This window comes from Aquarana catesbeiana, linkage group LG12 (assembly GCF_042186555.1).
Source record: "Aquarana catesbeiana isolate 2022-GZ linkage group LG12, ASM4218655v1, whole genome shotgun sequence".
Classification (NCBI taxonomy): Eukaryota; Metazoa; Chordata; class Amphibia; order Anura; family Ranidae; genus Aquarana; species Aquarana catesbeiana.
Window position 1 is genome coordinate 177073125 of NC_133335.1, and position 144179 is coordinate 177217303.

Genomic DNA, 144179 nt, shown 5'->3' on the forward strand with positions numbered 1-144179 from the left:
CAAGCACACCAGCTCAAGCACTGCATGGCATCTTTTGGCCTGCGTACTTGCGTAGCCCCTTGAGGACAAAGCACAGGAAGAGGCCATGGAGGAAGAAGAAGAGGAGGGGGTAGAGGAGAGAGGTGTGTCACAATCATTAGTAGTGGCATTTTGGAGGCATGGTGGCGGAACAACCTCCAACACTACTGCACCTTGTCCTGCATCCTTCCCAGCTGCCAGCAGAGTCACCCAATGCGCCGTGAAACTTAGGTAACGTCCCTGTCCATACCTGCTGGACCATGAGTCAGCGGTAATATGCACCTTACCGCTGACCGCCCTGTCCAGCGAGGCATGGACATTGCCTTCCACATGCCGGTAGAGAGCCGGAATCACCTTCTGTGAGAAAAAGTGGTGTTTGGGTACCTGCCACTGAGGAACCGCACATTCCACAAACTCACGGAAGGGGGCAGAATCTACCAACTGAAAAGGCAGCAGTTGAAGTGCTAGCAATTTTGCCAAGCTAGCATTCAACCGCTGGGCATGTGGATGGCTGGGAGCAAACTCCTTTCGGGGGTGCAGCAGCTGGGGCAGGGAAATTTGCCTGGTACAATCTAACGTCGGTGTACCGAAAGCAGATTGCCCAGAAGTACTTGGCTGTGACACACCTAATTCTACACCTTCATTCCTCTCAGTGCAGGTCTCAGAGAGGACTGAAGGTATAGTGGGGTTGGAGATCTCAGCTGATGAGGAGCAAGGAGAGGTCCTCTTTGTTCTTTGGTGTGGTTCTTTTAGATATGCTTGCCAATGAACTGCATGGCAGGTCAACATATGTCTGGTCAAGCATGTGGTACCCAAGCGGGAGATGTTTTGGCCACGCGAGATAGGCTTGAGACATATGTTGCAAATAGCAGCGGTGCGATCTGATGCACTCGTCTCAAAAAAGGCCCACACCAAAGAACTTTTTTAATAACGCGCAGAGACTGCAGCGCCCTGCACATGTGGAGCTTTGCGGTGTGATGCAGTCAGTGTGCTGCCCTTAGGCTGGCCCCTGGAGGGCATCCTGCCTCGTTGGTGATGTGCCGCCTCCTCCTCCTCCTCCTCTCTCCTATCAGGCACCCACGTTGAGTTAGTGACCTCATCATCCCCTCCCTCCTCATCACTGGAGCAAACCTGGCAGTATGCTGCAGCAGGGGGAGCATGACTACCAGATTGCTGTCCTTCTTGGGCACCCCCTCTGTCCGTGCTCACGTTACTGCCTTCATCGAGCTCAGTATCATCATCAGAGCCTTCCAAACGCTGGGCATCCTCCTGGAGCATATACCCAACACTGTGGTCAAACAGATCGAGGGACTCCTCAGGAGGACATGGTGGGGCTAGGGAAGGAGTCACTGATGACATTGAGCCGAGGGAAGAGGGCGCTGCTTTGCCAGACAAAGTACCCTGAGCATGGGTGAGAGAGGATGAGGAGGATGAGGACGGCTTGGTCATCCACTCGACCAAGTCTTCCGCATGTTGCGGCTCAACACGACCAGCTCCCGAAAAAAAGGCCAAGCATGTCCCACGGCCACGTGCTGATGAGGATGCACTGTCTCCACGACCAGCACTAGACACAGAGCCTGCTTGCCCTCTTTTATTGGCTTGTGACTGTCTGCCTCTCCTTCTTGGCCTTCCAGACATACTAATGGCCTGTAGCTGCACTAAGCTGGGATATATATATATATATATATATATATATATATATATATATATATATGTGTACATATATGTACTGATACTGCAGCTAGCAAAAACAACTGCCTGCCTGTAGTATGAGAACACCACCAACCTTCTACAGGTAGCTTTAGCTGAACACTGTGCAGAGCTTGCAAAAAAATAACTTGTAGGTTTAGCTGAACACTGTGAACAGGACGCACCATACTAACTTGTAGTTTTAGCTGAACACTGTGAGCAGGACGCATTACACTAACTTGTAGCTTTAGATGAACACTGTGCAGAGGTCTCACTACATTAACTTGTAGTTTTAGCTGAACACTGTGGGCAGTATGCACTACACTAACTTGTAGCTTTAGCTGAACACTGTGAGCAGGACGCACTACACTAACTTGTAGCTTTAGATGAACACTGTGAGCAGGACGCACTACACTAACTGTAAATAGTCTAGCTGCCTGACTGTGGTACTAATAGGATCAAAAGAACACCAGCAATTTTCTTCAGGTAGCTGTAAATACTGTAACAAGACAAGCCTTCCAGTAGGAAGATAACAGGAACGGATCTAGCTAAACTGAATACAGTGTGTGTGTATATATATATATATATATATATATATATATATACATACAGGGCTAGTCTGGGACAAAAATTTGGCCCTGGACTTCATCCAGACCGGCCCACTTTACTCCAAACACTTGGTGTTGGCGCTTAAATCTTCTCGGCACCATGGTTGATATGGTGTCAGGATGATTGAAGCACGTTATTTCTATTATTACATTGTAATATAACTTGAAATAGTTCAACTCACCATATTGCAGAATCAGTGGGAGCCCTGAGTGTCACCTGCCACGTCACTTGCCACATCGCCTGCCACCAGATGCAGTGTGTCACTTGCCACGGCACTTGTCAGCAGAGGCAGTTTGTCACTTGCCACGTCGCCTGTCACCAGATGCCGCATGTCACTTGCCACGTTACCTGCCACCAGATGCAGAACATCACTTGCCACATCACTTGTCAGCAGAGGCAGCTTGTCACTTGAAACGTCGCCTGCCACCAGATGCTGCATGTCACTTGCCACGTTGCCTGCCACCAGGTGCCGCATGTCACTTGCCACCATCACCTGCCACCAGATGCAGCGTGTCACTTGCCACGTTGCCTGCCACCAGGTGCTGCATGTCATTTGCCACGTTGCCTGCCACCAGGTGCTGCATGTCACTTGCCACCATCGCCTGCCACCAGATGCAGCGTGTCACTTGCCACGTCACCTGCCACCAGATTCCGCATGTCACTTGCCACGTTACCTGCCACCAGATGCAGAACGTCACTTGAAACGTCACTTGTCAGCAGAGGCAGCTTGTCACTTGCCACGTCGCCTGCCACCAGATGCTGCATGTCACTTGCCACGTTGCCTGCCACCAGGTGCCGCATGTCACTTGCCACCATCGTCTGCCACCAGATGCTGCATGTCACTTGCCACGATGCCTGCCACCAGGTGCCGCATGTCACTTGCCACGTTACCTGCCACCAGATGCAAAACGTCACTTGCCACGTCACTTTCAGCAGAGGCAACTTGTCACTTGCCACGTCACCTGCCACCAGATCCCGCATATCACTTGCCCTGTCGCCTGTCACCTGCCAAGTCACTTGTCACCAGATGCAATGCTACTACAGCACTTGATGGGCACCTCCAACCCAGCTCTGTACCCCCCCAACACACAACGTGACAGGAGAGGAGAGAGGGATACACAGCGCCAAATGTAGCATTAAAACAACTTGTATTCCACTTAAAGATTGTTACTGACAAAGTTAGTAGGGTGAAAGGCATTGAGACACTGTGCAAGAGTCCAGGCTTGTCATCGATCTGAATTAGGAGCCACCACCGGGAAACGATCGGGCCAGTAGATGCAGAGCATCGGTGTGTACTACTACTTCCTGGTAGCGGTGGAACGCATGATGGGGCAGACGTGAAGTCATCCGGAAATTATGCAAGATGTGGGAGGTGACGCATCCTTCAGGCCATCATTCCTCCGCCACCAGGAAGTAGTAGTACACACCGATGTGCTCTGCATCTACTGGCCTGAACGGTTCCCGGTGGTGGCTCCTAATTCAAATTGATGACAAGCCTGGACTCTTGCACAGTGTATCAATGCCTTTCACCCTACTAACTTTGTCAGTAACGTTCTTTAAGTGGAATAAAAGTTGTTCTAATGCTACATTTGGCGCTGTGTATCTTTCTCTCCTCCCCTGTCTCTGAAACTGGCCCACTTAGCCATCGGCCCACTGGGAATCTCCCGGTAGTGCCAATGGCCAGTCCATCCCTGTATATATATATGCAACACCTGGGATGCATATATATATACACAATACACTGTAAGTGCAGCTAACTCACTGATTGTCCTGCCTAATCTAGCTAACTCAAATGGAATGACACTGTCTCTCTGTCTATCTATGTATCTCAACGCCGGAACACACACTACACAGGGCCGCCGTGCAGGCAGCCTTATATAGTGTGGGGCGTGTTCTAAACCCCCTGAGCCATAATTGGCCAAAGCCACCGATCGAACAGCCGATGTGTGAGTCGAACATGGGTTCGACTCGAACGCGAAGCTCATCCCTAATCAAGAAGTGGAAAATGAGGGGTTCTGTTGTAACCAAACCACGGTCAGGTAGACTAACTAAAATTTCAGCCACAACTTCCAGGAAAATTGTTTGAGATACAAAGAAAAAACTACAAATAACTTCAGGTGAAATACAGGACTCTCTGAAAACATGTGGTGTGGCTGTTTCAAGATGCACAATAAGAAGGCACTTGAAGAAAGATGGGCTGCGTGGTCGAGTCGTCAGAAGAAAGCCATTACTACGCAAATGCCACAAGGTATCCCACTTACAATACGCCAAACAGCACAGAGACAAGCCTCAAACCTGGCACAAGGTCATTTGGAGTGACGTGACCAAAATTGAGCTTTTTGGCCACAACCATAAACACTACATTTGGAGAAGAGTCAACAAGGCCTATGATGAAAAGTACACCATTCCTACTGTAAAACATGAAGGTGGATGACTGATGTTTTGGGGATGTGTGAGCTACAAAGGCACAAGAAATTTGGTCAAAATTGATGGCAAGATGAATGCAGTATGTTATCAAAAAATACTGGAGGAACATTTGCATTCATCAGCCAGGAAGCTGCGCATGGGACGTACTTGGACATTCCAACATGACAATGATCCATTACACAAGGCCAAGTTGACCTGTCATTGGCAACAGCAGAATAAAGTGAAGGTTCTGGAGTGGACATCTTAGTCTCCTGACCTCAATATCATTGAGCCACTCTAGGGAGATCTCAAATGTGCAGTTCTTGCAAGACAGCCTAAGAATTTACAGGAACTGGAGGCTTTTTGCCAAGAGGAATGGGTAGCTTTACCATCTGAGAAGATAAGGAGCCTCATCCACAAATGCCACAAAAGACTTCAAGCTGTCATTGATGTTAAAGGGGGCAATACACGGTATTAAGAACTGGGGTATGTAAACTTTTGATCAGGGTCATTTGGGTAGTTTCTATTGTGATTATGATTTAAAAAGAGTAAACACGGTTGACTGATAATAAATGGCTTCAGCCAAACACTAACCATGAGTGAAAGAAAAGTTTTTGTGTTATCATTCATATTCTCTGAAAAATGGCCAAGAAATCATAAATTCTGCCAGGGTATGTAAACTTTTGAGCACAACTGTAGATGTCCTCAGTCTTCTGAGTTGAATGACAGCCAGCATCAATTAACTTTTCTGGTGACCTTTGTGAATTAATTTCACTCTGATTTTATCAAACGTGCTGATAAAGTAACACTGTTAAAATACCACTACATAGAGAGCAGGCTAAATAAAGCAAGTGCATCTTGGTGAATTGAGATTTAGGAGATGTGAGGTAGATAAGCTGTGGTATCATGAAAATACAACCAAAAAAGAGAAAAACAATTTTGTGAATTTAAAGGCTGAAGGTTTTTTACCTTCATGCATTCTATGCATAAGGTAAAAAACCTTCTGTGTGCGGCACCAGCACCCCCCCCCCCCAGCTCCCCCCTAATACTTACATAAGCCCCACCTTGATCCAGTGATGTGCATGAGAGCAGCGGCACTCCTGGGTCTCTCCTTCCTCACTGGCTCCAGCTGCTGTCAATCACAGTCAGTGAGGAGGGAGGGGAGGTGGGGCCAAGTCATGCTCAGTGTGTTTTATGAGCACAGACAGCTCAGGAGTGAGCATGCATGAGTTCCCCCGTAGCAAGTGGCTTGCTATGGGGCTCTCGACCAGGGGGAGAGGCCAGGAGTTCCGGCAGGGAACCCAAGAAGAGGAGGATTGGGGCTGCTCTGTGCAAAACCATTGCACAGACCAGGTAAATATAACATGTCTATAAAAAAAACGCTTTTATTGCATTTAATAATTGCATACAGTTATCAGAATATCAGTTATCTGGATCGGGTTTACATTCCTCCAACTCCACCCTGGAGCTCTGCACTGAACAATACCAGAGCTAAAACTATGATGACAAAAACAAATGAGTAACTATACATTACATTTTCTTGTAGCACTAAGATCTGTATTACGTGATCTAGGCAGGGGAATGTCTGGTATCTAGGCTCATGATTCAGCTTCCTGTCTGTGTACCTATGGCTTACCTTGTCTTGGCAAAGATTATTCTTTCACTGACTCCCTTGCCTAGATTACCAATTTACTCCCTGATTGCCACCTGCCCTGACCCTTGTTTGTGTAGCCAGGTACTTGGCTAAGAATGGGAGTGAGAGAAAGCTTGGCTGCAGCTGCTCTCTGTATGCTGCCCCCCTGTGGTGCTGAACTAGTTAACAGCTTTTTCAGCAAAAGGAGGGGCCTGCTGAGCAGGAAGAGTTCAATAGACTGAGTCAGACAGCAATGCACTGTGGGAACTGTAGGCTTGAGGAGGGACAGGTGCTTTTGAACTACATTCCCCAGAGAGAAAATTGCTGGGAGGAGGGGAAAAAGCGGGATCTGGATTGCTAAGTTTGGGGGTGCTGACAGACAGAGTCTCCTGGGTGCAAAGCAGCAGAGTAGACTAATTGCTGTATGTGACTGAATGTGAGGTGCAATATAACTGGGACTAATGAGCTGGTGCAATTGGGATTTGCTATCTGCTTCTAGAGAGACTGAGCCCTTCAGGAACTGACCATATAGCCATCTAGTCTCATCCTATTCTCATGTGCAACAACGGTACAAGTGGGCCCCAATGCTAGGTGGCTGAAAAGCTAGGACAAAAAACTGTCCCTTTACATCTGAGAAAAAAGCCCAGCTTCTGAGATGGTGGGAAATATTCTCGAAGAGTGATTTTGATGTGGGGTGTGCAAAGAGTGCCCAGAACCGAATTTGCCTTCAGTAAGACAAGCCATTCAGAGAAAAAGCCCAATGAATTCTACTGGGTGATTTGGAAGATCTCTGCGAGCAACTAGCAGAGTTGAAGAGGATGGGCATCATTCGAGAGTCACAGAGCCCTTGGCCTCCCCCATAGTGGTGGTAAGGAGGAAAAATGGTTTCCTGAGGATGTGTATTGATTACCACACACTCAACAGGAGATCCCTCCCCGACAAGTATACCACACCTCAGATAGAAGATGCCCTACAATGTCTGTCGGGGGCGAAGTGGTTCAGTGTACTCGGCCTGAAGCGTGGGTACTATCAGATCCTCATGCATCTGGAAGACAGCGAAGATGGTCTTCATCTGTCTGCCTATGTTCTTCAAATTTGACAGAATGCCTCATAGTCTGTCTGGGACTCCAGCAACCTTCCAGAGACTGATGAACAAGACAGTAGGGGACAGGAACCTGATCGAAGTGCTGGTGTACCTAGATTATATCATTGTCTTGGGCAGAACCCTTGAAGAGCATGAAGAGTGCCCGGAGAAGGTCTTGAAAAGACTTCATGACAAGGGGTTGAAGCTGTTCCCAGAAAAGTGTCAGTTCTACCAGCCTGTCACTTACATTGGACATATTGTCACAGCTGAGGGAGTGGCTACTGACCCCAATAAACTGTAATCTGTCACATCTGTCACTTCCTGGCCAAGACCAATGTGACCAAGCTCAATGAGTTGTTGAAGAATGTGGATGAGGATGATGACCGAGACTCACCAAAGCCAGTCAAACAAACTGGAGGATCCAGGAAGTTGTGGGAGTCAATCCAAGATCGGTGGACTGATCAGTGTGAGCAAGCCTTCTGTCAGCTGAAAAGGAGCACAACAAATGCTCCTATTCTGTCCTATGCTGATCCAATCAAACCTTAGAAACTACATGTCGATGCTAGTTGAGATGGGCTAGGCAGGGTGTTGTACGATAATGTTAAGAGCACGATGGACACCTGCAGCCTGTTGCCTATATGAGCAGAAGTCTTGTCCCTGCTGAATAGATCTATCCCACTGAAAGATTACTTGTATGGTTCAGACTACGTGGTCAAAACTGACAATAACCTGTCCACATATATACTTACCACAGCAAAGCTGGATGCTGCCGGGCATAGATTGTTGGTTGCCCTAACAGAGTTCTGATTTAGTCTAAGGTATCATCCAGGGATTAGGAAGAGTTGCTGATGCCCTATCAAGAAGGCCCTATGACTCAAGCACTTCATATGAAGAGTGGACTCCAGAAGCTGATACTGGAAGGGATACAATACTTGTTGCAAGTAGAGCATCAGGCCAGAGGAGGGATAGGGGTTCAAGCTGTTGGAGTCTCAATTGCAGGTGTTCCCAATTACTACTGTGACCTTTCCCAAGTAAGGGATGAAGGCTTACCCAAGCTTTCAAAAAAAGACTTAAAGCGATTGTAAACGATCACGTTGTAAAACAACCCATTCAGTTTAAAGTAGAAATGAAATGCAAAACATTTTTGTATTGATATAAAAATAATTCAAAATACCTTTAATACCTTTTTTTCCCTTTTTTATAAGTGATCATATTCCCTCTGTTCTTAGCTGCATAAGAGCTGCGGGAGAAGAAGCAGCAGGACACTGAGCTTCCCAGTAAATGGCTATGCATCAGGAGAGTGTCAGGACAAGTCTGATCATTGGAGGAGAGCTCCAGCATAGCTAGAGAATAGAGATGGTCTGAACACCCCCCTGTTCGGTTTGCAGCAGAACTGCCGAACAGGGGAAAAGTTCTGCCCCAAAGAGCAAACTCCATTAAAGTCTATGGGAGCCGAACGTGAGAAATCAAGTGTCCATTTTGAAGGCTTATATGCAAGTAATTGGCCATAAAAAGAGGTATGGGGGTCCGGGTAGGGCCCTGGGGGACATGTATCAAAGCTTTTTTTTTTTTTTTTTAAAACAAACGTTTTTATAGGAGCAGTGATGTTAATGATGCTTAAAGTGAAACAATAAAAAATTAAAAAATAATTTAAATATAGTGCCTGGCAGGTCCCCTTAGTCTGCCTGTAAAGTGGCACATCTGTAGCATGTATAGAACATGCTGCAGCAAAAATTAAATTTCTAAGGAAAAAAAACAAATCAAATCACATTTAAATTGACTCATGGTTGCAATTGTCGGCAACCGGCTACTTAAAGAAAATAAAGAAAGGAGAGGCAGGGAGTAGGGCAAGCCGCAGCTAGCTGCTTCTGTCGGCAAATGTCCCAACCCCCCACACATAGGAAAAAACACAGGGGACTATTACGGTACTGAAGATAGTTGGATATTAGTACAAGAAGAGAGGAAAAAAGTGCTAAGATAAAAAACTACATTTTAATAGAAAATCATTTTAAAAGAAGATATATATATCTATATATTACAGTAACATATACAGTTGTAATACAGGACAAGGCAATATATACAACCATATGAATTGCATCAAGTGATAACAGAAATTGCAAACATGACTTGAATTCTCGACCGGTTTCGCGGTATTCACCGCTTCCTCAGGAGAGTAAAGTCTATAATATAGCATAAAAAACATGAAATAAATATACAAACATTTGACAGATGTATGAAGGTTTTTGTAATGGTTGCAGCAGAGTCATTAAATAATACATTGGACAATTATGTACAAGTTAAATATAGAAAGGACAGGCTCACCCGTTCAGGTATTCTCTGTAGGTATGTAGAGCCCCATGCGATTCCCCCTGCGACGAACACAGGGGATAACAGAACAGCCTCTGGTAGATAAAGTATTTAAGTAATTGGTTTATGTGTGAGTCACTAAATCACAAGACCGAGCAAAAGGTAGTATAGTGTAGGGGTACCCATACGGTAGCTCGAAGATTTAGAACCCAGTGTGCAAAGAAATGGTACTAAGTTAAGTGGTTGAAAGAGGATAACAAGAAAGTGAGGGAGGGGGGGAGGGGGGGGAAAAGGGGGAAAGGGGAGGGGGGGAAGGGGAGGGGAAGGGAGGGGGGGGGAGGGGAAGGGGAAGCGGGAGGGAGAGGAAGGAGGGGGGGGGGGGGGGGAAACGAGGAAGGAGAGGGAGGGGGGGGGAAGGAAGGGGGGCAGGGAGAAGAGGGAGGGGGGCAGTGAGAATAGTGTAGTGAACAGGACCTAAAACTTACATCCAGGTGAGAGATAGGTCAACCTTAAAAGGAAAAGGAAAGAAGAAAATTGCACACAGGTATTGAGAGCCAACACTTACCCCTACAGCATTGATCGGTGAGGGGGAATAAGATGAAGTACAAGAGGAACATATAATAAAAGGGATCGTGATATACAATAATTTGAACGATCCAAGCACTCATGGGCTTCCTCCCCTTCTTTTCCTCCTTTTCCCTCCTTTCCCTCCCTCCCCCCCTTCCCTGGTTGTTTTCCCTCCCTATTTTTTACCCATGGTTTGGTACTTCTTCACCCCAGTGACCTACCTCTGTTGTTCCCCCTTATTGTGTGGGTATTTCCCCCCCCCCCTTCCCTCTTTATTACTGCGGAAGGTAAATTTATTCTACTCTATTACAGCGGCTGCGGTGACTACTCTTCCTGCATACACCAGTGGCTTCAGCCCTGGGGAGCTTTCATCATTAGCCCATGAGTGCTTGGATCGTTCAAATTATTGTATATCACGATCCCTTTTATTATATGTTCCTCTTGTACTTCATCTTATTCCCCCTCACCGATCAATGCTGTAGGGGTAAGTGTTGGCTCTCAATACCTGTGTGCAATTTTCTTCTTTCCTTTTCCTTTTAAGGTTGACCTATCTCTCACCTGGATGTAAGTTTTAGGTCCTGTTCACTACACTATTCTCACTGCCCCCCTCCCTCTTCTCCCTGCCCCCCTTCCTTCCCCCCCCCCTCCCTCTCCTTCCTCGTTCCCCCCCCCCCTCCTTCCTCTCCCTCCCGCTTCCCTCCCCTTCCCCTCCCCCCCCTCCCTTCCCCTCCCCTTCCCCCCCTCCCCTTTCCCCCTTTTTTTTCCCCCCCCTTTTTCCCCCCCTCCCCCCCTCCCTCACTTTCTTGTTATCCTCTTTCAACCACTTAACTTAGTACCATTTCTTTGCACACTGGGTTCTAAATCTTCGAGCTACCGTATGGGTACCCCTACACTATACTACCTTTTGCTCGGTCTTGTGATTTAGTGACTCACACATAAACCAATTACTTAAATACTTTATCTACCAGAGGCTGTTCTGTTATCCCCTGTGTTCGTCGCAGGGGGAATCGCATGGGGCTCTACATACCTACAGAGAATACCTGAACGGGTGAGCCTGTCCTTTCTATATTTAACTTGTACATAATTGTCCAATGTATTATTTAATGACTCTGCTGCAACCATTACAAAAACCTTCATACATCTGTCAAATGTTTGTATATTTATTTCATGTTTTTTATGCTATATTATAGACTTTACTCTCCTGAGGAAGCGGTGAATACCGCGAAACCGGTCGAGAATTCAAGTCATGTTTGCAATTTCTGTTATCACTTGATGCAATTCATATGGTTGTATATATTGCCTTGTCCTGTATTACAACTGTATATGTTACTGTAATATATAGATATATATATCTTCTTTTAAAATGATTTTCTATTAAAATGTAGTTTTTTATCTTAGCACTTTTTTCCTCTCTTCTTGTACTAATATCCAACTATCTTCAGTACCGTAATAGTCCCCTGTGTTTTTTCCTATGTGTGGGGGGTTGGGACATTTGCCGACAGAAGCAGCTAGCTGCGGCTTGCCCTACTCCCTGCCTCTCCTTGTATTAGATATTTGGGATGATGGTACTGTATATGCGGTAATTTAACTGTTTGATCGTAGGCGCTTTCTCCTGAAAATAAAGAAAGAAAAAATGGCATGGGGTACCCCTCCAAGTCCATATCAGACCGTTATCTGAGCATGCAGCCTGGCAGGTCAGGCTCGCTCACCCCCCCCCCCCCCTTTGCTTTGAGGCGGGGGAGGTAAGCAAAACTTTAGACAAAGGCAGGGCAATGAACATCGTATACTTGGATTTTGCAAAAGTGTTTGACACAGTTCCCCACACAGGGCCAATGTGTAAGATAAAGTCTACAGGCTTGGAAAAATCAGTTTGTAAATGGATAGAAAACTGGCGAAAATACCGTATTCAGAGTAGTGGTTAATGATTCTTACTCTAAATGGTCCAAGGTTATTAGTGATATACCCCAAAGTTCAGTGTTGGGACCCTTACTTTTTAATATATTTATAAATCTGTCTGGGATTAAAAGTACTATTTCAGTCTTTGCAGATGACACCAAGTTATTCAGTGGAATATTCATAATAACACAATGTCTCTAATTTACAAGTTGTTAAATGTAAAGTTATGCACTTGGGGGCTAAGACTATGCATGCATCATACATAACTGGGGGAATCAATAGTGCAGAAGGATCTGGGTGTTCTGGTAGATCATAAGCTTAAAAAAAGCATGCAATGCCAAGCTGCGGTTTCCAAAGCGAGCAAAGATCTTTCTTGTATTAAAAGAGGTATTGACTCCAGAGAGAGGGACAGATAATTTTGCTCCTGTATAAATCACTAGTAGAACCTCATCTGCAATATGCAGTTCAGTTTTGGCACCAGGATATTGGGGAACTGGAGAAAGCGCAGAGAAGGGCAACCAAACTGATAAGAGGCATGGAGGGGCTCAGCTCTAAAAGTTTAGCTGAACTGAATTTATTCTCTCTTGAGAAGAGGAGATTAAGGGGGGATATGATCAACATATATAAATACACAAGTGGTTCATACAGTGAGCTTGGTGTAGAGTTATTAATATTTTTTATATTATTATATTTATATTTTTTTTAAACCTGAAAGGCAATGTCAAAATGTGCTAGTATGTATCGCATACTAGCAGATTATGTAAAACTTACCTGAAAACAAAGCCTTCCTGTGGCGCACTGTCACTGCCGAAGGCACTCCCATCTTCAACCGGTCTTCCTTCCGGGTTCGTGGACCCCGGCTTCGTGAGTGACCGCAATGATATCAATCCCGCACATGCGTACAGGAGCCACCATTTACGGCACAGGACGGTGCATCTTCAGGAGATATTTAGAGTACCTATAGGTAAGCCTTATTATAGGCTTACTTGTAGGTAAAATTCATGCATGGGAGTTTACTCCCACTTTAAGGCTATCACAGAGGACAAGGGGGCACTCTATATGTCTGGAGGAAAAAGATTTAATCTCTAAACACGGAAAGGCTTCTTCACAGTAAGAGCTGTGAAAATGTGCAATAGACTCCCTCAAGAGCTGGTTCTTGTCAGCTCAGTCGATTGTTTTAAGAAAGAACTGGATTCTTTCCCAAATGTACATGATATAACTGGATACTAATATCTACAGGTAAAGTTGATTCAGGGAATATTCGATTGCCTGCTGAGGGATCAGGAATGCATTTTTATCGGTGAATTTTTATTTTTTTGTTGGTTGAACTGATTGTCTTTTTTCAACCAAATTAACTATGTAACTTTACCCAGCAGAGCCACCCCAAATGGCCATCTTCAAAGTCAAGGACCAATGGAATTGGTATGCATTGACTTTCTGTGTCTGCAACCTGATTCAAATGGACAGGCAAATGTCATGGTGATGACTGACCCCTTCACCTGTTATGCCCAGGCAATCCCAACTAAAGGCCAGCAAAGTATCTACTGTGGCCTTTATGGTTTGCCTCAACCTATTCACTCTGTCCAAAGGAGGGACTTTGGGAGTAAACTCTTTAAGAGACTGTTATGCCCCGTACACGGTCGGACATTGATCGGACATTCCGACAACAAAACCCATGGATTTTTTTCCGACGGATGTTGGCTCAAACTTGTCTTGCATACACACGGTCACACAAAGTTGTCGGAAAATCCAATCGTTCTGAACGCGTGACGCAAAACACGTACGTCGGACTATAAACGGGGCGGTAGCCAATAGTTTTTCGTCTCTTAATTTATTCTGAGCATGCCTGGCACTTTGTGCGTCGGATTTGTGTACACACGATCGGAATTTCCAACAACGGATTTTGTTGTGGGAAAATTTTATAGCAAGCTCTCAAACTTTGTGTGTCGGAAATTCCGATGGAAAATGTGTGATGGAGCCCACACACGGTCGGAATTTCTGACAACAAGGTCCTATCACACATTTTCCATTGGAAAATCCGACCGTGTGTACGGGGCATTAGACTTATTAGGCTTTCAGAAGTCCAGACAACTCTTTACCACCTGCAAGGAGACCCCCTGACAGAGCACTCTGACTTACCTGTTGGAAGCACTGGGCGAGGGCAAGTCATAGAATTACTGGAAGTTTATTTTCCCCCTAACAGTAAACAGAGCAGTGAAGGAGAGAAGGGAGAAGGCGAGTATGTAGCACTGCAGATGACAAAATTAAACTAAACCTGTTGCCTTGCACTGCCAGTATTATTGTCTGTGTTTTCATCAGATGGTCCAGAATATACTGTACCAGTTTCAGATGCTGCAGTGAAATCTAAGAAAAGTTTCAGATGAGCTTTAAATTCAAAATTATTAGAATTTTGAGTATCTACATAATTTTAGACAGCTTATGAGACCACAAGATATGTCAACCTTGGGCATCTGATCAACAGATCAGTAAACCACAGTACCAGGGAGAAGAGTAGCAGTATATTTGTTCACGCAAATAATCATACATCCATACAGTATCTCACAAAAGTGAGTACACCCTTCACATTTTTGTGAATATTTGATATTATTTGCTGTCCCCTCAAAATAACTCAACACACAGCCATTAATGTCTAAACCGCTGGCAAACAAAAGTAAGTACATTTCTAAGTGAAAATGTCCAAATTGGGCCCAAAGTGTCAATATTTTGTGTGGCCACCATTATTTTCCAGCACTGCCTTAACTCTCTTAGGCATGGAGTTCACCAGAGCTTCACAGGTTGCCACTGGAGTCCTTTTTCACTCCTCCATGACATCACCACGGAGCTGGTGGATGTTAGAGACGTTACGCTTCTCCATCTTCCGTTTGAGGATGCCCCACAGATGCTCAATAGGGTTTAGGTCTGGAGACATGCTTGGCCAGTCCATCACCTTAACCCTCAGCTTCTTTAGCATGGCAGTGGTCATCTTGGAATTGTGTTTGGGGTCGTCATCATGTTGGAATACTGCCCTGCGGCCCAGTCTCCGAAGTGAGGGGATCATGCTCTGCTTCATTATGTCACAGTACATGTTGGCATTCATGGTTCCCTCAATAAACTGTAGCTCCCCAGTGCCAGCAACATTCACGCAGCCCCAGACCACGACACTCCCACTACCATGCTTGACTGTAGGCAAGACACGCTTGTCTTTGTACTCCTTACCTTTTTACTCCACACCTTTGGGTGTGTAAACAAGGGAAAGCCTTTACTGGTAAATAATATGCATAAAATATGTTAAATGCGCATAAAATCTTATGGGAAGATTGTTGTTGAAATGAATGGTCTGGTGACAGGGTCACTAATAATATTATTATACAGGATTTATATAGCGCCAACAGTTTGCGCAGCGCTTTACAACATGAGGGCAGACAGTACAGTTACAATACAATTCAATACAGGAGGAATTAGAGGGCCCTTCTCGTTAATAATAGAAGTTGTAATATTCAGTTATATGTACAGCAGTTATTAGTAATGCCAGAGACAGAATATTAAGAATACTATTGACCACTATTAAATAGCAATTCCACCACTTTACTCTCATTTCAGAGAACATGTGATGAGTGATGAGATAAGGAATATACATTTTAAAAGTAGTTACAGTGGGGCAAAAAAGTATTTAGTCAGCCACCAATTGTGCAAGTTCTCCCACTTAAAAAGATGAGAGAGGCCTGTAATTGTCATCATAGGTATACCTCAACTATGAGAGACAAAATGTGGAAACAAATCCAGACAATCACATTGTCTGATTTTTGAAAGAATTTATTTGCAAATTACGGTGGAAAATAAGTATTTGGTCACCTACAAACAAGCAAGATTTCTGGCTCTCACAGACCTCTGTCCACCACTCATTACCTGTATTAATGGCACCTGTTTGAACTTGTCATCAGTATAAAAGACACCTGTCCACAACCTCAAACAGTCACACTCCAAACTCCACTATGGTGAAGACCAAAGAGCTGTCAAAGGACACCAGAAACAAAATTGTAGACCTGCACCACGCTGGGAAGACTGAATCTGCAATAGGCAATCAGCTTGGTGTGAAGAAATCAACTGTGGGAGCAATAATTCGAAAATGGAAGACATACAAGACCACTGATAACCCCCACGATCTGGGACTCCACACAAGATCTCACCTCGTGGGGTCAAAATGATCACAAGAAAGGTGAGCAAAAATCCCAGAACCACACGGGGGGACCTAGTGAATGACCTGCCGAGAGCTGGGACCAACGTAACAAAGGCTACCATCAGTAACACACTACGCCGCCAGGGACTCAGATCCTGCAGTGCCAGACGTGTCCCCCTGCTTAAGCCAGTACATGTCTGGGCCCATCTGAAGTTTGCTAGAGAGCATTTGGATGATCCAGAATAGGATTGTGAAAATGTCATATGGTCAGATGAAACCAAAGTAGAACTGTTTGGTAGAAACACAACTCATCGTGTTTGGAGGAGAGAGAATGCTGAGTTGCAACCAAAGAACACCATACCTACTGTGAAACATGGGGGTGGCAACATCATGCTTTGGGGCTGTTTCTCTGCAAAGGGAACAGGACGACTGATCCGTGTACATGAAAAAATGAATGGGGCCACGTATCGTGAGATTTTGAGTGCAAACTTCCTCCCATCAGCAAGGGCATTGAAGATGAAATGTGGCTGGGTCTTTCAGCATGACAATGATCCCAAACACACCGCCCGGGCAACAAAGGAGTGGCTTCTTAAGAAGCATTTCAAGGTCCTGGAGTGGCCTAGCCGGTCTCCAGATCTCAACCCCACAGAAAAACTTTGGAGGGAGTTGAAAGTTCGTATTGCCCAGCGACAGCCCTAAAACATCACTGCTCTAGAGGAGATCTGCATGGAGGAACGGGCCAACATACCAGTAACAGTGTGTGACAACCTTGTGAAGACTTACAGAAAATGTTTGACCTCTGTCATTGCCAACAAAGGATATATAACAAAGTATTGAGATGAACTTTTGATATTGACAAAATACTTATTTTCCACCATAATTTGCAAATAAATTCTTTCCAAATCAGACAATGTGATTGTCTGGATTTGTTTCCACATTTTGTCTCTCATAGTTGAGGTATACCTATGATGACAATTACAGGCCTCTCTCATCTTTTTAAGTGGGAGAACTTGCACAATTGGTGGCTGACTAAATACTTTTTTCCCCACTGTACATAGCCAGCAGCTGGAGTGGCAAGTCGGGGGGGTGGGGGGTAAAGATGAGAATTGCATGATGTGACTAGAAACAAAAGAGGTCAAGACGAGGAGATTCAACAAAATGAGATGTATTAAAGCCACACTGAATTCACTAAAATATACCTGTCAAGAAATAACTGTTGTAATAAATCAAATATTTATGTTTGTCTGGGGCCTACAGGTGTCGCTATGGGGGAAGACATAAGCCACTGGATTTTTGTTGCCCCCATCAAATTGATTGTTTTTATCTTTATCTTCTGTCAGTGGGAACTGTAGGGGTTAGGGAGCTTTCCCAGGCATATTGCTATTTCTTGTTCCCCCTCCAGGGCTGGGGTCCCTGGATCTTCACTATTGCCAGGTGTGAAATGACCATCCTTACTGACATCTATGGATGAAAGTGACATCATCACTTAAGGCCACTATGGCACGCAATGATAATGTCACAAGCCACTCAGCTGCAGCGTGTGATTTGAATCACTGGGGGATAACCCTTTTTGCTTCCACTGACATATGTCATACACTGGTAGCAGTGCTGGAATGGCATGTACACAAACTCCCGGCTGCTACAACAGCTGGTAATTTGTTTACATTTTCTTAGTCACTGCGGGCACTTCCACATGTGCGTTAAAATACTTGTCCCCTCCACCATGTATCCAAAGCCTAGCTGTCCTCCTGGGTGCCCATGAGGGGTGTTAGCAGGAGGGGGTGGATCTGATCCTTACTGATTTCTCCTAGCTAGAACCTGGAAACAACTAGCTGTGGTCACTTGGGTTTAGAACTGTCATTCTCCAGCCTCTATGGCCAGGGAAGAACCTAATCCAGCATGATCGTTGACGTTTCACCATACTTCAACATTTTCCTGCCAAACATCTTTATTTCATTTAAAGTTTTATTTTTATTGTCTTTACAAATATTTAGGATGTGTTACCCAAAAATAGGCCTTGTTGGCATCAAAGGTTTTAATTTATGATGCAAAGTTTTTATATGATGTGTAAAGAGTAAGGTTTAAGTACATGTATGAATGTGCCTATATATAATTTTTTTTTTTTTTAGGTTTGATTTTACATTATAATCCTAATGCATCATTTTATAATGGTTAAGATGGCATACAAGTTTTCCTTTAAAGCAAGATGGGTATTTTAGGATGCACCAAAGTACTGTGGATTTACTGCTTATAATGATGTGCATGTCAGAACCCTCCTCTTGGCACTCCTTCATCTCTACGACCTAAGCCCTGGTTGGGAGAAACGCTTCAGCAGGGGCGGTCCTAGGGCGGGGACTGTCATTGCTATGTGTATGGATAGTTCATACAATAAATGAGGATGCTTGTAATATACTCGGAGTGCAGCTGTTTTTTTCCTTGTTCTGGCTAGTGAGCATGGACAGATTAGTTTTCCTCTAGCACCCAGGGTTTGATTGGAAGTGGAAAAAAGCTGCTTGAAGCAGAAGGTCATCTTGGTTTGATGAATGAATGAATGATTTGTAAAGCGCTACAAATGCAAACTGAATCGCCTCAAGGCGCTAATGCGTTTGTGTTGTCAGCTTCATTAGAAGAGGTAAATCTTGAGTTTTTTCCTGAAGGCCAGATGGTTTTCTTCCATGCGGATGTGAGTCGGAAGAGAGTTCCATAGCCGTGGTCCCTGGACTGCGAATCTTCGTTCTCCCCTTGCTTTGTAGCAGTATTTGGGAACGAGGAGGAGGTTTAGGCTAGATGATTGCAGGTTGCGATTCGGTGTGTGTAATGTTTTATTTTCTCTCGGAGGTATTGAGGGGCGCTACCTTGTATGCATTTGTGGGTGAGGCAGAGGGTCTTGAATGTGATCCGATTCTTTACTGTTAGCCAATGTAGGCTTCTCAGGGATGGGGAGATGGACTCCCAGGGTTTTTTTCCTGTTAGCAGTCTTGCCGCCGCGTTTGGAATGGCCTGTAGGGCCATTGTTCCATTGATGATTGTTCCAACTACTGCTGCTTTGTCATCTTCTGGGATGAAGGGGATGAGTCTGCGTAACAGGCGGAGGAGATGGTGAGATCCGCTAACTACTGATCCTATTTGTGCATCCATTGTCATTTCTGAGTCAAAGATAACTCCAAGACTTTTGGCTTTGGTGCTTGGAGAGATGGTTTGTCCAAAGATGGCGGGAGGTGTCCATGAAGTCTTGGTTTTGGGATTTTGGTTAGCGTGTAGGTAGAGAAGTTCTGTTTTTGACCTGTTGAGTTTGAGGGAACTAATGGTCATCCCAATGTGGGTTGTTATAATAACGTTAATGCTTTTTAATATTTAAATATAGCCATAAAATTAGCATATTGTTCTTTAGTTAATAGTAGGAGTTAAAATTTTTGGGATTCAAAAAATTTGATTAATTCATGAAGGAAGTACTACCTTCTTGCACATGACAGTAAATAGTTTACTAATTTGCATTAGGCAACAAGAAGCATTATTAATAGTATTTAATTACAAATAGCACACTTATAAACCCTTAAGTGTTCCATGTTCTAATCAGATGCAGTCACTGTTTGGCAGTGGAGATCTGTGAGAGAAAATTGAACCGTTTATGGCTAACTTGAGTTAGCCATGTACCCACCCACAAATCCTGCAATGTTTTTTTTAACTTTAACTGGTTACTGGTAGAAAAAAGTTCAGGTTTTTAGCGCTTATTACAACCAAAGACAGTCCCAACGAATGGCATTGTGTTGAGAGCTTCTTCTGCTTTGTCAGTCTGAAAAAGAAAACATAAATAGATAAGTTATACTTTACAAAAACAAACTGATATAAAAACAATAGATTCTAAGTCTGAGGCTTTGACACTGTTATCTTTCAGTACAGGAATGGCAGGTCCTTAGTGCATTAAAGTGTGTTTTCAGACAAGGATGGTTATTGTTACAGGTTGGGTTAGTGTGATGGCAATTGTGAAAGTAGTTGTAAGGACTCCAGGTTTTTTACCTTCATGCATTCCATACATTTCATATTCCAAGGTAAAAAAACCTTCTATGTTCAGCAGCTCCCCCCAGCCCCCTAAAATGTACCAGAGTCCCAATCCAGCGATGTGCACGAGAGCCTGGGCTCTCCCAAGTCTCTTCCACCTTATTGGCTCAGACAGCAGCAGAAGCCATTGGCACCCTCTACTGGCAATCACAGCCAGTGAGCCAATGAGGAGAGAGCAGGGCAGAGCCGTACTCCTTGTGTAAATGGACACATGGAGCAGCAGCTCGGGTGAAAGCTGCTTGCTGTGCGGTCACTAGGCAGGAGGAAGGGGCCAGGAGAGCCTGCAGGGGACCTGAGAAGAGGATTAGGGCTGCTCTGAGCAAAATCATTGCACATGCAGGTAAGTATAACATGTTTGTTATTTAAAAAAAAAAAAAAAAAAAAAAAACAAGCTTTTAATATTGCTTTAAGGATAGGGTTATACAGAGGGTTAATGTGAGGGTAGGTGTTAAGAGTTGGGGATAAAAAGAGATGTGAGGCTTAGGGGTTGATGTACAAAATCTGGTGCGGCTGTGCATGGTAGTCAATCAGCTTATAACTTCAGCTTGCTTAATTAAGTTTTGCCAAAAATAAAAACTGGAAGTTGATTGGTTTCTATGCAGAGCTGCACCAGACTTTGCACACTCCAGTTTTAGCAAATCAACCTCAGAGTGTCAGGGTTGAGGTTACAGGGTGGGTTGGCGTGAAGATTAAGCTGGCCATAAGTTACCTTACAAGCTTGTGCAAGCTTGCCCTCTGGTAAGCGTGCATTCTAGGCGGTGGTGGATCATATCACAGGGTGTTATTTGTGTGATTAGGAAGTTCCTTTCACCTTCATTGATCAATCACTGAATTTATACTCACGGACTCTGTTTTATTTTGGATGATTCACTGTTTTAATTTTTATATTTTTGTTATCTTCACTGTTGCTCATGATTTTTATTCTTTGGGTCCCTCACGGATTTTTTCACTCTCTTAATTTTGGCTCAATAAGCACAGCTTTTTTTTCTGCTATTGTTACTTATTTGTGTATACCTCACATTTTTTGAGCTGCAGCTATTTATGTATTTCCTGTTCACAATTGGGGCTTATTGGGTAGCGCGGTAATTTTTTTGTTTATATTTTATATCTGCCTGGGGTTCAGCTTTAATAATTTAATAAAAAATGCAAAACACAATTGTTATGCTATGTACAAAATTCAATAATCCATGGAAAATAATCTGATTTCAATTTACTGTAGTCAGATCAGGAAAGATAAAAAAATCTCAATGGATTGCCATGAGTTTATTTAATTCAGGTTTATCAACTACACTTTGCACTGGCAAGACTACCACACATGCAGTAGGGAACATGTCCATATTTAACAGAGGGGAATGTATGATTGATTATATCATAGTTTTTTTTTTTTTTTTTTTAGCAGCAGGAAGGGAAAGGGTGGGGAGGAGTAGAGGAGGACAGAGGTGAGCTGCAGATGACAGAGACACGTAAAATGACCACGGTGTCAAGGCTCAGCAGCCATGATAAACCGTGGTCAGTTTACAGGGGGAGGGCAGAACCAGGCAGGATCCGCCAGGTATTTTATGATACATGACTACCGCAAGGTTTTTCAACATACAATCTAAAAATCATATACCTGACATTTAGCTAAAATATGCTATATGCAACAGGTGCAACTTATCTCTTGACAAAAGTACTTTAGTTATATTTATGGCAATGTCATTGCTTTTATTTATTGGAAGGCAGAATTTCTGGGCTGGTTCTAGCTTTTGTAGGCGACTACAAAACAATAAGGATGAAAACAGTTATAACTGCTGCATAAAAACGATGACCTATTAATGACTTTTGTTTTCAAAAAACATTTCAGCTGGAAGAACAATTTGCAGCCAAGTGGATGTATATAAGAATAGCTAAGCAATATTCATGTTTGCTACTCAAAAGTCAAAGACCAACTTGGATATACAACTTGAATTTACAAAGAGCTATCATTATCTGAATGTTTAAAGGAGAAATAAAAGTAACAATGTTACTGTATATACCTAACAATATTATTAACCAAAACGTTTTTATTATCTATTATTTGGTATTGGTCCAGGGGAATAATTTGATATTTACAGCTATTTACTACACTTAAGTCTATCTATGGGTATATCCACGGAAGACAAAATGGAAACACAAGTCAATAATAGCGAGAAATGCCTAATTTTTGTATAACTATTATAGGCCTGGGCGAATTAACCAAAGAACCTAATTTCAGAGACCTATAAACAGTGACTGACCTCACCTCTGTGTACATTACCTCTTCGTTGCAAACAAATTTGGTAAAAGGATGTGGGACCTATTTCTGATGATATCTAAAAAACATTTTTACATTTTGTTCAGTTGACGACAATCTCCCCTTTATATGAGCTGACTCAATATTTATTCTACATGGATTTTACTGCACTTGTGCATTTTTTCACAGAGTTGGCCATTGTAGCAATTCTTGCTGCAACAGATGCAGTCAACCACATGGCACTTTAATTCACCCCCTGTGGTGGTGTCCCAAACTCCAAAGGTATGAAAGCCTTAGTGGACGAAGGGATAAGTAAACTGAACAGATACATTGCCTTTGAGAGGAACACTTATTGTGATAGACAGTATTTGGCAAATAAAAATAGGCCAGGATGGCAGGAAAACAGTCATTTACAGATCATGTTGTATATCAAAGACAATGTTGAGGATTTCCAAAAGAAATAACTCAGTTGTCGCATACCTATATCCCCAACTAATATGCTATAGGAAATGTTTAATGAAAGGGAAATTACTGGTATGATAACAGCTGGAGTCTAGCACATGTACAGAATAAAAAAAAGTCTATTTTATTTTGATCAAATTAAAATATTCATCGCTTTGGGGTGTCTGTCTCTTCTCATCTAGGGGGGTTTTTATCTCCTTTCTTTATCTCTCTTTCATACGAGTCCATTAGTTCAGACACCTGTTCTTGATTTCTTTCTTTCTGTAATGGATTGACACTATATACAGTATATATGACAGGCTAGAGATATTTAAATCCACTAATGCTATGTTATACAATTGTACAAAGCATTTTTTGTTATTATATGTGACTTACTTTATATTTTTTCTATATATGTTATCTGTAAAATTATTCCACGACTTTGCATATGCACCCTTAAAGAAGTGGATCAACGTTAATATATGCCAAATTCTTTTAAAATACATTGTACAAAATATTTTGGTGTTAAATGTCTAGTGTTTTTATATATTTTCAGATGATACGCTCAAACTAAAATGTCAAAATTCTTTTATGTTACATGTGTGTTACATTCCAGCTGCTATATCAGTAAATCCCCTTTCAATACACTTTACATGTTTCACGTTTTAGTGCCTATTGTCTCTCATTTGGTGCTGTGTTCCTTTCACCAACTCGGCAGGAACCATAGCGTTTAACGGGAAAACTGACACACCGGGAAATGTTGGATAGCAGCGAGGCCTGGAACTCTTCAAATCTCAACACATCACCTGCGGGAAATAAGTCTAAAGCTGGATACACACTATATAAATTTTTTCTTTAGATTTACCAAAACCAGATAATATGAGGTCAAACCTTAAGAATTTCAATTTGTATGCAGTCAGGCAGGCCCTTGCACAACATGGTTTTGGAAAATCTAAAAGAAAATCAGACAACACCCACCTAAACCCTGCACCCTGAACCCACCTAAACTCTGCACCCACCTAAAATCTGCATCCACCTAAACTTTGCACCCACCAAAACTCTGCACCCTGCACCCCACGTAAACTCTGCACCCACCTGAAACCTGCACCTAGCACCCACCTAAACTCTGCACCATGCACCCACCTGAAACCTGCACCTAGCACCCACCTAAACTCTGCACCATGCACCCACCTGAAACCTGCACCTAGCACCCACCTAAACTCTGCACCCTGCACCCACCTAATCTCTTCACCTAGCACCCACCTAAACTCTGCCCCCAACTAAACTCTGCACCCTGCACCCAGTTGAACCCCGCACCTAGCACCACCTAAACTTTGCATCCACCTGAGTTCTGCACCCTGCACCCACCTAAACTCTGCACTCACCTGAAACCTGCACCTAGCACCCACCTAAACTCTGCACCTTGCACCAACCTAAACTCTGCCCCCAACTAAACTGCCTCAACTAAACCCTGCACCCACCTAAACTCTGCACCCCAAATAATCTCTGCACCCACCTAAACTCTACACTATGCACCCACTTAAACTCTGCACCCACCTAAACTCTGCATCATGCACCCACCCAAATTCTTCACCCACCTGAAACCTGCACCCTCCTAAACCCTGCACCCTGCACCCACCTAAACCCTGCACCCACCTAAACCCTGCACCCACCTGAAACCTGCACCTAGCACCCACCTAAACTCTGCACCCAACTAAACTCTGCACCCTGCACCCACCTGAACTCTGCACCCTGCAACCACCTAAACTCTGCCCCCCAACTAAACTCTGCCTCAGCTAAACCCTGCACCCACCTAAACTCTGTACCCTGCACCCACCTAAACTCTGCACCCCAAATAATCTCTGCACCCACCTAAACTCTGCACCCTGCACCCACCTAAACTCTGCACCCTGCACCCACCTAAACTCTGCCCCAACTAAATTCTGCCCCCCAAATAAACCCTACACCCACCTAAAATCTGCACCCACATAAACTCTGCACCCTGCACCCACCTAAACTATGCACCTACCTGAACTCTGCACCCTGCATCCACTTAAACTCTGCACTCAGCACCCACCTAAACTCTGCACCTAGCACCCACCTAAACTCTGCACCCAGCACCCACCTAAACTCTGCACCTAGCACCCACCTAAAATCTGCACCCACCTAAAATCTGCACCCTGCACCCACCTAAACTCTGCACTCACCTAAACTCTGTACCCACCTGAAACCTGCAGCTAGCACCCACCTAAACTCTGCACCCACCTGAAACCTGCACCTAGCACCCACCTAAACTCTGCACTTAGCACCCACCTAAACTCTGCAACTAGCACCCACCTAAACTCTGCACCCACCTAAAATCTGTACCCTGCTCCCAGCACCACCTAAACTCTGCACTCACCTGAAACCTGCACCTAGCACCCACCTAAACTCTACACTCTGCACCCACTTAAACTCTGCACCCACCTAAACTCTGCATCATGCACCCACCCAAATTCTTCACTCACCTGAAACCTGCACCATCCTAAACCCTGCACCCTGCACCCACCTAAACTCTGCACCATCCTAAACCCTGCACCCACCTAAACTCTGCACCCTGCACCCACCTAAACTATGCACTCACCTAAACTCTGCACCCACCTGAAACCTGCAGTTAGCACCCACCTAAACTCTGCACCTAGCACCCACCTAAACTCTGCACCCACCTGAAACCTGCACCTAGCACCCACCTAAACTCTGCAACTAGCACCCACCTAAACTCTGCACCCACCTAAAATCTGCACCCTGCACCCAGCACCACCTAAACTCTGCACTCACCTGAAACCTGCACCTAGCACCCACCTAAACTCTACACTCTGCACCCACCCAAATTTTTCACCCACTTGAAACCTGCACCCTCCTAAACCCTGCACCCTGCACCCACCTAAACCCTGCACCCACCTGAAACCTGCACCTAGCACCCACCTAAACTCTGCACCCAACTAAACTCTGCACCCTGCACCCACCTGAACTCTGCACCCTGCAACCACCTAAACTCTGCCCCCCAACTAAACTCTGCCTCAACTAAACCCTGCACCCACCTAAACTCTGTACCCTGCACCCACCTAAACTCTGCACCCCAAATAATCTCTGCACCCACCTAAACTCTGCACCCTGCACCCACCTAAACTCTGCACCCTGCACCCACCTAAACTCTGCCCCAACTAAATTCTGCCCCCCAAATAAACCCTACACCCACCTAAAATCTGCACCCACATAAACTCTGCACCCTGCACCCACCTAAACTATGCACCTACCTGAACTCTGCACCCTGCATCCACCTAAACTCTGCACTCAGCACCCACCTAAACTCTGCACCTAGCACCCACCTAAACTCTGCACCCAGCACCCACCTAAACTCTGCACCTAGCACCCACCTAAAATCTGCACCCACCTAAAATCTGCACCCTGCACCCACCTAAACTCTGCACTCACCTAAACTCTGTACCCACCTGAAACCTGCAGCTAGCACCCACCTAAACTCTGCACCCACCTGAAACTTGCACCTAGCACCCACCTAAACTCTGCACTTAGCACCCACCTAAACTCTGCAACTAGCACCCACCTAAACTCTGCACCCACCTAAAATCTGCACCCTGCTCCCAGCACCACCTAAACTCTGCACTCACCTGAAACCTGCACCTAGCACCCACCTAAACTCTACACTCTGCACCCACTTAAACTCTGCACCCACCTAAACTCTGCATCATGCACCCACCCAAATTCTTCACTCACCTGAAACCTGCACCATCCTAAACCCTGCACCCTGCACCCACCTAAACTCTGCACCATCCTAAACCCTGCACCCACCTAAACTCTGCACCCTGCACCCACCTAAACTATGCACTCACCTAAACTCTGCACCCACCTGAAACCTGCAGTTAGCACCCACCTAAACTCTGCACCTAGCACCCACCTAAACTCTGCACCCACCTGAAACCTGCACCTAGCACCCACCTAAACTCTGCAACTAGCACCCACCTAAACTCTGCACCCACCTAAAATCTGCACCCTGCACCCAGCACCACCTAAACTCTGCACTCACCTGAAACCTGCACCTAGCACCCACCTAAACTCTACACTCTGCACCCACCCAAATTTTTCACCCACTTGAAACCTGCACCCTCCTAAACCCTGCACCCTGCATCCACCTAAACCCTGCACCCACCTAAACTCTGTACCCTGCACCCACCTAAACTCTGCACCCCAAATAATCTCTGCACCCACCTAAACTCTGTACCCTGCACCCACCTACACTCTGTACCCTGCACCCACCTACACTCTGTACCCTGCACCCACCTACACTCTGCACCCTGCACCCACCTAAACTCTGCACCCATCTAAACTCTGCCCCCAACTAAAACCTGCACCAACCTGAACTCTGCACCCACCTGAAATCTATACCCTGCACCCGCCTAAACTCTGCACCCTGCACCCACCTAAACTCTGCACCCTGCACCCACCTAAACGCTGAACCCACCTAAACCCTGCATCCTGCACCCACCTAAACTTGGCACCCACCTAAACTCTGCACCCACCAAAAGTCTGCACCCTGCACCCACCAAAACTCGGCACCCACCTAAACTCAACACCCTGCACTCTGTATGTAGCACCGTCCTGATATTTAATGCGTCTTTAGAACCCTCCAACACCCAGTTGCTGTGGCACCCTCAACTCCCTGCCCCCCCCCCACTCCGGGGAAAGGTGTGGGGAATGGCTGAGTTCCTGCACCTATTCTCTAAGAAAAATGTCCTGGGTGACACTATCAAGTAGCACTGTGGCAGGCTGGGGGGGCACGCGAGGTACTAGCCTGCTTAGTGCCCTATTGCCTGTCCTGCTGTCACTCTACAGCAGCAGGACAGATCACCCTAGCAGGCTAGTTGGGGGTGGGGGGGGTGACACCAACCCTAGTGACGCCACTGGCCGAAAGGCCATAACTGCAGGCTTTGTGGAAGCTGCAGGTGTGTGTAGGTATCTTTAGCAGCACGTACTTTAAATCTGCAGCAGTGTTTCTTTTCTTGATGGAGTCTCTTTAACACTAAGGACCTATCCATACTCTATGTCAGGAACATCATACCAGCAATTAGTAAGGTTGTGCCAGCCATTGGGCTCATGCACAAAAACAAGCACATGGTTCCAGGCATAGTAGCCTAGCTAAACTTGCGTTAATGTACATGTAGCACCCTGTAGCTTAGGCAGGGAGCTCCTCACAAATTTACTTGCCAGGAGTAGTTATCCTGGTTGATTGATAGAGATCCAATGATTTCTCCCCAAGTTGGGCCTTGTTGCACTTTTCGCTTCTACCACTAGGTGGCTGGGTACTTGGTGGTACTAGTTATGAGGGCAACCCAAGGTCAAGTTATGGGTATATGGGGTATCCCAGCCAAAGGGCAGGGGTTTTCTTGAATCCCTTGTTCCACCTGGACGGCTGTCTGTGCGGACGTGTGTCGTAAGCCCTGGGCTGCTAGGCTGGAGATTGGGCCTATTCCGGGGGGCATCTGGCTGCCAGGCTGTGTGAGGGCCTATCCAGAAGTAAGAGGGAAATGCAGGGTTGGGACTGTGGCTTGCAGTCCAACTAGAAGTGACGGTTCTGCCGGCCAGAGAACCTGCCGTGGTCAGAGGTAGAAGGGGAGTGGTCGCCACTAAGGAACCAACGACCTTTACCAGGGGCCACAGTGAGTAACTGAAGCAAGTACCAGAGCTGTATTCTCACCGGACAAGCACTGTGGAGAATCGGGAAACTTCAGGCGGTGATCAAGTCAGGGACCCAACCAGCAGAGGTGACGCTTGCAGAGCAGCCTTATGTGTCAAGCCAGGGACTGAGCTGGTCAGCAGGGGTGAAGCTTGAGAAGTATCTGGAGTGCCAAGCTAGGGACCCAGCAGGGAAGCGTGGGTGACGCTTGAGGGGATACTACTGCAAAGATTGGAGGAGCTCAAGGGATTCAGAGTCAGTGAATCAGTGGGTCCAGTGAGAGACCGGGAGCTCAGTGTTGAAGAACTACAAGAAGCAATTGTAGTGAAGCTGAAGGACAGATACGTTTGAGTTAGGAACTATTAAAGACTGTTGCCATAGGAGACAGCATTCCTGCATGTGCAGATGTGGCGCCTTGCTGGGGCCTTTCCCTGCACGGCTGTCCTCCTATTGAAGTCTCAGAGTCTGTCAATAGAATCTACAACTACTTTAGGTTGTCCTGGCCCTAACCCTCTTTCCCAAAAAAAAGAAAGGCCAAAAAAAAAATTATAAGCACATTGGGTATGCGCACACCATGATGTACATGTGATTGGACTGGTATGTTCACCACAGGTACTGGCACCTAGTGAGCTATTGAAACTGAGCTCTGCATTGGATAATTGCTGAATGGTCTGTCAGTCTGGGTTCCTGTTTTTCCTTATCTGGAACCTTTCTGCCTTTTTGACTCTGAAGTGCTACCATGAGTCTTACTACCAGTATCTCTAGCAGTGTTCCTGAAAATTCTACTGTGACTCTGTACTATACTATTACCTCAATACAAGCGCTTAAACCTACAATTGGTCCCCGTGTAAGTGCCCCTGACATTGGGTACCCCAGCCCCTGGCCCCACCAAAATACTACTCATCTCTGTTTCTGACCAAATATTTTGCCTATCAACTATGTACTTAGCTCCCTGCACATTTTCAACCTCTGCCTGTTCCTCACCTTGGTCCTGCCTATGATTTGGTGTTTTCCTGTTAGCAAACTCAGCTTGTGACCTGACTACACTCACAACTGAACTTTGTGTATTCTGCGTTCCCTATCTGCTGTGCTTCTGCTTACTTAATACCAGCTCTCACAAGTCCCAGTTTTCAGTTCCAGCTCCCTGGCACCTGCGCCCTTTCATTACCCTTGGTGACTATATATCATCTTCCAGGGGTACGTGGACAAAAATTGTGCAAGAAGCCACCCTGGTCATCTCAAGCTCCTCATACAGGTATGCACATAACACTTTTCCTTTTTATAGACATATCCTTTTTCTTTCCTCATATTCTAGCATAGCAGATTAACTATAAAAATGTTTAATCAACATCTTTAATAGAAATCAGGTCAAATGTTTTAAAATTCTCATTCAGAATGTTTAGATTTCTGTTATTTTTTTAAGATAACAGATCACACACCTGCAAATGGTTGCTTTTTGTCGTTTTATGGGCGATAATAAACATTATTATTTTGCATGGTGTTTCGACGGAGAGTTTGTGTCATATCCACATAGGTATTGTGGTTGTTGTTTTTTTTCTCCTGTTCAATAAACAAACAAAAAAATATATTATTACATTATAAAATTGCAATATGGGAACTGATATTTTATTCTCCTAAAAATATAATTAAAAGCTAAAATGCTAATTAAAACTTTTCGGTCCGTCGGAATAGCTTAAAGATGAGCCGTTTTCCCGATAGGAACTAATTCCGTTGGAAAGATTTGAAACATTCTATTTCTAGGTCCGTCAGAATTTTAGAAAGAAAAAGTCTGATGAAGCCCACACACGATCGGAATGTCCAACGGAATGATTCCGTCTGACCTTTTCTGCTCGTGTGTACGCGGCATTAGTAGTCTGAAGGAAGGAAAGAAAAAAAAGGCTATTTAAAAAGTGGCAGAAAAGGTGTTAAAAAGCTGCAAGGAAAGAGACCCCCCCACCCCCCCACAAAACACCTAAAAATGCAAACACAGCAATCACCAGCAGTCAAAAGCAAAATTGTTTTTCACTCTCCACTCAAATTTCCCACTCTTTAGCTTCCAACCAGCAAATCTGGCAAACTCATATGTGCTCTACAGAAAGTTATATAGGACCTGTATCGCCTGTGACCAATTAACCACTCCCCTTAGTAGTCTGAAGGAAGAAAAAAAAAAAAAAAGAGGCTATTTAAAAAGTGACAGAAAAAAAAGTGTTAAAAAGCTGAAAGGGAAGACCTGCAAAAAAAAAACCTAAAAATGCAATCACCAGCAGTCAAATTTCCCTCTCTTCAGCTTCCAACCTGCAAATCTGGCAAAAAATCTGGATACGTTTAAGGGGGGTTTGATACTTTAACCTAAACATTTTTTATCTTAACGCAAGGAATGCATTAACCCCCCCTAGCGGTATTCCTGAGTCTGGCTCGGGGTGGATTTTCAATACCAAAAGCGGTATCCCCGAGCCAGACTCGGGATCGCATTGCAGGATCCTTGTAGAGGATACTTACCTTGTCCCCTGGATCCTGAAATGTCTCCCCGCTGTGATCTGCGAGCCGCCGTGTCTCGCTCGATTCACAGTGTCGAGCTCCGTTCCCTGCGAGCATTGCAACGTACGGGGACGGAGTTCGGCGCCAAATTAAAAAAGTAAAACACAGTACAGATACAGTAATCTTACAGATTACAGTACTATATCAAATAATTACACATCCCCTTTGTCCCTAGTGGTTTGTCCAATGCCCTGCATGCAGTTTTATATTATAAAAACTGTTCTTTCTGCCTGGAAACTGGAGATTGTCCATAGCAACCAAAACTGTCCCTTTAGATGAAAAGTGGTTTTAGACCAGCTAGAAAACAGCGATAATACATTAGAATCACTTGCAGAATTGAGTGATAGTGATTTGTGGGGAAATCCGTCATCAAACACTGAAAGTAATGACAGTGACAATTCTGCAACTGAGCAAATTTAAGTGTTTTTGATTTGATTACATTATTGAATCATTTTTATTATTATTATTATATTATTATTTGTTATAATTATTTATAGTTATTTATTATATTATAATTTTTGATTTCGTTTTTCAAACTTTATCATACCCGGGATGTCTACTAGACTCTTGTTTGGACAGATTTAAGTGAATTATTTCTAAGAATTACAGGCCTATAATATAAAACGCCAAATTTCTGTGCAAAATAATTGTACCGCTTTCAGCATCAAAAATCTGAAATAATCATACCGCCAGGAAGGTTAAGGTGCACTCTAAACAACCTTTCCTTTGTCTATACTAGGCAGAGAGAATTTGGCCTGCCTGCCTTATCGCTGTGGTAATAATATTGGAAATGATTTTCGGACAATTTTTTTCTGTTGTTTGGTCAGCCAGGGAGGGCGTACTATGATGTCCTCCCAGAATCGCACACCTGGGAATATCCTTGGTCCGGCGCACGGTAAATTACAGCGGCCATTTACTACATGATTGCTCCATCAAATTATGGAGTGATCACTTGTAAACAAGCCGGTACATGCCCTTAGCTCTTCCCCTCTCCATACCGAACGGTACAGTGTGAGCGGAGAGATCGGGTGCAGCAGCGCTGTGGGCTGGATCTGTAGTGCTAAAATTAGGTTCTATCTGTATTCCTGCACTTATCCATCCGCTCAGCCATCCCATCCATCCCCATCCATACTCAGCCATCCTCATTCATGTTCAGTCATCCCCATCCATACTCATTCATGCTCAGTCATCCCCATCCATACTCAGCCATACTCATTCATCCCCATCCATTCTCAGCCATACTCATTAATGCTCAGTCATCTTCATTCATGCTCTGTCATCCCCATCCATACTCAGCCATCCTCATTCATACCTCAATCATTCCCACCCATCCTCATTCATTCTCAGTCATCCCCATCCATACTCAGCCATCTCCATCCCCATTTATTCTCAGCCATCCTTATTCATGCTCAGCCATCCCCATCTATACTCATCCATACTCAGTCATACTTAGCCATCCTCAGTCATGCTCAGCCATCCCCATCCATACTCATCCATACTTAGCCATCCTCATTCATGCTCATCCATGCCCATCCACATTCATGGCTCAGCCATCCACATTCATGGCTCAGCCACCCCCGTCTACGGCTCATCCATCGCCATTCATGGCTCATTTATACCTCATTCATGCTCATCCATGCCACATCAGTTCTCATCCATGCCACATCAGTTCTCATCCATACCACATCCATGCCACTACAGTGCCCATCATTTCCACTACAGTGCCTCACAAAAGTGTAAGGGGTAGTCAAATTAGATTTGAAATGTATGCCCCTAGAATGCCTGATGGTGCTCCCTGCATGTTGGGCCTCTGTATGTGGCCAGGCTATGGAAAAGTCGCGCACATATGGTATCGCCATACTCAGGATGAGTAGGAGAATCTATTTTGGGGTGTAATTTTTGGTATGTAGATGCTATGGATTAGAAATATTGTATAAATGGACAACTCTTGTGTAAAAAAAAAAAAAAAAAGTATTTTCATTTTCTTTCCACATTTTCCAAAAACTTGTGGAAAAAATGACATGTTCAAAAGGCTCATTGTGCCTCATAGATTATATGTTGGGGTGTTTTCTTTCTAAAATGGGGTCATTTTTTTGGATGTTTCCATTGTCCTGGTGCTCCAGGGCCTTCAAAAGTGCAAGAGGTAGTCAAGAAATTATATGTGTATTTTATGTTCCTAGAACCCCTGCTGGTGCTCCCTGCATGGTGGGCCTCTGTATGTGGCCAGGCTGTGTAAAAGTTTCACACATGTGGTATCGCCATACTCAGGAGGAGTAGCAGAATGTGTTTTGGGCTGTAGTTTGGGGTATGCATATGCTGTGTGTGAGAAATAGCCTGTTACTATAACAATTTCGTGAAAAAAAAAATCTTCATTTTTCAAAGAATTGTGGGAAAAAATTACAACTTCAAAAAAACCACCATGTCTCTTACTAAATACCATGGAATGTCTACTTTCCAAAAATGGGCCATTTGGGGATATTTGTAATTTTCTGGCTTGTTAGAGTTGGTTCACACTGAGGCAGCACGACTTGCAGCGCGACTGCCTCAGGCGACCTGCACACGACTTCAGCTGCGACTTGCAAAACGACTTCTGTATAGAAGTCAATGCAAGCCGCCTGAAGTCGCCCCCAAAGTAGTACATGAACCTTTTTCTAAGTCGGAGCGACTTGTGTCGTTCCTATTAGAACGGTTCCATTGTACAGAATGGAGCGCTTCTTGTCAGGCGGCTAAGTCGCCTGACAAGTTGCCCCAGTGTGAACCGAGTCTTAGTGTCTCAAGAAATGAGATAGGCCGTCAGTACATCAGGTGTGATCGATTTTTCGTGATTAGCACCATAGCTTGTAGACTCTATAACTGCTACAAAGATCAAATAATAATATATGATTTGGGTTTTTTACCAAAGATATGTAGCAGTATACATTTTGGCCAAAATTTCTGAAGAAAAATTACAAATCTGCAAAAAATTTTAACAGCAACGAAGAAAAATTCAAATTTTCGGTCTTTTTTCATTTATAGCGCAAAATATAAAAAAAACCAGTCGAGATTAAATACCACGAAAAGAAAGCTCTATTTGTGTGAAAAAAGGACAAAAATTTCATATAGGTACAGTGTTGCATGACTAATTGTCATTCAAAATGTGAGAGCACTGCAAGCTGAAAAATTGGTCTGGTTAGGAAGGGGGTTTAATTGCCCAGTGGGTAAGTGGTTAAAATATAAAGACATTCTTCACTTACCATCTTATAGTATCTGACAAATGCAAATATTGCAAGTAGGAGGAAGAGACCAGCAGTTATACTGATGATGATGTACAATGGTACTCGGTGGTTTGGGCTGTTTAATGTTTCATTTACATTAATTTCTTCTGTTACATTTTTCTTCTTTGTGACTTCTTGTTTTCCTGTGGAACAATGACAGTATTCACAACTGATGTCACATTTTGCCCTTTAATATAAATATTCTTCTTCATAAACAATACTTTTCTCTAGAAAAGACAAATTTTATAGTTGGATTTAAAGATCTGCTTTAGGATTGCATTGCAAAAGGGAGTTTACCAAAGGATGGCATATTTGTAGGCTCTGTGAGCTGTATGGCTAGAGTAATGGCCTGTACACACGATTTGAAAAAATCGGACGAAAAATACCGCTTTCGAAGTGATCGTACGATAATTGGATTGTTAGTACAGAACTTTGGAGAGCCGATCATGTCAGTTCATCCAATATTATCAGATCGGACAAACACTAAAAATTTTCTCATATGATACAAGATCGTACGATTATCGTTTAATCAGTACAGTTGTCTCCAAAAATACAATAGAAATACACTACAACACATGAGATCACTTCCGATTTTTTTATTCTGTCGTATGTAAACAAGGCGGATTACCATTTTGTCAGTAAGGAAGGCATTGAACCTTGTTCCTGCAAAGCAGGGACACAGATCTATGCCTTCCTCTGGTCAAAGCATCTCCCCCACAGTAGTAAAACACCAGCTAGGCACACAGTTAACCCTTTGATCACCCCTGATGTTAACCTCTTCTCAGTGTCATTAGTACAGTGACAGAGTATATTTTTAGCACTGATCACTGTAATAATGTCACTGGTCCCCAAAAAGGTGTCAAAAGTGTCAGTGTCCAATTTGTCCGCCGCAATATCGCAGTCCCGCTATAAGTCGCTGATCGCCGCCATTACTAGTAGAAAAAATAAATACTGTATTTATTGGCGTATAACACTCACTTTTTCACCCTAAAAATTGGGTGCAAATAGCACGTGCGTGTTATACGCCAATACTTCAATTTTAGATGCCTCGGAGGGGACAGGGAGGGGGGCGGGATGAGCGCTGTCAAATTACATACAGTGAGATTCTCCTGTTTACTTGGTGGCCTCTGTAATAGGAAGTCCCGTCTCCTGGGCCACCATTGGACCACTGTTCTGTCTATCATAGGAGATTCTCACTGTATATAATCTTTTGGCGCTTGTCCCGCCTCCCTCCCTGTCCCCTCTAGGCTGCAAATGGGCATCGATCAGGCTGCACTGATGGCAATGCTGAGGCTGCTGCACTGATGGCAATGCTGAGGCTGCTGCATTGATGGCAATGCTGAGGCTGCTGCATTGATGGCAATGGTGAGGCTGCTGCATTGATGGCAATGGTGAGGCTGCTGCATTGATGTGGACTGATGAGGTCGCATTGATGGCACTTGTGAGACTGCAGATGGGCATTGATGGGGCTGCATTGGTGGCAATGGTGAGACTGCAGATGGGCACTGACCCTTATTTTGCTTCAAAGTTCCTTATTTAAAATTTATTTTTTTTCCCTGAAACTTCCCTCTTAAAATTAATGTGCGTGTTATACACCTGTGCGTGTTATACGCTGATAAATACGGTAAATAAAAATTCCAGAAATATATTTCATAGTTTGTAGATGCTATAACTTTTGTGCAAACCTATCAATTTATGCTTATTGGGATTTTTTTTTTTTTTACCAAAAATATGTAGCAGAATAAATGTTGGGCTAAATTGATGAAGAAATAAAATTTTTTTATTTTTTTTTATTGGAAATGTTTATAGCAGAAAGTAAAAAATATTGTTTTTTTTTTTCAAAATTGTCATTCTTTTTATGTTTATAGAGAAGAAAATGAAAACCGCAGAGGTGATTAAATACCACCAAAAGAAAGCTCTATTTGTGGGGAAAAAAAGGACATGCATATAATTTGGGTACAGCATCGCACGACCACGCAATTGTCAGTTAAATTAATGCAATGTCGTATCGCAAAAAATGGCCTTGTCAGGAAGGTGGGTAAATCTTCCGGAGCTGAAGTGGTTAAAATGCTCTTTTTCTTAAACCAGATTACATACTTGTGTCTTTTTTTCATTTTTATGAGCTACTTTTTTTTATTAGCCCTAGAAAGTTAGTAGGCATCTGAGACTTTCAGGAGTATCAGATCCCACTAACTGATGCTCCCCCACGGCTTTGTCACCACTCTATGTAAAGCCTCTTGTTGATACTGATAGTGCTGAGGTGAAGAGCAAGAACTGCTTGCACATAATTATATTGAACACTCTATTAATATGCAGACCGAGAACTACAGAGAATATATCTCCAGAGCTATCAGAGCTGCATGATAACAAAAGTTCTTTACAGCTACACTATATTACAAAAAGTATTAGGACACCTGCAATGGCGGCCCGTCCATAGGCGGCGCACGGGCGCCGCCCCCCAAAACTAGTCATAAAAAAAAATAAATGGTCCTTTAAAAAACAAAAGAACAAAAAAAAGGTCCTTTAAGTGCACTGTGTACAGGCACCAGACACATTGCACTATGAGCAGCATGACGTCTATGCAATCACGTGATTGCAGGCTTCGTGGATTGAACGCACGGCCTGAGCGGCGCTTTCTTTCATCTCTCAGCCGGATTGGTAGGTTCTGAGAGAGTGCTGGGCTGTATACCATATTTATGATGCTGGGCTGTATACCCTATCTGTAACCTATATATCCTCTCTGTGATGCTGGGCTGTATACTCCTGACACTATGGGTGGAATACAGGGAATGGGGTGGGGCTTATGAGAAGTGGGAGGGGCCAAAGAGGAAGGGCAGGGTCTGGCACTCCCATTTTAAAATTTTACCAGCCTTTACACACACATGAACTTTAATGGCATCCCAGTCTTAGTCCGTGGGGTTCAATATTGAGTTGGCCCACCCTTTGCAGCTATAACAGCTTCAACTCTTCTGGGAAGGCTGTCCACAAGGTTTAGGTGTGTGTCTTTGGGAATGTTTGACCATTCTTCCAGAGGCGCATTAGTGAGGTCAGGCACAGATGTTGGACGAGAAGGCCTGATTCGCAGTCTCCGCTCTAATTCATCCAAAAGGTGTTCTGTCGGGTTGAGGTCAGGACTGTGTGTGCAGGCCAGTCAAGTTCCTCCTCCCCAAACTCACTCATCCATGTCTTTATGGACCTTGCTTTGTGCACTGGTCTGCAGTCATGTTGGAACAGGAAAGGGCCATCCCCAAACTGTTCCCACAAAGTTGGGAGCATGAAATTGTCCAAAATGCCTTGGTATGCTGACACCTTAAGAGTTCCCTTCACTGGAGCAAAGGGGTCAAGCACAACCCCTGAAGAACTACCCCACACCATAACCCCCCCACCTCCCCCCACCAATTGACTCGGAACAGTGCACAAAAAAGGTCCATAAAGATATGCACAGAGTCCTGACCTCAACCCGATAGAACACCTTTGGGATGAACAAGAGCGGAGACTGTGAGCCAGGCCTTCTCATCCACATGAGTGCCTGACCTCACAAATGCGCTTCTAGAAGAATGGTCAAACATTCCCATAGACACATTCCTAAACCTTGTGGACAGCTTTCGTAGATGGGTTGAAGCTGTTATAGCTGCAAAGGGTGGGCCAACTCAATATTGAACCCCTATGTACTAAGACTGGGATACCATTAAATTTCATGTGTGTGTAAAGGCAGGCATTCCAATACTCTTGGTAATATAGTGTATATGAAAGTAGATCCTGCTCTCCGCCATAGCGCTATCGGCAGGTATAGTACAGTATCTGCAGAGAGCCCCAGCTACACAGGTCTGAATTAGGTTCTAATGTTGACCATATGCTAGTAGACTTTCAAACGGGCGTTTGTACAAACATTTGTGAAAAAATTCTCAACAGTACATTCAATAACACAGCAAAGGTATTTAAAAAAACAACTGCTTTTAACATTTGATTTTGTAATGAATGGACTTTCCTGAACAAAAACAATATTCCCTGTTAGAAATCTGTTTGTGAAAACATTTCCATGCTGCTACTTTAATTTTTTTTTGTCACTACAGTTAAAAGATGAACATCAATTTGACCCCACTAATGATTAGATAATTGATGGAACGTTCTTAAAATGAAAATTTTCTTCTATTGGCTCCAGCTTCCTGCAAACCCTCTGATAGTACTGAGGCTGAGCGTGGGAGCTGCTTGCACAGAGCTTTAAAGAACATCATCACTTATGTACTGTATTTTTTTTCTTGAATTAGTTTCATACCCCCCTGAGTTCTGCCAACATGATGTTATACTTACCTTTTAGCCCCAAGTTAGGAGGGCCCTGCTTGTAGGAGCTTACACACTAATGCCCCGTACACACGGTCGGACATTGATCGGACATTCCGACAACAAAATCCTAGGATTTTTTCCGACGGATGTTGGCTCAAACTTGTCTTGCATACACACGGTCACACAAAGTTGTCGGAAAATCTGATCGTTCTAAATGCAGTGACGTAAAACACGTACGTCGGGACTATAAATGGGGCAGTGGCCAATAGCTTTCATCTCTTTATTTATTCTGAGCATGCGTGGCACTTTGTGCGTCGGATTTGTGTACACACGATCGGAATTTCCGACAACGGATTTTGTTGTCGGAAAATGTTATATCCTGCTCTCAAACTTTGTGTGTCGGAAAATCCGATGGAAAATGTGTGATGGAGCCTACACACGGACGGAATTTCCGACAACAAGGTCCTATCACACATTTTCCATCGGAAAATCCGACCGTGTGTACGGGGCATAAGACTGGGTTCACATATGTGGCAATTCCCAAGACAGGCAGGTGTGACCAGCTCTCAATGGAGCCGGTTCACACAGGTTCGGGGCGTCTGCGGTCCGGATTGCAGAAGGGTCCTGTGTGTGCGAAGTCAGGCAAAAATGTGGACCTGAACCAGTGAACAGGGACGCACCGAACCCCATATGTGAACCCGGCCTAAACAGACAAACAAACGAAATTACGAACACAAATAAAAATACGAAATTACGAAAGGTCAAAGGATTGAAAATACGAAATGCAAATCATTCGTTATAGATGTCATTTTCTTTCTTATACTGTTTCGAAGTTTCGTATTTTCGTAAGTTTGTCCATTCGTAAGTTCGTATTTTCGCATGTTCGTTATTTTGCTTATTTGTGATTTCGTAATTTTCGTATTTTGGTTCTTGCAGCTATTCGAATGTTCGAATTGATCCGAAAGTACGAATACTAACAAATTTGTGCGAAAATCTATTCGTTACAAACCGAATTGCACATGTCTAGATTTCAAGGGGTATGAATACTTTTTCAAGGTACTGCAAGCAATGTTATCTTATCTTTAAGACCCCTTTCACACTGAGGTGTTTTTCAGGTGCTAAAGGGCTAAAAATAATGCCTGTAAAGTGCCTGAAAAACACCTCCCCTGCAGCCCCAGTGTGAAAGCCCGAGTGCTTTCACACTGGGGTGGTGCGATTGCAGGACGTTAGAAAAAGTCCTGCAAGCAGCATCTTTTGGGCAGTGAGGGAGCGGTGTATACAGCACTCCTCCACTGCCCCTACCATTGGAATCAATGGGCACCGCTGCCGAAGCGCCTGCAAAGTGCTTTGTGGGTGCATTTAACCCTTTATTCGGCCGCTAGCGGGGTTAAAAGCGCCCCGCTAGCAGCCGAAATGCGACACTATTACAGCGGTAAAATTAGCGGTGCTTTACCGCCAACGCCCCCCCCCCCGCCCCAGTGTGAAAGGGGTCTTAAAGTATATGTGAACCCTAAGAATAAACTTCTTTTATTTGTTCTCTCTTGATTTGATAAATATACTATCAAAAGAGTTTTGTTATATCTGTGGTTGATCCTGCTAGAAATTTAGTGAGATAATAACTTCCTGTGCACTCCGCCTCTGCTAACTGTTAAAAAATAGAATTGTTCCCTGCTATCTATGTGGACTACAGAACACCTCCGGACATGTTATCAAGATAAGGAGAATGGGGAAGGGGTGTTCTGATGTTCTAACACAGTCCATGTCCTAAGGTGACAATGTTGCTGCTCCATATTTACTGTAGCGTGAGTTAGCATTGTCACCATGAGACAGGAAATGTGTTACTGGCAAGATCACCAGGTACATACACAGGAAAAAAACTCTGATAAAAAAACCCCCAAAAAAACAATGCTGCGTCCATATCTAGCTACAATGTATTACATCTTTGTTCTTGTGTTTAGAAACACATTGCTATCATTTAGTCCTGACAACTCAATAAAGACAATGGGGAAAATTTACTAAAACTGGTGCACTTGGAATCTGGAGCAGCTGTGCATGGTAGCCAATCAGCTTTTAACTTCAAGCGGAGCTCCGCCAAAATTTTTTTGTAAAAGTCAGCAGCTACAAATACTGCAGCTGCTGACTTTTAAAACATGGACACTTACCTGTCCAGGGCGCCTGCGATGTCGGCACCCGAGGCCGAACCGTCTCTCGGTTCTCGGGTGCTGCCGCCTCCATCTTCGGTAAGGGAATCAGGAAGTGAAGGCTTGCGGCTCCACTTCCCGGTTCCCTACTGCGCATGCGCGAGTCGCGCAGCACAATACGGATGGTCCCTGCTGTCTCTGGGACCCGTGTGTTTCCCAGCAGACAGCGGGGGGGGGGAACAGGAAATGGCGTAAATAACCGCAGATTCTGCGGCTATCTATGCCGGAAGTGGGTACAAATACCTGTAATATACAGGATCTGCACCCCCCTCCCCACTGAAAGGTGCCAACTGTGACACCGGAGGGGGGGGGGGAAATCCGATGAGTGGAAGTTCCACTTTTGGGTGGAACTCCACTTTCAGTTTGGTCAATTAAGCTTTCACAATAAAACATGGAAGCTGATTGGCTTCTATGCAGAGCTGCACCAGATTTTGCATGCTCCAGTTTTAGTAAATAACCCCCAATGTGCCCTTATTGAGTTGTCAGGTAAGCATGATAATAAAACATTTTTTACAGCTCTGTGCAAACAGCACCCACTTTATAAGCAAGAGATTTTGCAAGGAGGTGTGACAAAGTGACAGGGTGACAGTGTCCATTGTATGGGAATTCAAAAATCACTTGAAGAAAGTCAAATGCAGAAATGGAGAAAGTAGAGTGAAGAATGTAGTCACCTTTTTGCCAAATCAGTTGCCAAATTGATTATTCATGCATGTCTAATTAGTAACATTTGCAACAGGCTGTAATAGGTGCAGTATTTAAATGTATTGGATGAACTTACCAACATAAATGTAGGTTCCTTCTCCAATGATGTCCACAAACTCTCCAAGGATTGCATCACAGATATAAAGGTCCGAGTCATCATGTGTCACATTCTTCAACATTAGAGTGAAATGTGGAGCCTGGCCAGAGTATGTCAGACGATTCTTATACTTCATGTGAATATATTCAGTATGGGTCGATTTCACTACTATAGTCATTAATTTTGTGAAACGTTTCCTGAAGAAAAAATTTTTAACTTTTATTGTCGCATCATTGCCACGGTCCACTGTGCAGTTAATGATTGCAGTTTCTCCAGGATTAAGTAGTAACTGTTTAGGTTCTTGTTTCACTAAAAAGCTTCCATCTAAGAGAAACAAATAATATATTATTTCACACTTGACATAACTTTAACTGATAACTAAACCTGGGAACAAAAAATGCAATAGGTGTTTAGGTTTAAACCAACCTTTCTCAACTTTTTTACCCAAAAAGAATCCTTAGAATTATTTTCATGTCTTGAGGAACCCTTGATGAGACAAATTAATTGGGTCAATGAGAAAAATGCACCTTACATTGGTGGCTAGTGGGAAGAATACAACCATTACAAACAGTTAAAAATATCAATGGTGTCATGCAGCTGGCTCTGTCAAGTGGTATTGGCCTTAGAACTATTCAAGCACCATCAAATGGGAGGTCAATTAGTCACAGTTCAAGGAGCCCCTACCAACCTCTGGAGGAAACCTTGGGTTTCATTGGACCCTGGTTGAGAATGGCTGCTTTAACTACTTTTCGCCCGTGAAATAATGAACAGACGGGAGCACTCTCATTCTGGGAGAATGTCCCTCGGACACAGCGCATCACCGATCACGGTAAAGAGCCCATGACATAGGTTCTTTACCATGTGATCAGCTGTGTCCAATCACAGTGTAAACAGGAAATGCCAGTTATCGGCATTCCTCTCCTCCTGCTGACAGAGCATGAGAAAAGGAGAGCCCATAAGCGGCATTCCTCAGCATCTGCACTGACAATCAGGGCACTGCTCATCAGTGTCCTGATGATCAGTGCAGCCCTAACAGTGCCCACCAGTGCTGCCAACTAGTGCCCATCAGTGATGCCTGTCAGTGGCCATCAGTGCCTCCTCATCAGTGCTGTCTATCAGTGTCACCTATCAGTGCCTCCTCATCAGTGCTGTCTATCAGTGTCACCTATCAGTGCCCATCAGTGCTGCATTTTACTGCCTCCTTATCAGTGCCCATTAGTGCCACTTCATTAGTGCGTCCTCATCAGTGCCCATTAGTGCCACTTCATCAGTGCGTCCTCATCAGTGCCCATCAGTGCAGCCTCATCAGTGCAGCCCATCAGCGCACATCAATAAAGGAAAAAAATTACTTGTTTACAACAGACACTAAGAAAAACATTTGTTTAGCAAAAAATAAAAACTCCAGTGGTGATTAAATACCACCAAAATAAATCTCTATCTGTCTCAAACAAAAATGATAACAATTTAGTTTAGGTACAGCATTGCATGGCTGGGTAATTGTCATTCAAAGTGCAACAGCACTGAAAGCTGAAAATTGGCCTGGACAGGAAGGGGGTGAAATGCCCTGTAGGCAAGTCGTTAAACATGTACTGGGTACAACATACATAGGTATAGCCAGTTGCTAGCATAAAGTACCCTCTTTAACCTCTTGAATACTGGGCACTTTTATCCCCTTCCTGCCCAGGCCAATTTTCAGCTTTCAGCACTGTCACATTTTGAATGACAATTGCGTGGTCATGCAACACTGTACCCATGAGAAATTTTTATAATTTTTTTTTTTTAACACAAATAAAGCTTTCTTTTGGTGGTACTTAATCACCACTGGATTTTTTTCTGTTTTGCTAAATAATCAAAAAAAGACAGAAAATGTTGAAAAAAACCCCAAACTTTTCTTTGTTTTTGCAAATAAGTAATCTTTCTTCATAAATGTAGGTCAAAATGTATTCTGTACATTTCTTTGGTGAAAATAACCCAAATCAGTGTTTCTTATTTAGTCTATAGGAAAGCTATAGAGTCCACAAACTATGGTGTGTATATATACAGTATATGAAAATTGATCCGTCCTGATGTACACCCTCATCTCTTGAGGCCCAAAAAGGCCAGAACAGTACAAATACCCTCAAATGACCTATTTTTGAAAAGTAGACAGTCAAAGGTATGGCAAGTTTTTTGAAGTTGTAATTTTTTTGTCAAAATTATTTAGAGAATGAAGAAATTTAAAAAAAAAAGTTTTTTTTTTTTTTTTTTTTTTTTTTTTTTACATACTATCACCAGTGCAGTACAGCGGTATCATATAACTGGTGTCGCGGTGATCAGGGACACTGACTGGTGACAGTATGTTAAATTAATTTTATTAACGTTTTTTCTTTTTTTTTTTAAGATTTTTTTTCTCTAACATACTGTGACTAGAATAATACAGTGTTACCATAGTAACACTGTACTACTCTGGGGAAGTGATCAGGATTTTTTTTTTCACATGGTACAGATGGGCTGTGATTGGCCCTGTCTCTACCATGTGATCATTGTGACCAATCACAGCTAGCAACACAATTGTATACAATGGTTTGCATGAAAGGAAGCCATCCATTGTTTACAATTGTCATGTGAGCTGCTGTGAATGGTCACAGCGATCACATGGCATTGGAAGCAGTCTGGTACAGTGATCAGTCATCGGCTGTGTCTGGTGGACACAGCCAGTGAGAGATTGTGCCACTGTGTGGCCCCCGAGCCTCGCAAGAGGCGTGTTCTGGGAGGACATCATATGACATCCTCCCAGAACAACGGTGTTAAAGAAAAAAAGGGAAATAAGCTCTGTAAGGTGTTTAGTGGGACAACAAGTAACAGTGTGACTTTTAACACAGTCAATATTTTGTTTCATCAGTCTATCAATTAAGGGTGTGGTTAATTGCTCCCAGGTGACTATTTAACTTGTTGTAGGACTCAGTTGAGCGTGCTCAGTTTGAAGCTGTGGAGCTTGGTGTAAGTGGAGCTTTTTTAAGTGGGAGTTATAAACAAGAGTTTAAAACAGGAGGTTATAACAGGGGTCATAGTACCTGTGTAGTGTGAGTATCTGAGTGTTGTCTGAGTAGTGTGTGTGGATCGTTAGTACTTGTGTATTGTGTACCTGTGTATTGTCTTGAGTATTAGTGCCAGGAAGCTAGTTGTTAGGTAATTTGGACAGGGTAAAATCCCCAAATCCTCACTAAATTTAATAGGTACGATGCCCGGCGGGTGTGGAGAGGCGACTCTTTGTACATCTTGCCGCATGTATGCGTTCCTTGATCATCCGATCGAGGGCGAATACTGCTGTGCAAAATGTAAGCACATTGTTTCCCTGGAAGCCCAGGTTCTGAATCTGGGGAAGCAACTGTCAGCACTGAGAAGTCCCTCCATACTAAAGGTGAGCCAGGAACGTACACGGCAGGTGCCGGCAGGGGCCAGCACAGAGGCGGGTGGAGACAAAGAGGTGCAGGCACTAGCAAAGAGTAGATGGGTGACAGTCAGGAGGGGTAGAGGGGGAAGTGCCAGGGAGGCCGATCCAGGACTGGAGCATCCCAATAAGTACGCTCCATTGAGTGACATTGGTGTAACCAGTCAGGGACCAGCACTGCTGGAGTTGAGGGACTCTCCTAGCTGCCAGGGGAAGAACTCCTCCAGTGAGAGTGGGGGGGGCAGCAAAGGGAAAGGAAAGACAGATTCTGGTGGTAGGGGACTCAATTCTTAGAAGGACAGAGAGGGCAATCTGTAACCAAGACCTGAAGCGCCGAACAGTATGTTGTCTACCGGGCGCTCGGGTTCGGCACATCACGGATCTTGTGGACGGATTACTGGCAGGGGCTGGGGAAGACCCGGCTGTCATGGTGCACGTTGGCACCAATGACAAAGTCAGAGGCAGATGGAGTGTCCTAAAGAACGATTTTAGGGACTTAGGAGCTAAATTGAGGAAAAGGACCTCCAAGGTAGTGTTCTCAGGAATACTACCGGTACATCGAGCCACACCAGAGAGGCAGAGGGAGATTAGGGAAGTAAACAAGTGGCTGAAGAGCTGGTGTAGTAAGGAGGGGTTTGGGTTCCTGGAGGACTGGGCCGACTTCTCAGTCGGTAACCGGTACTATAGAAGGGACGGACTGCACCTAAATGAGGAGGGTGCAGATCTGCTGGGAATGAAGATGGCCAAAAAGTTAGAGGGGTTTTTAAACTAGGCGATGGGGGGGAGGGTCCAGAGACAGTGATAGCCAGCGCGGAAGATATTCCAGAGGGTAGTATTGGGGGCATTAGTGGTAGGTTAACCAAAGCACAAAAACACAAGGTGAGTATAGTAGCAAGTCCAAGTTGCAATCTTGAAACACCCAATACGAGGACAATATGCGACCGGTCTAAACTATGTGGCATGTTCACCAATGCCAGGAGCCTGGCGGACAAGATGGGTGAACTAGAGATACTGTTGTACAAGGAGGATTTGGATTTTGTGGGAATTTCAGAGACCTGGTTCAACAGCTCTCATGATTGGCTGGCAAACATTCAAGGGTATACCCTATACCGCAAGGATAGAGAGGGTAAAAAAGGGGGAGGGGTATGCCTATATATCAAGAATAATGTACAAGTGAATGTGAGAGATGACATCACTGAGGGGGCTAGGGAGGAGGTGGAATCTTTATGGGTAGAGCTCCAAAGGGATGAAGCTAAGGGGAAAATAATACTGGGAGTATGCTATAGGCCCCCTAACCTGAGGGAGGAAGTGGAGACGGATCTCCTATCACAAATTGGATTAGCAGCAAGGATGGGAAGTGTTATCATAATGGGGGATTTTAATTATCCAGACATAGACTGGGCGGAGGGAACCGCGCATTCATTTAAGGCTCGCCAGTTCCTTAATGTCTTGCAGGACAATTTTATGGGTCAGATGGTAGACGCACCAACTAGAAATAAAACATTACTAGATCTACTGATTACCAACAATACAGACCTGATAACAGATGTGGAAATACGGGGCAATTTAGGTAACAGCGATCACAGGTCAATTAGTTTCAGTATAAATCACACAAATAGGAGACATGAAGGGAACACAAAGACACTGAATTTCAAAAGAGCCAACTTCCCTAAACTACAAACCTTGCTAAAAGGCATAAATTGGGATAAAATATTAGGAACAAAGAATACAGAGGAGAGATGGGTTTGCTTTAAGAGCATATTAAATAAGGGCATTAGCCAATGTATCCCATTGGGTAATAAATTTAAAAGAGCGAACAAACATCCTGGATGGCTTAACTCCAATGTAAAAATGCATATAAAAGCAAAGGAGAAGGCCTTCAAAAAATACAAGGTTGAGGGATCATCCACAGCATTCAGAATTTATAAAGAATGCAATAAGAAATGTAAGGGTGCAATTAGGATGGCTAAGATAGAACATGAAAGACACATAGCGGAGGAGAGCAAAAAAAATCCCAAGAAATTCTTTAAGTATGTAAACAGTAAAAAAGGGAGGACAGACCATATTGGCCCCATAAAGAATGAGGAAGGACATCTGGTTACAAAGGATGGGGAGATGGCAGAGGTATTGAATTTATTCTTCTCCTCAGTATTCACGAGTGAATCGGGGGGCTTCAGTAACCAAAACTGCAGTGTTTATCCTCATGACACAACACAGGAAGCACCTACATGGTTAACAGAGGATGGAATTAAAATTAGACTTGAGAAACTTAACATTAATAAATCACCGGGACCAGATGGCTTGCATCCGAGGGTACTTAGGGAACTCAGTCAGGTGATTGCCAGACCGTTGTTCCTAATTTTTACAGACAGTCTATTGACTGGAATGGTGCCAGCTGATTGGAGAAAAGCCAATGTAGCACCAATATTTAAAAAGGGCCCAAAAAACATCCCTGGGAATTACAGACCAGTTAGCCTAACATCAATAGTATGTAAACTCTTGGAGGGGATGATAAGGGACTATATACAAGATTTTAGTAATAAGAATGATATCATTAGCAGTAATCAGCATGGATTCATGAAGAATCGTTCTTGCCAAACCAATCTATTAACCTTCTATGAGGAGGTGAGTTGCCATCTAGATAAAGGAAGGCCCGTAGACGTGGTGTATCTGGATTTTGCAAAAGCATTTGACACAGTTCCCCATAAACGTTTACTGTACAAAATAAGGTGCGTTGGCATGGACCATAGGGTGAGTACATGGATTGAAAACTGGCTACAAGGGCGTGTTCAGAGGGTGGTGATAAATGGGGAGTACTCAGAATGGTCAGGGGTGGGTAGTGGGGTCCCCCAGGGTTCTGTGCTGGGACCAATCCTATTTAATTTGTTCATAAATGACCTGGAGGATGGGATAAACAGTTCCATCTCTGTATTTGCAGACGATACTAAGCTAAGCAGGGCAATAACTTCTCCGCAGGATGTGGAAATCTTGCAAAAAGACCTGAACAAATTAATGGGGTGGGCGACTACATGGCAAATGAGGTTCAATGTAGAAAAATGTAAAATAATGCATTTGGGTGTCAAAAATATGAATGCAATCTATACACTGGGGGGAGAACCTCTGGGGGAATCTAGGATGGAAAAGGACTTGGGGGTCCTAGTGGATGATAGGCTCAGCAACGGCATGCAATGCCAAGCTGCTGCTAATAAAGCAAACAGAATATTGGCATGCATTAAAAGGGGGATCAACTGCAGAGATAAAACGATAATTCTCCCGCTCTACAAGACTCTGGTCCGCCCGCACCTGGAGTATGCTGTCCAGTTCTGGGCACCAGTCCTCAGGAGGGACGTACTGGAAATGGAGCGAGTACAAAGAAGGGCAACAAAGCTAATAAAGGGTCTGGAGGATCTTAGTTATGAGGAAAGGTTGCGAGCACTGAACTTATTCTCTCTGGAGAAGAGACGCTTGAGAGGGGATATGATTTCAATTTACAAATACTGTACTGGTGACCCCACAATAGGGATAAAACTTTTTCGCAGAAGAGAGTTTAATAAGACTCGTGGCCACTCATTGCAATTAGAGGAAAAGAGGTTTAACCTTAAACTACGTAGAGGGTTCTTTACTGTAAGAGCGGCAAGGATGTGGAATTCCCTTCCACAGGCGGTGGTCTCAGCGGGGAGCATTGATAGCTTCAAGAAACTATTAGATAATCACCTGAATGACCGCAATATACAGGGATATGTAATGTAATACTGACACATAATCACACACATAGGTTGGACTTGATGGACTTGTGTCTTTTTTCAACCTCACCTACTATGTAACTATATGTAACTATGTAATATAGGCACTTCATATTGCCCCCCCCCCCTGGTTATCACTGATTAGCAAGAAGGAGACGCTGCCAAACAAAAGAGGATGGGAAATATAGTTTTGGTACATGGAATCACATGACACCACTGCGGAAAGGAAACTACGATTCCCAAAAATGTTTGCGGCTGGGAGGGAGGAGAAAAGCAATAAGGAGGAACACCTCGAGAAAGTTCTGGGTCCTAGTAGTCAGACTATAGAAGAGAAAGGATGCAGGAAACTGAGCACCGAGCCAGGTGGATTTACCTGTCCTGCAGCACAACTCATCTTCTGAGAAGTAGATGGGACTAGCAATTTCATACTCAGGCAAGATGCAGGATCTGAGTGAAGAAGCTGTCAGTCTCACCCTTGGCTACCATTCCCTCAAAGAGAAGATGGCTACCATCTTTAACAGTCAGCAATATTTCAGATAAACTGTCAGTTTCACTTCTGGCCACCATTACCTCCGAAAAATAGAACGACAGCCATCTTGAATAGTCAGCAGCAATTTCAGGGTGAGTTGTCAGCTTTACCGGTGGCTACTATTACAACGAGGTGTAGCCATTGGTAATTACTTGAAGGGAGTGAGATATTTCTGTATGCACTTTTTCAGTGATTTAAGACGAGGACTCCAGACAATTACAATGACTTCTCAGTAGGGATGAGCTTCGAGTTCGAGTCGAACTCATGTTCGACTCGAACATCGGCTGTTCGCCAGTTCGCCGAACAGTGAACAATTTGGGGTGCAAATTCGAATGCCGCGGAACACCCTTTAAAAGTCTATGGGAGAAATAAAAAGTGCTAAATTTTAAAGGCTTATATGCATGGTATTGTCCTAAAAAGTGTTTGGGGACCTGGGTCCTGCCCCAGGGGACATGGATCTATGCCAAAAGAAGTTTTAAAAACGGGAGCAGTGATTTTAATAATGCTTAAAGTGAAAAAATAGTGTAATATTAAAATAAACAAAAGTGTAATATTCCTTTAAATGTCGTACCTGGGGGGTGTCTATAGTATGCCTGTAAAGGGGCGCATGTTTCCCGTGTTTAGAACAGTCTGAGAGCAAAATGACATGTCAAAGGAAAAAAGTCATTTAAAACTACTCGCGGCTATTAATGAATTGCCGGTCCCGACAATACACATAAAAGTTCATTGATAAAAACGGCATGGGAATTCCCCACAAGGGAACCCCGAACCAAAATAAAAAAAAAATGACGTGGGAGGTCCCCCTAAATTCAATACCAGGCCCTTCAGGTCTGGTATGGATATTAAGGGGAACCCTGTGCCAAAATTTAAAAAAAGACGTAGGGGTCCCCCTCAAAATTCATATCAGACCCTTCAGGTCTTGTATGGATTTTAAGGGGAACCCCGCGCCAAAATTTAAAAAAAAATTGGCGTGGGGTCCCCCAAAAATCCATACCAGACCCTTATCCGAGCACGCAATCTGGCAGGCCACAGGAAAAGAGGGGGGGACGAGCGAGCGCCCCCACCCCTCCTGAACCGTACCAGGCCACATGCCCTCAACATTGGGAGGGTGCTTTGGGGTCCCCCCTAAAGCACCTTGTCCCCATGTTGATGAGGACAAGGGCCTCATGCCCACAACCCTGGCCGGTGGTTGTGGGGGTCTGCGGGCGGGGGGCTTATCGGAATCTGGAAGTCCCCTTTAACAAGGGGACCCCCAGATCCCGGCCCTTTCCCCTGTGTGAAATGCTAAGGGGGTACAAAAGTACCCCTACTATTTCACAAAAAAACTTCCATCCAATCGTGGATGCGTAGCGGCCCGAGAAGAAGATGAAGAAAAGAAGATGAAGACAAGGAGGTGCCGCGGAGGAAGATGCTGGACGAGAACACCAGAAGAACCATAACAACCAGAAGAACCAGAAGAGGAAGAAGATGGAGGAAGAAACCGAAGCATGAAGGAAGAAAGAAGTTAGAAGAAAGAAGATAGAAGAAATAAAGGAATTGTCAAAAACTGTCTCTTGTAATTTTTAACATTTTTGACAGTTTTTTTGTGAAATGGTAGGGGTACTTTTGTACCCCCTTACCATTTCACACAGGGGGGAGGGCCGGGATCTGGGGGTCCCCTTGTTAAAGGGGGCTTCCAGATTCCGATAAGCCCCCCGCCCGCAGACCCCCGCAACCACCGGCCAGGGTTGTGGGGATGAGGCCCTTGTCCTCATCAACATGGGGACAAGGTGCTTTAGGGGGGACCCCAAAGCACCCTCCCAATGTTGAGGGCATGTGGCCTGGTACGGTTCAGGAGGGGGGGCGCTCTCTCATCCCCCCCTCTTTTCCTGTGGCCTGCCAGGTTGCGTGCTCGGATAAGGGTCTGGTATGGATTTTTGGGGGGACCCCACGCCAATTTTTTTAAAATTTTGGCGCGGGGTTCCCCTTAAAATCCATACCAGACCTGAAGGGTCTGGTATGAATTTAGAGGGGGACCCCTACGTCATTTTAAAAAAAAAATGTTGGCAGTTTTTTGTTTTGTGACTGCATTTCATGGTAGTAAATTATTATAAGGTTGTGATTATAGTTGTAAAACCTTGTCTTTGTTGACTCACTTACCTTCAATATACTCAAAGGCAATTTAAACTGGTGTGGTTTCTTTGTGTAAAGGGTTTACCAGAGTGTAAGAAGAAGGGATTACCAAATTAGTGACATCTACCTACAAAAAAAAGTATTCATACCCCTTGAAACGTTCTACATTTTGTCATGTTACAACCAAGAACGTAAGTGTATTCTATTGGGATTTTATGTGATAGACCAACACAAAGTGGCACATAGACATGTGCGGCTCGTTTCATTCCGAAATAAAATTCAGACAAATTTTCGTTATTTGGAAATTCGGATGTATCTGAATTTCCAAATTAGAATAGTATCGAATTTAAACAAATCCAAAATAACGAAGAACAAAAATCAGACGAAATAGAATTCAAATCGTTTTCGAATCGTTTTCAAATAGTTTTCGAATTCAAATAGTTTTCCAATTTCCAAAGAGAATAAAATAGAATAGAAAATAAAGGAATAGAATAGAAAAAAAAATATTTTCTATTCTATATTATTCTTTTTGGAAATTGGAGACCTATTCGAAATTGATTCGAAAACTTTTCAAATCGATTTGAAAACGAATAAACAAAACAAATTCCGAAAATGAATGAAACAAATGAAACTAATGAAACATGTCTAGTGGCACATAGTTGTGAAATGGAAGGTAAATGATAAACGGTTTTCACTTTTTTTTTTTTACAAATAAATATCTAAAAAGTGTGGTGCACATTTGTATTCAGCCCCTGAGTCAATACTTTGTAGAACCACCTTTTGCTGTAATTACAGCTGCAAGTCCTTTTGGGTATGTCTCTACTAGCTTTACACATCTAGAGTGAAATTTTTGCCCATTGTCCTTTAAAAAATAGCTCAAGCTCTGTCAGATTGGATGGAGAGAGTCTGTGAACAGCAATTTTCAAGTCTTGCAATAGATTGACAACTGGATTTAGGTCTGGACTTTGACTGGGCCATTCTAAGACCCCATTCACACAGGGGCAACACGACTGCCCGGGCGACTTGCAAAACGACTTCTGTATAGAAGTCTATGCAAGTCGCCCCAAGTCGCCCCCGAAGTCGTACAGGAACCTTTTTCTAAGTCGGAGCGACTTGCGTCGCTCCCCTTAGAACGGTTCCATATCACAGAACGGGAGGCGACTTGTCAGGCGACTAGGTCGCCTGACAAGTCGTCCCTGTGTGAATGGGCTCTAAGGGTCCTTTCACACGGGGCGGATCCGTGATGATCCGCCCTGTGAACATCCGCTTGCTCAGCGGGGATCGCTCCGTGGATCCCCGCTGAGCAGTCAGATGACAGGTCCGTCGCTGCTCACTGTGCAGCGACGGACCTGTCAGAGCGCCGCTCTCCCCTATGGGGGATCGGATGACGACGAACCGTAGTGTCCATCGTCACCCGATCCGATCCGAAAACGGATGGAAAAGTAGGTTTTTCCTCCGTTACACTTTTTCGGATCGGAGCGGGTCGGATGTCAGCGGACATGTCACCGCTGACATCCGATGCTCCATAGAGGTCTATGGAGGGTCCGTTCAGGTCCGCCTAAAAAACTGACAGGCGGACCTCAACGGATCTTCAGTGTGAAAGAGGCCTAACTCATGAATGTGCTTTGATCTAAACCAGCCCTCAAATTTTCCACTCGCACACTCGCATTTTTCGAGTGGAAAATGGCTGTTGGTGAGCATGGGGCTGCCTCAGAGTGGGGGGACGAGCACCGCTGGTCTGTCTCCCAGCCAGGGGAAGAGAGAGGTGAGGAAGAGGCGAGCTGTCCGTATCAGCAAAGAGCGGGATTGCCCGCTGTAATAGCTTTCATTAGAATTTCCTGTGTTCCCGGGGCTCATCGTCACATAGCCCCACCTCTTGGCCCAGCGCCTTTGATAGACAGAACACCGGTCCAATGCGGGACATGTGACGTCATCAAAGGCGTCGGGCCAAGAGGCGGGGCTATGTGACGGTGAGCCCTGGGAACACGGGAAATTCAAATGAAAGCTATTACAGCGGACAATCCCACGCTCTGCTGATCTGGATGGCTCGCCTCTTCCTCTGCACAGGTGAGGCTGCATTGGGCACAGGTCACACTGCATTGGGCACAGGTGGGCACAGGTGAGGCTGCATTGGGCACAGGCCACGCTGTATTGGGCACAGGTGAGGCTGTATTGGGCACTGGACATGCTACATTGGGCACAGGCAGGCCACGCTGCATTGGAAACAGGCAGGCATTGGGCACAGGTGAGGCTGCATTGGGCACAAGTCACGCTGCATTGGGCACAGGTGGGCAGAGGTGAGGCTGCATTGGGCACAGGCCATGCTGCATTGAGCACAGGCGAGGCTGCATTGGGCACAGGTGAGGCTGCATTGGGCACAGGTGAAGCTGTATTGGGCACAGGCCACGCTGTATTGGGCACAGGCCACGCTGTATTGGGCACAGGCCACACTGTATTGGGCACAGGTGGGGCTGCACTGATAAAGTTGTTGTTAACATTTATTTTTGTAACTTAATTCTGCATTAAACATTTAAGTGTCATTTCATGAGATCATTTATGAGGGCGTGTTTAGGGGTGGGATTAAGGGCAGGGCATGGTAGGGGTTGGGTGGGGCAACTGGTGGCGAGTAACACTTAAGGCCTGGCTAGTAGCTCAGGACTTGAAATTTTGAGCCCTGATCTAAACCCTTCCATTGTAGCTCTGGCTGTATGTTTAGGGTCGTTGTCCTGCTGGAAGGTGAACCTCTGTCCCAGTCTCAAGTCTTTTGCAGAATCTAACAGGTTTTCTTCTAAGATTGCCCTGTATTTGGCTCCATTCATCTTCCAGTCAACTCTGACCAGCTTCCCTGTCCCTGCTGAAGAAAAGCATCCCCACAACATGATGCTGCCACCACCATATTTCACAGTGGGGATGGTGTGTTCAGGGTGATGTGCAGTGTTAGTTTTCCGCCACACATAGCGCTTTGCTTTTAGGCCAAAAAGTTCAATTTTTGTCTTATCTGACCAGAGCACCTTCTCACATGTTTGCTGTGTCCCCCACATGGTGTCTCGCAAACTGCAAACAGGGATTCTTATGGCTTTCTTTCAACAATGGCTTTCTTCTTCCACTCTTCCATAAAGGCCAGATTTGTGGAGTGAACGAGTAATAGTTGTCCTGTGGACAGATTCTCCATTCTTAGCTGTGGATCTCTCCAGCTCCTCCAGAGTTACCATGGGCCTCTTGGCTGCTTCTCTGATTAATGCTCTCCTTGCCTGGCCTGTCAGTTTAGGTGGACAGCCATGTCTTGTTAGGTTTGCAGTTGTGCCATATTCTCTCCATTTTCAGATGATGGATTGAACAGTGCTTCGTGAGATGTTCAAAGCTTGGGATATTGGTTTATAACCTAACCCTGCTTTAAGATTCTCCACAACTTTATCCCTGACCTGTCTGGTGTGTTCCTTGGCCTTCATGATGCTGTTTGTTCACTAAAGGTTCTCTAACAAACAGGGTGGATTTGATTTAAATCAAGTCGATTTAAATCATGATTTAAATCACTAGTAAAATAGCTTGATTTAAATCAACTTGATTTAAATCATAATTTTTAAAGAGCAAGTGTCATCTCTGTCCCACAGCAGCTCCTCCTCTGACCCGCTGTTGACTCACGGACAGTCCCATTCTCTTTAATGGGACGGCTGGTGATGCGGCAGTGACACAACAAGGTGAGGGACTTGGCAGCAAGTGAGTGGATGCCCGCTAACAGGCGCTGCCATGATGGATCTGAAATGACAGGTTCTCTTTAAATGTAAGGACTTATTCTTGATGGTAGTTATAATCTTTGAAATTTGCAAATAAAATGAAGGTTTCCTGTTTAGAATAATAAGCTGCCAGGTTAGTAAAACAGCGATAGCAGAACCGATTCAATCTAGTGTACATAGATTTGCAAAACAATTGGATAAAGGAATACAGTATTCGTGAACTTTGTTTTATCTCATGGTTACTGTGAAATTGTGTGAATGCATCAATGCAGTGCATGTTATCTCAGCTTGCAGAGTTTGGATTAATTGAATGAGTTTACGAACAATTTAAATATTGCAGAATATACAGCCTCATGCTACATAACTAAGCTCCATTTCATGCTGAATAAACACAATTATTAATGGTAATTAATCTTAAATAGAAAACTATCTTTAGATTGATTTTTACTCCAAAAGCATTTTATTAAAAAAAAATTGATAAAAATCAAAAAAATCGATTTTAAATAAAAAAAATCTAATTTTAAATTTTAAAAAAATCTGATTTTTTTCAATTTAAAAAAAAAAAAACATTGATTTATATCCACCCTGCTAACAAACCTCTGAGCACTTCACAGAACAGCTGTATTTATACTGAGATGAAATCACACACAGGTGACTTCTGAAGGCAATTGGTTCCATTAGATTTTAGTTATGGCCCGTACACATGATCCAAATATCGTACAAAAACGGTCGTCCGAGGAAGGATCGTACGATTTTCGGATCGTGTGTACACTACTTTCGACAACCGATCACGACCATTCACCCGATCTTATTCGATCGGGCATGCATGAAAATTTTCCTCGTACAATTCCAGATCGTACGGTTTTCGGTTAGTCAGTATAGTTGTCGTCCGAAAATTCAATACAAATACATTACAACACATGACATCACTTCCGATTTTTTTTTTCTGTCGTACGAGAATTTTCGTGACTTTATTTAGCTATTCAATTTCTACTTGCGACTATTAACGGTCGTACGATCGGTCGTACGATATTCGGATCGTGTGTACAGGCCATTAGTATCAGAGCAAAGGGGGCTGAATACAATCACGCGCCACACTTTTCAGATATTTATTTGTAAAAGAATTTGAAAAGCATTTACCATTTTCCTTCCACTTTACAATTATGTGCCACTTTGTGTTGGTCTATCACATAAAATCTCAATAAAATACATTTATGTTTTTGGTTGTAACCAGGGGCGGCCCGTCCATAGGGGGCGCCCGGGCGCCACCCCCCTTCTCCTGTAGTCACCAAAAAAAAACAATGAAAAAAAAAAAAATAAAAAAAAACTTTTTAAAAATGTCCCCTTTAAGAAAAAAAAAATGAAAAAAAATGTCCTTTAACTAAGTGCACTGTGGAGCCGGACACAGTGGACTATGGGAAGCACCACATCAATTCAATCACAAGATTGCAGACGTGGCGCTTCATTTGCGGGCCTTTAACCCGCCTTGCGGCGCAATCGAAGACGCCGATTAGTTAGAATCACTATGGGCGGGAGCATTGTGGTTTAAATTTCGATGTTACTTCCAGGTTTCGTGAAACCCAGAAGTGACGTCGGCAGCTTCATTCTTTGCATGGAGCGGAGCTGAAAGCAGTGCTCTGGCGGTGGGGCGCTGCACGCTGTTTTTAGCTACAGGAAACAAACAGTCATGTAAACTGTGCCTGAGTGAGCACTCACTGACTGGTACAGAAGCTCCGCCCATTCCTCTAAGCAGATCCATGTCGGGACTCGGGAGGAAGAAACTGGAGTGGAGGAGAAAGTCAGCCAGGTCAGTCCAGTGAAGGGGGACAAATTATCCCCCTAGTGACATTGTCCCCATGTCAGGAGAGCCATTACTGGAGGCACTGTGAGTCCAGACTGAGAACACTGAGCAGTGAGAGGGAATTGACTGAAACTAAGAGCAAGTGAGTAATACTTCCACCCCTCACCCCACCCCGCCCACCATCCCTCTGTCCCTGATCCCATCCCACCACCATCCCTCTGTCCCTGATCCCATCCCACCACCATCCCTCTGTCCCTGATCCCATCCCACCACCATCCCTCTGTCCCTGATCCCATCCCACCCACCATCCCTCTGTCCCTGATCTCATCCCTCTGTCCCTGTTCCCATCCCACCCACCATCCCTCTGTCCCTGATCTCATCCCTCTGTCCCTGATCCCATCCCACCCACCATCCCTCTGTCCCTGATCTCATCCCTCTGTCCCTGATCCCACCCCACTAACCATCCCTCTGTCCCCGATCCCATCCCACCCACCATTCCTCTGTCACTGATCCCACCCCACCCACAATCCCTCTGTCCCTGATCCCACCCCACCCACAATCCCTCTGTCCCTGATCCCACCCCACCACCATCCCTCTGTCCCTGATACCATCCCACCCACCATCCCTCTGTCCCTGATGGGCTGTGAGACAGATTACTGTGTCCTTAGAGTCCTGTGTATTATGTACAGCCTGGTATATGATGTACAGAGCCCTGTATATAATGTAGAGCCTGGTATATGATGTACAGAGCCCTGTGTATAATATACAGCCTGATATATGATGTACTACAGGGGACGGAGTGGGTGGATTCTATAAGGGGTGGGGCTTATGAGAAGTGGGAGGGGTCAAAAAGAGTGGGTGGGGTCTAGCACCCCCCATCCTAAAACTTCACCAGCCGCCACTGGTTGTAACATGACAAAATTTGGAGAATTTCAAGGCGTATGAATACTTTTTCAAGGCATTGTAGTTATCACATGAGTACAAACACCAGCAAACAACTCTATTCCAATATAAGATTACATTATGATCTCCAAATGTGGAGAAACACTTTACCTTCCTGGGCTCTCAGCTAGCTACAGTATCTCACAAAAGTGAGTACACCCCTCACACTTTAGAAAATATTTTTATTATATCTTTTCATGTGACAACACTGAAGAAATGACACTTTGCTACAATGTAAAGTAGTGATACAGCTTGTATAACAGTGTAAATTTGCTGTCCCCTCAAAATACCTCAACACACAGCCATTAATGTCTAAACCGCTGGAAACAAAAGTGAAAATGTCCAAATTGGGCCCATTTAGCCATTTTCCCTCCCCCGGTGTCATGTGACTCGTTAGTGTTACAAGGTCTCAGGTGTGAATGGGGAGCAGGTGTGTTAAATTTGGTGTTACCGCTCTCACTCTCTCATACTGGTCACTGGAAGTTCAACATGGCACCTCATGGCAAGGAACTCTTGGAGGATCTGAAAAAAATTGTAGTTGCTCTACATAAAGATGGCCTAGGCTATAAGAAGATTGCCAAGACCCTGAAACTGAGCTGCAGCACGGTGGCCAAGACGAATACAGCGGTTTAACAGGACAGGTTCCACTCAGAATAGGCCTCGCCATGGTCGACCAAGGAAGTTGAGTGCACGTGCTTAGCATCATATCCAGAGGTTGTCTTTGGGAAAGAGACATACGAGTGCTGCCAGCATTGCTGCAGAGGTTGAAGGGGTCAGCGTGTCAGTGCTCAGACCATACGCCGCACACTGCATCAAATTACTCTGCATGGCTGTCCTCCCAGAAGATAGCCTCTTTTAAAGATGATGCACAAGAAAGGCTGCAAACAGTTTGCTGAAGACAAGCACACTAAGGACATGGATTACTGGAACCATGTCCTGAGGTCTGATGAGATAAACTTATTTGGTTCAGATGGTGTCAAGCGTGTGTGGCGGCAACCAGGTGAGGAGTACAAAGACAAGTGTGTCTTGCCTACAGTCAAGCATGGTGGTGGGAGTGTCATGGTCTGGGGCTGCATGAGTGCTGCAGTTCATTGAGGGAACCATGAATGCCAACATGTACTGTGACATAATGATGCAGAGCATGATCCCCTTCCATTGGAGACTGGGCCTGCAAGGCAGTATTTCAACATAACCAAACACACCTCCAAGACGACCACTGCCTTGCTAAAGATGCTGAGGGTAAAGGTGATGGAGTGGCCAAGCATGTCTCCAGACCTAAACCCTATTGAGCATCTGTGGGCATCCTCAAATGGAAGGTGGAGGAGCACAAGGTCTCTAACATCCACCAGCTCAGTGATGTCATCATGGAGGAGTGGAAGAGGACTCGGGGGGCAACCTGTGAAGCTCTGGTGAACTCCATGCCCAAGAGGGTTAAGGCAGTGCTGGAAAATAATGGTGGCCACACAAAATATTGACACTTTGGGCCCAATTTGGACATTTTCACTTAGGGGTGTACTCACTTTTGTTGCCAGCGGTTTAGACATTAATGGCTGTGTGTTGAGTTATTTTGAGGGGACAACAAATTTACACTGTTATACAATCTGTACACTCACTACTTTACATTGTAGCAAAGTGTCATTTCTTCAGTGTTGTCACATGAAAAGATATAATAAAATATTTACAAAAATGTGACGGGTGTACTCACTCTTGTGAGATACTGTATATATACTGTATATAATGCAAATGGACATTTAGGAGAGAGTATAAAGGAAGGTCTAGTTGGTATAACTGCATTGCATGTTATTGCGGGGAATTTGAGGTGCTTCCCCATTGACTTGAATGTGTAGCTACAAGTTGGCTCAACTTTGCCACAAGCGTGAAAGGAAGCATCGCAGCCGTGACATGTAAACATCCCTGTACACTGCCTATTGCAGCTTAAGTGTGTGTGTGTGTGTGTGTGTGTGTGTGTGTGTGTGTGTGTGTGTGTGTGTGTGTGTGTGTGTGTGTGTGTGGGGGGGGGGCAAGAACACAGCTTAACCGTGCATACTGTATTCCCCAAGTCTGCAAGTTTAGACTGCAATTCTAAACGAGGCTGTAAGTTAGTAAATCCACTGTGACAGGAGGGCAGGAAAAATGATGGGTTGTGTCCCGGATGGGAGATATGTTTGTCCCATGTTCAGGGCCAGTTCACACCTTGAATCAGGAATGCACTATTTGTTCCTATGCGATTCACATGCGATCTGAGTGCAGTGCAGCTAATTCGTTTGAATGGGCTGGAATCAGGCCAGACCGAACCAAAATAGTGCATGCACTACTTTACAAAATGCACAGCAACTGGATCGCATGGTACTACTGTACCATGCGATTCGGTGCAGGCAAAAGCACATTATTTGCGTCAATTTAACATTGACACTTGCTGCAGATAGCAACTGCAGTGCGTTTTGAATGCAGTGTGGGAGACGTGCACAGAACGTGAGTTTCCCGCACTACATTCTGATGTGAACTGACCTGCAAGCAATTTACGGACGTTTTTTTTCTTTTTGTGCTGTGTAGTGAGCTTGCTTGGCTTGCTGAGGGGTTAACGAGCCCAGCTAAAGCAGGTCTGAGTAAATTGAGCTCTATTTGCCCTGGTTCACACTGATTCGAATCTGAAGCGATTTAGATGAGTTCCAAAAAGCCTGGATTCGCATGTCATCTGAAATAACATTGTGTTCAATGACACTCGTTCACTTCTATGTGTTGTGATTGCAATGCAGCTAGAAAAAAAGGTGCATGTTTACTGCGGTGCAGTGCGATTTTCATCTCCATAGACATCAATGGAAACCGCAGTGAAATCGCATCTTGTGTTCACATGTGTGCAAATACAGCTGGTACTATTGGCCTGAAAAAAAATAACTGCAGCTGAGCCCAATCCCATCTGAAATCACATTAACCACTTGCCGACCAGCTGCCGTCATTATACTGCGGTGGATCGGCTCTCCTGTGCAAATCACTGTAGCTGTACGGCGGCTCATGCAGGCGCAGTTGCGGGCGGGCAGGCTCCCGCTGCACACTGCGTGAGCGTGCCAGCGGATCAGGCGGACTTGACGTCCGCCGGCGACCCGCGATCACCTATTAGAGGCAGAACAGGCATCTGCCATTGTAAACAAGGCGATTCCCCATTCTGACAGGTGACCAAGTGATCGGGAACAGTGACCTCTGTCATGTCCCTGGCAGCCCATCCCCCCTACAGTTAGAACAAACTGAAGGAACACAGTTAACCCCTTGATCGCCCCCTAGTGTTAACCCCTTCCCTGCCAGTGGCATTTCTACCTTGATCAGTGCATTTTTATAGCACTGATCAATGTAATAATGTCACTGGTCCCCAAAAAGTGTCATTTGGGGTCAGATTTGTCCGCCACAATGTCGCAGTCCCGCTAAAAATCGCAGATCGCTGTCATTACCAGTAAAAACAATAAACATAAATAAAAGTCCCTAAATCGATCCCCTATTTTGTAGATGCAATAACTTTTGCGCAAACCAATCAATATACGCCTATTGCGATTTTTTTTTTTTTACCAAAAATATGTAGAATATATTTCTGATGAATACATTATTTTTTTATATATTTTTTGGATATGTATAATAGCAAAAAGTTAAAAATTATAATTTTTTTTTTCAAATTTCTTTGTTTATAGCGCAAAAAATAAAAACCACAGAGGTGATCAAATACCACCAAAAGAAAGCTCTGTTTATGGGAAAAAAAGGACGTCAATTTTGTTTGGGTACAACAGTGCAGGACCGCGCAATTGTCAGTTAAAACAACACAATGCCGTATCGCAAACAATGGCCTGGTCATTAAGGGGGCAAATCCTTCCGGGGCTGAAGTGGTTAAACTTGCATTACAATCACACTGTCTTATGCACAAATTGCACCACAAAATCGCAGTGTGCTCTGAAAAGGAGCACAAATCTGCATGTAAATGGAACCCATTCACTCCTCATCAGTGTGAACCCAGCCTAAAACTCCCAGTCTGCTTAGGAAAGATGCTGCACCCTGGAGACTGCCTTTGTGGTGAGATTAAAGTGATACTAAACACACACTGCTTATTTACAGTATCCCTTCTCTTTCAGAATGTGGATGGTGGGACTGTTATTATTTTAATTTTAAAAAGTACCTTTTTTTGCTAATGAACATACAGCTGTCATATGACCTAGCTCTTTCCCAGCCCATCTTTAGGGAAACAGTGGCAGGAGGAGCTTCTAGTCCTCTGTTACTGGTCTGTTCAAAATAAAAAAAAACAACAGCCTTTGGGATGCATAGTAAAAATAATTAATTAATAATAATAAACTGTTTTAAATTGCCATATGAATATATATTTGAAATTTAAAAATAAGAATAAAAAATTCCCCATTGCAAAACACTAATAGATAATTCACAGTAGAGCAAAACACAAATATAAGCAAATTAGTGCAACATATATCTAAAAAAATTCAATAAATTGTGTCAAATTGCATAATATTAAATGAGTCCTTTAAGTGAAAGAGTCCAAATATAAAGTGCTGAACATCCGTGTGGAATCCTATTAAAGGATAATAACTGCACCACAAATCCACCACCAGGGGGCTTCATGCGATCCCTTGTCCCTTTAGAGTGAATAATATGCAATTTAACACATTTTTTTTTATGGCATTTTTTAGATATTTGGTGCACTGATTTTATTATATTTGTTTCACGCTACTGTGAATTATCTATTAGTGTTTTGCAATTTATTTTTGTCTTTTCATTGATATATTTAAAAATTGAATCTTTACAATTTTTGGCAATAACATGATGTGGGAGGATTTCTGCCAACCACAGCCCCTCCAGCCTGTGTCTTAGAATAGCCGTGCATTAATTCTTTTGTGATCCATTTTGTTTTGTTTTTTTTAGCTGCTAAGATGCATTAATTTTGCATGTGATTTGTCTGTTAATTGTTACATGCTCTAAAATTTCCTTAAGCCCCCATTCACATCGGCGCGATTTGACATGTCAAATTGCATGCCAAATTGCAGCCTTTTGCCAGCAACGGCGCTGTCCCAATCGGTGCGTCGCCGACTTTGTGTCATCGCATCAATTTTGAAAAGTAGTTCCTGCGCTACATTTTGGGAGCGATTTCAGTAGACATCTGTGCATGAACACGCACAGATGTCTTTCAAATCGCCCCCCGAACTCGCACTAAAATGCGGGTTGAAATTGTGCGATTTAAAACCCGTGTTCAGTGTGAACGAGGGCTAAAACAGACCTTTAAATAAGGTTTGTAAATTCAATCTTATGCCTTTTGTGTTTTTCCTTTATATTTCCATCACTAAAATACATCCGAACGAGTTTACTGAAGTCTTATCCCCCAAAGTACAGCAAATACAGTATATTAAAATATAACATGGTGAAAAACAAAGAAAACTTTTACTTACTGTTAAGACAGACATCTAAGGCCATAGTGACAGAGCACAGCAGACAGATAAATGTCTTCAGCAACATTTCCTCTACGATTTCTTTCTAGCTGTGGTTCACCTGCGAGGTTTCGTCCCCTATGTTCTTCTGTATCTTGTTTTCAGTATATATAACATAACATGCCACCCCCACTCCTAAAGCCCACCTACTTAGTGTTATGAGTAAGCACCAGTAGTTAAGGTGTGAAACATGTCAGCTGTTGATTTCATTTTTTGCTGTATGGTTTTTAACCAATAAAGAAATCGTTGTTTGAGTGCGGCGATGCAGATTGAATTCTTTTCAATATTCTTCTTCTGCATCTTGTTTTCAGTATATATAACATAACATGCCACCCCCACTCCTAAAGCCCGCCTACTTAAAGACCTCATGTACATTGCTGCTGGTAAACGGACGTTCAGAGGCAGTTGGATGCTTTTTTCAGCTGCCCCTAAACTCATCCAATGTTATCTTATGTGTACATGTACACAGGTTCATTTAACCACTTCCCGACCGGCGCACGTCGATGTACGTCGGCAGAATGGCACAGCTGAGCAAATGGGCGGACTGACAACTCATGGGGCCCCCGGGCAATAGGAGATTAAGGGGCCACACAGTATACACACACACAGTATACAATCACACAGTATACACATACATGTACACACAGTATACACAGACAGATGTAAAAAAAAACACAGATTTATACATACTGTCCCTGGTTTTACTGAGGCTGGCAACCCTGATGGGGCCCCCTAGTGGCCCAGGGCCCTCGGGCAGTGCCCGAGTCGCTCAATGGTCAGTCCGCCCCTGGCGTACAGGTAAGTCCCATTGAATTTCCCGTCGTGCCATTGCATGCGCGCCGCCCGGGAGCACAGTGAGTCGGGTCGCGGGTCCCGCAGACTTGATCGCCGCGGGGATACCCGCGATCGCCTCACGGAGAGGACGAACGGGGAGATGCTAATGTAAACAGCATTTCCCTGTTCTGCCTAGTGACAGGGTCACTGATCTCTGCTCCCTGTCATTGGGAGCAGAGATCAGTGACGTGTCACAGCTAGCCCATCCCCCCTACAGTTAGAAAACACTCCTTAGTACTGACTTAACCCCTCCCCGCCCCCCCCCCCCCCAGTGGTTAACCCCTTCACTGCCAGTGTCATTTACACAAGAATCAGTGCATTTTTATAGCACTGATTGCTGTATAAATGACAATGGTCCCAAAAATGTGTAAAAAATGTCCGATGTGTCCGCCATAATGTCGCAGTCACAATAAAAATTGCTGTTTGTCGCCATTACTAGTAAAAAAAAAATTATTAATAAAAATTCCATAAAACTATCCCCTGTTTTGTAAACGCTATAACTTTTGCGCAAACCAATCAATAAACGCTTATTACGTATCGGCCTAAACTGAAGAAAAAAATGTTTTTTTAATTATTTTTTGGGGCTATTTATTATAGCAAAAAGTAAAAAATAATGTGTTTATTTCTAAATTGTCGCTATTTTTTGTTTATAGCGCAAAAAATAAAAACCGCAGAGGTGATCAAATACCACCAAAAGAAAGCTCTATTTGTGGGGAAAAAAAGGACATCAATTTTGTTTGGGTACAACATCGCACGACCGCGATGTCAGTTAAAGCGACGCAGTGCCGAATCGCAAAAAGTGCTCTGGTCAGGAAGGGGGTAAATCCTTCCGGGGCTGAAGTGGTTAAAGCATTAGAGTATAATCACCCATGTAGCTCTAGCGACAATTTTGAAAAAAAAAGCAATATTTTTTTACTTTTTACTATAATAAATATCCTCCAAAAATATATAGAAAAAACATTTTTTTTCCTCAGTTTAGGCCGATATGCAATAAGCGTATTAGTTTACGCAAAAGTTATAGCGTCTGCAAAATAGGGGATAGTTATATGGCATTTTTATTATTATTTTTTTTTTATCAGTAATGGCGGCAATCTGCGATTTTTATCATGACTGCGACATTATATCGGACACTTTTGACACTATTTTGGGACCATTTTCATTTATACAGCGATCAGTGCTATAAAAATGCACAGATTACTGTGTAAATGACACTGGCAGGGAAGGGGTTAAACACTAGGGGGCTATCAAGGGGTTAAGTGTGTCCTAGGGAGTGATTCTAACTAGGGGGGGATGGGCTACTACTCACATGACAGCAATCACTGCTCCCGATGAGAGGGAGCCGTGATCTCTGTCATGTCACTAGGCAGAACGGGGAAATGCCTTGTTTACAAAGGCATTCCCCCCGTTCTTCTGATCCATGACACGATCGTGGGCACCTGGCGGACATCGAGTCCACGGGAGCTGCGGTCACGGCCATGTACCTGTATGCCCTTTTGCCCACCCATGCCATTCTGCCGACGTATATCGGCGTGTGGCGGTCAGGAAGGGGTTAAATATATTATCAAAAGTATTGACACCTGCCTTTACACGCACAGCAATGAACTTTAGTGACATCCCAGTCTTAGTCCATAGGGTTCAATATTGAGTTGGTCCACCCTTTGCAGCTATAACAGCTTCAACTCTTCTGGGAAGGCTGTTCACAAGGTTTAGGAGTGTGTCTATGGGAATGTTTGATCATTCTTCCAGAAGCGCATTTGTGAGGTCAGGCACTGATGTTGGACGAGAAAGCCTGGCTCACACTCTCCGCTCTAATTCAGTCCAAAGGTGTTCTATCGGGTTGAGGTCAGGACTCTGTGCAGGCCAGTCAAGTTCCTCCACCCCAAACTCGTTCATCCATGTCTTTCTATGGATCATTTATAGATATACAAGTAACATAGCATTAGTGGTGTCCCTTGAAGGAAAAAATGGAGGAGAGAGGGGGAAGGCAAAAAGGGAGAAGGGCTTGGGGGAAATGGGGAATGAGAAAAAGAAGGAAGGGAGAGAATAGGCATGAAAGAGAGAGATAGAGAGAAGGAGCTATGTGCCAGAATCTCGCTTCTACTACTGCTTTTTCATTTAAAAAATTGAGTGCAGTGCATTTTAAAATATATAGTTAGCCAGTAGATAAATGATTCTCTGGCCAAAATTCAGTTCTGACAACAATCCCCACAAAACGGAAATATCAGTTCTGGCTTATCTGGATCTATAAAATGCCTTAGGGCCCAATTACAAATTTACAGTGTGTTAACCTGTATTGTGTTGTGTGTTAAAGCATCTCATTAAAATGAATGGGCTGCCAATGTACCAAAACATCTTGAAATCAGATTTAACATTTTTTATTTTAAGCTGAACTTGTTTTCTGTCAGTTTAAATTAGTTTGTTTGGACCAAGCGGGTCCAAATGAGCTTTCCCCTACAATAACAGATGTGCCTGCTATCAGTACTGTAAAAACTGTATTATATGAATGAATACAAGGATTTCTCTGATTGGCTGAGGTAGAGAGGCAGACCAATGATGTCCCGATTGCCACCTTAGCCAACCAGAGAAAGCCTTGTATTTATTCATAAAATACAAAGCTTCCTGTGAATAGTTGAGCAGCTCTCAGTCCAACTTGATTTTGTTCTGGTATGTGAAATCCCCATCTCACTATCGGAACACAGTGCTGTATACTGTATGTAATTGATACAGTTTATGCAGCACTGACAACAGGCACATCTGTTATTGAAGGGCATAGCTCATTTGGACCATTTTGGTCCAAACAAACTAATTTAAACTGACAGAAAGCTGGAGTTAAGCTTTAATACAACACAACACACCACAACACAGTAATGTGCTTTCATGCATTGGGGTGCCACTTAAAGTAAATTGCCCCGCAACACACTAAGACATGCTAAGGGTGTTACTGCACATAACCACAATTCATAAGTTTAGGGGTCCTCAAAGTATTTGCACATAATTCTCATAAGGTTTACAGTATACAGTATATATAAAAAATGTTTGTGCAAATACCATACTTTCGGTGTTCCCACTCTTTAATGTAAAAGCCACCATCCACTAAAAACCAGTGCTATGCCTGGCTAAAAAATAAGATGTACGTGTGCAGCACGGTCTTCTCCTCATCTCTCCCAGTCCCAAAAGAAGCACTGAAGCAGCAGATAATACTGTACACTTTGCACCCCAGAGAGCCTAATTATAGCTTCCTTCATGATGGCAGGCGACATATGAGCAGCTGTGCAAACTCCACGCTGGTTCTGACATCACAGTGCCCGAGTTCAGCTGATCTGGAATGTGTGATTTAACCAGCAGCTGGGACATTTGTACTGGTGCCTGCTCCAGTCTGGACAATTATGGATGGGCGCAAAACGCTACTTTTTTGGCAACCTTTATATTCTGGACATCAATAGAAAAAAAAAAGAAAAAAATTACTTTGGAGATCACGAGAAAAAAAACCCAACAAAAACAAAGATTATTCAGGAGATTACGAGAAATAATAAAAAATCAGTTTGTCAGAACTCTATGTGAATATCAGAAGCAAAGCAACATCATTATTATAGTATTATAAAGAAGAAGAGAATGCGCTGCATTGAGAGATTTCAAAATTTGCCGCGTGATGAATGTGCCATCTCCATTACGAGCACTAGTTTTACAAGACTTCCGTCTCGTACATGATTCAGAGCATGCGTGAACTTTTGTGCGCGGACTTGTGTACACACGATCGGACTTTCCAACAACAAAGTTTTGTTGGCGGAAAATTTGAGAACCTGCTTTTAAACATTAGTTGGCGGAAAGTGCGATAGCAAATGTTCGATGGAGCATACACACGGTCGGACTTTCTGACAACAAGCTCACATTTCCCGACGGAAAGTTCGACCGTGTGTACGCGGCATAAGAGTTCAATATCTGTGTCTGTTAGTTTAGGAAGTTTAGAGGAGTTCAAGTATTCTTGTATTATTTGTGTTCTATTGCCCTGTATGTCAGCTGGTTTGTGTTTTGGGAGGTTGTAGAGGTTGGTATAATATTCATGAAAGTGGTGGGCAATTAATTTGTCGGTTATATCTGTCACATCCTTATTTTTTCCTTGTCAAAAGAAGTTTATTGAGTATACAATGTTATAAAGATACATAAAGTAAGTTTACAAGGATCTATAAAGTAAGCTCATTGTTTTACAGTAGGGTTTATATAGGTAAATATCATGAAATTTCAAATATTAAACATTGGGTTCATGTAAACCTAAATTAAAGATATATATCATTTCCTTAGTTACTTTTGTAGGTATTTAAATGATTTATACCTACTATACATATTATTTACAAGTAGAGTGTATATAGGTCAAATAAATTCTGATAATGAGCTTTAATCATAAGGTGGAGAAAAGGAAAGAGAAAGAAGAAAAAGGGTTGAAAGGTAGAGGTATGGTCCACAAGGTTGTCCCGCTCGTCAGTTTATTATTCTTTTTAGTTCTCTTTGAAGCATTAGAATGGGTGTCTCTGTAAGTCATTTAATCTGTTACCATGGCAACAGGACAGAGTCATTGAAGTTTGACAGGAACTGTTGTTTTATCCAAGGATGCCAAAGTTTTTCAAATTTTGGAATTTGATTTTGATCGATGGCTACCATCTTAGCATGGGACATTGTATTATTCATTCTATGAATTGTTTCTGCTAGTACCAATGTAGGAGATTTCCATGCCTTGGCCACTGTTTGTTTTGCAGCCGTTATTAGTTGGATCATAAGTTTGAATTGAGAGAGTGTTAACCATTCCGGTTTTAGATTAAGTAAAGTTAAATATGGATCTGGTTGTATTATTTTTTTAAATATTTTAGATGCAATCATGAAGACTTCCTTCCAGAAGGTTTGGATTACTGGGCACGTCCACCATATGTGTAAATGTGTGCCTATTTCTGGGCATCCTCGAAAACAAAGAGCTGAGGTATTAGGTGAATATTTTGCCACTCTAGCGGGTACAAGGTACCAGCGAGTTAGGACTTTATAATTTGTCTCCAGTGCTAAGATGTTGGGTGAAGATGACTTAGATGTGAGCCATATGTTAGACCAGTCCGTGTCTTCTAAAGTTCGTCCCAGGTCCTCCTCCCACCTCTGAACGTAAGAGGGTCTATTAAGATTTGCTACTCCATATAATTGATTATAAAGTGATGAAATTGTACCTTTAGCAAATGGATCTTTTGTACAGATTGATTCAAAAATGGATAATTGGGATAATGGTGTATCCCCCTTTAGGAATGGTGTATAGAAATTTTTGATTTGGAGATATCTAAATATCTCAGAGTTTGATAGATCATATTTTTCTCTAAGCGATGGGAATGAAAGGAATGATTTAGATGCTATGAAGTCATTTAGTGTCTGAATGCCTGATGTTGTCCAAGCTTTAAAAGAATTTGGGTAGATCCATGCCGGATAAAAGGCCGGATTTCTGATAAAAGAAAGGAGAGGATTGTGTGGAGATTGTAACTGATATTTGGTTTTTAGTTTATCCCAGAGAGATAACATCCTTATTTTTTATACCTAGAATGTTGTTCTTGTTCCAGGGGCCTTTCAGGGCCCTAGCCAGAAATTTTCCTGTCTTGTCTCTGTGTTCATAGTAAAATTTTCTTCCTAAAGAATAGGAAGCGTTTAGTGGTGGCGTATAATATTTGTTGCAGTGAGAAGTCTCCAGAAAATCAGTGGCGGTTCGTGTTGTCAAAGACTGTTTGTGTTGGGCTTCTAGCTTCAGGATTTTGTCAGTTTGGTTGTTTCTTTTTCCCTCTCCTTCTTACGTTGAGCTCCCATCTTGATCAACTCCCCTCAAATGGAGCACTTATGAGCCTCCCAGACCATCAGAGGGTCAATGTCAGGGGATACATTGTGCTTAAAAAACTAATTTAAGAGCGATGTCACTTTTGAGACACGTTGCACATCATGTAAGCATTTTTAGTAGATTGCATTTGAACAGGGAGAAACAATGCAATTTTGTATCCAGAAATAACAATTAAGCCCCGTACACGCGATTGGACTTTCTGACGGGAAATGTTCAATGACAGGCTGTTGTCGGTAAATCCGACCGTGTATGCTCCATCGGACAATTGTTGTCGGACTTTCCGCCAACAAATGTTGGCTAGCGGGTTTTCAAATTTTCCACGGACAAATGTGTGTTGTTGGATTTTCCGAGCGCGTGTACACAAGTCCGTCGGACAAAAGTTTAAAGCGGGGTTCCACCCAAATTTTGAACAATATCTGTATGTATTCTCTTCCTTGCCTAGATGCTGACATGCCATTTAAAAAATTTAAATCGCCGTAATTACCTTTTATTTTTCTATTCTTCTTTGCACTTCCTGGTTCTCCTCCCGTGGGAGTAGGCGTGTTTCTAGCCTCTCCCAGACTCCGCACAGAATCCTGGGAGCTAGTCTCAGGCTTCCCAGGATGCCACTGAGCATGTGCGGGAACGAGCGGTGAATGCTGGGAGCACAGCATTCACCGCATCCAGGAAATAAATGCTTGTGGGCTTCAAATGCCCACAATGAAGATGGAAACCGCCTGCAGTGAATAATATAAGTTATTCTTTCCGACAAAATCTGACACAGGCGGACATATTACACACAATATGTGAGTATGTAATGCTGAGAAGAAAAGTTTGTGAATGAACTAAAAAAAAAAAAAAAAACGATAGATAGGTGGACCCCCGCTTTAAAGTACATACACGCATGCTCGGAAACAAGGACGAGCAAGAAGCGGTCGGTCTTGTAAACTAGTGTTCGTAATGGAGAATTAACATTCGTGACGTGGAAAATTATGAAATGTCCAAATGCAGCGCACAATTATCTTCTTCTTTAATGGGATACTAATGAAGCTGCTTTGCCAGTGATACTGATGGAGTTATTGCAAACAAATTCTGTCTCTGAGCTTTTCAGGCAGTTTCTTTGACCTCATGATTTTCATTTGCTCTGACATGCATTGTGAGCTGTAAGGTCTTATATAGACAGGTGTGTGGCTTTCCTAATCAAGTCCAATCAGTATAATCAAACACAGCTGGACTCAAATGAAGGCGTAGAACCATCTCAAGGATCAGAAGAAATGGACAGCACCTGAGTTAAATATATGAGTGTCACAGCAAAGGGTCTGAATACTTAGGACCATGTGATATTTCAGTTTTTCTTTTTTAATAAATCTGCAAAAATGTCAACAATTCTGTGTTTTTCTGTCAATATGGGGTGCTGTGTGTACATTGAGGAAAAAAAAATTTACTTAAATGATTTTAGCAAATGGCTGCAATATAACAAAAACTGAAAAATTTAAGGGGGTCTGAATATTTTCCATCCCCACTGTATATCCATAGAGGGAGAATTCCTTCATCGGGGTGGGAATTGATGCGAGTGGTTTTGTCAAAAAGAACAGTAGGTCATCCGCATAAGCTGCTACCTTTAACTCTGTATTTGTTATTTGAAATCTTTGGATCGCTTGTTCGGCTATTACACTTCTGTTCAATGGTTCAAGCGAAAGAATAAAAAGAATAGGTGAGAGGGGGCATCCCTGCCTTGTACCGTTAGTAATGTCTACAGTGTCTGATAAAGATCCATTGATCCTTAGCTTGGCCGATGGGTTTTTGTAAAGTGCAGAGACCCATGCCATCATGCGGGTACCCAAGCAGATAAATCTGCACGTCTTCAGCATAAAGTCCCATGCTACTCGATCGAACGCCTTCTCCACGTCTGTCGACAGGACAAAGCCCTCGATCTTTCGCATCTGGGCAGCATAGATCAGATTGAGTGATTTTATTACATTATCCTTTGCCTCTCTGCCTGGCATAAATCCTGCCTGTTCAGGACCAATCAGACCATGCAGTAGAGGTCTTATGCCCCGTACACACGATCGGACATTCTGACAACAAAATCCATGAATTTTTTCAGACGGATGTTGGCTCAAACTTGTCTTGCATACGCACGGTCACATAAATCTTGTTGGAAATTCCGAATGTCAAGAACACGGTGATGTACGACGGCACTAGAAAAGGGAAGTACAATACCAAGTGCGCCACCCTTTGGGCTCCTTCTGCTAATCTCGTGTTAGTAGAAGTTTGGTGAGAGACGATTCGCGTTTTTCAGCCTCGTGCTTTTCCGATCGTAACTGCTCTTCAGTTTGTGCTTGTGGGTTTGTATCTGGTATCAGTGCTTGCCCCTTCAAAGCGCACGCAAGGTCAGTATAAAATATGAGTACCCACCACAGCAGCATGGAAGGAAGCGTGGAAGGAAGTGTTGAGAATGATGGCCTGGATTTGGTGTGGTCTGGCAAAAAACACAGGCTGTGTAAGACCACAGCCTCGGGACATATATGTCATCTGCTGCTGCTCCCGATCTCTCGGAGTCCTGGACCCTATTCTGCTCCCTATTAAATGGACTCCTCAGGTTACCAATTTTGCCTGTCAAATAATTGATGTCTGCCCTGGGGGGCAGACAATTGGCTTCACCAATTCCAACTATTTCTCCAGCGTTGCCTTCCTCTTTATTTTGTTATGACCCCTATTAAATTTATAATTTTTTTTTGGACAAATACTTGGCTATGTGTTTTACTTCAAAAAGGACAATTTGTTTGTGAGTAGGCAGGTACATTTCAAAAATACAATGTCAAATTTACAAGGGACACCAACATAGTTGTATCTTTTGGAGGTTGATAAATACAAAATAATAATGGTGTTGTGGTAACTTGACACACAAAACGACAAAGCGCTTCCGTCTCGTACATGATTCAGAGCATGCGTGCACTTTTGTGCGCGGACTTGTGTACACACGATCAGACTTTCCAACAACAAAGTCTTGTCGGCGGAAAATTTGAGAACCTGCTCTCAAACATTTGTTAGCAGAAAGTCCGATAGCAAATGTTCGATGGAGCATACACACAGTCGGATTTTCTGACAACAAGCTCACATTTTCCGTTGGAAAGTTCGGCCGTGTGTACGCGGCATAAGAGTTCAATATCTGTGTCTGTTAGTTTAGGAAGTTTGGAGGAGTTCAAGTATTCTTGTATTATTTGTGTTCTATTGCCCTGTATGTCAGCTGGTTTGTTTTGGGAGGTTGTAGAGGTTGGTATAATATTCATGAAAATGGTGGGCAAATAATTTGGCGGTTATATCTAATGTCCCCATCCTTATTTTTTATACCTAGAATGTTGTTCTTGTTCCAGGGGCCTTTCAGGGCCCTAGCCAGAAATTTGCCTGTCTTATCCCAGTGTTCATAGTAAATTTTCTTCCTAAAGAATAGGAAGCGTTTAGTGATGGCGTCTAATGTTTGCTGCAGTGGGAAGTCTATAGAAAATCAGTGGCAGTTCGTGTTGTCAAAGACTGTTTGTGTTGGGCTTCTAGCTTCAGGATTTCGTCAGTAAGTTTGGTCATTTCTTTTTCCCTCTCCTTCTTACGTTGAGCTCCCATCTTGATCAACTCTCCTCGAATGGAGCACTTATGAGCCTCCCAGACCATCAGAGGGTCAATGTCAGGGGATACATTGTGCTTAAAAAACTAATTTAAGAGCGATGTTACTTTTGGAAGTAGCACAGGATCAGTTAGTAATGAGGAGTTTAAACGCCAAGTGGGGGATTTAGGGATGGGAGCTGCAAAGTTCAATGTTAGCGAGATAGGAGCGTGGTCAGATATGGATTGGATTCCTATATTTGCTTCAGAGACTGCACGTAAGTCTCTGCAGGATATGAATGAGTAATCAATCCTGGAATATCGGGCATGTGGGACAGAGTAGAAGGTGAAGTCCCTGCCCTCTGGATGGAGGTAGCGCCACAAGTCTATTAACTGTAGAGAATTCAGTAGTGATTTAAGACTTTTCAGAATTCTGTATGTTATGTATGTTTTACCTGATGAGATGTCTGTCAAGGGGTTTAAGGGAAGATTGATATCCCCTCCCAAGATTAGGCATCGCGAGCTGAAACTTTCGAGTTCCTTCACTAAACATTGGCAAAAGGTTAGATGAGAATTGTTGGGGGAATACACATTAACTAGTGTGATGGGGATACCACTATACAGTATTTCCCCTTAAGGAAGAGATATCTCCCTTCTGGGTATGTTAGTCTGTCAGTCAGTTTAAAGGAGGCTTACCTGCTAATCAGGATTGAAACTCCCTTTGATTTGGCTAGGTCATTAGTAGCATGATAAGCTTTAGTAAAATAGGAGTCAGTGAGCTTTGGTACCTCATTGGTCTTGAAGTGGGTTTCCTGCAAAAAAGGCAAAGTGCGAGTTCCCGTAGAAGGGCCGAACGTTTCTCAGGGATATTCAGTCCCTTTACATTGTGAGAAATTACTGTGGGACTGCGTCCCAGAAAGGAGTACGCCATGGGACAGAAGCAGAGAGATTCAAAGAGCCTCGACCTGACCGTGAGAATGAGTACCGTATTTATCGGCGTATAGCACGCATAGGCGTATAACACGCACATTAATTTTAAGAGGGAAGTTTCAGGAAAAAAACTTACATTTTAAATAGGGAACTTTGAAGCAAAATAAGGGTCAATGCCAATCTGCAGCCTCACAAGTGCCATCAATGCAGCCTCATCAGTCCACATCAATGCAGCCTCACCATTGCCTTCAATGCAGCAGCCTCACCATTGCCTTCAATGCAGCCTCACCACTGCCATCAATGCAGCCTCACCACTGCCATCAATGCAGCCTCACCACTGCCATCAATGCAGCAGCCTCACCATTGCCATCAATGCAGCAGCCTCACCATTGCCTTCAATGCAGCAGCCTCACCATTGACTTCAATGCAGCAGCCTCACCATTGCCATCAGTGCAGCCTGATCAATGCCCATCTGCAGCCTAGAGGGGACAGGGAGGGGGGCAGGACAAGCGCCGACAGATTACATACAGTGAGAATCTAATATGCTTTACAGAACAGTGGTTCAGTGGCGGCCCAGGAGACGGGAATTCCTATTACACAGGCCGCCAAGTAAACAGGAGATTCTCACTGTATGTAATCTGACGGCGCTCGTCCCGCCCCCTCCCTGTCCCCTCCGAGGCAGCTAAAATTGAAGTATCGGCGTATAACACGCACACGCTGTTTGCACCCGAGTTTCATGGTGAAAAAGTGAGTGTTATACGCCAATAAATACAGTAATTATGATGTTGTCAGATACTTATTAAAAGTAGAAATAACCACTACTAATAGATAAGGGAGTATATAGAAACAGCATGAGGTAAGATAGAAAATTATGAGTTATAGATTTAACACCTTTTAGATAGGTACACTATCAACAGGGTCGTAAGCAGTGTACTCCGATGTGAACAAATGTCACATCAAGAGGCACTTTGTGGGGTAAAGGGAGGCACCGGCTGGTATTTACAGCACAGAGCAAGTTGCCTGTCACTCTGTAAAGGGTGACAAATTATGTAGGTGGAGATTAGAGGTTCGCAGCCTCAATAGGCGGCAAATAAAAAAGGGCTAAAGGAGTAAGTCTGCACTTTGGTAGTGAACCCTATCCTTACCCCCTCGAGTGTGGTCATAGGTTATACTTAAACATAGCACAACAGTTGGAGGTGCAAACCATAGAGAGAAAAATAAAAAAAAAAACAGAGCAAAAATAGAACTTTGTCAGAAACGGGTAAACTAAAAGGCAGGATAAAGCCTCTAGGCATATAGCCCTACAAAAATATTAATATCAAATATATGAAGGCATGGAAAAATGTAAATGTATAGACATATAAATGTGTAAACGTGGTTGGTCTAGAGGCAAAAACTGGCTATTGATATGTGTATAGCGACTCTAGGTCGTAATGAGCTGGAAGTCTTCTGCAGTTGCAGGCATATGATATAGATGCCCGTGATGCCTGCCAGTCAGCTCAGTACTGTAACACGGATTGTGTGAGTCCCTGGATGCCCTGGAAACAGACAGGTTTCTGAACTTAACCTATGATAGTAAGAGTGAAAGTGAGAGTTCAGGGATCGTTGTGTGCAGGGCCGGATTTGCCACAAGGCCACCGAGGCCAGGCCTCGGGGCGGCAGTGGTGCAGGGGCGGCGCCGCTCCTGCGGTGACTTCGCGGGCGCCCCCCCCTTCGGGCTGCCCGTTGAGTCGATTAAGGGCACCGGTGCCCTTAGAAATGATGGCCGCGAGCCGCCCACTACTGCGCATGTGCCATTCCGAAGCCGGCCGGGCTCGGGAAAGCTCGTACGTGCTCGGCTGGGCGGAGCATGCGCAGTAGCGTGATTACGCTGCCCGGCGCCATTTTTGAAAAGATCGAGGAGTAATGTCAGCGGTGCGGCAGCGGGGGAGAGAGATGACATCTCTCATTGCCCGCACCGCTGTTCCACCCTCCTCCATCTGGTGGCAGCCAGGCAGCGTGACAAGTGACATCTCCATAGGGTGGCAGTGTGGCAAGTGACATCTCCATAGTGTGGCAAGTGACATCTCCATCTGGTGGCAGCGTGGCAAGTGACATTTCCATCTGGTGGCAGTGTGGCAAGTGACATCTCCATAGTGTGGCAAGTGACATCTCCATCTGGTGGCAGTGTGGCAAGTGACATCTCCATCTGGTGGCAGCGTGGCAAGTGACATCTCCATCTGGTGGCAGCGTGGCAAGTGACATCTCCATCTGGTGGCAGGCAGGCAGCGTGGCACATGACATCTCAATCTGGTGGCAGGCAGCGTGGCAAGTGACATCTCCATCTGGTGGCAGGCAGCGTGGCTAGTGACATCTCAATCTGGTGGCAGCGTGGCAAGTGACATCTCAATCTGGTGGCAGGCAGCATGGCTAGTGACATCTCCATCTGGTGGCAGCGTGGCAAGTGACATCTCCATCTGGTGGCAGCGTGACAAGTGACATCTCCATCTGGTGGCAGCGTGGCAAGTGACATCTCCATCTGGTGGCAGCGTGGCAAGTGACATCTCCATCTGGTGGCAGCGTGGCAAGTGACATCCCCATCTGGTGGCAGCGTGGCAAGTGACATCCCCATCTGGTGGCAGCGTGGCAAGTGACATCCCCATCTGGTGGCAGCGTGGCAAGTGACATCCCCATCTGGTGGCAGCGTGGCAAGTGACATCCCCATCTGGTGGCAGGCATAGTGGCAAGTGACACGCTCAGGGCTCCCAATGATTCTGCATTATGGTGAGTTGAACTATTTCATTTTACATTACAATGTAATGATAGAAATAATGTGTTTCATTCATCCTGACACCATAACAACCATGGTGCCGGGGATGATTGAAGCACTAACACCAGCCATTGCCTTGAAAATTTGCCTGCGAAAAATCCTTACCCCTCGCGCGCTTACCCTGAAGTATTTTTAGTCTGTACAATTAAAGCCAGTTATTTTCAGTGTTCTCGTGTGTGGAGATATGTTTTTTACTGATCTATTGTAGCAGTCATCGATAAAGGACAAGAATGGTGGTGTGTGTGTGTGTGTGTGTGTGTGTGTGTGTGTGTGTGTGAGTGTGGGGGGGGGCGGCATTGAAGGACCCGGCCTTGGGGCGGCAAAGGAAGTAAATCCGGGCCTGGTTGTGTGTTAGGAAACCATGTTGTGTAGTGTGCACATAGGGACTGCATGGTCCTGACACAGCTAAGCTGAGCTAGAAAAAGACACATGTCAGATAGGTCCGGAATTTCAAACATGTGGGTAATGTCAGACTTTCCAACTGACAGTTGATTAAATCAAACAAAATAAATTGCACTTCTGTCCAACTGGAGAGAGAGTGACTCAAAGTCAAAAAACAAAAGAGGGCAAAAGGAAAATGGAAAACACAAGGACCAGCACTTATGCCTGGGAACTACAGACCGGTCATTAGGTTTCTTCCAGGGCTTTGAAGGAGTGGGCCCTGTTAATAGGAGTGCCAGCCATCGAGCCTCCCTGATGACTTTGTTTCATCTCCTTAGCCTGGCATTTCTCTGGAGACATGAGGGGTGAACAAGGGGGGCTTCTTTTAAAGGGGGAGGAGGAGGAAATCTTGGTACCAATCCGGGAGATCAACCTAGCCCAGTTGGAGGGAGTTGCAGAATTCCGGTAGATCATCAGGGGAGCGTAAGGAATGTTGATGGCCATGGTGGGTCACAAGTAGTGCAAATGGAAAGCGCCAAGTGTAGCGCACGTCCTTCTCGCGGAGTCTGACGTAAAGGGGGCGCAGAGCCCTGTGATTTTTCAGGGTTATCTGAGACAAGTCATGAAAGAGCATTATGATTTCCCCATTGAACACAATCTGATCATTCTGGCGTGCTTTCTGCATGATGTCTTTCTTCAGCACAAAGCTCTGCAGGCAGCAGATGATGTCACGTGAGGGCATGGTATCCGGGCCACAAGCTCTCAGGGCTCTATGGGCTCTCACAAACTCGATCTTGGTGTGTCTTCAGGTCTTTCCAGCAGACTATTGAATACTGTTTATGAGGCCGGAATGATTTGTTCACTGTCCACTGATTCGGGGATCCCCCTGACCCTGATATTGTTTTGCCTCCCTCTATTGTCAAGGTCCTCTAAGCGTCTGTTCATTTCTATGAAATGGGTAGAGTGTGGAGTTGTCACTCTTTCGAGTCTGCTAATCGCTTTCTCTCTGTGCTTCCCAGTCACCTCAGCAGAGGTAATCTTTTCAGTAAGCATGAGCACGTTGGTTTTCAGATCTGTTATGGCTGCTGAAAAGGTGGACTTAATGTCTGCTGCAAATATTGACATGTCAGTGTAGCGGTGTAGTTGCCACTAGTAAAAAACACCCACCATATCACCCCACTGCCAGACTTCCCATATATCACTTGCAGAGACAATGAACAGTCCTTTGCTGGTTTTGTTTTTGTTTATTGGGGGGTACAACTTGGTTGGGGAAAGGGGTATATGGGATGCCCATAGAATAGTTCACTTTGCCATCATATTTGTAGATTTTACAGATTAGCACATAGTTTGAGCCTGAAGGAATAATGTGCATGTTTAAACAGCTACAGTCTTTTCCCTGCATCACCATGCATTGCAGACTATTGCTCCTCCTCTGCGTAACTCCTGCAGACTATTGCTTCTGGAACTTCCTCACCCATGACCATGTAAGGATGAGGACATCACTCTTGACCATGTAAGGGTGATGTTCCCAGAAATCCTCTCCTCCTTCACAAACTTATTAGTGTAATGTCACATTTTCTTCTTTAAGCAAAAAGGACCCACTTTGAATATTTCCTCATGCAGACTCTGGATGCTCGCTGCTACTAGGCCAGGGGCCTGCAGTACCTCTCCCCGGAGGCCTAGTAGTTTAAAAGCACATACTGAGTGGTGGACTACTGTTCCCAGCTAGTCCTGCTTGCAAATCCTGTGCCCTCAGGCCACATTGGTTTGACACAACTCCCCACAGTCTCTCCTCTGATCCAGGACTCCTCATCATTGACCGTGTAATGATGAGGACTTCACTAATGACTGTGCAGAAGTGAAGTTCCCTCACAGACTTCCTGGCACATCCAGCCCTCCACTGTGGTACACTCACCGATCTTTCTCTGCCCCGAGTTTTTGATGGAGAACTTAACCAGACCATACGTTCCGACAGCTTCACCTGTCCCTCCGCTCCAGGAGTTCCTCATCACTGACCGTGTAATGATGAGGACATTGCCAAAGACCGTGTAAAGGCAAATTTCGTTTACAGTTCTCCCCGAGCCTCCACCTGCTGCTGTCTAGTATTCCATTCTCCACTTCTCCCGGCCGACAACTCCCCCCAGTTGCATGTTACCTCAGCTTATATAGGAGGTCCGCCCCCTGCGAATAACAGTTGGGGATTGGTCGGGGCTCCCACATGAGCTGCCTGCCACTTCAGTTCTAGGCCCTGCCCCTCTTCCAGAACATTCTCCCTGGAAGCAGGGGAGGCGCCTCAGAACTAGAGCACAGGTGGTCACACCCATAGCTACTCTAACCACTCCCTGCCCCCAGATCAAAACACACAGGCCTAGCTCAAAGCATAGGCCTGCCTAAATTTACCTGTGCTGACAGAATAACTAGTAAAAATCCTATACTAGCACATACCTATTGGTAGAGGATGCTACATTAGCATAAGTAAGGGGGTGATTAGAGTGTGAAAGTCCCCTACTGTTGTCCTCTGCACTCGACTGGGAGTCCTCACTGAAATCCTCTTCAGTGTGGGTCGGCACCTTCTTGTCTCCGGCCACGCTGCTCTGGGAGAGAGACTGGTTTTTGAAGATGTCAGAGATGTTTCTGCCTTTGTAAGCCACCGCCGAATGGATCGGGTGTGAGGTGTTCGGTAGTTCTGCCTGCTTGTTATCAGTGGTGGAATGTGCAGAAAAACGGGCTAGAGGCTGCGATTCCTCTGGAGCTCCTCTAGTATGCTGCCATCTCAGCCGTGCGCCAAGCCACGCACTGATTTGTGCTGTTTTCATCAATGCCCTGGGACAAAGCTGAGGCTGCCACATGGGAATACTCAACCTTAAGGCAGATCTCTACTGTTAGAGATAAATGTACACCATGTACACTTTAACTGCAACTGTTCTCCAGTTAACTCTTGGGTCCCCATGACAATGTACACCTTCTCTGTAATCTGCATTTAGGAGGGACATGCTGAACCTTGTCCACATCCACCTGTTCAGCGTTTAGCACTACCACTCCCCAGTGGTGGCGTGGGCCCCGCTGTGCACTGTGCGTGGGCTACAAACATGTGCTTTACTCTTGAACTTCTGTGCCTCTGTACAGGAGACAGACTTCTGGCAGAAGGAATGCTGACAACATCTCCCTCTCAGCTAGAGGCCATTCCACCTATAACAGGTACACGCTCTGGACAGGCTGCTGTAAAATTTCCATTACTCTAGGTAACCACTTATGTCTTTGCACTATTCCACTCCACATCAATGTCTTTATACCCCAATGTGTTTAAGACCCACTCCATGGACTACGTGTGCTGGTTACTTGCATTACACCACTTTCAGTAGCTTCAGACCAGACAGGGATAACATTTCAAATACTTTGCTTAGAAAAGTGTAAAGGCAATTACAGAGTCCAACATTCAAACCATAATACTTCCCCAAGTGCCATGTTGAACTTCCAGTGACCAGTATGAGAGAGTGAGAGCGATAACACCAAATTTAACACACCTGCTCCCCAGTCACACCTGAGACCTTGTAACACTAACGAGTCACATGACACGGGGGAGGGAAAATGGCTAATTGGGCCCAATTTGGACATTTTCACTTAGGGGTGTACTCACTTTTGTTGCCAGCGGTTTAGACATTAATGGCTGTGTGTTGAGTTATTTTGAGGGAACAGTAAATTTACACTGTTATACAAGCTGTACACTCACTACTTTACATTGTAGCAAAGTGTCATTTCTTCAGTGTTGTCACATGAAAAGATATAATAAAATATTTACAAAAATATTAGGGGTGTACTCAATTTTGTGAGATACTGTATACACCTCTTATGGACCTTTTTACATTTTTGCTATGGGCTTATTTATTTGGCAATGTGTTTGTCGTAATTTAAGATGATTGAGAAATACATACTGTACATACATTTTTTTTCATTCTTCTAGGACAAACAGGGATTTCTTTAGGTGATATTGTATTGGAAAAGTGTAATTTCTTCAATGTTGTCACATGAAAAGATAAAATAAAATATTTACAAAAATGTGAGGGATGTGCTCACTTTTGCGAGATACTGTAGGTACTAGAGCTGAAGTGATTATAGTGTGAAAATTGAGGTCCCCATTGTGACCATTTTTTCTGTTACATTTTGCAGATGTAATATGATTTAACACCATGCACACAAAGTTCACAGTTTTTTTTCACAGTTCCTTTTCTAAATTGTATGTATGTCAAAAGCCGGGTGATCTAATTGCATCTTTTTTTTGACAAGTATCCTAAATATAAGCAACAAAGTTCCCAGCTAATTCCTGCTAAGAGTTTTCAGCAAAAAGTATACAGGTATAAAATATGGTTATCACTTTGAAGTTTGTTTTATTTAACAATGACAATGAATAAGTACATAATGTAACACATTCACAAAATACAGTAGTACAAAATAGTATGAAATAAGAGGAGATAGCAGGTGCATAAACAAGCACATTTATAAACCTATACTTTTAAATATATGTAAATATAGTTGCCATTATTGAATTCCACTAACACAAATTTAAAATTAAATATATATATAAAAGTTAATAGAGGTTCTGGGGAGAAGTTTGGATCTATTTATTTATTCAAGTGGAACTAAAGTAGATCCAAGTACTACAAGTATATAACAAGTTACCCCCACTACAATATCCACTTCACCTCATATATCATATACAGTGGAACCTCGAATTACGAGCATAATCCGTTTCAGAAGTATGCTCGTAATCCAAAGTACTCGCATATCAAAGCGAGTTTTCCCATTGAAGTCAATGGAAACGAAAATAATTAGTTCCGCATTGGCTTCAATGGGATGCAATACCGCATGCGCCAGAAACAGGGGGGGGGCGCCTGAGAGCCTCGGAAACGGACGAAAAGGCCCGAGGACACTTCGGCTGACCTCTGCAAACCTCGGAAAGACTTCCTACTCGAGATCTGCAGGTCAGCCGTGCTTTTCCGTGCATTTCCGAACAGCTCCGATCGGCTGCGATCGGCTCTGCTCGGCTCAGGCCCCCCCCCACCTCAGGCCAAAAGCGGTACTGCACACTGCTTTGGCCTGAATCGTGGTCGTTTTGCGAGGCAACACTCGTGCTCGTATTGCGAAACGCTCGTTACCCGTGTTACTCGCAATCTGAGGTTCCACTGTATACAATTCCCTAATGCAGTCACATACAACCCTGTTCAGCAAATCTGCCTTAGGGGGTGTGGAAGGTTCTTCAATGCGTTTCTCATGCTCTGTAACTCTGTGACCTGTTTCATCAGGAAGTGGTGGAATACTATTTTAGAAGATCCAAATATTAACAGTTAAGTAAACCGCCAGCTTTAAAAAAAAAAATGAAAAAAAACAAAAAACCTTCAGGACAAAATTATAATGTTTTTTCAAGAAACCCAAGGTGGGCAAACGCCGTGCTGGAGAATAAAAAATATGAAATATAAACTATATATGAAATATAGTGAAATATGACCAGCTGCCAGCACTAAAAATTCTAATACAAAAACTCCAAGTAAATAAGCATAAAAGGTGAGTTCAGCGCTAACTAAACAAGAAAAATTCTGTTCAAAATTTGCAAGTGAAAACAAATGTAAAAGAAAAAACTAAGGCAGAGTACCAGTGCAAAAAATTTATTTTCAAATTTGCAAGTGAAAAATAAAAAGAAAAAAAACTAAAGCAAAGTCCCAGTGCAAAAATCAATTCATATATTAGGAAAACCCATATCCATCCATGTGAAATGTCGGTGGCAAATTGTAGGAAATCGTGAAGAATCTTCAAATAAATGTACATCCAGCTCCACACCCAAGTGAGTAAGTAGCCTGCTTACCAGCTATCCATGACTGCTATAAAGCAGTCTCACCCAGCACAGGGAAATCGGTCTCCCCAAGACCATTAAAGGTGTTTTGGAACCACAGCTAGAACGATGTCACTCAGAAAACAAAAGAAAGTGCTTCCATAGTGCAGTAAGTTTAAAAAATGCAATTTTAATGAAATAAGTGGGTTACACTTATGAGATATATGACGTATTAAAGGCAGTACAACCGTGTGTCTCATCAGTGAGGTCCGCGGCATCTCCTCAAGCTTCCGTTCGCTTCTCTTTTACATTTGTTTTCACTTGCAAATTTTGAACAGAATATTTCTTGTTGTTTGTTCAGCGCTGCACTCACCTTTTATGCAAAATTATAATGTGCTAGTATGCATCGCATACTAGCTCATTATGTTAAACTTACCCTAAAACAAAGCCCTACACTTGGCTTTTCACAGCACAGGACTCTGAAGGAACGGCACTGGTATGCTGTTGCTTCAGAGCGCATGCACCAATGCATGTTTAAGAGATATTTACTGTACCTATAGGTAAGCTTTATTATAGGCCTACCTATAGGTAAAAATCAACCAAGGAGGTTTACTCCCACTTTAAGTTAATGAATAAACAATAAATTTATCAACATAGTAAAAAAAAACCCCAGAATATAACTTATATACTTTATAGATAGGGCGCTGTCCAACAGTGGTGCACTTCAATTCAGGATCATGCAAACAGATAAAAGCAGAGGATACATATATCACTCCCCCAAAACTCCAGGATGAAAGCTGAGTGTTGGGGAGGCTAGAAGTTGACAAAATATTGGTCATCTGGAAAGACTCCAAAGTGTAAAAAACATTTGGTTTCTTTGGGTCCTCCTGGGTCTCGAGCCTCCCCAACACCACGCTTCCATCTTGGAGATTGGGGATAGTAATATACAGTATATACCTTCTGTTTTTATCTGTTTTCATGACCCTGAATGGAAGAGCACCACTTTGGGAGCATGTCTTATTTAAATAAGTATGCGAGTTATATGATGGATTTATATTGCTGTTTTAATACATTCATTGCCTATACATTATTATTATACAGGATTTATATAGCACCATCAGTTTGCGCAGCGCTTTACAACATGGGGGCAGACAGTGCAGTCACAATACAATTCAATGCAGGAGGGATCAGACATGAAAGAAATGTTAATATTTTGATCTTCTACACCATTTGTTAAAGCAGGTCCCAGAGCCTGAGAAATGCTTTGAAGAACCATACCCACACCCCTTAAGGCAGAGATCTCCATACTTTGGCCCTCTAGTTGTTCAGGAACTACAATTCCCGTCATGCCTAGTCATGTCTGAATGTCAGAGTTTTCCAATGCCTCACGGGACGTGTAGTTCTGCAACAGCTGGAGGGCCATAGTTTGAAGATCCCTGCCTTAAGGCATTCAAACACTGTTGTATGTGACTCCATGAAGGAATTGTACATATGATACAATGAGTAATGTCGGTATTGTATTGATGGGAAACTTCCTGTAGACTATTTGATATATTTATGTATCGGCAATATGATCATGCAATATAGTTGTATGTACTATATGTCTAGAGAATTATTTTCTCAGTTGTATACACTATAAACAATTTGAATACTATGCAAATCAATAAAAAATATATTTCTTTTAGAAAAAAAATTGTATGTGTTATGACTCTTAGTAGCACCTAAAAAGTCCCGAATATTTCTTCTTTCTATATTGTAGTATAATTTAGGGGATGTGGTGTAAATTGACACTAGAAATCATATATTCAGAAGATCCAAGTACTGGAATTTATTTAAACCAGAGTAAGCAAATTTCCACACCATAACACTCACTCCTATTTATTTAAAAAAAAAAAAATTGCGATGTGGAACTGATATAGGCTCACTGTTCCACATTTTTTGGCAGTGCTCCTTGATTCAATCCTTTTGGTGTGATGTACATTTTCTTATACAAAAGGTGACGGGGGTGTCCCTTCCAGTGGATCCCTTGACCTATCTATTGGGCTTACCTCCATCAGGGATATCTAAAAAGACAAACAAATTAATATCCTACATATTACTAGCCGCCAGAAGACTTATCCCGTTATTCTGGTTATCCAATACCCCTCCTCCACGGTCCAGATTACTACACTTGATGGCTGAGATTCGAACAATGGAGTTTTTGACAGCCTCGGTACACGATTGTGTCTCCAAATTTACTGAAATATGGGAACCGTGGGATCTTTCGGAGTACGGGACCCCCATGTTGCCAGGTTCACCCTAATCTTAATTCAACCCTATACTACCTGTATATATGGCCTGAACTGATCTCAAGGGTCCAGACTCCCTCCAATATTACGCTTATTATACACACCATAGGGAATTGATCTACTATATTTATATGTTTTGTTACTGTGAACACTTTTTGTTACCTATATTTGTTACTTTATACTTTGTTTTCCTTTTTTCTATTATGATTGCTGTATAATGCACATACATTGATAATGTAATGCTCGTTTGTTACAACTTTGTACTTAATTTTGGAAAACCAATAAGAAAATACAATTATAAAAAAAAAAAAATAAAATTAATGAAAAACAGTTGTAATTATTACAAGTCCTAATAGATTTTGCATGAGTAAATCAATAGAGGTCAGAGTGGTATTTTCCTCCAGCTGGTCATATACATGTTGTTAAAGGCATCAATCTGAGGTCTACAAATATACAGTCACATAATTGGTATTAACTACAATAACATAGGATCATGAATCATCATTTTTCCAAACTTCCTCTTTTCTCACCTTTTTGCTTTTCCATGTCATCAACCCCAAAACACAGTTAATCTGGTATGAATTTCAGTTAGGGCCTATCAGAAGAGAGTCATTTCATTCATTCCTGACTTTACAGAATTTAATAGAGCATTTCCCTTTTTTAGAAGAAAAGTTTTTCAAATGGGATTATTTGATTAACAGGGCAATAGTGCTATGAGCAAGAAAGAGCCTTTATCCAAGAAAAACACCCTTTGATAGTGGTGGCCATTGCCCTTCAATGAAAATATTCAATATGCATATTTCTGGGGAAGCGGGGGCAACTTGTTTCAGCAAATTGGATAATACATTTATAACTGTAGTTTGTGTATTGTTTACTACTGACTTTAAGCACTTGAGCCCCGGACCATTATGCTGCCTAAGGACCAGAGGTCTTTTTCCAATTTGGCACTGTGTCGCTTTAACTGCTAATTGCGTGGTCATGCAATGCTGTACCCAAACGAAATTTGCGTCCTTTTCTTCCCACAAATAGAGCTTTCTTTTGATGGTATTTTATCACCTCTGCCGTTTTTATTTTTTGCGCTATAAACGGAAAAAGACCGAAAATTTTGAAAAAAAATGATATTTTCTACTTTTTGTTATAAAAAAAAATCCAATAAACTCAATTTTAGTCATACATTTAGGCCAAAATGTATTCGGCCACATCTCTTTGGTAAAAAAAATGTCAATAAGCATATATTTATTGGTTTGCGCAAAAGTTATAGCGTCTACAAACTAGGGTACATTTTCTGGAATTTACACAGCTTTTAGTTTATGACTGCCTATGTCATTTCTTGAGGTGCTAAAATGGCAGGGCAGTACAAAACCCCCCCAAATGACCCCATTTTGGAAAGTAGACACCCCAAGGAAATTGCTGAGAGGCATGTTGAACCCATTGAATATTTATTTTTTTTTGTCCCAAGTGATTGAATAATGACAAAAAAAAAAAAATATTTACAAAAAGTTGTCACTAAATGATATATTGCTCACACAGGCCATGGGCCTATGTGGAATTGCACCCCAAAATACATTCAGCTGCTTCTCCTGAGTATGGGGATACCACATGTGTGGGACTTTTTAGGAGCCTAGCTGCGTACGGGGCCCCGAAAACCAATCACTGCCTTCAGAATTTCTATGGGCGTAAATTTTTGATTTCACTCCTCACTACCCATCACAGTTTTGAAGGCCATAAAATGCCCAGATGGCACAAACCCCCCCCCCAAATGACCCCATTTTGGAAAGTAGACACCCCAAGCTATTTGCTGAGAGGCATGGTGAGTATTTTGCAGCTCTCATTTGTTTTTGAAAATGAAGAAAGACAAAAAAAAACATTTTTTTTTTCTTTTTTCAATTTTCAAAACTTTGTGACAAAAAGTGAGGTCTGCAAAATACTCACTATACCTCTCAGCAAATAGCTTGGGGTGTCTACTCTCCAAAATGGGGTCATTTGGGGGGGTTTTGTGCCACCTGGGCATTCCGTGGCCTCCGAAACTGTGATAGGCAGTGAAGAGTGAAATCAAAAATTCACGCCCTTAGAAAGCCTGAAGGCGGTGCTTGGTTTTCGGGGTCCCGTACGCGGCTAGGCTCCCAAAAAGTCTCACACATGTGGTATCCCCGTACTCAGGAGAGCAACAGAATGTATTTTGGGGTGTAATTTCACATATTCCCATGGCATGTTTGAGCAATATATCATTTAGTGACAACTTTGTGCAAAAAAAAAAAATTTGTCTCTTTCCCGCAACTTGTGTCACAATATAAAATATTCCATGGACTCGACATGCCTCTCAGCAAATAGCTTGGGGTGTCTACTTTCCAAAATGGGGTCATTTGGGGGGGGGTTTGAACTGTCCTGGCATTTTATGCACAACATTTAGAAGCTTATGTCACACATCACCCACTCTTCTAACCACTTGAAGACAAAGCCCTTTCTGACACTTTTTGTTTACATGAAAAAATTATTTTTTTTTGCAAGAATTACTTTGAACCCCCAAACATTATATATATTTTATAAAGAAAATGCCCTACAGATTAAAATGGTGGGTGTTTCATTTTTTTTTTCACACAGTATTTGCGCAGTGATATTTCAAACGCATTTTTTGGGGAAAAAACACACTTTTTAAACATTTTAACCGCCGCTTGCGTTCGCCTTAGCGATCAGGCCTGACCCTGCGAACACTGCAGTTATGTGTTTAGTGTTTTGTAAGTGACAGTGATCGATCGATACTGCACTTGGGTGGGCTGGGCCGTTGGGAGGGGCAAAACGCAGGTGCTAGCAGGTATCTGGGCTGATCCCGCTAACACTGCGTTTTTGGGAACCCTAAACTGCTGGTGACGCTAGTATAGATCTGATCGGATCAGATATTGATCCGCTCAGATACTATACCACTAAGGGAGGCGTATGCTGCATGCGTGGGTGTTAGCGGTACTGGCGCTAATCTGACGCAGCCTGGGACGACGCATATCACCGCCGGGCGATCAGGGGGCTAAACCTGTATTCGGTAATAAACGGCGGGTGCCCTGTCACTATAAAAAATAAACAAACTAACCAGCATCACCCGTAACACTTATACGGTGATCAGTGGTGAAAGGGTTAACTAGGGGGCAATCAAGGGGTTAAAACATTTATTAGGTAGTATATGGGGTCCCTGTCGCTATAAAACGCTGACGGCGAACCTAAATATTTACGTCCCTAACTAGCGTCACCAGCGACACTAATACATCGATCAGAAAAATTATCGCTTAGCGACACTGGCGTCAGGGGGTGATCAAGGGGTTAAAACTTTATTAGGGGGGGTTAGGGGGGTACCCTAGACCTAAAGGGGGCTAACAGTAACTGCCCTAACACAGTAACTGTCACAAACTGACACCATGCAGTAATCAGAAAAAAAAAAAAAAAAATGCTTGGTGTCAGTGTGACAGAGGGGGGGGGGGGGGGGATTGGGGGGCGATCGGGGGTGTTTTGTGTGCCTGGCATGTTCTACTGTGTGTGTGTGTGTTTTACACTCACATTGCAGTCTTCTCTCCTCGGCGCCGGAACGGAAAATACCAAACCGAGGAGAGATGACATCATTTCCTTTGCTGCTGTTTAGCATACAGCACCTCGCCAGGGGACAAAAGAGGACCGCCTCGGGCACCGGGGGGGGAGGTCCGATCGGAGGCAGATCACGTGATTTTGCCTGCCCGTGCCGCCTTGCCGACGTATATCGGCGTGAGGCGGTCCTTAAGTGGTTAATGGTTCAAGAAAAAGGCTATGATAATTAACCACTTGAGGTTCGCCCCTACTGCTACAGGGCGGCACCTCTGCGCTGGATCACTTTATATGCATGATCCGACTCTTCTGGGTAGGGGGGATCTGCCGGAACCCATCGAGCAGAGAGGCAGAACGGCGGCCTGCCCTGTGTAAACTAGGCAGATCACCGTCCTGACAGGAGGGAAGAGATACATTTTGTGTTCCTTTGCAGGGAATAGGTTTAATTTCTTCACCTAGTAAAAGCACCTCCCACAGTGTAGTAAAACACTGGTTAGGCACCCAGTTAACCCTTTTATCGTCCCTGAAGTTAACCCCTTCCCAGACAGTGTCATTAGTACAGTGACAGTGCATATTTTCTAGCACTAATCACTGTATCACTGGTCCCCAAAAAGTGTCAAAATTTCCGCTGCAATATCACTGATCGCCGCCATTACTAGTAAAAAAAAAGATATTTAGCAGAATACATATTTGCCTATATTTATGAAGACATTTGATTTTTTTCAATTTTTTTTTATTGGATAGGTTTCCTAGCAGAAAATAAAAAATTATATATATATATATATATATATATATATATATATATATATATATATATATATATATATATATATCTGGATCCTGATCCTTACGGATTTTCTCTAGCTAGAACCTGGCAACAAATAGCTGTGGTCACTTGGGTTCAGAACTGTCATTCTCCAGCCTCTGTGGCCAGGGAAGAACCTAATCCAGCATTATCTTTGACAGTTCACCATTTTCCATTTTCACCATACTTCAACATTTTCCTGCCAAACATTTTTATTTCATTTAAAAGTTTTATTTTTATTATTATTGTCTTTACAAATATTTAGGATGTGTTACCCAAATATAGGCCTTGTTGGCATCAAAGGTTTTCATTTATGATGCAATAAAGTTTTTATATGATGTGTAAAGAGTAAGGCCTCTTTCACATGAAGGATCTGTTAAGGTCCGCCTGTCAGTTTTTTAGGTGGACCTAAACGGACCCTCCATAGACCTCTATGGAGTGTCGGATGTCAGCGGTGACATGTCCGCTGACGTCCGACCCGCTCCGATCCGAAAAAGTGTAACGGAGGAAAAACCTACTTTTCCATCCGTTTTCGGAACGGATTGGGTGACGACGGATTCTACGGTCCGTCATCATCCGATCCCCCATAGGGGAGAGCGAGCGGCACTCTGACAAGTCCGTCGCTGCAAACTGTGCAGCGACGGACCTGTCATCTGCCTGCTCAGCAGGGATCCACGGAGCGATTCCCACTGAGCAAGTGGATGTTCACGGGGCGGATCATCACGGATCCGTCCCGTGTGAAAGGACCCTAAGGTTTAAGTACATGTATGTTTGTGTGTCTGTATATATGTATATATATATGGCTTTTTTTTCAAACAATAGGTGCTGGAACTCAACCACGACCCCCCAAAACCCCTCCTCCCACACACACCCTCCAAATTACATCAAATAGTGGGTGTGGTCAGTCAAATTTCACGAACAGTAGGAGGATCTTAAAGGGGCATTAAATACCAGGATTGCATTACATACAGAGTGCAGCATTCAGGGGGGTTACACACAGAGTGCAGAGCTGTCACTTTTAAACTCAGAAACCGGACTTCTGTGTTTACAAATGATTGTGTTGAGCAGGCCCCCCCAAGGGTCTGAGCCAGAGGCGGTGGAACTGAGTTCCACAAAGTTCCCCCTGAAAAAAGCCCTATATATATATATATTTATATATATATTTGTGTTTGATTTTACATTATAATCCTGATGCATCATTAATTAATGCATCATTTTATAATGGTTAAGATGACATACAAGTTTCCTTTAAAGAAAGAAGGGTATTTAGGATGCACCAAAGTGCTGTGGATTTAGTGGTTATAATGATATGCATGTCAGAACCCTCCTCTTGGCTCTCCCTCATCTCTACGACTAAGGCCTGGTTGGGAGAAGCGCTTCAGCGGGGGCGGTCCTAGGGCGGGGACTGTCATTGCTATGTAGAGTTCATACAATAAATGAGGACGCTTGTAATATACTCGGAGTGCAGCTGCTTTTTTCCTTGTTCTGGCTAGTAAGCATGAACAGATCAGTTTTCCTCTAGCACCCAGGGTTTGATTGGCAATGAGAAGAAGCTGCTTGGAGCGGAAGGTCGTCTTGGTTTGATGCCATCTTATTGTTGGTTGTTATAATAAATTTAATACTTTTTAATATTTAAATATAGCAGTAAAGTTAGCATATTGATCTTTAATAGTAAGAGTTTAATTTTTGGGATTCAAAAAATTTGATTCATGAAGGCAGAACTACCTTCTTGCACGTGACAGTAAAATAGTTTACTATTTTTTTTATTAATTTGCATTAGCCAACAAAAAGCATTATTAATAGTATTTAATTACAAATAGTATACTTATAAACCCTTAAGTGTTCCATGTTCTAATCAGATGCAGTCCCTGTTTGGTAGTGGAGATTTTTACAGACTGAGCGAGAGAAAATCAAACCGTTTATGGCTAGCTTGAGTTAGCCATGTACCCACCCACAAATGCTATAATGTTTTTTTAACTTTAGCTGGTTACTAGTAGAAAAAAGTTCAGGTTTTAAGCGCTTGTTACAACCAAAGAAAGTCCCAACGAATGGCATTGTATTGGGAGGTTCTTCTGCTTTATCAGTCTATAAAAGAAAATAACATAAATAGATACGTTATACTTTAAAATAAACAATAAAAACAATAAAAACAATAAAAACAATGGATTCTAAGGCTGAGGCTGTGACACTGTTATCTTTCAGTACAGGAATGGCAGGTCCTTAGTGCATGAAAAGTGTATTTTCAGACAAGGATGGTTAGTGTTACAGGTTGGGTTAGTGTGATGGCAATTGTGAAAGTAGTTGTAAGGGCTTAAGGTTTTTTACCTTCATGCATTCTATGTTCTGCAGCGCCCCCCAGCCCCGCTAAAATGTACCCGAGTCCCAATCCAGCGATGTACACGAGAGCCTGGGCTCTCCCGGGTCTCTTCCACCTCATTGGCTCAGACAGCAGCGGTAGCCATTGGCTCCCGCTACTGTCAATCACAGCCAGTGAGCCAATGAGGAGAGAGCAGGGGCAGAGCCGAGCCGTACTCCTTGTATAAATGGACACATGGAGCAGCAGCTCGGGTGCAAGCTGCTTGCTGTGGGGGCACTAGGCAGGAGGGAGGGGCCAGGAGAGCTTGCAGGGGACCCGAGAAGAGGATCTGGGCTGCTCTGAGCAAAACCATTACACAGAGCAGGTAAGTATAACATGTTTGTTATTATTAAAGGCTTTTTTTTTGTTTTTTTTATCGCTTTAAGGATGGGGTTACACAGAGGGTTATTGTGAGGGTAGATGTTAAGAGTTGGGGTTACAAGGAGATGTGAGACTTAGGGGTTGATGTACAAAATCTGGTGAGGCTGTGCATGGTAGCCAATCAGCTTATAACTTCAGCTTGCTTAATTAAGCTTTGCCAAAAATAGAAACTGGAAGCTGATTGGTTTCTATGCAGAGCTGCACCAGACTTTTCACTCTCCAGTTTTAGTAAATCAACCCCAGAGTGTCAGGGTTGAGGTTACAGGGAGGGTTGGCCTGAAGGATAAGCTGGTCATACACTGCTTGAATTTAGGATGATTCCCGACCACTGTTTGAGTGATGTCCTGCTAGCACAGCTCAATTTGAAAATGTCAATTGTTTATTCAAATTTTGTAGAAGGAGCCTGTCAGAGAATTATCAGCCAATCAGTGCTGGAATCCATTCAGATACAGGCACTGTTCAGGTATTATGACAGCTGGTACCAAAGCAAATTTATGCATCCATGTTATTGACGTTGATGGAGGAATCCACAGTCTGATCTAACAATCTACCGCTAAAAATCGCAGATTACCGCCATTACTAGTAAAAAAATAAATAAATAAATTAAAATGCCATAAATCTTTCACATAGTTTGTAGGCATTATAACTTTTGCGCAAACCAATCGATATACGTTTATTGCAATTTTTTGTTTTTGTTTATGCCTGTTTTTACCCCCACCCCAACCACATCCCCTTTAACTGCAGTAGCCAGGGGTGTACACATGTTGCAGCCTCAGCAGGAATTATACACCCTGTCATGCTTGGCATGGGGCTGCTCTGCAAAGGCCGTGCAACCTTGTGCAGTACAGCGACCAAGTGGTTAAAGCAGGCGATAAGGTGGCCCTGTATTGTCTCATCACATCACCTGCTTTAATCCCTTGGATCCGACACTAGCATGCTGCTACTGAGTGCATTACACACGATTGCAGGGTGTTTGCAGAGTGGCCCTATTCACTTGATAGGATGACGATCACCCACCAAAAGCAAAAGGGGGTATAATTCCTGCCGCAGCATGTGTACATGCTCAGCTGCTGTCTCTGCATCTAAAGGGGGTAGGGACCAACATATGTAATGTGGGCAGCGTGGGAGGGGCACAGGGGGGGCCCCCCATGATCTGCTATTGCCTGGGGGCCCCATGAGTTGTCAGTCCGCCCCTGACTGTGCTCCTCTGTGTCAGCAACATGTCAGTTTTGTGAAAATTAACTGGGACTAGGTAGGAAGATTTCCTTTACAAGTAGGGGCTGTAAAGGAAATGGAGGGGCTGTTTGTGTACAGGGAGGGGCCAGAGGCCTGTGTCTTTACAGATTTGTGTATGTGTGGGGGTGACATTTTATATACAGGTGTGAGGGGGCTGACATATATATACAAGTGGAGGGGGGCTGACATATATACAGGTGTGTGTGTGTGTGTGTGTGTGTGTGTGTGTGGGGGGGGGCTGACATATATACAGGTGTGAGCGGGCTGGCATATATACAGGATTGAGGGGGTTGGGGCTGAGTGCGTACAGGTGAGGTGGCTGATGAGTGGATTCTGTGGGATGGCCCGTGGGCTAACCCTGGGGAATGTTGTTGGTCAGGCTTGGGGGGCCCAGGCCTAAAGCCATAGCTCCCAACTGTCCCTGATTTCGAGGGACTGTCCCTGATTTGGAGCAATGTCCCTCTGTCCCTCCTTCACCCTCATTTGTCCCTCATTTTGGTCTGATCTATAGAGTTGTATATAAAATGCACTTTTTATCTTTCAAAAAGGTTTTTCCCGGTACTAAACCTTTCATGCAATTTCTAAATTGCTGCATTTGTACATTTTAAAAGCCAATATAAAGGAATAGTAGTGGTAAAGAAAAGTCCTTGTGGATTTGATTAACCTTTTTTTTTGGTTAATTCTCCTTTAAGGGGGTTTGGCAGGGACCGTGTCCTATGCCTCCATACGTTTGACAGTAGGTGTCCCTCATTCCCATCTCAAAATGTTGGCAGGTATGCTAAAGCTATGTAAGGGGCCCAAAAATTTCTGATGGCTGCCCTGTATCCAGGGAAGACAGAATGGAAACAAAAGTCATCAATAGCGAGGAATGCCTTTACTTTTGTATAACTATTATATGCCAGGGCGAATTAATCAAAGGACCTAATTTCAGAGACCTGTAAACAGTTACTGACCTCACCCCTGTGTACATTACCCCTCAGTTGCAAACAAATTTGGGAAAAGGATGTGGGACCTATTTCTGATATCTAAAAAACATTTTTACGTTTTGTTCAGTTGACGTCAATCTCCCCTTTACATGAGCTGACTCAATATTTATTCTACATGGATTCTACTGTACTCATGCATTTTTTCAGTGTCAATGCAGCACTTCTTGCTACAACAGATACAATCGACCACATGGCACTTTAATTCACCCCCTGTGGTGGTCCAAAGGTATAAAAGCCTTAAAATAGGTCTCCTCAACACATCCCTCAGTGGACGAAGGGATAAGTAAACTGAACAGATACATTGCCTTTGAGAGGCACACTTATTGTGATTGACAGTATTTGGCAAATAAAAGTAGGGCAGGATGGCAGGAAAACAGTAATTTACAGATCATGTTGTATAACAAAGAAAATGTTGAGGATTTCCAAAAGAAATAACTCAGTTGTCGCATACCTATATCCCCAACTAATATGCTATAGGAAATGTTTAATGAAAGGGAAATTACTGGTATGACAGCTGGAGTCTAGCACATGTACAGAATAAATTTTTTTTTATTTTATTTTGATCAAATTAAAATATTCATCACTTTGGGGTGTCTGTGTCTTCTCATCTAGGGGGGTATTTAACTCCTTTCTTTATCTATCTTTCATTGGAGTCCATTAGTTCAGACACCTGTTCCTGATTTCTTTCTGTAATGGATTGACACTATATACAGTGCTGTGAAAAAGTATTTGCCCCTTCCTGATTTTTTTTTTGCATATTTCTCACACTTAAATGATTCAGATCATCAAACAAATTTTAATATTACACAAAGATAACCCGAGTAAATCCAAGATGCAGTTTTTAAATTATTTCATTTAAGGGAATAAAGCTGTTCAAACCTGCCTGGCCCTATGTGAAAAAGTGATTGACCCCTCCCATGCTGAATCATGAATGAACTGTGATTAACCACAATTTTTTGGAAAGCTGAGTTAAGTTTCACTTGCCACACCCAGTCCTGATTACTGCTAGACCTGTTGAATCAAAATATCACTTAAATAGAAGCTGACAAAGTGAAGCATGCTAAAAGATCTCAAAAAGCAACACATCATGCCGTGATCTAAAGAAATTCAAGAACAGATGAGAAACAAAGTCATTGACATGTGTCTGGAAAGGATTACAAAGCCATTTCTAAGGCTTTGGGATGTCAGCGAACCACGGTGAGAGACATTATCAGTGGTGAACCTTACCAGAAGTGGCCATCCAACCAAAATTACTCCAAGAGCACAACGATGACTCATCCAGGAGGTCATAAAAGAACCCAGAACAACATCTAAAGAACTGCAGGCCTCACTTGCCTCAGGTAAGATCAGTGTTCATTAGGGATGAGCCGAACACCCCCCGATTTGGTTTGCAGCAGAACATGCGAACAGGCAAGAAATTTGTTTGAACACACGAACACCGTTAAAGTCTATGGGACACGAATATGAAAAATCAAAACTGCTCATTTTAAAGGCTTATATGCAAGTTATTGCCATAAAAAGTGTTTGGGGAACCATCCTTATGGCCTCCTCAAATGGTGACAGGACAGTGCATGCATCCTTGATCAGTAGCTACTGGCATGCCGAAAAGAAGCCAAGCTCCCCTGGCCCTGTCCTGGTGCCATACTCGCACAGGTACTCAGGCCCTCTGCTGTGTGTGCAGCCACTGCAGCATTGCCAACGTTGAGTTCTACCTGGTGGGCATGACACAATTGAGGCGGTTGGTGGACAGGTTGCATTCCCTTTGAATGTCAGCCAGCCAAGCACTGGCATTGTATGAATGACCACAGACTTTTCTGGCCTGCCTCAGGAGATGCTGTAAACCTGGGTACCTGGTCAAGAAACCATTGGGAATGAAGATGGCCAAAAAGTTAGAGGGGTTTTTAAACTAGGTGATGGGGGGGGGGGTGTCCAGAGGTAGAGAGTCAGCCCGAAACATATTCAAGAGGGTAGTATTGGGGGCATTAGTGGTAGGTTGACCAAAGCACAAAAACCCAAGGTAAGTATAGTAGCAAGTCCTAGTTGCAATCTCGAAACACCCAATACGAGGACAATATGCGACCGGTCTAAACTATGTGGCATGTTCACCAATGCCAGGAGCATGGCGGACAAGATGGGTGAACTAGAGATACTGTTGTACGAGGAGGATTTGGATTTTGTGGGAATTTTAGAGACCTGGTTCAACAGCTCTCATGACTGGCTGGCAAACATTCAAGGGTATACCCTTTACTGCAAGGATAGAGAGGGTAAAAAAGGGGGAGGGGTATGCCTATATATCAAGAATAATGTACAAGTGAATGTGACAGATGACATCACTGAGGGAGCTAGGGAGGAGGTGGAATCCTTATGGGTAGAGCTCCAAAGGGATGAAGCTAAGGGGAAAATAATACTGGGAGTATGCTATAGGCCCCCTAACCTGAGGGAGGAAGTGGAGACGGATCTCCTATCACAATTTGGATTAGCAGCAAGGATGGGAAGTGTTATCATAATGGGGGATTTTAATTATCTAGACATAGACTGGGAGGAGGGAACCGCGCATTCATTTAAGGCTCACCAGTTCCTTAATGTCTTGCAGGACAATTTTATGGGTCAGCACCAACTAGAAATAAAGCATTACTGGATCTACTGATTACCAACAATACAAACCTGATCACGGATGTGGAAATACGGGGCAATTTAGGTAACAGCGATCACAGGTCAATTCGTTTCAGTATAAATCACACAAATAGGAAACATAAAGGGAATACAAAGACACTGAATTTCAAAAGAGCCAACTTCCCTAAACTACAAACCTTGCTAAAAGGCATACATTTGGATAAAATATTAGGAACTAAGAACACGGAGGAGAGATGGGTTTGCTTTAAGAGCATATTAAATAAGGGCATTAGCCAATGCATCCCATTGGGTAATAAATTTAAAGAGCGAACAAAAGTCCTGGATGGCTTAACTCCAATGTAAAAATGCATATAAAAGCAAAGGAGAAGGCCTTCAAAAAATACAAGGTTGAGGGATCATCCTCAGCATTCAGACTTTATAAAGAATGCAACAAGAAATGTAAGGGTGCAATTAGGACTGCTAAGATAGAACATGAAAGACACATAGCGGAGGAGAGCAAAAAAAATCCCAAGAAATTTATGTAAACAGTAAAAAAGGGAGGACAGACCATATTGGCCCCATAAAGAATGAGGAAGGACATCTGGTTACAAAGGATGGGGAGATGGCGAAGGTATTGAATTTATTCTTCTCCTCAGTCTTCACAAGTGAATCGGGGGGCTTCAGTAACCAAAACTGCAGTGTTTATCCTCATGACACAACACAGGAAGCACCTCCATGGTTAACAGAGGACAGAATTAAAATTAGACTTGAGAAACTTAACATTAATAAATCACCGGGACCAGATGGCTTGCATCCGAAGGTACTTAGGGAACTCAGTCAAGTGATTGCCAGACCATTGTTCCTAATTTTTACAGTCTAGTGACTGGAATGGTACCAGCTGATTGGAGAAAAGCCAATGTAGCACCAATATTTAAAAAGGGCTCAAAATACATCCCTGGGAATTACAGACCAGTTAGCCTAACATCAATAGTATGTAAACTCTTGGAGGGGATGATAAGGGACTATATACAAGATTTTAGTAATGAGAACAGTATCATTAGCAGTAATCAGCATGGATTCATGAAGAATCGTTCTTGCCAAACCAATCTACTAACCTTCTATGAGGAGGTGAGTTGCCATCTAGATAAAGGAAGCCCCGTAGACGTGGGTCTGGATTTTGGGTCTGGATTTTGCAAAAGCATTTGACACAGTTCCCCATAAACGTTTACTGTACAAAATAAGGTCCATTGGCATGGACCATAGGGTGAGTACATGGATTGAAAATTGGCTACAAGGGCAAGTTCAGAGGGTGGTGATAAATGGGTAGTACTCGGAATGGTCAGGAGTGAGTAGTGGGGTTCCCCAGGGTTCTGTGCTGGGACCAATCCTATTTAATTTGCACATAAACGACCTGGAGGATGGGATAAACAGTTCGACCTCTGTATTTGCAGACGATATTAAGCTGAGCAGGGCAATAACTTTTCCGCAGCACGTGGAAACCTTGCAAAAAGATCTAAACAAATTAATGGGGTGGGCAACTACATGGCAAATGAGGTTCAATGTAGAAAAATGTAAAATAATGCATTTGGGTGGCAAAAATATGAATGCAATCTATACACTGGGGGGGAGAACATCTGGGGGAATCTAGGATGGAAAAGGACCTGGGGGTCCTAGTAGATGATAGGCTCAGCAATGACATGCAATGCCAAGCTGCTGTTAACAACGCAAACAGAATATTGGCATGCATTAAAAGGGGGATCGACTCCAGAGATAAAAGGATAATTCTCCCACTCTACAAGACTCTGGTCCGGCCGCACCTAGAGTATGCTGTCCAGTTCTGGGCACCAGTCCTCAGGAAGGTTGTACTGGAAATGGAGCGAGTACAAAGAAGGGCAACAAAGCTAATAAAGGGTCTGGAGGTTCTTAGTTATGAGGAAAGGTTGCGAGCACCGAACTTATTCTCTCTGGAGAAGAGACGCTTGAGAGGGGATATGATTTCAATATACAAATACCGTTCTGGTGACCCCACAATAGAAATAAAATTTTTTCGCAGAAGAGAGTTTAACAAGACTCGTGGCCACTCATTAAAATTAGAAGAAAAGAGGTTTAACCTTAAACTACGTAGAGGGTTCTTTACTGTAAGAGCGTCAAGGATGTAGAATTCCCTTCCACAGGCAGTGGTCTCAGCGGGGAGCATCGATAGCTTCAAGAAACTATTAGATAAGCACCTGAATGACCGCAACATACAGGGATATACAATGTAATACTGACACATAATCACACATAGGTTGGACTTGATGGACTTGTGTCTTTTTTCAACCTCACCTACTATGTAAGAAACGCTGCACCACTAAATTCGGGACGTGTGCCAAACATGGAACATGGGTCAAGTGTCCCTGTCGGAGGGTGGAGGGAAGGTGGATACCATTGTCGCATACAACCATTCCTGGCTGAAGCTGGTGTGGCGTCAACCACCTTTGAGCCTGCCCCTGCAGAGCTGACAGAATCTCTGCCCCAGTGTGGCTCCTGTCCCCTAGGTAGACCAACTCAAGCACCGCATGACATCTTTTAGCCTGACTGCTTGCGTAGCCCCTTGAAGGCTTACGGAGCACTGCTGGTTCAGAGGACTAATCTGCAGAAGAGATCATAGAGGGGGAAGAAGAGGAGGGGGTGGAGGAGAGAGCTGTGGCAGAATCACCACTAGCATTTTGGAGGCGTGGTGGAAGAAGCTCCAACAACACTGAACCCTGTCCTGCATCCTTCCCAGTTGCCAGCAGAGTTACCCAGTGTGCCGTGAGGGAAAGGTAACGTCCCTGTGCATGCCTGCTGGACCATGAGTCAGCAGTAATATGAACCTTACTGCTGACCGCCCTGTCCAACGAGGCCAAAACATCCACATGCCGGTAGAGAGCTGGAATGGCCTTCCATGAAAAGAGATGGCGTTTTGGAACCTGCCACTGAGGTACAGCACATTCCACAAATTCACGAAAGGGGACAGAGTCTACCAGTTGAAAAGGCAGCAGTTGCAGTGCTAGCAATTTGGCCAAGCTAGCATTCAGATGCTGAGCATGTGGATGGCTCTGACCGAATTTTTTTACAGTTCAGAAAATGGGGTAGGGAAATTTGCCTGCTAAAATTCAGATGGTGGTGTACTGCTAGCAGATTGGCTGCAAGTACTTGGAACACCTATCGCTATACCTTCATTCCTCTCAGTGCAGGTTTTTGAGAGAACTGAAGGTATAGTAGTTTTGGAGATCCCAGATGAGGAGCAAGGAGAAATCCGCCTTTTTCTTTGATGTGGGTCTTTCAAGTGCTGTTGCCAATGGACTGCATGGCAGGTCGTCATATGTCTGGTCAAGCATGTGGTGCCCAAGCGGCTGCTGTTCTGGTCACGCTTGATCTGCTTCAGACATACTGTAGGTTGCAAACAGCAACGGTGCGATCTGCTGCACACGTGTCAAAAAAGGCCCACACCAAGGAACTTTTAAAAGTCAGCGGGGAGTCAGCAGTGCCCTGCACCTGCAGAGCTCTGCGGTGTGATGCAATAGGGTGGCTGCTCTTAAGCTGCCCCCTAGAGGACATCCTGCCTCATTGGAGTCATGCCTCCTCTCTTCTCTCAGGCACCCATGTACAGTCAGTGACCTCATCATCCCCTCCCTCATTGTCACTGGAGCAAACTTGGCAGTATGCTACAGCTGGAGGAACATGACTGCCGGTTTCTTGTCCTTCTGTGGCACCCCCTCTCTCTAGGCTCACGTTACTCCCTTCCTCAACCTGGGAACCAACATCGGAGCCTTCAAATTGCTGCGCATCCTCCAGCAGCATGTACCCGACACTGTGGTCAAATAATTCTGGGGACTCCTCCATGCATGATGGTGGGGCTACAGAAGGAGTGACTGTGGACAAGGAGCCAGTGGAATAGGCCACTTTGGCAGCTGGGTTGGAAGGCAAACTACTCGGAGCCTGAGTGACAGAGGATGAGGAGGATGAGGATGAGGAGGATGAGGATGGCTTTGTTATCCACTCCACCAATTTTTCTGCATGTTGTGGCTCTATAACACGACCAACAGCAGAAAAATAAAGGACAAGCGTGCCCCACGGCCACCTGCAGAGGATGCACCATGTCCACGACCACCACTGTTGACTGTAGACACAGAGGCTGCTTGCCCTCTTTTAGTGGCCTGTGAGCATCTGCCTCTCCTTGGTGGTCTTCCGTACATGATGTATTTTTTGTTTTCCAACACCACTCTACACTGTATCAGATACTGTGTACACCGCCTGCACTGTATTAGAAACTGTACAATGGCTGCACTGTATTTTATACTGTGTACACCACCAGAAGTATAGTAGAAACTATACACACGGTATTAGATACCCTGTACATCACCGAATGCACTGTAGATATAGGCTACACTGGATGCAGAGTATATATATAAAATCTCAAATACACTGCCGCTAACTGAATAACCTGCCTGCCTAATCTAACTCAATCTATCTCTCTGTCCATGCCAGCAACACTACACGCATCCGCCATGTAAGCAGCCTTATATAGTGTGGGGCGTGGACTTAGTCCCACTGAGCCATGATTGGCCAATTATGGCTCTCTCAGCAGAGCACACTGTGATTGGCAAAAGCATGCAGGTCAGGTGCATGCTTTGGCCAATCATTATACAGCAATGCACTGCGATATCAATATCGCAGTGCATTATGGGGCGTTCAAATTTTCCGCGAACGCCCCATAATGTTCGCTGTTCGGCAAACAAGTGAACACCCAATGTTCGAGTCGAACCTTGACCCGAACATTGAGCTCATCCCTAGTGTTCATGATTCAACAATGAAAAAGAGACTGGGCAAAAATGGCATCCATGGGAGAGTTCCAAGGCCAAAGCCACTGCTGACCAAAAAGAACACAAAGGCTCATCTCGTATTTACCAAAAAACACCTTGATTATCCCCAAGACTTTTAGGCAAATATTCTGTGGACTGATGAGACAAAAATTTAACTTTTTGGAAGGTGTGCGTCCTATTACATCTGGCATAAAGCGAATACAGCATTTCATAACAAAAACATCATACCAACAGTCAGACATGGTGGTGGTATCGTGATGGTCTGGGGCTGCTTTGCAGTTTCAGGACCTGGATGACTTACCATAATTGATGGAACCATGAATTCTGAGCTCTACCAGAAAATCCTAAAGGAGAATGTCCAACCATCAGTTCGTAACCTCAAGCTTAAGTGCACTTGGGTTATGCAGCAGGACAATGATCCCAAACACAACCTCAAGTCCACCTCCAAATGGTTCAAACAAAGAAAAATCTAGAAAGGTAAAAACAAAAATTGCGCTTACACTAATTAATACAAGCTGCGACTAAAAAAGTAGTAAACCATAAATATTAGATATATCAATAAGTCGCGCTACAAAATGACAACTGGCAAGTGCCTAAAAAAGCCTCATAAAAATACGGGGATAAATGATAATAACTGAATAAATGAATATTATAAATGAATATTATAAGAGTGCTGAGCAATACAAAAAGACACTTTGAGGTTAAACCAAACTACATACTATTAGTTAGGTGGGACACAGAAAGCAATGACTATGTTCATGTGAAAAACGCAATATTAAAAACCAAATCAATAACAAGTGAATATCTCCAATAACTAGGAAGAAAAATATTGTGGCAAATCTATAAAAAATAAGGTATATCGTGATACGTAAGGAAAAAAATAATAATAACAATATTCCCAAAAAAAAGTCCGTGGCTCAGCAATAATGTTAAAAGTCCATCCGTGTTAAATTAAATTACAAAAAAATGGCTTGTCTCCAAGTGCTCTGTGAATAATAAAACAGAATCTTGCTGTGGTGAAAAGTAGAGTGCGTAGAAAGACCTCCACCTCTTGAAAAAAAAATGTCTGCCTCTTACCAGATGGAGATGGTCTCTTAATTACAGGAGACCCAGGGGGCGGATGGCTGCAACCCCAGCCAGGGATCTTTAAGGTAGGCACTCAGCGTCCAGGGACTCTCTCCCACCAGCCTCCGCAAATAAGGAAATATCACCATGCAAAAAACAAAGTGCTCCACATAGTATAAAACCAGCGTTTTATTAAATATATAAAACTAAAATTGCACTTACAGGAACATGGTAATAGCAAGCATATCGAAAAAAGCCGGCCGGCTTTTTTCGATATGCTTGCTATTACCATGTTCCTGTAAGTGCAATTTTAGTTTTATATATTTAATAAAACGCTGGTTTTATACTATGTGGAGCACTTTGTTTTTTGCATGGTGATATTTCCTTATTTGCGGAGGCTGGTGGGAGAGAGTCCCTGGACGCTGAGTGCCTACCTTAAAGATCCCTGGCTGGGGTTGCAGCCATCCGCCCCCTGGGTCTCCTGTAATTAAGAGACCATCTCCATCTGGTAAGAGGCAGACATTTTTTTTCAAGAGGTGGAGGTCTTTCTACGCACTCTACTTTTCACCACAGCAAGATTCTGTTTTATTATTCACAGAGCACTTGGAGACAAGCCATTTTTGTGTAATTTAATTTAACACGGATGGACTTTTAACATTATTGCTGAGCCACGGACTTTTTTTTGGGAATATTGTTATTATTATTTTTTTCCTTACGTATCACGATATACCTTATTTTTTATAGATTTGCCACAATATTTTTCTTCCTAGTTATTGGAGATATTCACTTGTTATTGATTTGGTTTTTAATATTGCGTTTTTCACATGAACATAGTCATTGCTTTCTGTGTCCCACCTAACTAATAGTATGTAGTTTGGTTTAACCTCAAAGTGTCTTTTTGTATTGCTCAGCACTCTTATAATATTCATTTATAATATTCATTTATTCAGTTATTATCATTTATCCCCGTATTTTTATGAGGCTTTTTTAGGCACTTGCCAGTTGTCATTTTGTAGCGCGACTTATTGATATATCTAAAGAAAAATCTAGGTTTTGGAGTGGCCTAGCCAAAGCCTGGACTTAAATCCAATTGAGATGCTGTATACACAGGCTGTTCATGCTGGAAAACCCTCCAATGTGGCTGAATAAAACAATTCTGCAAAGAAGAGTGGGCCAAAATTGCTCCACAGCAATGTGAAAGACTCATTGCCAGTTATCGCAAACGCTTGATTGCAGTTGTTGCCGCCAAGGGTGGCACAATCAGTTATTAGGTTTAGGGGGCATCTTGTATTTACTCGGGTTATCTTTGTGTAATAATAAAATTTGTTTGACCTGAGTCATTTATTGCCGCTTACACACAAGCGGACTTTTCGACCGGACTGGTCCGACAGACCGAGTCCGGCGGACAATTCGACCGTGTGTGGGCTTCATCGGACATGCAGCGGACTTTTTCGGTCAAAAATCTGACGGACTTTAGCTTTGGAACATGTTTCAAATCTTTACGTCGGAACTGCGCCGGACCCAGTTCTTATCGTACGTCTGTATGCTAGCCTGACAGACGAAAACCGAAGCTAGGGCAGCTAGTGGATACTGGCTATCAACTTTTTTTTAGTCCGGTCGTACGTCATCACGTACGAATCCGTCGGACTTTGGTGTGATCGTGTGTAGGCAAGTCCGTTCGTTGGGAAAGTCCGTTGGAAGTCCGCCAAAAATCTGTCGGACCAGTCCGGTCGAAAGGTCCGCTCGTGTGTACGTGGCATTAGTGTGGCAAATACTTTTTCACAGCATTGTATATGACAGGATAGAGATATTCAAAGCCATTAATGGTATGTTGTACAATTGTACAAAGGAATTTTGGTTATTATATGTGACTTACGTTATCTTTTTCACCTAAACTCTGCACCCACCTAAACTCTGCACCTTGTACCCACTTAAACTCTGCACCTTGTACCCACTTAAACTCTGCACCCACCTGAACTCTGCACCTAGTACCCACCTAAACTCTGCACCCTCCTGAACTCTGCCCCCTGTGCCCACCTGAACTCTGCACCTAGCACCCACCTAAACTCTGCACCTAGCACCCACCTAAACTCTGCACCTAGCACCCACCTAAACTCTGCACCTAGCACCCACCTAAACTCTGCACCTTGCACCCACCTAAACTCTGCACCTTGCACCCACCTAAACTCTGCACCTAGCACCCACCTAAACTCTGCACCTAGCACCCACCTAAACTCTGCACCCTCCTGAACTCTGCACCCTGCGCCCACCTGAACTCTGCACCCTGCGCCCACCTGAACTCTGCACCCTGCGCCCACCTGAACTCTGCACCCTGCGCCCACCTGAACTCTGCACCCTGTACATAACACCCTCCAGAACCCTGCGCTCTGTATGTAGCACCCTCCTGATGTTTAATGTCTCTTTAGAACCCCCCACACCCAGTTGCTGTTGCAGGCTCAACCCCCCGCCCCCCTACTCTGGGGAAAGGTATGGGGCATGGTTGAGTTCCTGCACCTATTCTCTGAGAAAAATACCCTGGGTGACACTATCAAGTAGCACTGTGGCAGTCTGGGGGGGGGCTGCGAGGTTCTAGCCTGCTCAGTGCCCTACTGCCTGTCGTCCTGTCACTCCACAGCGGCAGGACAGAGCACCATAGCAGGCTAGTCAGGGGGTGACACCATGTTTTACCGCACCAGGTGACACCAACCCCAGCGACGCCACTGGCCGAAAGGCCATAACTGCAGGCTTTTTGGAAGCTGCTGGTGTGTGTAGATATCTTTAGCAGCATGTACTTTAAACCTGCAGCAGTGTTTCTTTTCTTGATGGAGTCTCTTTAACACTAAGGAGCTATCTATACTCTGTCAGGAACATCATGCCAGCAATCAGTAAAATTGTACCAGCCATTGGGCTCATGTATGTCCGCCACAGGTACTGACACCTAGTGAGCTATTGAAACTGAGCTCTGCATTGGATAATTGCTGAATGATCTGTCAGTCTGGGTTCCTGTTATTCCTGATCTGGAACCTTTCTGCCTGACTCTGAAGTGCTACCATGAGTCTTACTACCAGTATCTCTAGAAGTGTTCCTGAAAATTCTACTGTGACTCTGTCCTATACTATTTCCTCAAATACAAGAGCCTAAACCTACAATTGGTCCCCGTATAAGTGCTCCCCTGACATTGGGTACCCCAGCTCCTGGCCTCACCCAAATACTACTCATCTCTGTTTCTGACCAAATATTTTGCCTATCAACTATGTACCTAGCTCCCTGCATATTTTCAACCTCTGCCTGTTCCTCACCTTGGTCCTGCCTATGATTTGGTGCTTTCCTGTTAGCAAACTCAGCTTGTGACCTGACTCCGCTCACAACTGAACTTTGTGTATTCTGGGTTCCCTATCTGCTGTGCTTCTGCTTACTTAATACCAGCTCTCACAAGTCCCAGTTTTCAGTTCCAGCTCCCTGGCACCTGCGCCCTTCCGTTACCCTTGGTGACCCTATCTCATCTTCCAGGGGTACTTGGAAATTTTTTTCGCGAGAAGCCACCCTGGTCATCTCAAGCTCCTCATACAGGTATGCACATAACACTTTTCCTTTTTATAGACATATCCTTTTTATACCCTCATATTCTAGCAGATTAACTATAAAAATGTTTAATCTACATCTTCAATATAAATCAGGTCAAATGTTTTAAAATTCTCATTCAGAATGTTTAGATTTCTGTTTTTTTAAGATAACAGATCACATACTTGCAAATGGTGCCATTTGTCATTTTATGGGCGACAATAAACATTATTATTTTGCATGGTGTTTCGACGGAGAGTTTGCATCATATCCACATAGGTATTGTTGTTGGTTTTTTTTTTCTCCTGTTCAATAAACAAACAAAAATATATATTATTACATTATAAAAATGTATTATGAGAACTGATATTTCATTCTAATTATGCATTTCAAACTGTGCATGAAAGGTAGATGATTGGTCACTCTAATAACAATGACACTGGGGGAGATTTACTAAAACTGATGCACTCAGAATCTGGTGCAGCTGAGCATGGTAGCCAATCAGCTTCTAACTTCAGCTTGTTCAATTAAGCTTAGCTTTGGCAATAAAACCTGGAAGCTGATTGGTCTCAATCCAGAGCTGCACCAGATTTTGCACTCTTCAGTTTTAGTAAATAACCCCTTCTATGTCTTATGTTATCTGTAAATTGTTTAAAATTACATTAAACAATATCCTTATTATCTAAAAAAAAAAAAAAAAAAAAAACACTACCTAATGGTCCTGCCATTTATTTTTCAATAAAGTGGTTACAAGCCCTTATACATACTTGGTGAAGTGACTAGCCTCTGGTGATACACAGAGATGAAAGAAACCACTCCTCCTACATAAGTTGTACCTGTTTATCTGCGGCCCTCTCTCCTCTACAGCTGTTAAAGGTACACAGATCAATGGCTATCTCTCAGCATTAGAAGGCAGGGTGTGGGGATCTGATGTCACACACTGCGCAGCATACAGAAAGAAGTGGATTGTAATCTGAGTGGAGGCAATGGACACACCCCCTCTACATAGTCTAGGTGCTCTGAAATGTTCATTTTTCATTTCAGAGGGTTTCAACCACTTTAAATAATTTCTTATTGTGTTTTTCTGCCTCCTTTAACCACTTCAGCCCCGGAAAAATTTACCCCCTTCCTGACCAGAGCACTTTTTGCGATTCAGCACTGCGTTGCTTTAACTGACAATTGCATAGTCGTGCGACGTGGCTCCCAAACAAAATTGACATCCTTTTTTTCCCCACAAATAGAGCTTTCTTTTGGTGGTATTTGATCGCCTCTGCGGTTTTTATTTTTTGCGCTATAAACAAAAATAGAGCGACAAGCGGTTAACATCCTCTATGAGCCTCTCTCTTTTCCCCATGGCTTCTATTTGCTTGGAAAGTCAAATGCACTGCTCTATGTACACTACAAATCCCTTAGCCCCCAGTCTATCTTGAGAGTGAGAATGAACGTAGCTACCCTGCAATGAGAAATCTGGTCACAGCAGCAAATACCCCCCCGCCCTCTATATTTAAGGTGTTCAGGAAACATTCTTCAGAAGATGACAACCTTATACAAGTACGTCATAATAGTTTCAATTGTAAGATTGTTCGCTAATTGTTCCACCAGTTTTGAAGACATTGCAATTCGTAGAAGTGCAATGCTTCTTGGTGACTACTTGATGTTAGCAGGAATGTCATCTGAACAAAGCGCAATTTCCATTTTTCTCTTTCTCACTCACTAAAATGGTAAATGCCCAAGAGTTTCCAACTCCAAGCAAGAAGTTAAATGCACAATTGTGTCATAATATATCTAGTAGTAGTTAGTCACATTCAATTGAACTTGTACTTTAATGTAAAGAAGTTTTGCAACGTATCCATGAACTGAAGAAGTTGAGTAGGTAAACTGCATGTTTAACATTACAGAACTAGTCCAGTTAAATGTGACTAACTACTACTAGCTATATATGATTTACCTTCCAAAGGATATACTGTATAATTTTGTTTAGCCAGTCCTGAGGTTTGCACAGACCTGCCAGAGAGCAGCGACGGGTTGGTGAGCTCAGCTGACTTTCTCTTTTGCAATTAAGTTAAACAGCTTGGTCACCTTCCTCCCCTCACTCTGAGACTGAAGACTACATTCTCATCCTGTCAGCATGTTACTTGTCAGGATATGTGGATGTAATAGACCTTATTGGCTTCAAGCATTTTCTCTTCTCCCAGTCTAAATGTTTCTGTACAGAGGATTACAAATGACCAATGCCAAGCCAAATTCAGGCACTTACAGTATACTAGCTGTATATAAAAAATATTTTTTTTGAGGTTTTAATGGAAACATAGCTGTATTTAAGAAGTAGAAAGATGATTGCCACTCTAAACCTGAGTCCTCTCAATGCACACGCCCCGTGAAAACACTCAGGTGCAGGCTCTGCACTAAATCAAGGAGCAGAAAAACAAATCCTGGACGGCCGCACACTGATAAGACATCTTTATTGAAAATAAAATCCAGTACAGTCAGTTCATTTTAGCAGATACAGGGATAAATGGCTGACTTGTTTCACACCGTTGGTTGGTGCTTAATCATAGCTCAAAAATCATAGTCAGACTGTGTATATAAATAGGTATTGGTGTCCAATCAAAACGATGTATCGGAATCACCCTCTCTACACAATTAGACTATGAATGTGGAACACCTGAGAGGAGAACCCAGTAAAAAAGATACCAGTATCAAAAAACTGTTTGCCATATAAATCTTTCTGTGTGGTTTTCATATTTTGCTCAAAGGGTCCTCCCTCTAAGATGCTCTCATATGAATAAAAAAATCAATTATGAAAGAACAGAACACACTTATATAACCGTGAGTCAATAAATAGATGGTACAAAATATAGCCTTGAATTGATAAAAACCAATCCAATCAGTGTACACGTTCTATCCTAAAAGATATACAATTGTTCATTTAACCACTTCAGGTCCAGAAGATTTGGCTGCTGAATGACCAGGCCATATTTTGTGATTTGGCACTGCGTCGCTTTAACTGACAAGTGCGCGGTCGTGTGACGCTGCACCCAAACAAAATTGACATCCTTTTTTCCCACAAATAGAGCTTTCTTTTGGTGATATTTGATCATCTCTGTGGTTTTTATTTTTTGCACTATAAAAAAAAAAAGAGTGTCAATTTTGAAAAAAAAACACAATATTTTGTAGTTTTTGCAATAATAAATATCCCCATTTTTTTTTTTAAACTAATTTTTTCTCAGTTTAGGCCGATGTGTATTCTTCTACATATTTTTGGTAATAAAAATCCCAATAAGCGTATATTGATTAGTTTGCGCAAAAGTTATAGCATCTACAAAATAGGGGATAGATTTATAGCATTTTTATTATTATTTTTTTTTTTTACTAGTAATGGCGGCGATCTGCCTTTTTTTATCAGGACTGCGACATTATGGCGGACACATCAGACACTTTTGACACATTTTTAGGACCATTGGCATTTATACAGAGATCAGTGCTATAAAAACGCACTGATTACTGTAAAAATGTCACTGGCAGGGTTAGCACTAGGGGGCGATCAAGGGGTTAATATGTTCATTGCCTAAAATGCTGGGAACTAAAAGGTAAGAAAAAAAAACTCTTGATCGTTCAGTGTATAGATGGGATTTGGACTCCTACTGTATCACTGGAGGGACACAGAGACTTCAAATCTAGAAGAGAAATGTATAGAGATCGTTCTGAGAGTGTATACTGTATATAAACCTATGTGTAGATCCTGTATATGGTCTGCGTTGACATAGAAAGCACAACGCAGATCATAAAAATAGTAAAAATGAATACAAAAACAGAAGGAATGAAAACACAAATCTATCAGTGTGTATGTTGATTTCCACTATGTGATAGTTGTCATTGTGAAAAGCAATCAAAAGATCTATCGGGCCATCTATAATGTCAGTTCCTGCTTTATCAGTTTTCATACTGAAAATTGCATGATAACCTAAGGACTCACAAGCCCGTACAGATCCACCTAAAACAATGGCAATCGGCATAAGGATAGAAGGGTTAAAGTTACAGATTGAAATGAAGACAAAGGAGGGTCTGAGGTGGAGAAGATAGGCATGTTAAACCGGGCGGATCGTGGTGCCGATCTCAATAGTATCGTCACTTCTATGGCCAGTTATATCAATGGTGATGTAGATATCGCTACATTTTCAAATATAGATGAACTATTCTCAATTCATGACCCTCGTCAGCAGAAGGAGAAAAATATTTTATGCAGCTACATAGCAGTATCAAAAAGCAAACAAAACACCCAAACAAAAAATGAGATGCGCCTCATTCATTACATTCATTTGTTGGAGTATTATATTTGCCTGGGGCTTAGCTTTGGAAATATCTACCTTTCTCAGGCAACAGCTTACCCTGTGTGTATTGAATGTTCCATAGCTCCCAACTGTCCCTGATTTCGAGGGGCTGTCCCTGATTTGCAACAATGTCCCTCTTTCCCTCTTTCCTCATCATTTGTCCCTCATTTTGGTCTGATCTATATAGTTGTATATAAAATGCACTTTTACTCTTTCAAAAAGTGTTTCCCCTGTGCTAAACTGTTGATCCAATTTCTTAATTGCTACATTTGTAATTAAAAAAGCAGTATAAAGGAATAATAATAGTAAAAAAAAGCATATACGTATAATTCTCCTTTAAAGGAGCATGGCAGGGGGTGTGTCCTGTGCCTACATACATTTCTAATAGGTGTCCCTCATTCCCATCTCAAAACTTGGGAGGTATGGATGTTCATGTGTCATGGTTGAATGGCTATTAAACCCGCTCCTGTCAAATCTAATTGTTTTAGTTAGTGTGCTCTTTTAAATCTACAGACAGTGTACATATTGGCACATGGTCTCACTATTTCACCTCCTGCTCTCAATGATCAATAAAAGTCTTTAGTATGGTATGTGAACTTCGGGCCATTAAATTGCTTGAAGGCAGCAGAACAAGAGTTATTTCCCAACAATCTCAATCCTAGCAAGTAGCATTCTTTTTTGCAGATTGGATAAAGTCCAAGATGCTAGCCATTCTTGTACAAAAAAAAAAGGCAATTTAGAGGCTATATTACAATAGCAGTACCTTTCAAACCTTTGACATTAGCTCCCACTAGCATAGACAGTACAAGCTAGGGCAAATTATATATATATATTTAACAGGATTAAGTTTTTACAATTTTGGTTGCATCAACACACTTAAGTACTAAATGTAAGTACTAAGCTTACGTTTTTTCCTTTTAACCCAGCGGGCTGAATGAAAAAAAAAATTGAATGATCCCTGTACTCACACAAGTGTTGTCAGTGCGGCGATCTCCCCCACAGTGCCGTTGTGTTCTGATAGAATGACCCCCCCTCTAACAGAACACAGTGATCAGCGCTGGCAGCTATTGGCCCTGATTGGATGCTGGTTTTCCAGCATGTCCCTTTGACAAAAGCCAGTTGGTAGACCCGCTTCTGTCGGAAAGACAGACAGTACACACTGACCGAATGTCAGCTGGTTTCTGTGGAACCAGCCGATACCGGCTGATATTCAGCCCATGCAGGGCCGCTGATAGGGCAGTACAGGCAGCCCTGTTGTATCGGGCCCGGCCCCCAGCAGCTCCACAGGGGGGCCTGGGCAACTTTACAGTTACTTTCTGGCTATTAAAAAATAGAGCTTTCTAAACTTCACCCCCATCCCCTGCTACTACTTGCTTAGGGAAGGGGGTGTAATTACATTTTCCTAGGCCCCATCAGGTCATTAGAGGGGCCCAGGAGGTGAACGCAGTGGTTGGACAATTTCTTGTTTTTCGGGCGGATGTACAAAAAACCGCACCGCACATGGCCGACTGCAGAGATTGATGTGACTTGTGAGGCAACAGGCGGCTCTGTGGCTGACAAGGGAGCAAGAACCCGGGCACCGTGGCTGCAATGCACACAGTGAGTGGCGCACAGAGGATAGAATCCTCACTGTGTATTTCTCACACACAGCATGGCAAGTTATGATTATCAGCATTATGATACTCACGAAGGCAGCACAGTCAGCATGTGCTCTGTAATCTGTCACACTGTGTCATATTGCTGTTGGGTGCTTACTTTGTTATGGCTGTACTGGGTTAGAGTTTGTAACACACAATACAGCCAAAGTCAGAACCCAAAAGCCATTTGACACTGACAGATCCATGACAGAACACATGCTGACTGTGCTGCCTGTGTGGTTTTTATAATGCTGGTGAAGACGCAGTGAGATACTGCTTTTACACTTGCATTTGGGGGGCAGTAAACATGTGCCCCCCAACCACTTCCCTTTAACCACTTCCTGTGCAGCGACGTACTGGTACATTGCTGGTTTGGAAGGGTGATATCTTGATTATCGCTACAGCAATGATCAAGATTTCATTTTTTAGCCCCAGCAATTCTGCACAAAGTAAAAGTAATCTTAGTGGCTAAGAAGCCCCTCGAGTACTTTTACAGGCAGTCAGTGGAAGTGGGTTCCACCACCATCCCACCACCACCCTCATACTTGCCAACTGTCCCGGATTTCCCGGGACATTCCCGGGACTTGGGCCCAATTCCCGAATTTCTGGTGTCCCGGGAAATGTCCCGAGAAATCCGGTTCCGCCGCCGCTAGAGGTCCGTGGCCGGCGGAGACAATGTCTCCGCCGGCCGCCATTTTGATGAAGCTCAGGAAGACGGCTGGGGGGGACTAGACGGAGCTCCTGCGTCGCCGCCCCGCTCCGCCTCACCCCGCCTACCCCCCCGCCCCTTTCCATATCAGACTGGCAGCGGGGCGGGGGGGTAGGCAGGGTGAGGTGGAGCGGGGCGGAGGGTGGGTGGCAACGCAGGAGCTCCGTCTAGCCCCCCCAGCCGTCTTCCTGTCTGATGCTAGCCATGCTGCGGACACGTGACTACCAGGACACCTCTGAGGTGGGGGGGGCGCACCGCTGTGGGACTCCTGATGTGAGGGGGGGCTCCTTTGGGGACACACACCTGATGAAAGGGGGGCTCCACTGGGGACACCTGATGTGAGGGGGGGCTCTGCCAGGGACACCGGATGTGAGGGGGAGCTCCGCCGGGGACACCTGATGTGAGGGGGGGCTCTGCCGGGGACATCTGATGTGAGGGGGGGCTCTGCCGGGGACACCTGATGTGAGGGGGGCTCCGCCGGGGACACCTGATGTGAGGGGGGCTCCGCCGGGGACACCTGATGTGAGGGGGGGCTCCGCCGGGGACACCTGATGTGAGGGGGGGCTCCGCCGGGGACACCTGATGTGAGGGGGGCTCCGCCGGGGACTCCTGATGTGAGGGGGAGCTCCGCCGGGGACTCCTGATGTGAGGGGGAGCTCCGCCGGGGACACCTGATGTGAGGGGGAGCTCCGCCGAGGACACCTGATGTGAGGGGGAGCTCTGCCGGGGACACCTGATGTGAGGGGGGCTCCGCCGGGGACACCTGGTGTGAGGGGGGGCTCCGCCGGGAACTCCTGGTGTGAGGAGGGGCTCCGCCGGGGACTCCTGGTGTGAGGAGGGGCTCCGCCGGGGACTCCTGGTGTGAGGAGGGGCTCCGCCGGGGACTCCTGGTGTGAGGAGGGGCTCCGCCGGGGACTCCTGGTGTGAGGAGGGGCTCCGCTGGGGATATCTGATGTAAGGGGGGCTCTGCTGGGGGCACCTGATGCAAGGATGGACTCTGCTGGGGGCACCTGATGCAAGGACGGACTCTGCTGGGACACCTGATGCAAGGACGGACTCTGCTGGGGATTTGACGCAAGGACGGACGACTGGTGGCAGGCGAAGTGGCTAGTGACACGCTCAGGGATCCCACTGATTCTGCATTATGGTGAGTTGAATGATTTCATTTTATATTACAATGTAATTATAGAAATAATGCACTTCAATCATCCTGACACCATAACAACCATGGTGCCGGGATGATTGAAGTGCTAACACCAGGTGTTTGGAGTATCTTTATCTGCTGATTGTTAAACTTTCTAGAATACACATATTTCTATTGTGTAGGATCTGGGGCTGCTGTCCCGTCATTTTCCTCTCCCCCTCTCCCCCTCTAATCCCTCTAATCCCTCTCCCCCTCTAATCCCTCTCCCCCTCTAATCCCTCTCCATCTCAGTCTCTAACCACACCCTCTTGAGCCACGCCCATTTGAGCCACGCCCACTATGTCGTGTAAACCAAGCGCGCCGCACTTGTATTTCTGTCCTAAGCCACGCCCACAAACGAATGCCCAGCCCCCTAATTATTGTACGGCTCCGCCTACAGCCACAAAGTGCCCCACATTTTTTTTTTTTACAATGTTGGCAACTATGCACCTTTACTGGGTTCTCCCGTGCAATCAGGGGTCCTGTTAAGGATGTGAGCAGCAGCATCCAGTTCCTGGAACACAGTGAGGGGAACTGATGTCGTTCCTCCCACTGTGTGACGTCAGAAACCAGAAGCAATTACTGGCTTGAACAAGCGCCTGATCAAACCGATCTGGGTTTGATCAGATGCTTTGGAGGCCAGAGGATAGATATGGGGTCTAATAGACCCCAGATCTCTCCATAAAGGGGACCTGTCACTGCCCCATGCTATCACTAGAGATGTTGTTCATTACTTCTGATAGCAATAAAAGAGATACAAAAAAAAAAAAAAAATGAAAGACACAGTGTAAACATTTTTTGGTAATAAAATAAAATTGAAAAAAAATTAAACCGCCTCTGTCCCCTTGTACTGATAAGCCATAATGATTGTGTGTGCATATGTAAACGGTGACAAATCTGCAGAGGTGGGGACAGGGGAGGGGACTGGGGAGGGGTTGAGGGTGGGATTAAAGGGGGCTCCATCAGGTAGGCTGTACGGGGCCCCATGATTTCTAACAGCGGCCCTGAGCCCAGCCTTAAAGTGTGCAAAGATGACATTACACTTATTTTGTTGCTTGCCCTGCCCTTGTTACCCCTGCCAGTCTAATCCTTACACTTTCCCAAATAAGGAAAAGGTCACAGGGCCACTTGTCACACTTCTTAGCCATGCACTGTGCACTCTCTATTTATTCCTATGTAAAGTTCGTTTTCTGCTGGAGCACAAAGTATGAAATCTCCAAAAGACTAAATAGAAATTGCAGAATGCAAATGGACCTCGCTCAAATCTGAGGCCTCTTTGGCAATATCTCGCTGGATTGGAAACATGGTAATTTAAGACTAGCTGGAGGTGGGGAAGGCTTAAAGTGTCACTGCCCACTTTAAATACATAAACCCCACTCTAGCGTAAACAATCCAAATGCTATTAGGGGTGCAACAAACTTAAAATTAATCCAACAAAATACGTAAAAAAACCCACTACCTTCATTATACTGGAATTGTAATGCTCTGTACACAGGATCGGACATTGATCGGACATTCCAGCAACAAAATCCATGGATTTTTTCCGGCGGATGTTAGCTCAAACTTGTCTTGCATACACACGGTCACACAAAGTTGACGGAATTTCCAAACGTCAATAATGCGGTGACGTACAACACGTATGACGAGCTGAGAAAAATGAAGTTCAATAGCCAGTGCGGCTCTTCTGCTTGATTCCGAGCATGCGTGGCACTTTGTACGTCGGAATTGTGTACACACGATCGGAATTTGCGCGAACGGATTTTGTTGGCGGAAAATTTGAAAACCAGATCTCAAATTTTGTGCGACGGAAATTCCGATGGAAACTGTCCGATGGAGCCTATACAGGGTCGGAATTTCCGACAACAAGCTCCGATCGCACATTTTACATCGGAAAGTCCAACTGTGTGTACGCGGCATAACACTTAAAACATATAAAAAATGTGATTGTTAAAAAAAAGCAATTTTATTTTCTTAATTTTGAAATTATTATTTTTTTTATACCATATTAGTGCAATGGTATTCCAACAGCAAGGCAAATGATGTTTCACCTTTTGCATTCTATATTATATAAATTAATGTTTATTGATGCCACATCATTTATGTAGCACGACCCATGTAGGAGTTGCAGATGAAAAGGATCCCCCACTCCAGGACAGCCAGGCACGCTGAATTTTCAAATGCACCCAGAGTCAGAGAACAGTCCGTGGCTTTGTTTTTGTTATCTATTTGAGGGTTAATAACTTAGATAGGGATGGGAGATTATGGGATGCCCACTTAACTTCAACAACTTCAGGGACAACTTCCTATATACATCTATATGTAGCAAGGGCCCCGACGCCCTAGAGGCCTAATGGTGACCTCCAGAGTCAGGAAGAGCTGACATCCTTCTTGGTAGAGTGGGTTACTAGGCATAGTATGTGTAATGCAAGATAGAATGATTGGGCGCCAGTCACTTTTTGAATGCAAACAAAAGAGGTTTTTTGTCTCTTAAGAACTGGCGGAGAGAGGGTTTGGGCCTGAACACCCCTAGGCAGATGCAATAGCAATTGGCAGACTCTGTGACAAAATAGGCAGAGAGCTATACAGATTGAGGGCCTTTAAGCTGGTTGCAGCACTGTATTTGTAGAACTGCTGTCTCCTATGGCAACTGAACTTGTAGGTTGACTTCAACACAGATCTGTACACATACCAGACTTGGTATCCCTGTTGTTAGGGCCTCCATCTCACAGCCCCCTGCTGTAGCCCTTCTCACTAAGCTCCCAGTCTTCTCTCCAGACCTTCAGCCAGACCTTCAACTGCCCGCTGGATCACCTGAGCTCTTCCACAGCTAACCTGCTGTACACTCCAAGTGTCACCCATGCTATCTGCTGGGTCTCTGGCTTGGCTCTCAGCTAACCAGCTGAATCCTCCTCAAGTGTCACCCATGCTCACCCGCTGGGTCCCTGACTTGAATGCTGAAGCTTTCCCAACTTGTTCACCATCCCCGGCTAGTGAAAAAGGCTGTTCTGGTACTTCTTCAGACTTCACAAACCTGGCCACTGATAACCTCTGATAACAGTAGTTGTCCCTTACTGGCGATGGTGTCCACTTTATTTCTGACCTCTGGTTCTCACTTGCTGCTGGTAACAGGAGTGGTCGTCCCATGTGGCAACTGCTTCTCCTTCACCTCTGGCAACACTCTACAATGATCAGGCTGAACCTCTACAATGATCAGGCTCCCCTCGGGCTGAGCCTCTATACATGTGGCTAGGCCTCAAGCTTAGGCCTAACCTTCACCTGCTGCTTCACATACAGCCCCCAGGCCTCAGCCTGGGGCTAAGAGAACACTGATCACTTCACTCATTCCCCTTAAATAGACTCTCCCAGCATGCTTAGCCACAAATATGATTGACTGAGAAATTATGTCTATTTACAACCTGAACACACCATGGTCTTGTCATTCTAATGCCAAAGGAAGCAGTGCCACCAATTGACAGAAGAGAGAAATGCACCAGATTCAGGCTTAAGGCAAAAAAGCCAGTGGATAAAACTACCAATTAGCCAGGCTAATTACCGCCTAGCCTGACTAAATTTGCTAGCAACCCTGCCTAATACCAGGGTGCTACATATATACAGTCTCTTCTCCTCTTTCCCCCTGCACAAACACTTTCCGGCTCCATCCCTTCAGGCACTGCCAACCCACCTAGCTGCAGCTGCTCCTCTCACCAGCCCTCCTGGCTGTCTCTACACCAGTCTATCCGACGGACTATTCGCCAGCCCACCCGGCTGATCTCTCAGGGAAAGGCCTGAAGACTTAAGCACACCACTGTTTTCACTTGTAACACTTGTTAGTCCCCACAGTGTTGCACTATTCACGCTGTTCTCTCTTGCTCCTGTTCTTCCAGGAAAAAACTTCCTCCTGTGTGTTTTGGCAGGATCCTTTCAGCGCCCGAGCCCCAGCCCAAGGCAGGACCCCCCCAGGTTAGGGGGCACCCTTCAGGCCCTCCGACAGCCTCCTCAACACTGTATCTCCATCTTCCATCTGACTGCCCTAGCTGGCATAGCCCATGTCTATTTATGGAGTTATCTCAGCCCCCTGCTGGCCCATTGCTGGGGATTGTCCAAGGCTCCATAAATATTCAAGGCATCTCCTCCTAACCCCAACTCTCTAATTTTAAAAGATTCTCTAAACCCTCTAGACCAGAGGGAGGCACCAGAGAGCTGCCAGGATGAGTCACCCAGCCCTGAACTCCAATAAACCCTGACCCAATTAAGACCCACCAGCTTAAATGTCTGGGTATGGTTTGCCTACAGTCACTTCTAGTACACACTAGAGAGTGCTACATTTATTTTCCCTCTTTTTGAATACGAAGGTGTATATTTATAAAGGATTTGCTTTAGTATTTTTTTATAGCCATCATTTTTATGCTCTTATTTCCTTCAACATCATCACCCAATCAATATAATTCTTCTCCTGTTGCAGTTAGAAATATTTACTGTAAATCTCTCCAATTAAACCTAGGGTATGAGTACCATTCTATTACTGGGAACAGATAATGTTTTTGAAGTTTAACATAATGTAGGTTTCTGGCTATTTATAACAAATTTGTAATATATCTGTTACTTTACTAGTCTGTATTTCACAATTCACGGATCCTCTGCATCACCTGTGGGTGTACGCTTCCTCTGAAGTGTAACCACAGAGGGTTCTTAATGGTGGACTGGTGTTACATGGTGATGCCCTAGGGACTACCTCACAGAAAAGTCCAGTATTGACACCATCTGTTTTTTTGAAAACGCTGGTGCCATATACGTTTTCACCTTTTAGCATGTCCTTCAGACGTAGGTATTCATAGTTCAAAGGGGTACACCCTCTGCCACCAGTCATATATTCTAGAACACCAGCATGCAAAATGCCTTTCTTGTCTATATTACTAATGTTTTTTGTTACTACCTTGTTCACAAAAATTCCATAGAATATGGCACTTTCCCACAGAGATCATAAAAGGCGAGGAGTTTGCTTCTGATGCATGCATTGTTACAGTTCAAATCTTCGCAACACATTTGTAGATTATTACCGGTGTTTATAGAGCACTGGAAATTTACACAGCGCTTTACATATTGTACCTTCATCAGTCCCTGCCTTCAAGGATCTGACAATCTAAGATCCCCATCTTCACATGCATATACTGTACACATACTAGAGCCATATAACCTGCCAGAATGCCTTTGGAGAGTGGGTGGAAAACTAGAGGGAGAACATGCAAACTCCATGCAGGTAGTGTCCCGGCAGTGATTAAAACCAAGGACCCCAGTGCTAACCACTAAGCCACTATGCTATCGTATTGTGGTTGATGGTGTCCTTTCAATCACTGCTTATTGCTTTCAAATGACTTAGTTTATGTTCCAGGTCTGCATTTATTGAACTCAATCTCAGAGCACCCTATTTATGGCTAGGTTTCAGTTTCCAGAAAAAGATTGCTCTTTGGCATTCTCTGCATTCTCCAACTGCTAACCTTCTTTATTATAACTGCTCTGAGGCAGAAAAACAATGGGGAGTTTCCTCTTTTTCATGTAAGGAAACATAAAACATCGCCTTAAAATGAGTTAACGATGTCCTATCATTTGCCCTCAAAGGCTTTCTAACCAAATATTCTACAATGCCATCTGCAATCTTGTTCAATCAGCGGTAGATTGAACACCGTTATTTTACATCCCCTTTTATTAACCAATCTAATACCTACTCAGCTTCATGTTGATGGAGAAATTGGTATACTCTTAGCAAGATACTATTTTGGATGTCAAATTTTTTTTCACTTTTTTTTTCTTTTTTGATCTATTTGTCAGGCAACAAACTTGTACAGGATGACAGTTCCTAATAGAGATAGATATTATTTGTCTTACAAACCCAAACTATGGACCTTCAAATCTCTCCCCTGTGCAGAGTCCTCAGTGCTTTTAGCAAGAAGGGCACAACAGTCTTCATCATTACCTTAGAAACCATTTAATAGTGAAAGGATAGAAATATACGGTACTCACAAAAGCCATGTGGTTGTAAGCATATTACAGCTCAGAACGAGATGGATGTCCAATGTAAAATCAAGGCCATGCTCTTGGTTCGGTCGATGTAACATTATAAAGATGAGTGTTTACCAAAATTCCTGTACGTCGTCCAGGCCCTTCCTATTAATATTCCGCAGGCCTACTTTAATCAAGTGAATGCCTCTTCACTAAATTCATATGGGCTAATAAAAGGCCCAGGATAAGAGAGCGTCTATTGACCCTCCCCAAAATATTTAGGGGAATTGCGGTCCCGGATATCCAAAAATACCACCAAGCAGTTCACCTCACACGGGTGATTGATTGCTGCAGATATGGCACTCAAAAATTATGGACCCAACTAAAACAACAATTCTGCACCATCCCTCTCCGTAGAGCTTCCTGGCCTTGCCCTCGATGCTCAAAGTTCACCCTGTCATAGGCCCAACCCTTAATGCCCCGTACTAACTGTTGGACTTTGTTCGGACATTCCGACAACAAAACTTGTCTTGCATACACACGGTCACACAAAGTTGTCGGAAAATCCGATCGTTCTAAACGCAGTGACGTAAAACACGTACGTCGGGACTATAAACGGGGCAGTGGCCAATAGCTTTCATCTCTTTTACTTATTCTGAGCATGCATGGCACTTTGTCCGTCGGATTTGTGTACACCTGATCGGAATTTCCGACAACGGATTTTGTTGTCGGAAAATTTTATATCCTGCTCTCAAACTTTGTGTGTCAGAAAATCCGATGGAAAATGTGTGATGGAGCCTACACACGGTCGGAATTTCCGACAACAAGGTCCTATCACACATTTTCCATTGGAAAATCTGACCGTGTGTACGGGGCATTAGAGTTTGCAATGCTTTGTGCAAAAACCCGGCTATTGCCACCTCCAAATCACCATTATACCCTATATTGGGTAATGCCAACTTCCCCTTGGGTCTACGGAGAGGCCCATTTCAGCACTTGCTGGATATGGGCTGTTACCAGGCGTCACATTTTCTCAACTCGGACAGCTGGCCGTCAATCTCTCTTTTTCCTCTTTTTTTAATATCCTTATTGATTTTTCTGTATCAAAACAAAAAAACCTATAGCATGGATACAACCCTGCTGTATCTTTAAAATATACAATTTCTTAATACATTCTTAACAACAAAAAGAAAACCCCCAACCCAGACCCCCCCCCCACTCCGTCCCTCTCCCTCCCCATCTACCTTTCTCGCTCTAAATCTATCCTATTCTTTTCCACTGATCCTCCACTCCCAATATGTGTCTATCTTATGCTTCCTCCACTACGATTTATATCCTATGCTCCCATTATTTCTGCAAATTTTAATGTTTGCTTATAATTGACCCAGTCCCGCCATTTCTCTTCAAATTTCTCTATTCCCTAGAGAATTTCTCTATTCCTTTACATATTGCTTAGTTGGTATTCTTATCCCATGAAATAAGCACCCCCACGAGTCATCAGGGACCTCTATGCTAGTTATCTCTCTGATTGTTTGCCTAATCTCCCCCCAGTATTTTCTCATTTCAGGACAGTGCCACCAAATATGGACCATGATCCCCACCTCACCACACCCTCGCCAACATAATTGTGTTTTTTCCCTTTGGCATTTGTGTGCCTTATTGGGGTAGATGTACCATCGGGCCAAGCATTTATAATTTAATTTGACTATATTGTTGTTAACCGAAGTAGCGTGAACCCGCCTCAGTAATTGCCTTATCTCAGCCCTATTTACTGGTGCTCCCAATTCCCTCTCCCACTTCTTGATGTATGGCGGTATCTCCGGCCCTGTCCCATCGTTCAGCACTCTATAAATCCTGGAGATCACCCTCCTCCTCCCTTAGTCTATACAGACACTTTGTCTCCAAAGGAAGCAGATTTTCTACCGATCTAATGGGCTGTGCCAGAGTCTCTGTGAAATGTTTCAATTGGCTATACCGCCATACATCTATCGCCATCAACTCTCTTTTGTTTTTTAATTCCTGATAAGGAAGTATTTTACCTTTATGCATTATATCTTTTAGTTGTGCATTCTCTTGTATTATCCAATTACCAAACAGTGTCTCATTTCCTGGTGTGAAATATTCTGTGTTTTTTAATGGTATTAAAGGTGAGTTATATTCCCACTTCTCCTTTTTATGTATATTATCCCATATTTTTAGTGCATTCCTCGTGATATGTGTGTCTTTACTAAGATTCCTATATTGTGCCGGGATCCATATTATTATACCCAATGTGGCCATGCTTATTGTACATTCCATCTCCACCCATCTTTTTTCCCTATTATTTTTTTACCCATTCAATTAATCGTGACATTATAATTGCATAGTAATAATTTCTAATATCTGGTGCCCCCCACCCCCCTCTCACCTTGTCCTTAGTCAACTGTCATCTTTATTCGTGGTTTTTTTCCCTCTCCATATAAACCTTGAGAGCACTGTTTGGGGGGGATCGGGAGCATCTGCATCTTGTACAGAATTTTAGGCAAAATAACCATTTTAAAGATATTCATTCTTCCCCCCCCCAGGACAGCTGCCCTGGTGAAATTTTATTTAACTCTGTTTTGATTTCATTCAATAGAGAGATAAAGTTTACTTGATATAGGGTCTCCCTGGAAGTTGTTATTTTGACGCCTAGATATTTCAATTCTTTTTTTCCCCAGATGAATGGGAAGTCTTTTTGATAAGCAAGCGCTTCTTTTTTTGGTATATTAAAAGTTAAAATTTCTGACTTGGCCAAGTTCATCTTGAAATTAGAGATCCCTCCATACTCTTTCAAGGTTTTCATGAGGTTTGGAAGAGATATCATGGGACGTGTTATGCAAAGTAAAATATCGTCCGCATAAGCCGCAATTTTATGGATTTCCTCCCCTACTTTTATCCCCCTGATGTCTGTATTCTGCCTTATCCTCATCAAGAGGGGTTCCAGCGCCACCACAAACAACAGGGGGGATAGTGGACACCCCTGTCTGGTGCCATTATACATTTCGAACGATCTTGACAGTGTCCCGTTTATCCTCACCCTTGCTGTAGGTCTATTATACAGCGCTTTTATCCAACCGGTCATTTTTATTCCCAGTCCTATTTTTTCTCACATACTCTGCATAAATCCCCACTCTACCCTGTCAAAAGCTTTCTCAGCATCGATTGACAGGAGTAGTCCTGGGGCCCCACTATCCTTGATTTTCTGTAATGCCAGTAATGTTCTGGTTCCATTGTCTCTCGCCTCCCTTCCTGGAACAAAACCTACTTGGTCTGGGTGTATTATTTCCTACATTATTTTTTTCAACCTGCCTGCCAGGATTTTTGCAAAGATCTTAGTGTCCGAATTTAGGAGTGAGATAGGCCTGTAGCTAGAACATAACGTGCTGTCTTTCCCCTCTTTCGGAATGACAGCAATGACCGCTGCCAATGCCTCTTTACGCATCTCCCACTTATCCCCTATCCCATTCATATAGGAACACAATTTTGGGATTAAAATATCCCCAAATTTTTTATAATAAAAAACCATCAGACCATCAGGTCCAGGGCTTTTCCCTGACGGGGATTCTTTTAAAGTCTTTATTATCTCCTCCTCTGTTATAGGGGCTTTTAGCAGTCTAAGTTGATCCTCTGAATTTATCTTAAGTCTGGTATCCTTAAGATAGGCTTTAATTTTCTCCTGTTTCCGGTCTACTTCTTCTTTGGTGCCTTGTTTGTTTACTGAGTATAAGTCCTGGCAATCTCTGCTGTTTTGTGTACCGGTTCCCCTGTGCTTAATTGGATTTTCTCAATATAGTTAGCAGCTTTTTTTCCCCTAACAACCTCGCCAGATGTTTCCCGGGCCTATTCCCATATTGGTACCTTTCTCTCTTAACTAGGTTGTAAGCCGTTGGCGTTTCCTGTTCTATTAAATCTCTCATCTTTTACTACTGAGTTTCAATAAGAGTTCTGTATCTATTTTGGAATAAATATAAGTGTGCTTGCAATCAAATGACCACTAATCTGAATTCATATATTATTTACATAAATATTTGAATGCATATATACTGTGCATGCTTAGTGAATCACATATCCTAATCAAAAAAGCTTTAGAAAAAAAGTGAGCTTAAAAATGAATTAAGTGCACAATAAACATTAATGAACATGTGAATGAACATAGAAAAGTCCAAATGTCCTGAGTGATAAGAGTGAAAAAATATATAATTCATGGAAAATTAAGATGCATCAGTCCCGTTAGGAAGAATCACATATCCACAGTTCTTTGAAAACCACCAGTGTAGGAGAAGAAAAGAAGGATAGTGTGAGGGGATATCCAGACAAACAGTGACTCCGGGGGATACTGCAGGTGGACCCTTACGAGGAATGATGGACCTCCCTGATAGCAAGGTCATGTACGCATGCAGATACAGCCCTCTGCAGGGACAGCTGGATGATGGCGTGCGGATCAGCCGATGTGAACAACGTTCCAATAGGGGACGATTCCAGCGCGTCAAATCTTCTAAGCTGGCTGCTGGACTTGTCTTGTGTGGTGGTGAGCAGTTAATTGAGCGCCGGTCTATGTTCGTTCCCTGGTCCAGGCTGCAGCCAGTCTGGCTGGTGGGCCCCCCTCAGGCAGTCGGGTGGCTCGAGCCACGGGAATGAGGAGAAGAAGTTGGGCAATGCGCTGTGGGAGTCGGGACAGGCACTGGGCAGCTGAGCAGTGGATCTGGATCTAAGCAAGCCAGCACTGCAGAATGCCGCTGGCTGGAGGAGTAAGGACTCAGGAGGAGACACTGTTTACACAGATGCTCTCTGGGCTGGCTGCTCTCTCTGCTGCTGCTGCCGTGCGGCCTGGAGCAGGAGGTAGCTGGTCTAGCGCAGGGCAGCATTGCAGCAGCAGCAGCAGAGAGAGCAGCCAGCCCAGAGAGCATCTGTGTAAACAGTGTCTCCTCCTGAGACCCCCAATAAGTATCCAATGGGGTTTTTATTAGGGCAATAGATGTTTGCCAGGGAATACTCGGCCCCATTTAATTTGCCTCTCAGGAACAAATAGCGCCCTTCTGGGTTCGTCTTTCTCTCGTCCAAATCAAACCTCACTCCCCTGGCGAACCCTATGGCCACTCTTTTGGCTCGTCTAATAGGGGAGTCCCCATAGTACCATGTTGGATAATCTCTAGAGAATATTCCAGTATTCGAGCCCTGGAAGAAATGGGTCTCCTGTAGCAAAACCACGTCTGCTTTAAGATATTTTAATTCATTAATTATATTCGCCCTTTTTATAGGAGCATTCAAGCCTCGTACATTGTAGGAAATTATATTTAGGCTAGACACCATTACCCAGTTTTATTTATGAGAGTTCTTGAGTCACACAGCGGGCGGACAAGTGAGTGTAACTTTTCCCGCGTTTTCACCAGTGGAAAAAGGAATCTGAGAGTCCTGTCATACGAAAGCCAGTAGATGCCCCCCTATTACCCAGATATCACCCACCTCCCCCATCCCGCCCTCGCCCACCCATTTCCCCTTCGCAGTTTGCAGTCCTGTATGCGTTGTCGCTGTATCTGTATGCAACTCATTAATTTGGTAGAATTGCTATTATGTCCGTTGACTGTCTCAAAAAAATACGCTTAAATAGACTATCTTCCCACATTACCTTCATTTCTGCTGGTATTACTTCTTAGGGAAATCTTGACAATATGGACAGATCTAAGGTACCGTTCTCAGTCACAGTTCCCAATCCTGTGTGTGCTATTCCAGTATCAGTGTACAGTATACATCTTAAACACTATGGGCTGGGCAGAGACAATGTTCACAATCACAGTTCCTACTTCACAGTTCCCGGTCTTGTTTGCAGTCTTATTCACATATTTTTCGTGACAGTGTGCAGCTTACTGGATTAGCATAGTATGCACTCCTTGCAGTCTCATATAGTCACAGCTCAGTCTGTACAGTCTGCTTATCTAAATGTCCCATATCTTATCAGACAAGTCCCACGTGCACGTGCTTACTATGATGAAGCCGTCAGACTCACCCCTCCTCTAGTTCCGCTTCCTTTGCGGGTTGACAGCCAATTGCCAGCCAGTCATATTGTACAGGGGGGCTGTGCTTGCTGCGACACTGTGGCACTACTGCTCCTGCTCCAGAGCTCCAGAGTTCCGTGGGTCCCGAGGTAATGCTCGATATGTCGATGTGATGTAGATTCTCTGTCACTCAGCCATTCGCAGCGTGCAGTAGCGGCTCCTCTCAGCCTCCAGTCGCCGCTACACTGAGCATGTGCGGGCTCCATGCTCCGGTCTCAGGAAATCAGCTCTCATTCCTTCTCATCCCTTTTCAGAGCCTTCTAAGGCTCGTCAGCTCTCTAGTCGCCGGTCTCCGGTGTCAATGGGCGGTTTAATCACTGAAAACACGGATCACAGGATCAAAACAATCTAGAAGCAGGTCCGGGGATCGTAGGACAGATAGAAAGGGGGATCGTGCGGGAGTGGGGAGGGGGCTAGGCGGCCTCAATCATGGCCTGCATAGTGCCAGGGGAGCTTCTCAGGCAGCACGGGCTCTACATCAGCTCTAGCCCAACGTCCACATCTGGCCCCTCCCTCTCCACATTTTTGCTGGCCGTCAATCTCGACACTGATGCAACCTGATGGGAGATTTGCCTTAGATTTCTGGAGGGCACTCCAACTCTATCCCTTCCTTCAAACGCTAGGGTCTCCGACAGAATACAGAAAGCCACCAACCACATTTGAATCTCATTGCATGGGAGAAGGCACACTACCACGCATCCTCTCCACAATGTATTCTATATTGATCTCCCCACCTGAAGAATTCCGACATCCCGACCTTGTCAAATGGGAAACAGATCTGTGATGATCTTTCACACCCAATTAGGATAGAAAAATCATCTGGTTTGCCCTTAATTCCCCTGTCTGTACGTGCGGCCAAGAATGCAATTATAAGGTACTCAATACATGGTACTACACTCCATCTGTTTTAAGCCGATTCATTCCCGAGGCCTCTGATCAGTGCTGGAGATGAGGGGGGCACTTTTGCATGTGTTTTGGGCTTGACCGTCTCTGGAGACCTTCTGGAAGGTGGTGTGCAGACTCACATAACAGTTCACAGACCATATGGTCCCAGAGGACCCTGCCTTCTTCCTACTACATTGCTCTGACATTCCAATTACAACATATAAAAAATCAGTGCTACGTCATTTATTTGATGCTGCCAAGCATTGCATCACTTTGCAATGGAAAGAACCTGACCCTCTGACTATCCAAATGAGGCTCAGAATTGTTGAGGATACCAACAAAATGGAGGACTTGTTGTTGACTGCACAAAACAAATATGAGCGTTAGAAGATAACATGGTTTCACTGGAATATGTTCATATATTCAGAGGAAGGACAGTCTCTTTTAGATGGCACACCACAACCACCTTAATAGCTCCACCCTGCCTAGCGAGTTTGCACCATTACTGCCCCCCTGTAGTGATATAAAATGTATAGTGGTATAGATAATGAATTTAGTAATTATTATAATGATGATGTAAGTACTCTTCTGCAGCAACCCAATTCTTCCAGAGAGATGCACTTTATTGACTTCCAACACAGAACAAAGTCCAAAGTCCACAGATGACAAAAAATCCGACAGGGGAAATATAATTTATAGTCCCATTTTTCCTAGGTCTGCGCCTTCATAGTCATACACAGACAGACTATATCAAACTATAGACTGAACGCCATGTTATATTCACTAGACATTGAATGGCTGAGCAATTTGATTGGCCTTCTCTATTCAGGCCTTTGATATACTTTAGTCTTTCAGACAGACAACAACCCCCAGCCGTGAACAGCTGCAGTCATAAACCGCCCCAATCTGCACTCCCACATATCAACATCAACAAGTCCCCTTAGATATGTGTAATTAGATTAGATTAACAGATACCACCTGAACACCCTTTTGAGCCCCTGGAATACCTACATTCCTAATCTGTATTCTTGCATATTAACATCAACAAGTCTCCCCTGATATATTAGCACACCAGGAGGGAGCCTCCGCTAGGCCTACCCAAAACACTCCTTGATGCCATTGTTAATCCCATCAATAAACACTTCTTCTATGGTCCTTTAAACAATGTACCCTTTGAAATGTTCAATTAGGTTGACAGCCCATACCTCACACACCTAGGTAGACTTGCATTAGATTAACACATCAAAGGGTCTTCAGCTGTTATAATAAAATTGAGTTGGCTTGGACAAATCGACCATTGTCAACTGAATTCTGGCCTGGTTAATATTGACTGTATGTGTACATACATATAATAATATTATGTTCCACATAAATCGGTGAACATATTACAACACCCCCCCCACACACACACACCAACACTTCTACCCGTCTTTCTGTCTTTATCTGTTTTGTTTGTTTTTTTTCTTTTTTTTTCTTTCCTTCTATCTGTCATACTCCATGAAAAACTTGGGTACCCATTCTCGTACTCATCTTATAAGTCTTACTCAGAATACAATACCAGTGCTACTGTTACATATGCATTTTGGGTTTGGATCCTGTATACCTGATGCACTGGTTTAACTTGACTACTTTTCCAATGTTCTGATTTGATTTATTGTCTTGGCTACCTTTTGGAATCTTAAATAAAGACTTTGAAAAAAAAATCAAGTCCATGTGACAGCAGAAGCAAGAACTATCACATTCAGACTGGTTTCACACTGCTTGGACCGTGTAGTCCATACTACGGCTGAAGCTACTGCTTTGAAAAACCTCACTGATCTTTTGGATGAAAATGATCCAGTCGATCTCATAGACTCCATAGACCTTGAAGGCCTACTGGCTGAGGCCGAAGGTATTAATTTGACATCCTCCCCACATAAAATGACAAATACTTCTTTGAAAAAAAAGTCTAGTCTATATCCCCTACCTAGCACAAACCCTAACGCCGCAACATTTCTAAAATTGGTCTCTAAAGACATACGCGCCCTTAAATATTCACCTCGTGGACACAAAAATCTTACATACAATGAACAATTAGCATACAGTCATTGAAAGAAACTATAACAAAAAAAACAGCTAACAAAGGTGGTAACATTGTTATTCAAAACAATGTAGACTATGTCAACATGTGTCAAAATATCTTAGACAACACACAATGGTACAAGCGAATACCAAAATCACTGATCGACAGCTTCACACAGGAATTTTATGCACTGACAGATGAGGCATACAACCAACACATCATTGACATAAATACCTGGGATTTTGTAAGAACACCATTTCCATGTGAAGCCACCTTTTATGCACTTCGAAAGATGCACAAAAGTGTCCACAGGCCCCCAGGGAGACCCATTGTATCTGGGAGGGGTAGCCTCACAGACAATCTGGGTAGATACTGTATATTGATAAGTTACTTCAACCAATGGTCAAGGCATTACCATCCCATATTATAGACAAAACCCATCTTCTTCAGATTTTGGATGGCCTCCACATCGGTGGCAATACTTGGTTGGTCGCCATTGAGGTGGAGACCCTATACAGTTCAATCCTGCACGACATTGGCCTTTCAGCTATCCATCATACTTTGTCCAGATCACACACTGACCTATCTGTGGACTTTGTTGTGGCTGCATTGGAATATATTCTGAGGCATAACTTTTTCTCATTCAATGGTTCCCACTACCTCCAGGTACAGAGCGTTGGGCAACTGCTGTGCACCGGCATATGCCAACCTGTACCTGGGGAGTGGGAAAGATCACTATTCTTGAATGCTCAGGCAGCAGTCTACACCGAACACGCTGTAGCATGGCATCGCTACATATACAATGTCATGCTATTATGGGATGGTTCAATTACATTGCTGTTGGAGTTCCTGGAGTATATCAACTCCAGTAATGCCTTCAATCTTCAAATTACTATGACCTACAACAGATCTAGGATTCCTTTTTTGGATTTGACCATCATAAAGGACAAGGATGGTGCTTTCCAAAGCAAACTCTTTAGGAAACCCACTGTGGGTAACACGATACTGGCTGCATCTAGTTTCCACCCTGAACCTTTGCTGGCCTCTATCCCCTTTGCCCAATACATCAGGGCAAGGCGCAATTGTTCCAGTGATTCCCTCTTTGACCAAGAGGCAGCCATACTCAGACAGAGACTTCGCGCCAGGGGATATTCCAATGGCATTCTGAAGGTATCTTACAAAAGGGCCAAAAACAGATGTAGGAAAGACCTCCTTTTTTCCAAAAAAACAACTAATGAATCCCCTCCCATACGAGTCATTAGGAGATATTGCCAACAGCACCAATAGGTTAGAGATATACTGCAAAAGTATTGGCACCTACTAAGTATGGATGCCATGCTGTACCCAAACAAAATTTGCGTCCTTTTGTTCCCACAAATAGAGCTTTCTTTTGATGGTATTTGATCACCTCTGAGGTTTTTATTTTTTGCGCTATAAACGGAAAAAGACTGAAAATTTTGAAAAAAAAAGATATTTTCTACTTTTTTTTTATAAAAAAAAATCCAATAAACTCAATTTTAGTCATACATTTAGTCCAAAATGTATTCAGCCACATGTCTTTGGCAAAAAAAAATGTGAATAAGCGTATATTTATTTGTTTGCGCAAAAGTTATAGCGTCTACAAACTAGGGTACATTTTCTGGAATTTACACAGCTTTTAGTTTGAGGTGCTAAAATGGCAGGGCAGGGCAGTACAACCCCCCCCAAATTACCCCATTTTAGAAAGTAGACATCCCAAAGAACTTGCTGAGAGGCATGTTGAGCCCATTAAATATTATTATTTTTTTTTATTTTTTTATTTTAAAAAATGTATTAATTAAATAAAAGTATTGTAACAAATGTTTTCCCTCACAGGGGAATCAAAAGAATGTATAACAGTATACATGGAAGCAGCATATATATAAAAAAAAAGACAACTTAAAGGTAATAAACATCTCTAAGGAAGTTCTGTAGCTAGGGCAAAGGATAAATCTGAGGGAGTCAAGAATGTTATAGGGGCATGATGCACCTGGATAAAATAAATTAGTAAACCACCATCAGCCTTGACGTCCCAACACCCCATATGGGATCAGACTGTCAGGGCTTCAAGGACTTCTGGTCTTCGGCTGTTGAGCAGGTTGAGATGCATTCATGGGAGATGTTGTAAGACCTAAAGACCCCCTTTGGAAACTAGGAGTACAAATGCCTTCAGGAACAAACATAGGTCTGTTCCAAAGATCTCTGTACACACACAACATGGTTGACAAAAAATATATTACTCTGAGGGATAACCATTTAGTTGTAAAAGAGAGATCTTTGTTACAAACTCGTCCCCTCAACCCACCATCAGGTGCTGGTGGGAAAAGTGGATACAGAGATGGAGATAAAGAGAGGGAGAAAGATAGATTAAGGTAGAGAGGAGAGGGGGGTCCACGAGAAGTGGAGGGGGGAGGGTGTTTGCTTCAAGGAGAGCTGGAGTAGGGAATGAGGCTTCCACATGAAGAGTCTTCCAAAGTTATGAACGAGGCAGGGATTAAAGGGACACACCAATATATCGGACCCAGGGTTCCCATGTTTGTTTACATTTTTCAATTTTATCAAGGATGATATTGGAGATTTTTTCTTGATACATGATCCAGGAAACTTTCTGTTTAGTTAAGTGGAAGGAGACCTTTGGGGACTTCCAGGCCCGAGCTATTGTTAGTTTAGCTCCAATGAGGATAAAGTGGATTAGAATTTGGTCAGATATAGGGAGTTTGGGGATTTTTTGGTTTAAGAGGGCTATTGTCGGGTTTTGGGGGACCGCCTTGCCCGTGACTTTGCAAATTAGATTGAAAATTTTGTTCCAATAGCCTCTGATCCTGGGGCACTCCCAAAATATATGGAGGAGGGATCCCAGGTGCCCACATCCCCTGAAACATAGGGGAGAGGACCGTGGGTAAAATTTAGCTAGGCGAGTTGGCACCAGGCACCATTGGGAAAAGACCTTGAGGTCTGCTTCAGCTAGGGAGACGTTCAGGATCCCCTTGTAAGCGCAAGCGAAGTGAGAGTGCTAGGTGACTAGATCCCATTCGAATCCGATGTCACGCTCCCAACTCAGCATATATGTCGCTTTCTCCCGTGGTTCAGCTAAGGCTGAGTAAAAAAGGGAGATTCCCCCTCTCATGTCCATGGCCGAGGAGCACCACTGTTCATAAGGGGTGATAGCAAGGGGGAGTGGTTCTTGGGAGGAGATCGAATGTAGAAAGTAGCTTATCTGGTGGAAGCGGAATTTTTCTGAAGGGGGCTGTAATGTACCTGGTAGTTGAGCCTGACTGGTAGAAGGAGACCTCTCTTAAACGCTGGTTCAGGAGCTGCTGGAAGTGGGAACAGTGGTCTCCTGAGCGCAGTGGGTAGGAGGGCCTGATGCAGATTCCAGCAGAAGCAGACACCGGAACTGGAAGGATGTCCCTCAGGGATGGCTGAACTGCGGATGCAGGTAAACTGGTGCAGGCCGGAGGGCAGGCGGACAGATGCGATGACAGCAGCTGGATGCAAAACAAGGAGGCTGGAAGCAGCGTCACAGGACACAGGCAAACAAGGTCAGACAGTCCGTTTTGGCAGGAGATCAGGCAGGTATAAACAGGAGGGATGATCCAAGGATAGTCAGACAGGCAGGAGTTCGGCAACAGGTAACAGAATAAGCAAGGTCAGGCAAGCTGGGTCGGATTGGAGACTGGAGAGAGGTCAGACGTAGCCGGGTCAATAGCAAACAACAGATAAGCAGATACAGGAACTTTCAGGTGCAGAGCTGCAGACGAACAGCACCTGACATGAGCACCTGTCACCCTTTTAAAGGCCCCTTGGCGCAAAACGGCGCTAGCGTGAACGGGCGCGCGCGCACACCCGCGCACCCGCGAACGCGCGTACGGGCACACGCGGGAGCGCGCCGGCGCCCCCTGGTGGGGAATTTAGCTGAATTCGCCTAGAAACATTCCTTGTGGACCTGTGTGCACGCAGATTCACCCGACGACTGCTGACATGTCCCTGACATTGCCCCCTCCCAACGGGCAGCCTCCGGATGCCCAGATGACTTTTCTTTTCAGGATGGGCAGAGAAATAGGCATGAATCAAACGTTTGGCATGAATATTACAGTCAGGTTCCCATGAGTTGTTTTCCGGACCATACCCCTTCCATTTAATTAAAAACTGTACTTGCCCAGACCTCTTTCTGCAGTCAAGGATGGATTCCACTTCATACTCTTCATTGCCGTCCACCAGAACTGGTTCAGGGACCCTGGTGCCCCTATCAGGAAAAGGGTCATCTACAGCAGGCTTTAAGAGTGACACGTGAAACACAGGGTGTATCTTAAGTGAGTCAGGTAAGCATAATTCATAAGATACCTCGTTAATTTTCCTTTTCACAGGGAAAGGCCCAATAAATTTAGGAGCAAGCTTCTTGGAAGGACATGTCAATCTAATATTATTGGTAGACAGCCATACCTTGTCGCCAAGCTGAAGGTCTAGATCTCCTCTTCTTTTCTGATCAAAGAACCTCTTATTGTCCGCTTGCGCCTTGGATACCGTTTCCTGCAAGATCCGGTTATTATGATTGAGGAACTGCACTGTGTCCTGGACCGCTGGAACTGAGGATTCTGAAAGAAAATCTGGTAAAAAAGATGCATGAAACCCATAATTGGCAAAGAAAGGGGATTGACCGGTGGCAGAGTGGCTGGCATTGTTATAAGCGAATTCCGCTAGGGGCAGCAGGGACACCCAATCATCTTGCAAAAAAGATGTAAAACACCTAATGTATTGTTCCAGAGTCTGATTTGTCCTTTCAGTTTGCCCATTTGTTTGGGGGTGGTATGCTGAGGACAGAGCTAGTTCAATTTTCAGATTTTCACAAAGGGCTCTCCAAAAGCGTGAAGTAAACTGTACCCCCCTATCAGACACTATATTTGCGGGGATCCCATGTAACCTGACAATTTCCTTAATGAACACACGGGCCGTCTCCACAGCAGAAGGTGTTCCCTTTAGGGGCACAAAGTGGGCCATTTTGGATAGCCGGTCAACGACCACAAGGATCGCCGAACATCCCTCAGAACATGGCAATTCAACTATAAAGTCCATTGCTATCATCCTCCAGGGCCTATCTGGTATAGGCAATGGTCTTAGTAGTCCCCAAGCTCTGTTCCTGGGAGTTTTATTCTGGATGCAGACAGAGCAGGAGTTAACATATTTTCTGCAAAATTCCTTTAGGTTAGGCCACCAAAAGGTGCGCTGCACCAACTCAAGGGTCTTACGGACCCCAAAATGTCCTGCAAGTGGATGGTCATGCAAAAGTGTCAGCACCTTGACTCGGACGTTCTCTGGTACAAAAATTTGACTTCCCCTCCATAATAGTCCATCTCGAGATGTTAAAGAGGCCCCCTGGAGACTTGAAGGTTCTGGGGATGCTTCTTGGATCATGGATAGAAGATCTGTTTGAAGGAGAAGGAAACTGTTTGCCGGCAGAATAGTGTCAGGTACAGAAGAGTCTTTAGGATTATCAAACATGTGCGACAGCGCGTCTGGCTTTACATTCTTGGATCCCGGCCGGTAGGTGATATGAAAGCAAAACCGTGTAAAGAATAGAGCCCAACGGGCCTGTCTGGGTATTAGTCTTTTAGCAGATCTTAAATATTCCAGATTCTTGTGATCCGTATAAATTAGTACTGGATGGACTGCACCTTCAAGCAAATATCTCCATTCTTCCAAGGCTGTCTTGATAGCAAGTAACTCCCGGTCCCCCACATCGTAGTTCCGCTCAGCCGGCGAAAGTTTCCTAGAGAAGAACCCTACAGGATGCATCAGTTCCTTGTTGCCTTGTCGTTGGGAGATAATAGCACCCACAGCTACTTCGGAGGCATCAACCTCTAGGATAAAGGGCAAAGATGGGTCAGGATGGCTAAGAATCGGAGCCGACGTGAAACGCCTCTTTAACTCTTCAAAGGCCTCCTGAGCTTCCAGGTTCCAGTGGAAACGAAGATTCTGCTTGGTAAGCTGTGTAATGGGGGAGATGATGGCAGAGAACACCCTGATAAACTTCCTGTAAAAGTTTGCAAATCCAATGAAGCGTTGTACGCCCTTCTTGTCCATGGGTGCTGGCCATTCTAACACAGCAGACACTTTCTGAGGGTCCATTTTGATGCCGGTTGGGGAGATAACTAACCCCAGAAACTGAATCTCCTTTTGTTCAAATTCGCACTTCTCTTCTCCTTGGCATACAATCTGTGCAGGCGGAGTCGGGCCAGGACTTTACGGACATGTTCCCTATGTTGCTCGAGTGAACTGGAGAAAATTAAAATATCGTCCAAGTAGACAATTAGAAAGATGTCCAGGAAATCCTTAAACACATCATTGACCAGATGCTGAAAGGTGGCAGGAGCATTGCAAAGGCCGAAGGGCATGACTAAATATTCATAGTGTCCGAAACGGGTCCGGAAGGCCGTCTTCCATTCATCCCCGGCCCGAATGCGGACCAGATTGTAGGCCCCTCTCAAATCCAATTTGGTAAAGATGATGGCGGACCTTAATTTTTGAAACAGTTCAGGTATTAGAGGCAACGGGTAACGGTTTTTGACCGTGATTTTGTTTAGCTCCCGATAGTCCACACAAGGGCGAAGCGTAAGGTCTTTCTTGGAGACAAAAAATATTCCCGCCCGGGCTGGTGAAGTGGACTGTCGAATGAAGCCTTTTTCAAGATTTATTTGATGTAAACCTTAAGTGCCTCTTGTTCCTTTTCGGATAGCGGAAAGATGCGCCCAAAAGGAATCTCAGCTCCAGGAAGCAGCTCAATTGGACAGTCATAGGGACGATGGGGTGGCAGAGAGTCTGCTCCCTTCTTACTGAATACATCTGCAAAGTCCTGATAGACCTCTGGTATATTTTGAAGCAGATCTGGGTCAATGTCCATACACAGTAAGGTAGTAGCAGAATTGACAGGTTCAGGTAGACAATGTCTTTGGCAATAGGGTGACTGAAACTTGATCTCGCCCGTGGCCCAGTTAACAAGAGGATTGTGGGCTTGAAGCCAGGGCATACCCAAAATGATTGGGAAAAGTGGTGAGGAGATAACGTCCAGGACTAGGATTTCTCGGTGCTGAGATGAGCAGGTAGCAGATAGAGGAAGGGTTTCTTGAGAGACCTGTCCAGATTTTATATGGGATCCATCGGCCAGAAAAATTGAAAGTCTATGTGTCTTATCCTTTAAAGGAAGATCTTGTTGAGTAGCAAAAACAGAGTCAACAAAGCAGCTGCATGCCCCGGAATCAACAATGGCGTTGACTTGAATTGTTCTTCCCTGGAGCTGTAATGAGAGAGGGAGGACAAGTTGAGTGGCATTGGCTGTTAAAGCGGATAAACTGGTTGGAGTTGAAGGAAAACACTTACGGATCTTTACTGGGTAGTTGTTCACATAGTGGCCCGTCCCGCCACAATAGAGACAAAGGTTCAGTTGGCGTCTGCGTGCCCATTCTTCAGGGGTCAGAGTAGTACACATAAGACCCAGTTGCATAGGTTCAGAGGCATCAGTTGTTTGGTTGACTGGACTTGGCCCGGCAGAAGGTAGATACCGGGAGGCAGGCAGCGGGGCTCTTGTGGTCATCCACATAGGCCATGTTTGTTGAGAGGATCGTTCAGACCGGCGCTCACGAAGGCATCGGTCAATTTGGATTGTAATGGCAATAAGCTCCTCCAAGGTGTCAGGCATTCCCACCCGGGCAAGTTCATCCTTAAGACCCTCAGATAGCCCCATGCGGAACTGGTGGCGTAGGGCTGCGTTGTTCCATTGAGTGTCCGCGCTCCAGCGTCGAAAGTCCATGACATAGTCCTCGGCCGGCCTACGGCCTTGCTGGAGCGCGAACAAAGCTGCCTCAGCGGTGGCAGCCCGCTGAGGGTCCTCATAAATCTGGGCCATGGCTTCAAAGAAGGCGGGTAAAGACTGGATCTGTACAGCGTTGGATTCAAGCAAGCGGTGGGCCCAGGTCAGGGGTTCCCCCTGGAGGAGGGATATGACAAATCCCACCTTGGTGACTTCCAAGGAAAAAGTCCGTGGCTGTAAGCCGAAGTAAAGTTGACAAGCGCTGCGGAAAGCCAAAAACTTGGTTCGGTCACCAGAAAACTTTTCAGGAACAGGGACTCTTGGTTCCGGTGGAAGCATGACCACGGAGGGTGGTGCAGCAGCCTGTACTGGAGCGGCTGCGGGAGCAGGAGCCACACCACTGAGGTTTAAGACTTGACCCTCTAGTCTGTTATAGCTGTCCTGTAAAGTCTTTACTGCTTGGGTGAGGGCTGCCAAGTGCGTACAGATCTCCTTAATGGGAGAGGTCTCTCCTGCAGGCTCAGTCATGGCTGTTCGTACTGTAATGTACCTGGTAGTTGAGCCTGACTGGTAGAAGGAGACCTCTCTTAAACGCTGGTTCAGGAGCCGCTGGAAGTGGGAACAGTGGTCTCCTGAGCGCAGTGGGTAGGAGGGCCTGATGCAGATTCCAGCAGAAGCAGACACCGGAACTGGAAGGATGTCCCTCAGGGATGGCTGAACTGCGGATGCAGGTAAACTGGTGCAGGCCGGAGGGCAGGCGGACAGATGCGATGACAGCAGCTGGATGCAAAACAAGGAGGCTGGAAGCAGCGTCACAGGACACAGGCAAACAAGGTCAGACAGTCCGTTTTGGCAGGAGATCAGGCAGGTATAAACAGGAGGGATGATCCAAGGATAGTCAGACAGGCAGGAGTTCGGCAACAGGTAACAGAATAAGCAAGGTCAGGCAAGCTGGGTCGGATTGGAGACTGGAGAGAGGTCAGACGTAGCCGGGTCAATAGCAAACAACAGATAAGCAGATACAGGAACTTTCAGGTGCAGAGCTGCAGACGAACAGCACCTGACATGAGCACCTGTCACCCTTTTAAAGGCCCCTTGGCGCGAACGGGCACGCGCACGGGCGCGCGCGCGCGCACGGGCGCGCGCGCGCGCACGCGCGTACGGGCACACGCGGGAGCGCGCCGGCGCCCCCTGGTGGGGAATTTAGCTGAATTCGCCTAGAAACATTCCTTGTGGACTTGCGTGCACGCAGATTCACCCGACGACTGCTGACATGTCCCTGACAGGGGCATTTCCAGATTAGAAGCACAGTGGATCATTTTGAGTGGGCCATTAGAGTTAAAAAAGTGTCCTATTCGATATAGACCCTTATCGAGCTACCACAGAAATGCCTTTATGTCCATCCCAGGTGAGAATAGGGGGTTGTTAAAGATGTGTGCTAGGGGGTGCCACTTGGATGTTATAGTGTTCAGTTTATGTAAAGAGTCGCCTAGTGCGAATGAGTGCGAAAGGGTAGGAGATAGGATTGGAGGCCTAGATTTGGGGGGGGGCGTCAGGGAAGATAGTCAGTAGTAAAGTTAGGTATAGCTTGCCTTTCCATCTCTATCCATTCAGGTTTACGACCTCTAGAGTAAATGGCTGATATTTGGCTAAGATGTGCTGCCTGGTAGTACCACCAGAGATTGGGTAGTCCTAGACCTCCTTTTTTTTCTGGGTCTGAAGAGGGTCTTTTTAGGAAGTCTGTGGTTTGATTTACCCCAGGTAAATTGGATTATCGCTGATTGTAGATTCTGGATATGAAGTTTGGGGACAGGTATAGGAAGAGAGCGGAAGAGATATAATATCCGAGGGAGGAGGGTCATTTTAACGGCATTTATTTGCCCTAGCCAGGACAATTTATGTAGTGCCCATTGCTCAAGATCAGACTTGAGCTTTCTTAACATGGGTGGGTAGTTATATTTATATAATTGGTCTATATTGGGAGTTAAATGGACGCCTAAGTATGGAATGGAGGTTGTATTCCAGATAAAGGGGAAATGGTCCCGTAAACTATCTACCAAGGACGGAGGGGTAGAGATGTTAAGGGCAACAGATTTAGACATATTAACTAGCAAGCCTGAGATCTGTCTGAAATTTTGAAGGAGTGTTAGGACGTTAGGTGTGGAGATGAGAGGGGATGTGATGAAGAGGAGGACGTCGTCCGCGAAAAGAGCGCAATTATGCGTTGAATGGCCACATTTGACACCATGAATGTCTGGGTAATTTCTAATGGCAATTCCCAAAGTCTCTATACCTATGGCAAAAAGGAGGGGGGATAGTCGGCAACCTTGCCTCGTTCCTTTGGTAATGGGGAAGGGATCTGAGAGGTGTCCTTGGATTCTGATCTTGGCCTTGGGCTGGGAATAAAGGGCTGCGAGAAGATTGATGAAGTGTGAGCCAAAACCCCATTTCTCTAATGTGCTAAATAAATACGGCCATGTGACAATGTCAAAGGCCTTTTGGAGATCGATGGATAAAAGATAGCCTTCTTGTGCTGGATTGCCATCCCAGTTTGATTTTAACAGGGAAATGATGTCCACCGCCCTCCTTATCTGGTCCGGGCCCTGTCTCCCTGGTATGAAACCTACTTGGTCCTTATGTACATAGGACCCTATGAAGGAACCTAGTCTACTGAAAAGAATTTTCGTCATAATTTTTAAGTCATTGTTGATTAAAGATATGGGTCTATAATTGCTTACTTGGCTCTGGTCCTTGCCCGGTTTGGGGATGACCGAGATGTATGCAAAATTTGCTGCTGCGTCTAAAGGAGAGTCCTTGTTGAGGGAATTAAAGAACCAGACCAGATAAGGAGACAACACTTCGCCAAAGGTCTTATAGTACTGTGTCGAGAAACCATCCGGGCTTGCGGCCGAACCTCTTTTAATGTCTTTTATGACCTCTTTGAGTTCATCTTAGGAAACAGGGGCTTCCATTAAGGAGCGATGTGAGTCTGAGATTTTGGGGAGGGGGACGCTATCAAGAAAAGAATTGAGTGTGTGCGTACTGTTGGTATTAGGGCTTGAGTATAGTTTTGAGTAGAACAAGTGGAATGCTTCCAGTATAAGTTTCGGGTTTTGGGTAAGGGAACCGGACATTGATTTAATTTTGGGCAGAGCTTGAATTCTATGTTTAGGTGAGAGCTTCGATGCGAGATGGGGTCCAAATTTGTCAGAGTGAAGAATCTACCACTCACCCATCTTAGATGTTTTTCTGCACTTGAGGTGAGGGCCGTGTTTAGTTCAATCCTAGCTGCGTCTAGTTGAGTGACTTGCATATGGATTGGAAGTTCTTTTCTAGGTTTTTAAGGGTCTATTTGTTTTTCACGTTTTAAGCATGAAGCTAATTGTATAAGATTACCCCTTACCACTGCCTTATGGGCTCCCCATAATGAGCTTGGGGAGATATCTGGTGTATCGCTAATGCAGAAGTATTCCTTAATATCTCTTTTGATCATAGTGCAGTGTACCGGGTTAGTGAGGAGTGCTTCCACTGTGGGGGGTACGCTTGGTTTAGAAAGCCAATAATTTTAAGTGAAACTAAGGAGTGGTCCGACCAGGGGACTTTGCTTATGGAAGCCTGAGATGCTAATTGGATGTCTGAAGTATGTAGGAAGATATGATCTATGCGAGCATAAGTTCTATGGGGAGCCGAGAAGTGAGTATACTCTCTAGCATTGGGATGTAATTCCCTCCACGTGTCTATCATACCTGGAATTGTTTTTTTTTTTTTAATTCCAGTACAGAGAACGGGTGTGTGGCGTTTTTCTTCCCGTGCTGGGTCCAACATCAGTCACCAGAGCTCCTGTTTGATTTGCTGAGACATCATTCAACCTAAATCTCCCCCGGATAAAGGCCCTGGCCGGGTAATTGGTAGCAGGCTTACAGAGCTTGCCTTGGGGTAAGCGTGCATTCTGTGTGGTGTTATCACTGTGGTTGTGGTGGAGGATTCATTTTTATCTAAGAAGCATTTACCCACACTTTGGTTATGAAATTTGAGCACAATCAGTATATACTGAAGAACATTTTCATCTTTAATAAACCTCAACACATTTAATGAACTTTATAATAATAATATTGTTAATCACTACAGTTTATATTGGAGTATTGTTGTCAATCACTACTGGTTCAGTCTATTATAGTAATATTTTGTCATTTAATACTGGTTCAATATTTTTTATACCCTTCTAGCGCTGCTACAATTTTTCCAATTTATAAATGATATATTGCTCACACAGGCCATGGGCGTATGTGGAATTGCACCCCAAAATACATTCTGCTGATTCTCCTGAGTGCGGAGACACCACATGTGTGGGACTTTTGGGAGCTTAGCCGCCTACGGGGCCCCGAAAACCAAGCACCACCTTCAAGCTTTCTAAGGGCGTAAATTTTTGATTTCACTCCTCACTACCTATCACAGTTTCGAAGGCCATAAAATGCCAAGATGGCACAAAACCCCCCCAAATGACCCCATTTTGGAAAGTAGACACCCCAAGCTATTTGCTGAGAGGCATAGTGAGTATTTTTCAGCTCTCATTTGTTTTTGAAAATGAAAAAAGAAAAGAAAAAGTTATTTTTTTTTCTTTTTTCAATTTTCAAAACTTTGTGACAAAAAGCGAGGTCTGCAAAATACTCACCATACCTCTCAGCAAATAGCTTGGGGTGTCTACCTTCCAAAATGGGGCAGTGAGGAGTGAAATAAAAAATTTACACCCTTATGCCCCGTACACACGGTCGGATTTTCCGACGGAAAATGTGTGCTAGGACCTTGTTGTCGGAAATTCCGACCGTGTGTAGGCTCCATCACACATTTTCCATTGGATTTTCTGACACACAAAGTTTGAGAGCAGGCTATAACATTTTCCGACAACAAAATCCGTTGTCGGAAATTCCGATCGTGTGTGCACAAATCCGACGGACAAAGTGCCAGGCATGCTCAGAATAAATAAAGAGATGAAAGCTATTGGCCACTGCCCCGTTTATAGTCCTGATGTACGTGTTTTACGTCACCGCGTTCAGAATGATCGGATTTTCCGACAACTTTGTGTGACCGTGTGTATGCAAGACAAGTCTAAGCCAACATCCGTCGGAAAAAATCCTAGGATTTTGTTGTCGGAATGTCCGAACAAAGTCCAACCGTGTGTATGGGGCATTAGAAAGCCTGAAGGCGGTGCTTGGTTTTTGGGGTCCCGTACGCGGCTAAGCTCCCAAAAAAGTCTGACACATGTGGTATCCCCGTACTCAGGAGAAGCAACAGAATGTATTTTGGGGTTTAATTCCACACATGCCCATGGCATGTTTGAGCAATATATTATTTAGTGACAACTTTGTGCAAAAAAAAAAAAAAAATAAATTTGTCTTTTTCCCACAACTTGTGTCAAAATATAAAATATTCCATGGACTCGACATACCTCTCAGCAAATAGCTTGGGGTGGGGTGTCTACTTTCCAAAATGGGGTCATTTGGGGGGGGGGGGGGGGTTGAACTGTCCTGGCATTTTATGCACAACATTTAGAAGCTTATGTCACACATCACCCACTCTTCTAACCACTTGAAGACAAAGCCCTTTCTGACACTATTTATTTACATGAAAAAATAATTTTTTTGCAACAAAATTACTTTGAACCCCCAAACATTATATATTTTTTTTTAATGCAAAGGCCCTACAGATTAAAATGGTGGGTGTTTCATTTTTTTTTTCACACCGTATTTGCGCAGCGATTTTTCAAACGCATTTTTTTGGGGAAAAAAAACACACTTTTTTAAATTTTATTGCACTAAAATACACTATATTGCCCAAATGTTTGATGAAATAAAATAGATGA

General features: G+C 43.9%; 1 protein-coding gene across 3 annotated transcripts; it reads right to left on the reverse strand.

Moving 5' to 3' along the window:
- Positions 1-19708: 19708 nt before the first annotated feature.
- On the reverse strand, positions 19709-63861 carry LOC141113242 (uncharacterized). Of its 3 annotated transcripts, none has more exons than XM_073606246.1 (5): positions 63668-63849; positions 41924-42268; positions 34636-34803; positions 30308-30425; positions 19709-20179 (listed from the first exon to the last, which is right to left on the reverse strand). In XM_073606246.1, exons 1-4 carry the CDS (start codon positions 63732-63734, stop codon positions 30355-30357), a joined length of 651 nt encoding a protein of 216 aa, XP_073462347.1. In that variant the 5' UTR covers positions 63735-63849; the 3' UTR covers positions 19709-20179; positions 30308-30354. The 3 variants fall into 3 exon arrangements, with proteins under 3 accessions (XP_073462347.1, XP_073462346.1, XP_073462348.1); XM_073606245.1 differs by having other exon boundaries at positions 30308-30428; positions 34640-34803; positions 63668-63830; XM_073606247.1 differs by lacking the exon at positions 30308-30425 and having other exon boundaries at positions 34640-34803; positions 63668-63861.
- Between the last annotated feature and the right edge of the window lie 80318 nt (positions 63862-144179).

Coding starts and splice junctions, on each gene's coding strand:
- LOC141113242 (XM_073606245.1), bottom strand. CDS start 63,734: ATGTTGCTGAAGACATTTATCTGTCTGCTGTGCTCTGTCACTATGGCC. Junction 34,804..41,923: donor AGGAACCTACATTTATGTTG/GTAAGTTCATCC, acceptor ATTGTTCCACAG/GAAAACAAGAAGTCACAAAG. Junction 30,429..34,639: donor TTGTCAGATACTATAAGATG/GTAAGTGAAGAA, acceptor TTTATTGAACAG/GAGAAAAAAAACAACAACCA.